The sequence below is a fragment of the Tauraco erythrolophus genome, chromosome 4 (genome assembly GCF_009769465.1).
Source record: "Tauraco erythrolophus isolate bTauEry1 chromosome 4, bTauEry1.pri, whole genome shotgun sequence".
NCBI lineage: Eukaryota > Metazoa > Chordata > Aves > Musophagiformes > Musophagidae > Tauraco > Tauraco erythrolophus.
In genome coordinates, this window is record NC_141468.1 from 46,496,904 (window position 1) to 46,641,082 (window position 144,179).

Here is a 144,179-nt window from a genome sequence, read left to right on the forward strand (position 1 = left end):
AGTGGGAAAGCGATGACGAGATCACTGGCTGAAAAAAACATCCTACCACAGTTTTCAGTTACGTTTGAGAAGTGCTGCAGTAGTAAGCACTTCTCCAGGACCCTGAACAGATGACGGAAGTGACAAAGGTCACTTTAAGTGAACTGATTTCAAATCTAGCTCAAATTAGAAGGGCTGGAGGTCAGATCACTGAATAGTTTTGCAACAGTCACATGTGACATCATCAGTTGGTTCTTATAGTGTAGTTCGAGTGGTATGAACTGGCAACGTAAAAGATGTAAACCCTCTGTCTGACATGAACCCTCTGCCTAGGCTTTCCTCTGAAGAGTTAATGCAGGAATAGCAGAAAGAAAGAGCATTCCGAGATTACTTTCTCATTCTCAAAACAGCCCACAAAGAAGTTGTTTCTTTTGGATGTTTGCAAAAGAATAACTACATGTGTTCTTTAGAGCAGAGTGATATAGTTTGGACCAGAGCTACCTATTGAACAGTTTTCACATAGCTACTTAGGGACATATGCCAACAAAATTTGAAATCTAACGGGAATCTAGAGACTTTGGATAAAATGCGCACCTCAAACTGTAAGCAGAGACGTTTGCACTGACACTGCTTTATAGAAAGCAAGACTTCAGTTGCTACGGTTTCCAAACGGCCACATTTGGCGAGCAATAAATAAAGGCACTGAATTAAAATTAAATCAGGAAGACTGATGGGGACTGTGCAGCTTCTGATGCTGAAGGCAAGGGCTCTGTGCATGGCCAGTCAAAACTATTGGTTAGTTTGTTTAAGTCTTTGTATTCAGAGGATTTAATAATTGTATAGAGGAAATTCATGCATGCACAGGCTGAGATCACACAGAGACAAGATGGTCTTTTTTTTTATTTCCACAAATGGTGGCTCAACTTTTTGTGCTGTTGAAAGGCAAGTATCTGCTCAAGCTCATGAGATACAACTAACTGCAAAAAATTCTGTTCAAAATGATAAATCAATATATCACATTTTAATATTTTACTGAAGCATGCTTAAAATTATTTCTCTTAAATGTGAACTGTAAGAACGATGTTAATACATTATGTAAAATCTCAAGCATTCTATTATTTTAATTAAAAAAGTATAAACATCAAATACATTAAAATCAAGGTCCAACAGATTTGAAACCTGACGCCATCTATGTATTAAAAAAAGTATTGATATCAGCTCCATATGATGTGACAAATATACAACTAGTTTTGGGACAATGGAAGATTGTGAAAAGTTATGTTGATGTCTTATCTATCTAAAATGTCACTGACTAGGGAATGGAATTACATGGTAGAGATTATACGGGACTTTTTTGTCAAAATACTCTAACTCTTAAAATAAATGATTAGCAACTGAGTCCAGAATGCACAATAAACAGACTTGAAGAGCTTCTAACTCCAATCTTAAAAAAAAAAAAAGGAAAAGAAAAAGTGTTTGTATAAGAATAACAGTTCAGAGTATCTTTAAATCTAATGGAATACATTCTTTCAGTTCTTAATACTCTGCTGTATTTGTCCCAAGCACAACCCTGGCCTGTCTGTGAGAAACTTGACCTGTTTGCTTTCAGCTCCTACCAAATGATGGACTTGCTAGAACAGAGAGCTAGAGAACTTTATACAGAGAGCATGCTGGATAGAAAATAAGTGTTCCAAAGGCTTCCAGTGATAATGAACAGCAGTCCTGTTTTCAAAAGTTACAGATACTTTACAAAGTCTAATCTAATTAACTTTCAACTGTATATAGACTATCAGCCTATGTCATTCTGCAAACGGAACTCAGGCTCTTATGTTATTTAAATGCCACATACATTTTAAATATTTTTGAAACCTGGGGTTCATTTCCCACCTAACTACTCATTTCTGTGTGGTATGAAATCCCTATAGTTGGAATTTCCATACTTATATTATTCTCCAAACACCTTCCATTGACAAGACTGCAAGCTTGCAGCAACAGTACCTTCCGCTGTGTACAACTACAGGCAACAATGATCAGTGTGGGAGGATTATTGCTCACTGTTCTAAGTAATATCTTTCTTTGATGCTGTGTTGCTCACCAGCCCAAGCTGCAGCTCTAAGAATATCATTGCATCTCCCACAGCCAGGAGGAAATGACCCACCTTTTGTAGTCAGGGTCTACACCTTACTTAGGAAATTCAGTCAATTCAATCCAGCTGGGCAATCTGGGCAATAGCCACAATTCCCCCTTTTAGTTTTACCAGTTTTTGTTTTCAAAGGAAGGTGAGCAGAGACCCAGTCCATTCTTTCCAACTCCAGCATGCTTCCCTCCCATGAGAGTATCACGTCGGGGCTTGCAGCTTTACCTTCTTTACCAAAGGACTCTCGCTCCGGCCCTGGCTCAGGCTACTCTGGCTCCGGCTCGGGCTACTCTGGCTCCGGCAAGGGAGTCACAGTCTTCAGCGTCTCTCAGACATATCACATTGGGGTCACCAGTTGTTGCTCACCAGCCCAGGTTGGAGCTCCAAGGATGTCATTGCATCTCCCACAGCCAGGAGGAAATGGCCCACCTTTTGTTGGCAGGGTCTAAACCTTAATTAGGAAATTCAATCAGTTCAATCCAGCTGGGCAATCTGGGCAATAGCCACAGTTGCAATAGCCACAATGCTGTATGGTTGATACACTGTATTTTTATTCCTCGTGAATAAAAAGTGCCAAACTCATGGATTCCCATGGAGTCTAGAGCAGCACCTGATCTACAGAAGTAAAACAACATCCGAGGTGCCTGTTAGAGCATAAAGGGCCATGTACAAAGCACGCATATCTCACACTGGGAGATGTGTCTTGCTATGGCAAGGGTATTATTATTATTTATCCAATCAGTGTCCCTTCAATCTCTGTACTCAATAACTAGAGGAAAATCCTACTTAATTTCTTTTGCAGTTTGAAATGCATATAGGTCTCCCATTCTGTAGGGAAGCTATCATTTCTGTATTGATGTGCTCAGTGGTTTGGTTTCTTTTTTCCAGTTCAGATTTTTCTCAAATTGAAATATTGTACACGTTCCTTGATTTTGATTGTCATAAAATTAAATAAGTAATTTTGATTTTAAAAAATACATCTTTTCCCTTTGTTGTGATTCATAGATATAATGCCAGTGCCATGATTTCTATGATACTTATTTTAGAAAGATAATACTTTCCAGGAAAACCCATGAGGTGATCTTTCTAACATTTACATCAGCCTGACACTTTTGCTACCAGTGAAAAAGAAATCTTTTATCTGCTCTATATTTTCTGAATATCCATAGCTCCACTAAGCAGTCATAACCCTTAAAGGACACTATGATAAAATCAATAGCTGAACAAGGATATGGATGAAATTTTCAGCAAAGCTGAATGTAAATAGGAAAAGGGTAGAGAAAGGATTTCTGTTGAAGAGGTATTTGCAATTTAGGTGTGATTATTCATAAGGAAGGGATGGTAAAAGTTCATGCATCTCTTTTCTTAAACTACATCAAGAAAGTCACCAAAGCAATTTCTCTTGCTTCTTAGTCTGCTGATCACAATACATGTGTCAATATGCGCCACACCTATGTTAAGATTGTGGAAACACGCTTTCCAGAAATACTTTTTCTAAGATCAGTAAGAAGCTATAGGTAGTATTGTCAGGGGGAAAAAAATAAAATCCGAGTCAAAAGCTCCAGCGAAATTATGACATAAATAAACACTCAAACCAGAATCGTGTTAAGACATTATAGATAGTTGCTATGACTGTTGTGTTGCTGGAGGCTACTGAGCAGTAGAGACAGTGTAAGGTTGTTAACCTAAGACTTTAATATTGCATTGAAATAATCCGGAATGCACCTATTGTTTGCCATGCTGTCACAGGACTGCCCCCCACCAGACAGAGCAAGAGTTTCTTGGAGCGACTGAAGCACATCTGAGTGAGTACAGATGACAATTCAGAAAACAGGGCATTTCAAGGGATCCTGAGTTTTTAACAGGTTTTGATGAAGTAGCTTTTAAAAGAGAAGGAAAAGTAGGTACGCATATACTTTACAGGTAAGACCATCGTACTTTCTGGGTTTGCTGTAAAACTAAACCCAAAAGACTAGAAGCTCAGTTTGGTTAATTTCAAGGCTGTTTTTCCATCCCTTTCATAGACACTGAATAGGAAAGCTTGTTCCTAGCTCAAATCCACCGAATTCTTTCAGTAACAGGCTGTTATCTCTCTCTTACTTTCTCCTGTCATTGGTCAACTTCTGCGTAACGTTTCATCTTCCTTAGACTCTAAATTCTTCTGAACAAGGATGGTACCTTCCTATGCAATTTTATAACACGTAACAAAAGCTGATCATAATCCTCACTAAAGCCTTTGGATGCTATCACGGTAAAAAGAAGCAAAACCATGTACAAGAGCAGCCAACGAGTATCCCAATGACGCAATTATGATGACATTTCTATCTAAAGGACAATGGACTATTTGATGAGACTTTTATCTTACATTTTGGTCCATCATCATAGGACATGCATATAATTCTTTTACTTTGTGTGTGAAACCTTCTCTAGAAGAACAAAGTACCTCACTAAATGTGAACTTTGTCTGCATAAATAAAACCATCTGGTTTGCTGTCTAACCATCTGGTTTGTCTAAAGTTTAAAGTTTATAGTCTCCTGAGTGTTATTCAGAGGCCCACATATGATCAAGCGTCCACAGACATTTTTATTTGGTAAAAACTTTCCCACAGCACTTTATTTTTCTATCTCTTTTTGATGTTGTGAAAAAAAAAAAGAAGTCATTTTAATACGTGTGTTGTAATATTGCATGTGTTTGTGTTTCTGTGAACAGTGTGTAGATCTCCTAGTGGGTAGATATTACAGGCTAGATTCTCTTGGGAACAGTGGAGGAAAGAACTACAAAAGAGTCATTTGGAGATACCAGATCCTACGACTTCTTCACCTCTGTCCTTGAACAAAGGGCTGGGTGGGGTGGGCAGATCACTTTAAAAGGCATCAGCTATCTAACCTGTAACAAGACACTGAGCACTGACCTCTGTCTCAGTGCAACAGCTAGGGCTGGTAACAGGTAACCACCACTTTGTCAATCCTACATGAGATGGGGACTCTGCTGGGTTTGACGGCTCCACAATTGCTGGCAGCATGCAGCATCCAGATAACCTAGTCATGTTCAGCCCTGTGTGAATAAAAGGTATTATTACTTTCCCCTAATGCTACAGGCTGGACAGTTGCTACACTTCTGCTCGCTCCCTCCACTTCATAAACACAAGATTTTCCATCCAGAGCCTTTATAAAGCCTTGCCAAAAGGGTTCATTCTCCTTCAGAGTTCAGCTGCTCCAGTTTCTGGAGAAAATGTCTGAGTTCTCTGGTAGGTCAGTAAGTACACAACAGTTCATGAGCTCTGATACTTCTGTCTTATCTGCCCTCTTACCACAGGCAATGGAAAATGTTTCACTTGAAACAACAAACAGATTCAAAATCAGAAATAGAAATGACCTCAGTAGAGATTAATATAACTTTACAGAAACCCACCTCTTTCTGCTCTATACCACGATTGATGCTTCAGCAAATTAAGTGTGTGCATAATTAATAGTCTATTTCTGCCGTCAATAACAACAATCACACCTTTTCATCTACCTAGAAGACAGCAACTTTCTGTATGCATGACATCACAAGTGAGATTTAAAGAGAAATGCAGACCTACAGATCACAGAGCACGATATCAATACCGTATTTGTAAACTGAACTTAACTAAACCAACTAGGGCAAAGAAGTCTGCACTTTAAAGATGTGCAAAATAGGTTTCCATTTCTATGGTCACTCTTCCGTAAATTTCTTTAACACGGAAAAGTAGAAAGGATCCTCACAGGCCTGCGGAAGCTAAGACCCAGGACAATTCCTCTCTCTGCAGAAGAGTTGAGAGAGGGCAGCTGGATCCCACTGGACCCTGCTGTGTTTAGTTTCTAAAAAAGGGAACTAAACAGAGAAGCAGCCTCCAGGGGCAGCAAAATACAGCAGGAAGCTTGGAGATGCTGTTCTGTTCTAAAAAAAAATAAATTGCTTCACGTACGTGATTCTATTTACTTGTTAGCTTATTTGTGTAGCTTGAGGGTACTGGGTTGTTGCCCGGTCAGCTTCTTACAACTTTGATTCCTGTTGACATATAAAAGTGCGAGCGTATGAGCTCATGCACATGTACTTAAAAGCAGCTTCTGTAGATGTACAGGAGAAGAGTTTAAAGTAATTCTAATTTACTGCAATAAATTTCATTAAATCCTTATACACTGCCAGAGAGGTCGAATACAGATGAAGTCATGTTCCGAATCTAAGTCCTAGATTTTTAGATTTTATCATTTAATATACAGACAGATTTTAAAATGAGTAGTCAATACACTACCACTTTTCAGCTAAACTATGTTAACGGAATATATGCATTTTCAGCCATTGTAAATAAGATGCAGGTTGTAAATTTAAGTCACAACATTTTATCAGATTCAAGCAACAAGTCAGGTAACAGAGCTAAAACAATGAGCCTTAAGGTCTGCCTGTATGTTCAGATCCAAGATGGGCTTTGTATTTCTTCTGTTCATTGTACTGAAAGAGATATCCTATTCATTCAAAACTAAAGTCAAGACAACCACAATAATTGTGAATTAGAACGCTAAGAGTGGGTCTTGAGTAGCCTATTGTATTGCTAATTATTTACATGCAATGAATGTCAGCGTGAAAATGCCTATCATTGTGTCAATTTCTACATTATAAATTGCCTTGTGTTTTCAATCTTAGTGTGACATTAACATTTATAATCTGCAAGTGGGAGTCAGTATTCACATCAATCAAGATAATCCATATCCTTATGTTCCAGAGCTTATGCTACAGAGCTTCCTTAGAAAAGCATAATTAGAACAAAAATTTTGGTTCAGATTTTAAATATTTGCTTAGGAAAAATATTTATTAATATGAAAATCTGTGTGATCCTTATTTGTTTTCAGAACATATTTCCAAGAGCTGGGAAGATTTGTTTTCTGGCACGCATCAAACATTTTTCCACTGGTCACAGCATTCTTGCACTAATTGAGTTTAGAAAACTCTTCAGCTGCTGCCTGGATGAATACGATCTGTGAAAAGCAAGCATCAGAAATAATCGGATCCATTAGCTAATTACACTTCATCATCAAACACACATCAGTTGAAAAACGTAATAGGAGAACCATATTCTGGTATCCCAGATCTTTCAGATCGTAAGAGCTGTCACAAAGAAAGCACATCAGTATCTTCTTGCCTGAAATACTTCATATTTCTCAGTGAAGGAATCCACTGATTTTCAAAAGGTATAAATCTGTACAAGACAGAAGCCTTCTGAAGCGTGTAGAGATTATTTTACTGTCTGAAGTAAAAACTTCAGAGATTATGCATGGTTTATCATGCATGAAATATGAACAAATCTTTTCCCCAGCTAAAATTATCTACTCTGATAAAAAAAAAAATATCCTACAATGTGTAATTCAATTGTACATTGAGACATCTTGGTAGAAGGCATGGATTTTTTTTAAATGTGGTTATGGATTCTGTAGAAGAAATGTTTATTCGAATTTCCCCTAAATGCCACTTTATTTTTACAACGATTTTTTCTCATTTCTGTCACAATATACATAGAAGTAACTGACCATGTTTTGCCATAGTTCTCATCTTTCTATTAATGTTTTAGATAACACATGAGGAAGATAATCTCACTAATTTTCACACTATTTTTCCAGGGAGAGCATTTTCTCTCCTTTAAATAGGAGGAAATTCAGAGTCACATTACAGCTGGCCTTGTTAACATATTGACCTTGACTCTTTGTTGCCTTACACTCTCAGTAGCTACATAGTTCTGTGTTAAGTGGAAGCTAAAATGCCGTTCTCTTGGAATGTTTACCTTTTGAACTTACATGTGAATTTGATTTGAAAGATGACAAGGTTCAAGTGGAGAACCAACATCATGATTTCAGATGGAAGTCCAGTTACTTGCTTTTTTAAATTCCAAACTACATAAAACCCCCACACGAACACAAAAAACCTTCAGGATTTGACTCCTGCATAGGGACTCCAAACAAAATCTCGGTTAGCATTCAATTAACAAATAAGTATACATTTAAATTTCATTGGTTGCACTACATCAGCCTGACAATATTGGTGGACAGTGGCCTAACACCTACGTTTTGTACTGCAGTTTTCCATATGCTCCACACTGGCAAGCTTCCAAATGAACAGATAAAATGCTGCTCTGCTCAGCCCAGCTCACTCACTCCTCTGCTTAGTCCACGTTTCCCCATCTCTTGCCATTCACTTCCTGCCCTCACCTTTCCCCATCTCTTGCCATTCCCTTCCTGCCCTCACTTTTCCCCATCTCTTGCCATTCCCTTCCTGCCCTCACTTTTCCCCATCTCTTGCCATTCCCTTCCTGCCCTCACTTTTCCCCATCTCTTGCCATTCCCTTCCTGCCCTCCTCCCCATGGAGCCATGTTACCTACACAAGGTTCATGCTCCCATCGCAAAGTGAGGAAACAATTGGAGACATTGTCGGGGACGTTTCCCAGTAGCGCTATACCCTGCTGCCATACTCTAGCTGTTTCCAGCAAACCGACGGAGCAGCAGTGCACAGGCTGGTCTCTGGGACGAGAGGTCACAGCAGCATCTTACAGCACAGCCTGTAATGAGGTCAAAGCAGCTCCAGTGGGGGAGGTCAGGCAGTGACTCTCAATCCCTTAAAGCCCCACGAAACGCCCATGTCAGAGATTTAGTACTTGTAAGATACTTGTTGGTACAAAGACACAGAAGAGATCATCTGTTACTACAACACAGAATCACTGTGAAATTAAAGACTTAGACTTGAGTCAAATCCAAATATTTTTCCTCCTGTTAGGAAATAATAAAAATGCCCTATCAAGTTGGGTTCAGAACTGTCAGCTTTCTCTTGAAATGCACTCTCTGGTGAGTAGTTTACCAGCAGATACGCCTTAATTTCTCTGGGCCTGACTATTCACCGTTTTGCATGCTGTGTAACTCTTCATGCTGGTGCAAAGTAAGATTAAAAAGAAAAAAATAAAAGGCTGCCAAACAAGTGCCTTACCTTCCACAGGTGCAATTATTTTACAAACAAAAAAGAAGACAAGAGCTTTTAGGTTGTGCTTGGAGATTCTTACTATGTTATTCTTTTTGAAATCAGAGATACGTTACCATCTTAAAGTATTCTGCGCTCAGTAAAACTAAGTAGGGATATTGTTAATGCTTCAGTTTTTTAGTAGGGATATTGTTAATGCTTCTTTTTTTTTTTTTTGTATGGTATCTTACCTGAGGGTTTTTTTTTCCCCATTCTGGTGCCTGTCTTTTTGTTTCATTTGTATATGGTGATATTTATGATCTAATTCTCTCTTCCCATGTTACAGCCTAATTTATGTGGTAGGTGGTTTCTAAATACCTTTTAGCTCCTATTCCCATTTTTATGCTAGAAAGCAAAGGAAACAAGCAGCACAAAGCATTAAACCTTATTTTATAGACAACATTATCAATACATGTTGGTCATCATCTTAATTTGCTAACAGAAAGATATGCATGTGTAGGCATATCACTGGTTTTATACACAGGTTGTTCTAGGATGAATGTTTTCAGTTCCAGGAACAGTGTGCAGCAGGTGAACATCCAAATGAGGATAATTTTGCAGGACCTAAGAAAGCGTGATCCCTAAAGGTAAGCTTTATACAAGCAGACATTTGAAAACGTTCTATTTGATGGTGTATTTGGTAGTAAACCACAGATCTTCATGAGCAAATCTCAGACAATGCCCACAAAAGGAACAGATTTACATTTGCTTCCTCTTCCTTTAAAAGTGCCTTTAACACTCAGCAAAACTCATTTACTAATGGCTCACCTTCTGGTTGATCAGAAGTCTTAGTTGAACCTTTTTGTCTAACTGGGTTAATTAGGCATTAAGTTTACTCTTTTTCACCTAAATAAAGGTTTTGTAATGTCTACTGTTTCAGCTCCTGCAGCTGCTTTCATTACGCAAGTAAAAGATCTCTCTTATACAGAGCCACCTATCTTCATCAAGCATGTACAAGCTAAATTGGTTTTGAAATTTCCATTCCTCAGTGAAAACTAACTGAAATTGGCCAACAAGCTGCTGACCATTCCTCTTCCCCTGATGATGGGGAAAGAGTGGATGACAGACACGTGTGACTGCATAAACAATGTTCCTTAGGAAACAGCCTTAAAAAAAAATACAATACTTTTCAGGTCACATGTTAAAGCTTTGCACAATTGGAGGTTTGAGATGTGCTAAATCTTACACGCTTTGCACAGTACTATTCACTTGAATAGAACTAATCACTCAAATTGCATAAAGCTAAGTGCTTGTTTAAATCCTCACATGACTGATGACTAGTGTTGAGTATTTAAAATCCTGTCCAAAGACAAAGGAACTGATTGTTTCATTTGAGCAGTCAACTTTCTAATTAATCATAGTAGTTTAAATCTCTGTCGTTTAAAATGTCTAAGCAGCGTGACCTTGCTTCATCGATAAGATTTTGCTTTTGTCCTTCTGGAAAATTTTGCATACTAAATACTAAGCCTTAAAAGAAAAATATTTTCAGTCTGAAAGTGACTTAAATCCCATGTTTTATGACAGATATTAAACAAAGAAAGCAGAGATAAAAGCTCAGACTGATGGGGCTCCACAGATGCCATGAATCTAAGAACGCGACTCGATCTTAAGCATAATGGTCCCTGACTACGTAAGTAGGTATAAAGAATTGCCTGAATGTACCTCAGTGTACGATGCTGGAACGGAATACAAGGTTTAAGGCTTCATATTCTCCAGCAGTTTACCAAACTGTGAAACCGAAAGCATCTACGCGATTTGGACTGCTACATCTCAAAAAGGTACAAAAAGCAACTGGAAGCCTTCTGGGGAAGGTATCGGTTTTGTTCTCTTTGTAACAGAAACCCAGCTGGGTTCTGCTTGTGACTGGGATACCTAAGGGAAGGCACGCTATGGTGTCAGTGCCAGACGTTTCCCCATTCACCCAGGAGAAAGCCTCTGCGCAGGCTGTGCATTCTCTCGAGAAGTTCTTCAGCCTGCTGTAATCCATGTCGGAGCTCGGGCAGCGAGTGACGCACCCCACGGCCCCGTTCTGACCTCGCCCGTGGGAGCACGGGCTGTGCTTCTCCCAGAGCGCCGCGCCGGACACCGGGAGCAGGCGCGCGGGCTCCCTCCCGGGGAGGGGCGGCCGCCTTCCTCCCGCGGGGCGGCGGGAAATCCCGAGGGGCGCCTTCAACAGCAGCAGCATGAAGGCAGCGCGCAAGGCTCGGGTGGGAGAAGCTGGGACAGCGCCTGCCCAGCGATAGCGGAGTCTGACGAGACCCCATCCCCTTACATCGGAAGGAGAAAGGGAGACGACTCTGTGTGCGCTGAAAGTAACTGAAAACAAAACAAAACACGGAGCAAAACGGGGACGTGGAAAAGACGGGGTGACCCTACACCACCGTACCGACGTCGAGCCGGAAAGCTTTACAAAAGGCCCGGTCCGCGCTGCTTAACCCTCCCCAGCGCCCACCGAGCCCCTCCAGCAGCCGCAGGGCCGCGCCCCCGCCCGCGCAGAGGCGACAGGCACAGCCGCACCAGAACGGCCGGAGAGAGAGCGGCTCCCCCTTCCCCGCGGCGCTGCGCAGAGCCTCGGACCCGCAGGGGCCGAAGCTCCACCGCCAACGGAGGGCCGGCGCAGCCCGGCCCTGCCCGCCCCGCTCCGGGTTGCCGCAAAGCGCGGACGGGCAGGGCAGGGGAGGGGAGGGGAGGACGGCCGCTCTGTCGTACGGCCGCTCTGTCGTACTGCCGGAAGACGCTTTGCGGCCCGGGAGCCCCTGAGAAGAGGCCGGGAAGCCCCGTTCGGCCTTTTCTCGTTGCCGCCGCCGAGGGGAGGGTGAGTGTCCGGGGGGCTCCGGCCTCCAGCGCCGCGCTCGCGCCCTCTCCCCGAGCAGCGCTAACGCCGCCTCTCCGTCTCTCGCAGGAGGAGTCATGCCGGCCAAGGGTCCCCTGCAGAGCGTCCAGGTCTTCGGGCGGAAGGTGAGGCCTGGGCGCCGCGGCTCGCTCCACCGCTCCCGGTGGCTGTCCGCGCTCGGAGTCTCGGCCCCGGCGCGGGAGCAGCCGCGCCGGCCCCTCGCTAGGGCCGCGGGAGGGCCGCCGGCGGCGGGGCCGGCTCGGCGGCCCACGTGTCGCGTGGGCCTCTGGAGCCGCTGGAGCGCGCCGTGTCCCCGGGGCCGCGCGGAAGCGAGGGGCAGGATGTGCTTTCGCATGGAGCGGGCCCGGGTCCTCCGGGTCGGAGCTCTGCTCTCTTTCTCGGGAGCCGCCGTCGCTGTCGTCCCCAGGCCGCCGGGGCCTGGCTTGGCATTGCTCGTGTCCGACAGCCATCTTATGAGGTGGTGGGAGGAAGGTAAAGTTCTCACCGCTGAGGTCCAGCGGCTCGAATAATTGTAGGTAACAGGCTCTTGCGAGGAAACGAGCCACAAAAATACCGTGTCGTAGAACAGATAGGGTGTCTTTCCCTCATTTATAACTAAATGGTATAACTGTGTAGCATTTGTAACTATAAATATAATTTTATTGAAACATGCTTAATACTTTAAGCGAATACCTGGGAATGTAAGGAGCAGCACTGTTTTATTTAATGCTAATTTTGGGCATAAAATTTAAGGTTTTTAGATTGTTTAAATGGAAATTCACTAGTGCAAAAACGAAGTGCTGCACTAATACGCATTTGGATTTTTAGAAAACAGCAACTGCTGTTGCCCACTGCAAGAGAGGAAATGGCCTCATTAAAGTGAATGGAAGACCTCTGGAAATGATTGAGCCCAGAACTCTGCAGTATAAAGTAAGCATCCGTCCAGCCTCCCTCAACCTTGGAAATTAAGATACTTTTATACACATAGTGTCTTGGTGGTGAAGAATTGCTTACCTTATTGACAGCACTAAATTTTTGGTTGTGTGTTCCCTGATTGCTTGAAATGTAGATGCCGTTATGAAAATGCAGAAAACTGTCTTTTTAAGATTGTCTTGGGATGGGTGAGGTTTTTTTCTTAATTAGATGAATGTGTATTAATGTAGTGTGAAGTACTTTCAGCACTTCACATCCATTGTTCAAATTGAAATAGGTGACATAAAACCCTCCTTCTAAAACGTTTCTTTAAGACTTAATAAAATAGTTGTTTGAACACTGCTGAGAGAATCTAAAACTGTCTAGATAAATATAAATTGTGGAGATAAATATAAACAGTGGAGAAAAATACCCACAAGTTACCTCAGATCTTCAATTTTAATAACTTGATTTATTTTTCTAATGCTGATGTAATTATGGCACTCTACTTAAACTATTCTCTTGCTCTTAATCCCTGTGAACATATACTTTGCTATTAAGATTTTTGAAAGTTAGAAAAAATATTTCAAGATTTCAATAAGTTTATTTTACAACAGTACTAGCAGGTGTCAAAGGACTCTGCAAGAAGTGCACTTAACTTGGGTGTGTGCTTGTGAAATCAAGGCTCCATTTTTCAGAACATTTAATAACTTCATGTTTAGTAAACCTACTACGAACTAATCCTTGTTGTTGCAATTAATTTTCTTACTGTGTTTTGTTTCCCAGCTGCTTGAACCTGTCCTCCTCCTGGGGAAGGAACGATTTGCTGGTGTTGACATCAGAGTCCGTGTAAAGGGTGGTGGCCACGTAGCACAAATCTACGGTATGGTTTTTGGTGGGATCTTTGGTGTGGGTTAGAACAGGCCAAGCCACGTATTCGAGAGGCCTGAGATTAGACTAGTAACTTGTGCATCTCGGTGTTCTGTTTCTTTTTCCACTGCGTAAACGTAGTTGCTCATAAGGGCTTACTGGTTATATTCTATGTGCAGAGCCGTAACATCTAGAGTAAGTTCAATCAAGTGAACTGATGAAATTCTGAGGAAACACTAGGAAATGATCTTTGTGTCTTGCAGTGTGACAGGATAGTTAGTACAGCTGAGCGCGAAGATTCTGGGAGGCGAAAAGGAGATTTATCATGGAAATTTTACCTTTAGTTGTAAATTTCCAAGTTGTTTAGAAGCATCTTTCAACTGACCTGCAAAGCTAGGCAGTTTTTTCCCTTGCAGGGCAGATGGAGAACATATTTGCATTGGCTGTTGATAGAGTGGCCTTTTACAAATCATGGATTTGTTCTGCTGTTACAGTTTGAGTATAGGTTAGTGAAGTGGAGCTGAAGGGAACCTGAAGCTGCATGAAGAGCAGTGACATGTTTCAGTCTCAAAGTTGATGGCATTAATTTTTTCAGAAAATTCAGATTTTCACCAAAATCCTGATCTCGATGTTCCGACAGATAACAGCCTAACAGTTAATCTTTCCATTTCCTCCCATACACCTGGTTTGAGTTCTGATTACCGTGTTACTGTGCTACAGGCTTGTTTTATTGAGATATGGTAGAAGAACTGCTCATACCATCCTGTTGTCCCTCTTGCTTCCCTAAGTCTTTGAACACACTGACCAATTTTATCCTTTTTGAAAAGTAGAGACATTTCAGAGGATTGTGTTTCTAAGGATTTTGAAAGTTGACTGCTGGTAGATAGAAGATGAATCTACATTAGTACGTGGGAGAGAAGGTGATCAAGACTGCCCTTGTACAGTTCCTTGGCTAGCTGGTATTTGTCAAATCAATAAATGAACTGCGGGTGGCCTCTTGGCACAGATTTCTTTGGATTTGCCAAAGTGAAGGTCACATGGACTTTGTGGGAGGGGAGATTGGGTAGGGAAAGGACAGTTTGGCAGAAAACAAGACGGTGAGTTTCTCAGAGAACTGGCACTTTGTGTTTAAGTACATTTGCAATCCTTACTGATCCGTTATGTTTTTTTTAACAGCTATCCGTCAAGCTATCTCCAAAGCATTGGTGGCTTACTATCAAAAATGTAAGTTGTTTTGATTGTTGTATTCGCCTTAAGTGGAAATGTATAGCTTCTTGTAGTTTTGGTGCAAAAAATCTTAGTACAGATTTGTTCCATGTGAAACTTCTTAAACTGAAGGTTTTTTGCTTGCTTGTTTGCTTGTTTTTAAACAGATGTTGATGAAGCTTCCAAGAAAGAGATCAAGGATATTCTAATCCAGTATGATAGGACTCTGCTAGTTGCAGATCCTCGCCGTTGTGAATCCAAGAAATTTGGAGGACCTGGTGCTCGTGCACGCTACCAGAAGTCTTACCGTTAAAATTGTTCTACAGTCATGTGACAGTCAATAAACATAAAGAGAATTTGATAAATTTCACGTTTCTAAATTGTGTTTTTCTATGCGAGTAAATAATTTTTTTCAGTGTATGTTAACTGAAGATTGATACACAAATTGATTGATATTAAAGTAAAATCGGAGGATGATTGGCAGTTTTCTTTTATCCCTTCATAGTAGGTAAGTCTAGACAGATGGAGCCTTGGGAATAAAGAAAAGCTTTCTCCCGTTGATGAGTGTGTGGTTATCAGAATATAAGGAAGGCCGACATCCTATTTTGTGTGGGTACATGCAGCAGTGTGGCAGTTCATTAAAGCGAAGTTCAATCTTTGCCTTTCTGGTCAATCTAAAAAAATCTCAACAAAGATGGACTTTTTCCAGTACCTGGCTGGCCACTCTTTATGGTGTTACGAACCAATGCTGAGTATCCCACGTTCTTCCCCGGGTGACAATGTTTGTCTCGGCCTCCTTACAGACGGTCTGTAAGGCATGAGAGTGTGGATCTGGCCCCTAGCTAGTAACTTTTGTACCGTGTGTTACGTGACTTGCTGTAGTGTGCTGCCCCAGCGTAATGCAGCACGGTGAGCATCTGAGATACCGCCTTGAGAGTGAAGTTCCAAACACGGCAATGGGCTGTTCCGTGGCAGTAAGCACTGGCTGGCTGCATGAACTGCTGCTGTTTGTGCTGGCTTAATGGCTAGTGGCCATTTACCCCTTAGGGGTAGCTCCCTCCACACAGTGCTGAAGTGGATACTCAGCTATCAGTTGTTTGGAAGTTTGTATTTAAAGTTTATGTTACCAAACCAAGTATTTCTGGGGGCGGGGGAGGGAGGTTTATGGAACTTTTGCCATACCAGATAACACAGAGGCAGTTTTCTGGATTAGGATTCTAAATGTAGAAAACTTTTTAAATAACAAGTCCCATATATTCTGTTTCAAAAATAGTATTTTATAGATGTAAAACATAAAAAAGATTTTGTGTTATGAATAAGATTGGGTCTAAATGATTGGTCGTCCAACTGTTCACACAGTCAAGCACAGAGGGATGTAGACCTGAAGAACGACATTAAATGGTTTAATGAAAAATCCCTTGGAAGCCAGACAGTTTCTTAAGAGCCAGGTGAGGCGATTTGAAGGCCTTAGGGGGAAGTAGGTGGGAAAAACCTGGAGTTGAAAATACGACAGTAATTGTCAAAAATCTAGCTAAAGCATATGTGTATCAAACATGAAGCGTTGGAGAAGTTCCAGTTTCTTGTCCGTTGAAACTGAAGATTCTCGTTCTGGAAGTGATCTCCCAGGGACAAAAAATAAGAGTGAAGTTCTAACTAAGACATGGGATATGCCAGCAAAAGGCTGTTGGAAAGGCCAGTTCTGTCCCTTGTAAGATTTGCAAATAATTGAGTGAGGCCTTGGATATGAGCTGACCCAACAGGCACAGGCACAGCCCTGGGCTGTTGTTTCCTATGTTGGAAAACCAGTTTGGAGAGGAACTGGAAGAAACTTTGGAGTCTAAACAAGTGATAGCTTCACTTCTGCTGTAGTGCTCTCTGAGCCTGGTGGTTTTGTGCCTGTTGTAAGCCTGTATGCCAGTGCTGGAATTGTTACAGGAGCACCTTGATACTTGAGATTCTGTTGGGCGTTCTATTAATGTGGTATTTCTTCTCTCCCTCGTTTAATGGCAGGTTGTTTCAACGTACTCCATCAACAAAAAACTAAACCAGATTCGTTTGTGAGTTGGGTTGGGGAACTGCAAAGAATAGTACAGTTTTGCCTTTTGCTCTAGTTTAGGAAAATAGGTGCTTGTGGCTTTTTATAAATGTTAATGTTTGTTATGATGCCTCTTTGCTTTTTGTGTAGAAAGACATTTAAGACATCTTCGCTGAAGTGTAGTTGTTCTAGAGTTAAACTTGTAACTTGAACAAATTCCTTTTGAAAAAGAATTCTTCATCCATCTCCCATTTTAGCTGTCAGGCTCTGCCACAAAATAGAGCATTAGAGGACCTGAATAGAAGTAGAACACTCTTATTCAAACCCCTCAACACTCTCATTGAAGTGGAGGGGATTGTTGTATGTCTGTTGCCAATTTCCATGCTAGATTTTTTTTTTTGGTTTACACTAAGTGAATGAGAGATTCTATTCCAGACACTTGCTGTCGTTTTGGGAGCATACGTGATTTGCTTTCCTCAGCTCCCCCTTCCTGCGCCCTCAGATCTGACTGATTTCTCATCCAGTGAGCTCCTCAGGGTTTCTACCTTGTAGTAGAGTTGCTCACAAATTATTCTAGCTCTTGGGCTGTGGAAAACGGCAACGTTCTGCCTCCTAGCCTGGCTTTCTAAGGAAAAGGTGCTATGCAGGGCTAACTTCAAATTCGATTACTTGAATTCCTGTGAGTTTTGTGAAAACCAGCATCTTGATAGATGTTAATTAGTTTCAGCTGAGGAAAAATAAGCCTTTTAGTTGTTTGGCTCGTGTGGTGACTGAAAAGCAATGGCTCACTCATTGCTTAGGAAATGTGTACTGGCCTGCCAGTTGGCACATATGTACTCTATGCTGTGCCTTGTCCAAAACTGTTTCTTGCCTAGCTGTTAGAGCAGTCAGATGCAGGGAAAAAGAGAGGACACAAAGCTACTGTGGTGTGAAATCCAGAGAGGCAGGGGGAGATGCAATACCTGATGCCAGTAACCTTAGGGTTGGATTTGACAGGCATGGGGAAATGTGATGTATCACTTTCTCTGCCCGCAGAACAGCTCGTAACGATTTGGGATTTTTGTTTTGCTGTTCCTTTGTGGAAAGGCTGAAAATAAAACTCGCATTGCTACTCATATATCCAGAGATGCTATCTGCATGTCATTTCTCCAACCAAAAGGCTCTTAGTGTAATAAAAGTGTTTTCTGAACTGAATTCTGATCCTATAAAAATGCCCCATTAATCCTGTAGAGTGATGTCATCCCCGCAGACTTGCTTTCTAAATGAGAAATGTTCATGCAATCAGGCTGGTGGCTGCCTGGGTGGCTGAAGATTTTTATGCTAAGTGGTGACTTGCTGATCACCCACTAGAGGGCTTAACTTCATTGGGGAAGTGTAACTACCATGAAGTTTGAAGGTGTAAGAAGAAAATCTGGTTCATAAAAAGGTTTTCTTTCCTGATGTCCTAGTTCTGCAGGGGTAGCAATCAAGCTCTTGCCATTGAGCATCCCCTTCTGGCCAGAGACACACTTCCACAGAGAAACAGTAACAGTTTGATCTTCAAGCCCGTAGGGAGGTTCTGTGGAGGTGGTTCTTGGAAAAGAAGAAATGTCCCTAACCTCGTGTTGTCCAGTTCTTTCTGTAGGCCCACTGATGCTTATCCTTAGGAAGATCAGGTGCGCACGTCAAAATGTGGCCTCATTCGGATTCTTTGTTGAAAATACCAGTTCAATGAAGGCTGGCGCGTGAGCTCTGAGAAGTACCATGTTTTGTTAGTGATGACAGTGGACCCAAACCAGGGCAAGCTTGCACCCGTGGTGCTGAAGGCAGTTGTTTTTTCACTCATTGTTTGTAATCCTGATAAACTGTGTAATCTGTATATGAAATTAAGTCCTCTCAAATGTTATCTTGGAAAATTTGTGTCAAATTAATTTTGACTGTAACACACAAATACATTAACATTGAAATGTTTAAATTTTATTTTTAAAGAAAAATCTGTAGCTTAAAAATGTAACACTAGCATTCGTTAAGTATGGACCAGTGTGTTCTGTATTGTGTTTGTTTTCTTATGAAAGTGATTACTTCCAATGCATTTTTTTCTGTTCAAATTTTTCAGAAGTCCCGATCTGTGAGTATTCCTTTACTTGTGTAGGTAATGTGTGTTGTTGCCTTGATAGAATTTGATTCAATTTTTTTTATCTCTTTCTTAATATAGTCCTCTGAGTTACAGTTCAGGGTACTTGGCTGAAAAATTCTTTTTCCTTATTAGCTAACATCCTTCATGCGCTTGGGGCTGTGGTGTTTCCTACCCTGCCTGGAGCAGAGATATCCAGACCTAATGAAGCCTGTTGCTCTAACTCTGACAAAGTCCCTTTGCAGCTGAAGAGGCTTGGCCTACTTTTTAAATATTAGAAGTTAAACAACTGTGAAATATTAACATTCACCGAATAGTTTCTCAACTTCGTTATAGAAAAATTGTTCAAAAAAAAAAGGCGGCAGCTATTTTTTACAGTTTCTGTTAAACTGAAAGAGTTCTCTTATATTAATGGAAGTATTTATTTGTGAAGCTGCATATGAAACGTGATGTGAAATATGGCCTTGAGGAAGGGAAGAATCCCAGATCAGATTTCTCAGAAGAGTCTGAAACAGTTCTAAACCAGACTTAGTTTGAAAGTTAGATTTAGTGGAGGGTTTCTCTGCCCATAGCAGGGGGGTTGGAACTAGCTGATCTTTGAGGTCCCTTCCAACCCTAACCATTCTATGATTCTATAATAACGTGGAGACTGGCAATGGAATTTGGAAGCTCTAATTCTTGGATTCATCTCAGCTTGAAAGCAACCTAAGGCATCGTTCTCTAAGAGTAGGTTTATGTGAGGGTGAAACGTTGAGTAGCCTTTGCCACTTCCTATAAGATAGGTGCCCACATAATAGATCACAGCGAGAATGACTACATCAGTGTGCTACCTTGGATCAAGAACTCACTTGTTTCGCTTCTCTTTGCAGTCTGGAGTGGTTTTGGAACACATGGAGCAGATGAAGCTAAGCTGGGAGATGCAGTCCAGCTGCAGAGAAGCAGCCAGTCCATGGGGCCAGCCCATAGCTGGTCAGAAGTAAAAACAAAGCAAAAAACTTCTTGAAATGCAAATTACGTGAATGTCAGCTTCTCAGATCCAACAGTGATAAAAATAATTCTTCAGACATACTCCAAACACAGTGTAGTGTTAGAACATATATCCATTTGCAGTAAGTATTCTTGGGCCACCAGTGATCCCGAACCTGCACGAGTACTGTTGGCAGCTGTGTGGACACAGGGTTTTGTCTTTGTCTGGGGTTGGAGAGGTTTAGTGTTCTCCTTTGCCTTCCCTTCTAGTCCAGCTGGGGAGTGGGGGAGAGAAAGGGCTAGAAGAAATGATGGGAGAACTTTTTACCTGAGAAAGGCCATCAACTTCTACATTTTATTTTGGTCCAAACCTTCCTTTTGTAGCATTCTAAGAGGATCTCATGAAGCACATCCTAGGAGGAGTGTAGGGTTAGGCAAAAGATAGGCTTTGTGAAATAAAACAAGTAGTAGCCATTTCAGTTAGCATTATGTGTATTTTTAAAGCTGCACTTTTTAATGATTCTGTTAAAAAAGGGGATAAGATTTTTCTGTTTTAAAGTACAATCATTTTTAATTTTGGTGAAATTCTATTTTTATATTGTAATGAAAATTAGAAACAAAACCCATTGGCTCTGTTGACTTCGTTCTCCTTTTTGCTAATATGAATTTTTTATAACATATTTTATTAAAAATGAAATATAATTATCCTCTCGGAAGCCTTCTTTTGCGATATAAACAAACTATATACAAAAATGTATCTAAAATATTCTTAAAAATCCAAGTATATTATTTAATGGAAGTTCATGTCTCTCCTTTTAGAACAGATAAGAAACATCAATATGTTAATCTCTGAAGCCACCTGGTTATAATTTATATAGTGGCATCGTTGCAGGGTCTTGCAAAAGTGTTTCACTGTGATAAGCAGTGAAGGGCAGCACTCGGCGCGAGCCTCGAAGCACACAAAGGTGTGTGACGACTGAAGGAACTCTCAAACCGTCATGACACGGCAGGCAACGTTTCTGTGTCATTGTCTGCTGTGTTATAAAGGGCCGATTCAGTTCAGCAGAGGAGTAATGCTCGCAGGTCTGGGGAAAGTGTAACTAATACAGACCCCGCTGAGGAGTTACCATGCATCACTAATGAGAGACGTGCAGCCAGAAAGTTGCGTGCAACACTTGCAAAGCTCCTGAAGCTGTATGTAGCTACCAAGCTTGATGTCTCCTTTTCTTTCCAGCTACCAAGCTTGATGTCTCCTTTTCTTTCCTTTTTTCGCATTGCATTATTCTAAATAATGCAACCAACTCTCTAACTTTTAAAGGATTTAAACACACTCTAGAAATACGTAGTTCTAAGATGCCATCGTAATCAAAGCCAGTAATTTGGATAAATTTCCTATTACTAACTTATGCTGAAATGAACATTGTGGGAAAGATCAGTTTAATGATACCGTGGAGTATATTCTTGCTTCATTCACTGCTGTCTTCTTTGCAAGGTAAGAACTTTATTCCGTTTTTGTAGTAATACTAACTTTTAAAAGTTTTTTCTAAATATTTTAATATTGCAGCTCCTTCTTCTATCATTATAAAGCAATTTTTTTGAGCCTTGCTGGAACTCATAAGTAAAAAAGTTTTTTAAGACAGGTTAAAAAACTATATATCACAGGTGCAGAAACTAAAAATAGCTCTTATTTTTTAAGATATATTTTTATGTCTGAATTTGTTACTAAACAATTATTTAGGAACAAAATAAAGTTTCTTGCCTTTCTTGCCATTACTGCCAGATGAGTAAGAACCTAATGATTTTCAATGGGCCGTGATTTTGTTTGAACAGACTGCACCTGCAGTTTGTTTAAGCATTTTTAGAATGCTAGGGTAAATAATTGCTCTTCTGATTATAGAAATGATCTTATATTCTATGTAATGCAAATGGATCTTGTAGATAGCTTTCTTGAAACAATTATAAAGATTTCTAAGGCAATATGAGAAAGAATGGTTTTTATGGGTTTTTTTTAAATAATTTTATTTATTTATTTATTTTTATTTATTTATTTTAAAAACCTGCACTCTAAAACATTTGAAATGATTTACAATTGAGTCTTACAAGTAACAATCAGAAAATGCTACTTTTGCACCCTAGAAGTTTGATTCTGGAAAGCTCTGAGCACCTCTTCTATTTTATCAGTTTTCTTCTGAGCCTCTGAAGAATTATGAACTCTTCGCTCTTTTTCATGGTAGCATGTACCAGAAAGCAGAACATGGAAACGTGCAGGTGATGAGTACTTGAGAGAATCAAACTCTCAGGAAGGAAAGCGTGTAGTGCTACATCACTTGGAAACTGAAAAAGGTTGTGTAAAGATGCTCTGGAAAACTTAGGATCATTAAAGAACAAAATTCAATAGTGGTGTTTTAAACTTGACAAACTATTGTTTGCCAAGTGCAGAGTGAGGCTGCAGAAAAAATATTTAACTTGATGACTTTTTAATCTACAGGATCTTATTGCAAGCTTTCTCTTTTGAGAAGAACTTCAAGGTAAGTTTTTATTCCTTATTTGTCAAGCGCTACCAGCAGAACAAGAATGAGTTAAGTGTGACACAGTGAAAGTTAGAAAGTTAAGTATAGCCTTGAATTCGACATGCAAAATGTCATGTACATGAACGTTGGATGTAAACCACACTTTCAGAATGTTTACGACACTTTTCAAAGAATTTACGTAAAGGGCATTTACGTAAATGGGTTCTCTGTTCGAAAAATGGAGGTCCTCATGAAAAATGATACTTTTATAGTCTCGAGAAAGCTTAGAGGAATAATGGAATGAAACCAGGATGAGATCATGATTTCATGACTGGAAAAATACATTAAATAAGTGTCCTTCTACAGTTTTAATTGCAAGATAAAATCCTAGCTGCTATTTGAGGCACAGAAAAGTAAGTGCTATACAGCCTTAAAATAAACATTTTCAATACAAGTTTTCATGTAGAAGCTGAAATCCAAACAAAACCCAAACTAGGGAAGGTTCCTGATCCCATTGAATTAAATGGGAACTATGCCATCAATTTCAATGGAAGCATCCAGTCAGACGTAGCTTCAGATGTCTGATGACCTCTAATGCATCTAGGGAACACACACGCTCATCAAATGATATGCCAGCTTGGACTGATGGTAAAACTAAGTATGTTTTATTGTTTGATGCCCTTGTTTCTGAAGTTAGTCGCAAGTTTAAATCAGCTACAGCTGGAGAGGCATCTTTTGCTGTTAAAAGTACCACCACAGTATATTCAAATAACACTTCGGGGAAATCGCAGCCACTCACACGCAGTGTCAAGTAAATATGAAGCCACTTTACAATTTTGTATCCTGTCACGTAAGCCTGTTTTGCGTATTTACGTCTCCCCCACCAGCTCCAGGTAACTCCCTGTCCAAGCAGAGATTGGAGTGCTACCCAATTCTGTAAAATAAGACCAAGAGAAAAAAAAGAGAAAAAAAAAAATCACCTTTTTAAATGTTAACCCAAGAAAGACTTCTTTGACAAAGCGATGGTAATCAGAGAGAAACACTTCTCTCGGGGGAGCCGCTTATTCAGGTTGCTCCAGAGACCTTTGATTACACAAGATCCTTTTTGTTTTCTTCCAGAAATGAGTTTAATGCAACTCGACAGAAAAGAGATCTCGTAACAGCCCAGGTAGGTTATACCTCGAAAAGCGGGAGGGAGGAGGAGCCCTCCCTCCTTTTCGGCTCTGGGCCTTTGCTCTCTGCACAAAGGAGCCTCTGTGGGGAGAAGGGCCGCAGCAACGGGAGGGCAGTGAGGAGGAGCAGCCGTCCCCTTCCCGCCTGCCCCCCGCCTGGGCCTGTGGCCTCGTGCCTTCACTGGCTCTCAGCCTGATGGGCCACTGACGCACACCACGGGAAACAAACCCACCACCCCTCTGTCTTTGGTGAGGGCAAACAGAGAACCCTGGAAAGCTGTTCGTGTCTGGTGAGAGGCACAATGGCGGCGCTGCCGGCAAGGGTCCCTACCGGCTGCCGTGCTGTGGCAGCTCCGGCCCAGCCCTGGTTCCCACCGCGCCGCACCGCCCCGGCCCGCCTCTGCCGCAACGCCGCATCTCGGCAGTGTTGTGTTGGAATTTAATAGTAAACGGGGAAATCTCGTTCCCCTGCTGGTCGTTGTCTCAGGCTGCAGAGCCCACGCAAGGGCTGTAACCCTGTGGGAAGCCCGAGGCGGTCCCTCCTCATGGCCTTGAGGGGAGCCTGCAGCCGAACCACGGATGATTTTCTCTGAGTCTTTTCGAAATCTATACGCCCCCTGAGCTGGTCAGAAGGTAGTTGGTGTGGAATGCTGTGCTAAGGTGAATTGAGCCTCTGAGGGAAACGGGCCTTCGGGACTGATGGTGTCCCAGGAAGATCCTCAACAGGAACGTGCTGTCACAGTAAGGACACTCCACCTCCCCGAAGTAATGCAAAGGCCAAAAGCTGCTTTCCTGAGGACAGCTCACACTAACTATGAGGGGGAAAGGAAATGGGTTTTGTACAGGGAGATAAAGGATCCACTCTGGCTAGTAACGGGTCATGGGGACCAGGAATAGCTTTGGTGTGGGGCCTTCCGGGTGGTGATTTGATGAAGTCCATTCTAGATTGATTTTAGACAGATTGGGCTGCTTGGATGCATCCCGCAAAGTATTTCCAGGTGGAAAAGTGAAGTTTTTATGTCAATATACAAGGCATTAGTGAGAATTAACCTAACCTGTTCCTTGCGTAGTGCCGTTCACTTTGAGATCCATTAGTTCAAACTCCAGACATGGAGAATGACTGGCAGCAGGAGGGAAGAAAGAAATTAGCACACAAGCAAAGACTTGAATTTTGCTTCATTGTGCAGCTGAAGGCTGGCATATACGTCTTTGAGGAACACAGAAGGGTAACAGTGTTCTCATAGAACATCAGAGAGGGAATAAATAAAAACCATAGGGAAGAAGAGCTGTTTAAGCAGAAGGGCCAAACTTTCTAAAACAGAAAGATTTAAACTGTCCGTGAATAAATGTAAGAGGGAAATATTTAACTACCCAGCACTTCACCGTGGTAAACTTTCCAAACGAACTAGTGGGGGCAAAAACCCCAGAGTGCTTTTAGCCTGGAATGGGATCAGTTCTTGGAAGGGACAATGCAACGTGACAAGCTGCCATAGCAGAGTGCTGGGTCAGATCCAGGGCTTCCATATAGTCCGATGTTCCCCACTTCCTATACAAGACAGGAAGCAGATCAGGCAGATCCACCGCCTCTCTTGTTTGGGATGAACCAAAACAATTCTGAAGGATCTCAAGGAAGACATGGAATCCATCACAGCTGGAGTGGCCACAGTGGGATGATCAGGGTGCTGCACAGAGCGTGAGTTAGAGGAGAGGATAAAATGAAGAGATACCACATTTTTGAGCTCTCCAACTCTTGGTATTCAACCAAAGTGAAAAGGGCAGGAGTAGTCTCTGTCCCATCACACTTCCTTCCAAATGTAAATTCAAAACTTCTGAAGTGGAGCCCCACTGTTTTTTTGGCACTGGAGGGCACAGAGAGGAGGCCAGCGGTGATCCCACAGCGTAGCTGCATCCTTCCCCATCCCCCCAAAGGCCATGCTTCTCCTCCCCATGTTGCTGGTTGCTGCAGTCGCTGCCTTCCACACTGGCCCAGGCTGCCGATCCCTCCTGGAGTGCCCGCGCCTGTGCCATGTGCTGGCCAAGCTGTAAATTACTCTTCTATATTAAAAGTCCCAACCCAATGTTAGACTGCAAGGCCTCAGGCTCTCATCTCCTCATTTGTAAAGCACAAACACCCTGATTTTGCTTTTATGTTTCTCTGACAGGTTCAAGCTGCCTCTCCTTGGTCGCACCTTCGTGGGGCCTTGACACGGAGTCCGCCAGGAGGTCAGTGCTGTGCTCCTCATCCACAGAAGGAGAGATGGTCCTGGAAATGCTGCCTTCCTACCAGCTCTCCTGTGTTACCATGGGCAGTGGAAGCCCTCCTCATTATGTCCCCTACAAAACCCTGCTCTATCTCATTTTCTTGTTTTATCCATGTTAAATCATGAAAAATTCTCTTAAAATTGTGCTTTCAAAATAACGCTTTACAACCAGATCTGATCAGCTAACTAAATCAATCCTTTGATTTTTTTTTAGTTCCATCACAATTTTTCTTTTCTTCCACTTTTTATGGTCTTGGCAGAGGATATAAGTATGTCTTAGAGGTGTGTAACTGGTCATGCGAAGGGACAGGGGTGCTCAGGCAATGAGCACGCAGCTGCTGCTGGAGGTTTGGAAGCATTGTACAAACATATAAAGCAGGTCTAAGTTACAGAAGTTATTTTGCAGAAAAGTCATTGTATGCAATGGAACTTTGGTATTCTTCTTGGAAAATACATATGCCTGGATAGTTGCTTTCTGTTGTGTTTTTCCATGTAAATGAATATATGTAAGTTTACAAATCACCATTTTAACAACAAAGAAGTTTTCCACATTAGTGTGCTTCTAGAAACAGTATTTTCTGCTTTGTTGGTATTTTCAGAGTATCTGTGTATATTTGAAAAGCAATTCTTAAATGGAAGAAAATCAAAACTAGGATGGAAAGGAGTTTTAACAGTGAAGGCTGATGTTCTTAATAATTGGCAACTTCTCTGTCACTAGCAGGTTTACCACGGTTTCTTTGGGAGTGAAAGGGCTTGTTTATTTCATTTACTTCCCACTTTTTGCAATGCTTTTTTAATCTTGGTCACAAGATTGTGAGCATTTTTATCTAGGGGTTTAATCCTCCTCAAAGAAGGAAAGCAACTATCTAAAACCTGATGAAATTTTTCTTTGGGACTATCTTCCTTCTCCACTTTTGGGGAACTACAATTTAGGCCCACCTCAGCGAATGGTTAGTGAGGTCTTAGCTCCCAAACAGTCTGTAAAACCCTTTAATGAAACTGCTTTTGGAAAAAGAATTGCTAATTATAACATAAACCAAGCCATTCCCATGGAATCTTAAGTCTTTTGACTCCAGTCACCTCTTAAGTAGAAATAACCCTTTGAACAACTTTTTTTTTTAGCATAGAGGGAAAGTTATTTATAATTGGTTTTGACTCTGTAAATTATATATTCTGGACTGCTCACAAGCTGAATATACCTCTTCCTGTAATGTTTAGGAGGGAGGGGCTGAACATACGTATAAATTGTGCTGAATTTAGTCAATTAGAATAATCTGTGTCCTGTGTATTTCGAGATCAGCAGGACTGGGATTTGGTTTCTTTACATGGGAACTTGACCTTTTGTTTGCTGGGAGGAGGCTGACCTTTTGCTCCTTTGTTAGTTTACAAGTCTCATACCAAACCAGAGAAAACCTTGCTTCTCTTTTAACCAAGGAACACAAAAGATAAAATTAAGTAAATGTTAAAAACTAGAAGTTGTTGTTGGTTAATTTTCTCAGCTAATATAGCTGCTTGTGATTTGACAATAAACATATTTAATGTTAATGTTAATCTCAGCCTGTTTGAAAATACTGTATCTACTCAAGGGCTGCTGTGCTTGCTTACAGGTTCATGTCCTCAGGAATGCCTTAATGGAGCAGCCTGCACAGAAACAGGTGACTGTGACTGTCAGCTATTTCAGGCTCGAGGAAGCAGGTGTCAAATTGGTAAGTTTTGGGCTAAAGGAGTCAAATTTCAGCTTCAAGTGAGATTTAAGGAGCAGATTTTTAAAGCAATACTGTTAATAGCGTTTTTGTGATTCCTCTGTAGTAGGACTGTCATTCCACTAGAGGCTAAGAGGATTAAAATTATATGCGTTAGGGACATATATATGGAGAGCAACATCAGGAACGCCTACATTTTAGCGCTTGGGCTGTAATGATACACAGATACTGTGACAGATAGACCACTGTCTAGTACATGTGCAGCTAGCCAGCTTTTTTACAGTTAGCTGAACAACCAGAAAGTCACTGCATTTTTCTAAAAAACAGTGACTTACTGCAAATAAAATTATCGACTATTGCAGTGCACTGGTTCTGGAATTTGCTCTGTGTGAGGATCAACAAGAATTGTCTTCCAGGACCCGCAGTAGATCTAAATGCCTTGCCTCTACTTATAATTGAAATGTCTCCACTGAAGCGAATTAAAAATTCACAATGATTGCATGTGACTAAAACTGAAGCCTAAAGATTAAATAAAATGTGCCAACTTTATTTAAAGTTGAAGAAATGAGGTTATCTTTTGTCCTTGCTATGTATTTCCTTTATAAGCTCTTATTTCCTTTCTGAGGTCTTAGTTTTGCAGATGCCTGTGACATCTTTCAATTTTTGATTACTATGCATGTTGTAAACTCCGTGTGTTCTCTCCAGTACCTAACACTGGTAAGGACCGAGATGGGATTTGCAAATCGTGGGGACAGTATCACTTTGAAACATTTGATGGCATCTACTACTATTTCCCAGGAAATTGCTCCTATATTTTTGCAAAAGACTGCAGTACTCCAGAACCCCAGTACACTGTTTGGGTAAGTATGTGAGCATATGCTCGGAATAACACACTGAGTATACCTGTATTACAGGACTTATTTTTCATCATAAGTAAAATAAGTAGAGAGACAATAAGTGGTTCAAACTGTTGCATTGCTTACTTAAATATAAAACTATGCTGCTGGAAAATGTCTAAGCCTATGTGCAGTAATTCAAAACACTGATGAAATGATAATCAACAGAGTCAGTATATTAAAAATAGTGTTTCTTACTCCTCCTATCCCGAAAAGGATCTCTGATCTCTCCTTTGTGGGAACAAAAGTGAGTCTTAAAGCAGACCTTGGAAACTTCAACAAACTTTAGCTGTCAGACTGTGTAAAAAAAAAAAAAAAAGAATTGCTGAGTAAAGTGCCAACAGCTATCACCTGCATGATAGCTGGGCACCCGAGTGTACTGGGCCCTGATTCACAGTCATCAGCACGCTACGGAAAGCTGCCTCCCTGGCCCATGGAAAACTCTGTCCCCTCTGGGGATTTGTGTTCTAATTTTGGATTACCTCTACGTCATGCGGAGAAGATTAACAGCTCAAAAGCCTTCATCTTGACCTATGTATAGAAGGCACTCTTTTTAGTAATTTCCTCAAATTACTAAGTATTCATAGTTAATGACTTTGGGTCAGGGGGAGTTCAAACCTATACCCTCTTTGAAGGAAGATGCCCTATTTATAAGGCTGTTGGTTACTTTGGGGAGCTCATTATGTTACTTTTTACACAGTGGTTGGGATTTGGTGCTGATTGGGCAGGGGAGAGGGGACAAGAGGAGTCCCAATTCTGAGCCTTGGTGGTCACAGTGCTCGCAGGGACAAAGGCAGACCTAGATGACGATTTCTGCTCCCAGGACTAGTTTTCATTTAGAAACACATGACCTCCTCTCTTCCCGGACAACAGCATCTAGTGAAGATAAATCTGCCATTAAAATTGCCATTTCTGTTCACTCAGGTTATAGACAGATGCTGTTACATCTGCCTTCCCTGATTTCGTTCTAATCCTTTGGATTCTGTGTGCAGCTATGATCTTTTAGGAGTGTTCAGAAAATGCTGTAGCAAAGCCCAAGATTATATTAAAATCTAGAATCAATATTTCAGTGCTCTGGAAAGAGAGACATTACCATTCAATTGCTGGAACAAATGTCATGTTTTGCTAAAAACTGGAAATGTTTACTCAGAAAAGTTGTAAGAAACGTTGAAGGACTGCAGTCGCTACAGACTGGGCAATGGAGAGCCAAGAATCTTGCCAAATCTCCACATTATGGTCCTTCTGGCTTTAAAAATCCACCTCTCTAGAGGAGAAGAAAACACAACATTTAGTTTGATTTTCCTTGATTGTGTTTCTGTCTTGGGCCAGATTTACATAGAAACCATCTGTCAATGCTAGTAACATTTAAGATGTCTTTAATTATGATTATCTTTATACATGTGAGAACTCTATTGCTTTTCCTGGTTTGGTTTATTTCACTCAAAGAAACAGTAACTGTTTTTTACTTCCAGGATTAAGTATCAGTTTAGGAAGATTAATTTGAGTATGTGTTAGCACTGTGTGTGTTTACCAGCAGATCTTTTCTACAAAAATGATAACTCTAGTTACTTTTACAGCCTCTGTTACTACGTTGGCAGACTGTTTCCCAATTACTAATCTATTTAGCTTTACAGCACTGTCAAATAAACTGGTAATGCAACTCTCATCCTTCTCAGAGAATGGTGACACACACGGTCATAGGGCTCATATTTGAGCTATATAAACTCTGTCTACATTTTGATTTAGGTAATGGTAGGTATCCAAGATTTACAACATGTTCCTCTGTCTCCTCAGTGGTGTCTAAAATCAGCTCACAGGCTTTTGAAGCATCCCACAGGTTTGAGTGGCTCAGCACCACTGACATTAACGAAAGCGGTTGAAGTTTTGCTCAAGCCCTTGGAGTAGGTATTTGCTTCAAACTCACTTAGATTATGTGAATGTAATTCAAAACTGTGCGGTAATTAATAGGTTAGAGCATATACACAGAAAGTTTGACACCTCTATCCCTATCATCAGTCAGAGTAAATCTGAACCCACAGTTTTCAAGTCAAAGAGTCATACAATCCCCTCTGCCATGGGCAGGGACATTTTCCACCACATCAAGCCACTCAAAGCCCCGTCCAGCCTGGCCTTGAGCAATTCCAGGGATGAGGCATCCACAACTTCTCTGGGCAGCCCGTTCCAGTGCCTCATCACCCTCAGAGTGAGGAATTTCTTCCTTGTCTTTAATAGAAATCTACTCTCTTTCAGTTTAAAGCCATTGCCCCTTGTCCTATCACTATATACCCTTGTAAAAAGTCCCTCTCCAGCTTTCCTGTAGTCCCCCTTTAAGTACTGGAAGGCTGCTATAAGATCACCCGGGAGCCTTCTCTTCTCCAGGCTGAACAGCCCCAACTCTCTCAGCCTGACTTCATAGCAGAGGGGCTCCAGCCCTCGGATCATCTTTGTGGCCCTCCTCTGGACCCGCTCCAACAGCTCTATGTTCTTTTACATTGGGGGCCCCAGAGCTGAATGCGGTGCTGCAGGTAGAGTCTCACCAGAGCAGAGTAGAGGGGCAGAATTTCCTCCCTCGACCTGCTGGCCATGCTTCTTTTGGTGCAGCCCAGGATACGGTTGGCTTTGTGGGCTGCCAGCGCACATTGCTGGCCATGTTGAGCTTCTCATCAACCGAGTCATCAAGCTTCTCATCAGCCTCAAGTCCTTCTCCTCAGGGCTGCTCTCAATCCATTCTCCACCCATCCTGTGTTTGTGTTTGGAATTGCCCTGACCCATGTGCAGGACTTTTGCACTTGGCCTTGTTGAATTTCATGAGGTTTGCACAGGCCCACCTCTCCAGCCTGTCAAGGTCCCTCTGGACAGCATCCCTTCCCTCCAGCGTGTCCACAACACCACACAGCTTGGTGTCATCTGCAAACTCACTGAGGGTACACTCGATCCCACTGTCACTGTCACTGACAAAGATGTTAAACAGCGCCAGTCCCAATACTGGCCACTGAGGAATGCTACTCGTCACTGGTCTTGAGAGCATGCTCTGGCCATCGAAAGCTGTGTGGTCTCTGGGGACAAGGACCTTCCTGCAGGAGTTGTGCTCTGCCATGCCAAAGGCTGGGAATGCAAAGGAATTCTGACTTCGGGGGTAGCCTCCTTTTTGTCGAACTATAAAAAGGAAGAGTGCTGCCTTATCATGCCTGTTCCAGGGTCTGATTACACATTTTTGTTGTGAGATCTACTTCACTGCCATAAAACTGTAGACATGCCGAGATAGGAGTTGCATGGTTTCCATTTCTGGAAGCATGCATCCGAGGCCTGCTTAACACCTCTCTCTAGTAGTGGGCAGTCATGGAAGTCACACATTGCCAATATCTGAGAGATAGTTTTGCAAATCTCTGTCTGGCTGACTGAAACTTGTTCTTCAATTGCCGTGTTCAAACTAGAGAAGCTGATAAGCGATTCAAACCAATACCCTGGCTCCTATGCTATACATGTGTAGTGGGGAGAGGCAGAGTTCAGAGAAGCCTGTTCTTCTCTCTCAGCAGGGCTGGAAAGCCGGTGTGAAACGGGTTTTAACAGATCCACATAAGTTGGATGCCTGCAGTAATCTGTGGGAGCACTCCAAAATCTCAACAAATCCTGAGTGGTTCAGGAAGGCATGTTGCAGTTCAGCTGGTGCCAGCCTCAGCTGGCACGAAGAATGCTGGTATTATGCTGAGGTTTTGTATTGTTTGTAGTCCTTTCTAGATCAGACCTCTAGAAACAGAGCGACAGGGTTGTCTCGTCAGTGCAAATAACAAGCTCCTATGTTGGCAGTTATAAGCTAGCTCCCTACAGTGTCTCTGACATTCATCTACATAAAATACCTGAGTATTTCATTGGGTATTTAAACCACTGTCTGGTGATGCTTTGTGCTTTTAAGCAGTTGCTGTATTTCTCAGTAGTATTGGGTAGTGTGAACTTCTAGTTTTGCATGTCTTTGTGACTTTTTTAGATTCTAAGTATTTATTTGTGAAGTTCTTTCAGTGATTGATGCATAGAAATGTAAAATATCATGTATGAGTTTATGAAAAATTGCATGAAATTATTGAGAACAAACATTTATTCTTATTTTGTGTGTGTTATTTCCTCCTCTAAGGTTCATAACAGTCCTCACTGTCACAGTTCGGTGTATACTTGTCAGAGGTCCATCAGCTTGTTCTTTTCAAACCAAGAAGAAATAACTATTTCAGGACATGAAGTAAGAAAAGATGGAATCAGGTAAGTGTTCTAATGGTAGGTTTTAACAGTGTGGAGTTTGGGAAACTGACACTTTTTACACCAGCTAGAGAAAATAATTTGATATATATCTTTATATTGCTGTTCTGTCTGGAGGCTGATAGGGCTCTGCTGTGAGCAGATGTAATGTTGCTGATGTTATACCTGAGTGAGGATAGCATACACTCCCTGCATGAACCTTGTGTTCAACTTCTCAGCTGTAACTTAACGATTACCCATCCCTACTTTGTATAGACGTGGACATCAGACAGTTCTAGCTAATCCTTGGTGCATCCTGACACCATTTTGAACAAGGCAGTCATTAGTTATTCTTCGTAACTATACTTAATGTAAGACTTAATCTTCTTCTAGACAAGTCTGAATTTGTTGAATCAAAGATCTTAAGTCCCCTTTGCCTCTTTGGGGCATAAACTCCACAGAACACCTCTGAGGTGTATCAAACCCCCCCATTTTACCAGTTTTTTTGTTAATAAATAAAAAGATGAGTGCAAGGCTATCATAAATGTGTTTTACTGGTTGATAAAGTACAGAAAATTTCAAAGAGTTGTTAAGGTGTTCTTGCCATCCACTTTGATGTAATGCTTTAGCCGTTAGCATCTGGGACTGATAGCTACAATGATACCATTCATCCCAACAGAAGGAGCTTTGGAAGATTAGGATTAGATCCATGCTGCAATATTATTGTCCAGTGGTCTTTGGCGAAAGGAAGAAGATATACAGCATTTTGGTCTATAGCATTTTCTGTACTGTAAGTTCCTCCATTTGCAGACGTCTAACCCAGTGATGACCCTGTGTCTGAAGGGCCGCTGGTGGTTGTAGTGTCACACAGTGCAACACAGCATACTCATGAAGTCACATATTCCTCAACGTGCCCGTGCTAGGCTTTGAAGATGAAAGATTTGAAAACGAAGATTCATTATTCTTTCAGGCCTATAAGGTGTACACAGCAGAAAAGCATTCATTTTTGATAGTTGATGTAGAGAAGAGAAGACAGCAAAAACATGATAAAGAATTGAGTGGAAGTGACTGTATAAAACTGTGGAAAAGGGCTTAGTGAGCTAGAAGGTGATGTTTTATGTGGTATTTTTCTAGCACTAACCTCATCTCATCTAAGATCTTTGAAGCAAACTGTTTATTTTTCCAGATTAATGTTGCCTCAGACAGTTGGAAATGCTTTCCTTGAGAGACTGGCTGACTATATTCTGGTGAAGACTACCTTTGGTTTTTCTCTTGCTTGGGATGGAAACTCTGGTATTTATATTAAGCTGACAGAAGATCATAAGGGAAAACCTTGTGGCCTCTGTGGAAATTTTAATGGCAATAAATATGATGATCTGATACTGCAAAATAGTAAGTAAATAGCTTAGAAATACACCCTTGTCTTATGTAAACAGCTTCTGTTAATACTGTAAAAAGGCAGAGTCCTCTTTCAGCTATTTCAGTAGAAAACAGAGTATCTGCTCTACGCTGCTTCATTATAAAAAATGCTGATGGAAAAGGCCCTGGTTCAAGAAGGTATTTTTATGTATATTTAAACCTTTTCTTTCTCAGCAAAGCACTTGGGGTATGTTTATCTTAGCTGATGAAAATGCCTTCAAATAATAAATAAATAAACAAATGCTTGTGGTTTTCTCTGTGTTTAAAGATGGAAGGAGGAGAGAAGAGCCAAAATATGAATATTTGGAAAAAGCACCATCTTGAGTCATTCGTTTATATGAGCATCATAAAAATGCTACTTGAAATATGTAAATTTCAAAGCTGTTGCCAGGAAGTTCCTTGTATCTCTTTGCTGGTATGGTGTACTATGGGCCTCTGACTACCCTGTAGGAGGAGGAGCTGCCCAAAGCTGTGTCTGAGGCAGAGATAACTTGCTAAGCTGGTAGAATATTCTGCAGACTATGTGGGGACTACTCTGTAGGGACTTTTGTCCTACTTGCAGCTAATGTGGAAAGAAAAAAAAAGAACAAGCTTGAGAATAAGAAGAATATTTCTCACAGCCTCTGATAAAACAAAGATAGGATTGTTTTACTGTTGCCGTTAATTGCTGAAAGAGTCTAGTCCCATGGCCCTGCATATCCTTAAGTCACAAAAGTTATATCACTGTAACTTTTTTCCTGTCCTCTGTTTTCCCCCATTTTTAAATGGTTGATAGTGAAGCTTTTTGACTTTCTCAGTGAAGGAAAGACACAGTGTACCTATCTTTGTATATTTTTTTCTTTAAAAATCTGCCCAATATAAATTTCTCATATCTCTCTTGTCATGAGAGCAGTAACTTCCTGTTTCACACACTAATTTGTTTTAACTTCATGCACACCAGGTTATAGTATCTTTAATAACTAAACTGGTAATCTGTAATAATGGAGAATAATGGAGATTGGAGGAGATCATGAATTCATATGATCTCTAAAAAATAGTAATTTTACTGTAAATGTATTATCTGTTATAAAATACTTCCAGCTTTTAGTTTTCTTCACTTCCAGAGCTACATTTCTTCACCGTCATAATTTCTTCTAGTATTTTTCTTTATCAGAAATGATAGTAGTATTGTAGCATACAATTGAGAGCACTATGAACCATATTAACCTTGAACAAGTTGTATAACATGGTGCCTTGACTCCGTGAAAATACAAAGCACCAAGTTCTGATATCTTCACAAGAATAGACTGCTAATTCAAATTACTTCTAAGCCACAACATTTTTCTGAGTGTTTCCAAATCTTATAAACCATTTGAGATGATGATTTATCTCTCCCATCTAAACTACTTCCCCCAGTAGTGTAAGGGAAGCTCTTACATCTATCCTGAGTCTTCCAGATCCTGAATGCTCTCTATTTGCCCCAAATAAATAAGTAGCTGAGAGGCATGTAATACTCCGTTTCAAGCACAGTTTAAAAACAAACTCCTTTTCTGTTTCCTTATCTTCATCTTTAATGGCATCTTTGTATTGCATTAATACACAAGACTCTGTGTATAGAACTGTTTCAAGGACAGCGGTTTTATTCTGTGGCATTTTTTGAGGACTTGGAAATATTTTTCAAGCCATGTCGAAATGTAAATAAAATATTTTTAATGTTTTTGCAGAAGCAGAGTTATGTTAACAGGTTTACTTCTAGATCAAAACTCAGCTTTTTATGCTTGGGAAGGGTTTTCTGTGTGAAGAACTATTCTGTCAGAGAGGGAGAAATGTCTTAAGTCTTCCTGGCTCTTAAGTAAAACAGACTAGTGGTTAGGACCTTATCTTTGTTTATTTGTGGAGATCCAAGAACAAATATCTGATTAGTATGCTTTGGGTTTTTCCATGTTGCAGAGTGTCAAACTTTGTACATCTTGTGCTAGAAGAAGTTAGATTAAGTCTTGGATAGTACAACTCTGTGAAAAAAACTGTAGCTGATTCATTTCAATACTCTATCTCCTAACCATGCATAGATATAGGTAACTGTAGCATAGATGACAGTTACTAAAGGCAATATGCCTTTTTAACATACTTAAGAACACCGAGAAACTGTAATATTTAGTTCTTGCTGCAAAAATATAGAAATTTTGTGTCTGTTTCTTTACTGCCAGCCTTCTTGTATGTTCATGTATCTTCCCCAGCCTGTTGCCATGACTTCCAGTCATGTATCTTGTTCATTAATTCTCCCGTGCTCATGCTGTGAGATGAGCTGGGCAGGTAGTGGTGTGTTTGTTGTAGGGCTTTTTTTGCAGCAAGGAAAAAAGAAGGGAGACAGCAGTGCTAACTGACCTTTGTGAAACACTATGAAAGCCTTAAATTGTTTTAAATAAATTTATTTTTCTTAAGTATTCAATGCATTATGCTTGTCCTTATTTGTTTATTTGTTACAAAATTGTCAGTGATTGCACTTAAACCCGCAACCAACCCCTTGTTATATATATTTTTAATATTATCATGTAAATGTAGTATAAAATGCTACCTGAAATTAAAGAAGAAAAAGAACATTTTTCTACACCACCCATACTCTGAACATATCTGTAACCAAGGTAACAAATACATTGAAAAACTACCAGAAATTTCCAAGCTGTCTTTTGTGTTTTTGTTGACAATTTTATTTTCCTGGTTGCTCTTCCAATGTTTTCATGCAGCAGGTGAATATACAGAAGACATTGCTGAATTTGCAAATAGCTGGGCTGTGCAAACCTCAGATGATGTAGCATGCGTACCTACTGCCTCAGATTTTCCCAGTCCTTGCTCAGCTGATGCCGAATCCACTGAGGTAAATTAATCGTGTGTTTTATATATATACACATTCTTAATCTTCACTGCCTAGTGATAGTACAAGAATATAACAATATACACCATGTTGGAAAAAGCCTTAAATGCTTTGAGGCTTTAAGAAAGGAAAGATTTAGATCAGGACTGTTGCTAGGGAATGTCTGAAGATCTTCACATGTTTAGCTTAAAAGTACAAAGGCTCAGATAGGATGTGCCAAGAGGCACAAGTCTGCTGGCAGAGCTCTTCATTGCCATATTAAACATGGGTTCAGTTTCCAGTCCTGGCATCTTATACCTCATTATTTTGTAAGTTATGAAATACTGCAGAAGTAACATGCTCAGCTCCTGCATTGACACAAAATGCTTTTTTTTTTTTGTCATTTCACACTCTTTTATCCCAGCTAGTTTAGGAGCAGCATGCAATCAAACCATCCTAGGCACAAATTTTAGGAAGAAAAATAAAGGAGACATAATAATAAATTGAGACTTTAAGATTTTAATGGGGATATAAAGGACCATAGATTAGGGAAACAAAGCTAAAAAGAATTATGTTTGCTCAAAAAGTGTTTGCTAACCATCATTTACTGATTCTCCTTAATGCGCAGGACATATTCTTCAAGTGCCAAATATTACTACAGTTTCCTTTTCTCAGCTGTCATGAAAGCATAGATCCGTATTCTTATATTTCTGGCTGTATGAATGATCTTTGCAGGTAAGACTGGAGTTCTTGTGTATTTATTTTTGATGCATAAAATAAATGCTCACTATTTTGTTTGAGACCAGAACTGAGCAGCGTTGAGGGAAATTAGGAGGAACCAAGTTTAAAGGGAAAGAGATGGGGTTTCTCAGAGAGTGATTTAATGTGGAGATAAAGGGAACAGAACCAGCTTGCCAAGGGATAGTTTGATTGCTAAAGGTTTACATGTATTCAAGGAAATAGTAGACAAATATAGGGAAGAGAAATCCATGGAGAATCACTAATGACAAAAGATTTGCTTCTAATCACAGAAAACCCGAAACCTCTATCCAGAGGTCCTGAATCAAAAATACATGGAGATGAAAGTAGGGGGAAATATAAACGATACTGGAGGAGCTGGGCCATTTGTCTGACACAGTTGGATTGTCTTTATGAACAGCCACTATGGTTCATATTAATAGAATTTTTCAAAATTGTTCTATTTATGTAAATTCAGAGTTGTCAAAAGAAATTAAACTCTCACTGGCTTTGGTGGGAGTTACACCTCCTCAGCTGCTGGCTTTATATGCAACCTGGTATTTTTCCCTTAGCTCTCCAGGCTCCTATTTAGTTCTTGTCTTGTCGTTCAGATTAAACTGATACACCAGAGTGTAACTGAATAGATAATTGAGCAGTGTACCACTTCTTTTTTAGTAAGGTTTTTAAATTAAGAATTGATTGTCATAAATAGCAAGATTTTTACCAGATATTATTATGGCCTTCTCAGAGTATGGTCAATTTAATCAAAAACATACAGAAAGGATCACAAGACTAAAAGTAAGAATCACTCAGTATAATACATTACAACTCGTTAGTTCATTTTTGATGAATTTTTAATTTTCTGCTTCACCATAAAATCAAGATGGAAGAATTTGTGTTTGTAGGCAAATCTCCAAAGTGTGCTTCCTGAAGTTTATGATCTGTGCATTGATTTTGCTCAAAGAAGAGATTAATTGCCTCTGTATGGTCTCAGGAGTTTATTGTGACTTTTTCATAGCAAAAGAAAAATAAAAAACCAAAAATTTTTAAATATGATATTTAATCAGTGTCATGGTGTTAAGATGGATTTGATTTTTGTCAACGTGCATATGTGTGTTGATGTGAATTGTGTGAACGCTAAAAACCTTGAAAGAAGTTTCTGTGTCTCAAGCTCATTAATTTAGGCTTATTTTGTTTATAAAAGAGACCTCTCTTCTTGTGGCTTAGCGTCAGTTTATGAAGTTCTTTGTGGGGCCATAGTATACGCCAAGTATTCTTTCTATTAAGACCCATTTAATTGGATTAGATAAGGAGAGATGGAGGTACGCTGATGACTGTAACAAAGAGTATAGTGGTGTTTGATTTGATAACAGATGTATTGAAAGCAGAATACAAACACGATATAATACATTCTTAAGACCGTTAATTTTGGAAGCATGATCTTGTTTGCTGAAAGACAAACTCAGCTGATCTGTCACAGTCATGCTTATAACAGAAATGTTGTGTTACGACTAGTTCATTTTGGCATCAAGTCCTCCACAGTGAGTGACAGGAGGATAGGAGTTGTTGGACTTTCACAATAACAAAAGTCTGGTGGTATCTTGCCTTATGTAACTTACATCTGAATAAAATTTGAACTTACCTAGACACTGATGAATGTCTCTTTACTTGATCCTGGCAAAAGCACACTGTACAGCTTCTTCTGTATAGACTAAGGCACAGATAATGTCTTTGCCCAAGGTCACATTGTAAATCCCTGAGCTTGTCTACAGTATTCAGTTGGATAATGCTTCTGGCGCTGAGCACTTCAGCACAAGGTGAGGAGTCCACCAACAGGGTTCTTCTCACCTAAGTTCAAGGACTGACAGGCAATTGGAAGCTTGAACTTGTTACTTAGGCCAGAATGTCTTTTGTTAGTGTAGATCAGAGTTCCCACGTCACGTAGGAGGGAGAGGGCCTGAGACGTGGACCTTGAGACTGTTGAGTTGTCCATTGTCTTCAAGGCAAGATACTTTTTCTTTTTCACCATAAGCAGCATTTATCTTTTTTTTTGTAATAAATTTGTGGTTCTGTTCATTGAGGTGATACTAAAATTAACTAACTTTTTGTGAATCAAATGATAAAAATACAACAGTGTATTCAGTATAGCTTGTTCCTTTTCATTGTATTTTCACTGTATGCCATTATGACTGAGTGGTGTCAGCTATGTGTGAAGTACCCTGTGCAGTGTCCCATGGCAGAGATTTGTAGATGGGATTTGAGTTCTTTGATTACTCTCTTGTTTTATCGTTTCAGAGTGGATGATGATGAAACATACTGCAGGGCGGTGACAGAGTACGCTAGAGCATGTTCTCATGCTGGGTCCCCGGTGCGGGACTGGAGGGATGACTTTCCCGCCTGTAGTAAGACTCTTTAATAAAGCATACTATGTGACCTTTGAGATACCCCATGTATTCCTTTCAAATAATTCTATCTTGACAACATTTGTCACTATAGGGCTCAAACCTGGTACTGAAGTAGATCAACCAGCTTCACTATTGCTGGCAAACGATGAAGTCAATGACTTGCTAGAGTAACATTTTAATTCCATTGTGATCTGATCTAGATCCATACAAAATTCATGTTTCCACAGAGTGCTTGAAACACCATGTGTGCTGATCATGTTCTAGGACAAAGAACAAACATCTGAGGAGATCTGATGTTGCCCCTCTTCCCAGATGATCTTTCAGCCTCTCCTGGCCCTGTAACAGAGTTAATACAGTTAATCCAGCTCCTTCTAGTTATCACCCCCACCCACCAATTGTAGTTCAGTCTTATGGGCAAGATTTTGAACTAGCTGAGATACGAGCACATGTTGGCCCATCACAGAAACTGTAATGTCTTTTGGAGGAGTGATGTAAAAATTTGGTAAAGAAAGATTTAAATACTGATGAGCAATTCACCACAGTTCATCAGTTTTTAAAACCTCTCCAAACAAGCTGTTGTACCTAATCTGAATAATTAGCTATACCAGAAGCGCTCCACAACTGTTTATTTGAGAGAGAGGGGTTCTCCAGTATGGAAAGAGAAATTGCACTAATGTTTGATGTACCACGTATTTTTTCTAGCTGAGAAGTGTGAAGACAGCTTTGTACACCGTGACTGTATCAGTTGTTGTCCACCAACCTGTACATTTGAAAAAGATTGTCTTGGCAGCAACCTACACTGCTTAGATGGCTGTTACTGTCCAGATGGTAAGTGCTGCGAATTTTATGTGAAAAAATAAGGTAAAGCTAATATCCAGCATCATAATAAAGTTGTCTAAATAGGCTGTGCTTAAAGTTAAAGATTATGTGATCTCAGAATCTTTTCATTTTTGAGCTTGTACGGTTTTACATGCATAAGGCAGACATTTTCCATAACGCAACTGTTCAGAGTGACAATTACTTTAAGAGAGCTTCACTGTTCAGCACTCTGAGCTCTCTGCACTCACTGAGCGACTCTTTTTGCTGGTCCCTGGTTAAGACTAGTGAGATCACCTTCTGGCAGATTTGAATGTTTGAGTCGGGTGGGGAAGAGCAGTGATCTGGCATTCGTTAATTTGTTTTTCATCTCATTTATTAACTTCTCTCCCAATAGGTCTCATTATGGAAAATGGAACTTGTATCTCTGTGTCAAATTGTCCTTGTATTTATCATGGAACTGCTTTCCCTGTAGGATCAAAAATCGAACAAGAATGTAGCAAATGGTATGTGAAAACCTCACATCTGCGTTTCCTCTCCCTGTGGCTGTTGCCCATAGTTAGTTTAACATCCTAGTCACACATTTTAAAGAATAGTCAGTATCTATGTTTTACAGTCTGGGCCCTGTGTATCAGTAAATAAAATATGCAGGCTGTTCTGTGGAAAGGGTGAATTCAAGACATGTTAATTAGCTCAAAGCTGCTCTTTTGCTAACAATAAGAATAATGAATTTCTGTGTTTTGTCATTTTTCTTTTTAGTATTTGTATTGGTGGCATGTGGAACTGCACAGATCATGATTGCCCAGGTATCTGTATTACATTATGCTTTTCTCTCCTCAGTGAACATAAGGGATAAACTTTTCAGAAGACAACAGAACCAGTTATGATCCAAGGATTTGAGATGCTAATTTAAGAAGAAAGATTAAGCAGATGGATGTTGAGAGTAGCAGTGGGGCAACTGGGGTGAAGCTCTTAACTGTCTGACCATACTCATCTTACCTTTTTCTGTTTGTTTCCCGAACTTGGTGTGTTACATCCACCTCTTGTTTTCCTATCTCCTCTTTATGCTCGATGTTCTTTGGGTGAGGTGGCTTATTTCTATTGCCTGTGCCTTACCTAGGCCAGGTATAAGGATCTCCTCACTTCTAGGTGCAATTGTAATGCAAATAATAAGAAAAACATCATTCTGATACTCAGTGTTCTGTATTTTCTGCCTTGTAACAGCAGCTCATGTTCGGGTAACGAACTTTATCTTTAAACATTACATGTCTCTGCAATGAGTCACTCAGAAACATGCAGCAGTCAGGTACTGAAACTTGCTTGACAGTTCTGTATCTTAGACAAGATTATACATAACGCTTGTGAAACAGAGAATTTTGTACAAACTAAAAGGATCCCCCTCTGAATGAGGTAATAAGCGAGGCTTAACTGTTACTAAGCAAGGCTTGACAGGGTGGCCCTGTGGTGTAAACCAGTTGACACTGAGAAGCACTCCATATGTCTTGTGTCTGTTGTGTATGCATGCAGGGGGTTAATTATGGCTACTCTAGTCTGGTCCTAGGGACTGAATGCTTGTTAGTAGCCGAAGCAGGTTAGATGTGCTCCCACAGAGCACCTCCTGCAGTAGTTGCAGCCAAAATGAATCTAGTTCACGTGCTTTGACACTGTCCCATGGTGTGAATGAAAGTGCAGTAAGTGGGGATGTGCTGGAGACTTGCTTCAACAGTGCACTCCTGATTTGAACTGAAAAACAAATACAGATGTGCGTTGAGGACGGACACCTTCAGCCTCTTCATACCTGCGGTAACGAGCAGTGCCATAGTACCTAAAAGGAAGGAGAAAGAAGTTCGTCCTGTTTCATGCTCATTCATGCCAAAAGATGATGAGGAAGAAGATTCTAGGAAACTTCAGAATTTTAATAAACAGAAAACTCTTTTGTATTTTAGAGAACTTGTAACTCAAAAGCATCTCATCTAGTTAGAACCAAAAGATGCTGCACATCGCTGTTTGCAATATAGGATGGTATCTGATGGAAATAGGTGTATATAGCATATTTTGTTTCCAAATGCCATAATAGCTAGACAGATTAAAGTTGGGCTGGATTATGTGCTTAGAAATAAGGAGATAATTTCTGGTTTATCTCTCTTCCATCATTTACAGAATAATGATACATTCTTATGCAAGTGAACATTCTTGTTCTTTTTCTCTCAAGCTGAGTGCTCCATCACAGGTAGTTCTCATTTCACAACATTTGATGGACGTCATTTTACCTTTCTTGGGATTTGCCAGTACATTTTGGTAAAAGGCACTGGGAAAAACAAATTCACAATCACTTTACAGAAAGCACCCTGTGGGCAGGTAAGTCACGTTTTTGTTGAACATTCACAACAAACATGTTCATCCATATTTCAGGCGATCTTGTATAGGTTCTACCGTAAACTATCACGTTACATTTAACAGAAAATATAAATGGAAACCATTTTACAGCTTTTTGTAAGCGGTTGTACTGCTACATGTTGTATTGCCCTTTGTAAAATCCATCGCATTTAGGGATAAAGCCTAAAACATGGGGGTCCTGGGAAGCATAAGATGCTTGGTTTAAAGCTGGTTATGTGTCACCTTTTGTCCTGTACTTAGGTTCATAAATTCTGCCTGAATAGCACTCTGAAATGATGGGTGAGAGTTAGTTTATAAGTCACCACAAGTCAGATATTTATATATTCTTGTATTATAATTCTGAAGAAATTATATCCTTTTGGTTTGCAGTCAGATCCCGGCTATGTTTCAAGGTGAGAAGCACCTTCATGCGTACAATAGTTTCTTTCTCCTGCATTGCTGCATTTGGGCTCTGGTTGCACCAGCTTGATATAAACGGGGTCAGTCTCTTGGTCAAACTGCTGGTTAACCCTGCAATGAGGAGTGATCAGGGTGGCCAAGCAAGTATGGCCTTTTGAACCCAGTATCAGCACTTGGGGACTTCTGTCCCCTTACAACTAGACTGCTGTAACGGCTAAAATGCGTTCTCCTTGCTCTTATACGCAGATGCAATGATTTATTATGTTCTACACACAATATTAGGTGCTCTGTTTAATGCTTTGAGTGATAGTTTACGACTGATTTACCTGATGACAGTTCTGGTATTTCCTTTCTATACAACTGTTATTTCCTGTTTGTTTTTGTTTTCCATGGTAATATTAGTGTCTTTGCCTGTTTCTGATGGTGAAACTTGTTTCTACTTAGAACTTTGACCACGCCTGCATTGAGTCTATAACACTAGTTCTAGAAGATGATGTGAGCAAACAAGTAACTCTCACAAGATATGGTCAAGTCCATACTGGCCCTAACCAAGTTTTTAACCTTAATGGTAAGAAATGCATGGAGTACAGTTTTACCAGGGTTCACATTCTTTCTTTTATGCGCTCCAAAGCTTTTTAATAATATCTGTCTACGAAAAAAGAATTTCTTCAAACATAACTTATGAAATGTACAGGAATTTCTTCAAACATAACTTATGAAATGTACAATCACTTCTTGTAAGTTTAGTAATGGTTCTAGAAATGTACTTTTTCAGCCTGTGAAATAGAGTCCTTCATTATGCTCTCATTTCTTTGCATTTCTTATCTTGCAGAGAACCTAGAAATTCCACTCATTTTGTTTGTGTTTAGGGGGGAGGAGGTAAGAAAAAGAAGGGAGGTGAAGAGAGGTTGGAAATCATCTTGATGCTGATGTTAAGGTTTAGCTTGATTAAAACTTTTTGGAATAAATGGCATGGAATAAAATCCATGTGCTCTGAAGGATCTACATTGCTTTTAATGCTGACTTACTTTGTGATTTCAGGCAGGTTACTTCACCTGTTTTGAAAACTTAGTAAACTAAATCAGCCCTAAAAGGATGTTATAAAATTAAGCACTGAAGGTGGAAGTGATATTGCTAAATTTCTTACCTTACCGTGATCAGTTGTAAATTCTTACTAGATTTTTAGTCTCTTTCTGAAAGAGTAAAGTGGGAGTTTCCCTTTCCTTTTCCAGCCTCTAGCAAAACAGAGTTTAGGGAGATCTATGTTGGTGGTTGCATCTATGTATTTTCTTCATTGAATTTGTCCAGTCACGGTTCTGCTTTTGGCATTCACAGCTTCCTATGGCAATGAGTTACATAGCTTAGTTATACTTTCACTTATGTTGACGGTTCTGCTTCATAATTTTATTGGTAATTTCATTTAAGGTCTTTTGAATCAGTCCCTATTCACTTTCTTGTCTCTTTCCATAGTCTGCAACAAATGCAATCTATGACAAATATTTTGGTGTCACACGTGGTAATTGGGTGTATCTAGTAAGTCTTATCAGCTAAGAACATCTTTAAGCTCACATAAGCATTTTATCTGCCTCTTCTCAGTTCAGCCACCTAAGCATGTGTGTGCGCGTGCGTGCGTAGAGGCTGCTTGTGAAGGTAGACGTGCTTTAAGCCTGCAGCGGCAAGTAGCCCAACAACAACAATGTGTAGCAAATGAATGCTGTGACTGTGAAATTTCCATTTCCTTGCATAATGGATTTGCCGGGAAGGAAAGCTGGGAATTTGATAGGGCCTTAGTTTGCATACAGTCTATGCAATGAGCTGTACTGTATCAATAGCAGTAAGAGAGAACTTTCTATCTAAAGACAGCAATAAACATTACAGACATCTGTTAATTAATTTTCTAACGTCCCTGAAGATTGTTAGTTAGTCTTATAACATCCCTGAAGACTAAGAAACAAGTGGTTTCTTGCCTTGTTTTCTCATTGCCAGAGGAATGCTGTTTCATTGCTTTCTTCTAAAAAAAAGAAATGCAAGGGTGGTTTTTGGATAACTCACAGGTACAGAAAGGTGAGAGATCTTTTACTGTCGACAGTAGTTGCAATTCCTGATTTCTGTTGCTAATGAAAAAGGTACGTAGTCTCACAAGTTCAGATGGAGAACAGATGAGGTTATTTGGCTGCAGGTGAGGTTGCACATATTTTCTCATTCTGTTTCTGAGTTTTTTCTGTTTTGTTTAAGGGGTAAATCAGTACAACCTGGAAGTTGAATTTCAGTGACTTTCTTTGTCTATGTGCAGGGGCTATTGAAATCCAGAATATATCTTCTTTCTTTGTTCAACTGAAAACTAGTTTTGGTTTGAAGATACTGTTTGCTAAAGATGGAGAGAGGATCTATGTTCAAGTTGATGTTGGATGGAAGAGAAGAACGTTAGGACTATGTGGAACGTACAATGGGAATTTAAGAGATGATTTTCTGTAAGTTGCATTATTGTACATTTAGATTGTGTTTAACAATATGTGAAAAGTTTTGTTGAATATCATCATCTGATATGTCATTTCATTAGTGTGCGCATACTTTATTAAACTAACCAATATGAAATCTCTTAATTAAAATGTTAGTCACTTTTTAAAATATGAAACTCATAAATTTAGCTAAGTAATTCTAAAATGCTTAGCTAAGTAATTCTAGAAAATGACCATATTATTTATAGAAGTTATTGGACTGATTATATTACTTGAATGTACTTTTTTCCCTCCCTGATACTGTCTTATCATTAGCGCAAATACATGAGCACTAACAAAATGAGTGGGTGATAACACTAGGATCATCCTCACCTGATTAATACTTACTACTGCTTGATTTTTTTTTTCCCACATGAAGTTTTAATGGAAAAAATGTAATTCTGAACCACAGGAACAGTTTAATTAGAAAGGCACACTTTTCTCATTTTTTTGCTTCCTTTCCTCCAAAGTTCCTCAAGCTATAATACACAAAACTTTTCTAATTATTTCTAATTTGAAATAATTAATGAAAAATGGCATCAAAATGCATGAGCCCCCCCTCTAGAATACTGAAATCAGCTAACAGGTCAAATTTTTGACATTTCATAGAATGTATGTACATGAATGTGTTCTCCTCTCATTAATGCCTCCTCCAACTGATTTCAGAGCACTTGAATTAAGAACAAGTGAGGGCAGTCTATGAGTGTAAGAATATTTTTGCATGAGTAACATATTGAGGAAAAAGCTTCACATGCCCTCTCTACTTTTATACCTCACAGACGGAAATTCTTTTGACACATTGAATGTTCAATGTGACTATGCATCTAAGACTTTTTGATGTACATGTGTCCTCACCCATGTAGTCCATAAGGTCAGCAGGACACTTGCAGTATTGATCTTTTCCTTTTCAGTTCTCCAGCAGGGATGATAGAAGGGACGCCGCAACTTCATGCCAATGCATGGAAGGTTTCCTCAGCTTGTTCTGTGCCTATCAATATTCCTGTGGTTGATCCCTGCAATGTTAATCAGCAAAATGGTATGTTTTCACATGGGAGTCTGTAATTAGCTGTATATTATTGTTATTGGACATTTTTTATTTTCTCTGTGAATGGATTGCACATATATGTATTTCAATTTCAGTGTTAGATGTGCATTCTTTCTTTCCTTTTTCTTTTTTTTCACAAAGACTTTTCTTTCCGTGCATTTAGCATGTAAAATGTAAAATGAAGTGAGACCTTAATAAATACAAGCTAATCAATTGTTTAATGCTTGGTGTACTGGCCATGACTCCTAAATTCTGCTGTCTAATACGCATGCAAAGTGCTGGGCAGAACACTGTCTGTAGTCCTGTAATTGGACCAGTCAAAAGGAACGATGTGATGCACATCTGCAGATTAACAAGGAAAATACAGGAGGCAGTGTCTTGCCGAGACGGTATTCAGACCAGAAGTCCTGTCTCTGGCTTCTCCGTGCTTGTTGCACTAAAAGTTTCCTTATCCTCCATCTACGCTCTCTGAAATAAACTGATGGAAACTGAGGTCTGTGGATTTGTTCAAATTCCTGAGTAAAGATTTAGATTTGGCTGGTTGACGTGCCTATGTTCTGTGTTGAACTTTCACCATCTCTTCCTTTCCATGTGGCCGTTCCTTTCAATTAATGAAGACAATGGGCAGACAGTAGTTGCCAGTTCTCGCAGAATTTAGTCTAATGTTTTTAATGTTTCAGACATAAGGCTTCATTAAGGATGTGGGATTTGGCCATATTTAGAAAATGTGAGGGCAAGCTTAGAATAACCACAAATCTTTAAGAATCTGGGGCATTCTAAGATTTTTTTGTGCCTTCAGTATTGTCTGTCTTCTAAAGCAGTACATCTCAGCTATGTTAACTCTCTCCAAGATGCTTTGCGCCTTCAATTCTGTGGTTCCTCAGTGAAAGTGGAGTTTGACATAAACGTAAGCTGCTTAGAGCAGGAGGATGGACTAGATGACCTTCTGAGGTCCCTTCCAGTCTGAATTTTCCTGTGACGCTGTAAACATCACTGGAAAAAGCAGTCCCTGAGTAAGTGGTCCTGCCCCACGCTACCACCTGTGCTGAACCAGCACAAGCATTTTTCCAGGTCTGAGATGATCTTAATCTGATGAAGCTGAAAAAGAAACCAGTTTGTTTGTTTACTTATTTTGTCAGGTTACTTTTCAACCAAGTCAAGTTTACTCCTTGAAGCTAGTTTACTGAGAGGCTCCAGAAATCCTTGTGTCAGTGTGTGTATGTGGGAATGAACAGGGAAGATGAAGGATAGGGACACTCTTTTAGCAGAAAAATTGCCTTAAATATGATCCACATTATGGTGTTCCTGAGATATTCCACCACTTGTGGTGGTAGTACGCTTCAGCAGTAGGAGGAGAGTCTTTGGCACCAGAAGGTATACAGCCAGCTTGAGACTTGCATGCCCCCGAGCTCCAGTTTTATAATGCTTCCTGAGTCCACATGCCAAGAAGTATATGGCCATTGCTCATTTCAAAGCTAAATGAAACATCAAGTAGGAAAAAACATATTCCAAGCTTTGAAGGACTCTTCTAACTAAGTATTTAAAAATATATTATTTTGCCATTTAAGTTTCCTGCCCAACTAGAGGAAGGCATAACTGTATTTATATAGTTATTTTTATCTTAAAAGGAGTTTATTGTTGAGGGAATTGCTTACAATATCAGTTTTAAACTACATAACTTCACAGAAAAAAATAGGATGCAAGTTTTTATTACACAACTGGTTTGGTTTTAATATTCTGTGCTATTCATTTGACCAACTGTTATATTAAAATGGATCTGGCTAAAACAATGTCACCTTCTCTTAGCTGGGTATGCATTTCACTGTGATATCATCAATCAAGAAGTTTTTGCTCCCTGCCATGCCTACATCAGTCCAGGATTATACTACCAACTATGCCGCTTCGACGCATGCAAATGTGGAAGCAGCTGTTTGTGTAACGCTTTGGCACACTATGCTTATGTCTGTGGCAAGCACGGGGTTGTCGTCGACTTCAGATCTCATATTTCTTACTGTGGTGAGTTTGCAGAATGGAGTATCTTTTAGAAATGTGTAAAATTCTGCAAATATCCTTCGCTCCTCAAAATACAGAGACTGACCTGTTTTGCTGGAAACTAAAATTGTGCCATGGGCTAATGACATACTCAGGGAAAAACACTAACAGCCTTTACATTAAGCATGTGAGTTTGGAACCCTGAGCTGCCTCACAGGGAGTGCCTGTCCCTTTCCATTTGCTACAGAGAGAATTTAAATTTCTGACTTTGAGCCCTTAAGTCATATGGAAGCCCCTATTAGGCTAAAGTAGTTAGGGAGTGGCAGGACCAGGGCTGTTCCCTAAGGGAAGGCAAGCCTGGGTGGCAGAGGCTCCTCAGGGTGGGCAGGGCAGGGTGGGCAGTGGTTTGCCAAGTAGGATATAGCAAGGATTTAAAACAAGGCATTTCTAAACTGTAGAGTAATGCCTCAACCCTAACTGGACCATTCCTCCTCTCTTGGAAGCCTGAGTTACTAGACAGACACACCCACCACATCCACGCACACTTAACATGTATAAAGAATAGACACCTCCTGCTTACAAAATAGAAATTGTCTAACATAAAACCACCTGAATCTAAACATTTCTAACTTAAGAAATCAGTAAAATAGCATATATTTCTCATGCATTTTAACTCACCCCAGTGCAGCAAGAGACTATTTTGCTTTGCTGTTTTGCAGTCCCACGATATACTGCTTTGTTTTCCATTTTTCACATTTTAAGAGTATGTTGTTCTCCCTTCTCTCTCCCTCTCTCTCCTCCAGCTGTGATGTGTCACAGTGGTATGCTTTATCATCAGTGCTCTTCTTTTTGTAAACACTCCTGTGCTTCACTTTCTATGGCAAATATCTGTGGTGATGACTGTGCAGAAGGATGTAATTGTCCTGATGGGAAATATTTTGAAGAGTCCGTCAACTTTTGTGTATCAATGTAAGTCATAAGAAAATAGAATATATGCGTAGGCAAGCAAGATTTGAAGTAGTTTTTCTGCTGTTTCCCTCAAGATGCAGACTGCCTGAACAGGATAGCAAGCAATATGTGAAGATAATGTATTCTTTTGTATTAATCAATAGTGGGGCCTCATCTGATACTGTGTAAACAACCATCTACTGTACTTCAGAGAAGATATGTCACACTGCTTTAGGGAAGGGTGATGAAACTTTTTTAATTCATGGGAAAGCGTTTTCACATGAAAGCCTTGTTTTTAACACTTAAGAAGAAACATGAAGAAATCTACTATCATGGTTTAACTGAACTGGCAACTAAACACCATGCAGCTGCTCGCTCACTCTCCCTCACCCCTGGGAGATGGGGAAAAAAACTCAAGGGGAAAAGGGAAGGACACTCATGGGCTGAGATAAGAACAATTTAATAACTGAAAGAAAACAAAATTACAAGTAGTAATGGTAAAAATAATAATAAAATTATAATATACACAAATGAGTGATGCACGGTGCAATTGCTCACCACTCACTGACCAACACCTGGCCCAGCCCCAGCTAGTGATCCTGAAGAAGAGAGATCCTGAAACTGTAATACCAGAAAAGAGAGAGAGCTTGCTGGCCAACACTCGTCTATATACTGAGCATGATGCTAGACATTATGGAATATTCCATTGGCCAATTTGGGCCTCAATCCTAAACTTAAAATCAAATCCTAAGCTAGAAGTTATGGGTCTGTTGTTCTGGCTCTGCTTCCCTCCAGCTTCTTGTGCACCTGCACACTGGCAAAACATGGGAAGCTCAAAAAGTCCTGGATGTCTTAGCAACAGCTATAAACATCAGTACGTTATCAACATTCTTCTCATACCAAATCCATATAAATCCAAAACACAGCACTATTCTAGCTACTAAGAAGAAAACCAGCTATCTCAGCCAAAACCAGAACATCTATGTAGTAGCAATCCATAAAGCAAGGATAGTATGGAAAGAGTGGTTAGGAGTGTCTTTTTTCTGTCTCACAATGCAAACATACTCAGTGAATGAAAGAAAATAGTTTTTGTACATTGTGTACCAAATTTTTACAACTTACCACTGTGGAGAGTTACTGAGTTCAGGTACTGAAATAAAAACTGAAATGAGTATTTCTATAAATTTCAAGATTATACAGAGTTATTGCTGTTCATTGTGACATATTTTGGAAAGATCAGTAAAGTTCATACTGTAGGGATAAAGACTGCTTCACACTATTAAAGAGTATGAAGTAACTTGGTATTCCCATATTTTCGCATGATTTCTAGAGAATTCTGTTGCTACTTCTATCCCATCTGGCTCTTATCACAGAGTTAATGGATTTCGCTATGATAATTCCTCCGTCCCATGATTTTGGCAGTACTTTGAATGGAAATTACATGTTGCTATAATTACTTGCATAACTGGGAAGAAAAGCTCCTTTCTGTAAAACTAATGCACAGAAACAGCAAATAAATAATATGGAGATTGAGGAAAATGCTAGCTTTGTTGAAAATGGGAGGAGTTTTGCCACCGACTTCAATACCGTCAGTGTCATCCTTTAGTTTTTGTCTTTAGAAGTACACTGTAAATATAAAGATTGAGTTAATGAATTATAAGGCCTGCTTATCATAATAGCTTGATAAATGGATTGCTCTTAAATCCCATTTTATCTTGCTTTTTTATCTACATGCATAAATATTCTTTTAACAGATCCGCCTGTCATTGTCGTTACAAGGGCAAAGCCCTCCACCCTGGAGAAATCCTCTCTACGCCAACAGGCTCCTGGTAGGTTTGAGAGCCAAGAGTTTTGTCTTTCACGTATCACAGTTTGGATGCTACTCAAGAGACTTGAGAGTTTTTTTTCACATCAAATGAAGGCCTATTGTATCAAGATTTTATTTTTGTTACACATTTAGTAAAAGGAGCCTAAAATAAATTGGATTACATACCTGCTTGTTTTAACAACAAGATACCTGGAAAATTCTGTAAGCCAGGGACTCAAGAATATCTCAAAACACACATATAGATGTTGCAGAATTGTTCTTAGACCTGGGGGAATTATGATAGCAATATGAGGCTGATTTCGGAAGAATAAACAATGTGATTCTATTTTGGAAAGTCTTTCAAACAAAGGCTTGCAGGGAACTATATTTGTGTCATTTTATATTATTAATTCATGATGGAATCCTCACTTTACTGAAACAAGTGGGGAAACCTCCCAGGTTTCCTGGTCAAACTTGTTCATTTTACAAGAAATGCACTCAACCTGCTGATTTAAAATCATGTCTGTGACTTGAGTGTCAAGATTGATTGTTGCTGAGGTCTTATTGGTAATCATGTTGTTTAAGAAGTGAGAGTAGAGGCTTCATTCTTCTGTCATTGCGATGTCTCTGCAATCCTTTGGTTTTTTCACGATTTTTTTTTTTTAAGGAAAAGGAAAAAGTGAGGACTATGTTTATTGTCAAATGTATTTTTCTGCAGTTCTGTATTTTATCATAAAAAGAATCAAGCTGTGTATCCTAACATCTGTGCAACAGGACATTTGCATACTATATCCTTCTATATTTACCAAGGTGGATAAGGTTTTGTGTTACACTACCAGCATCCTGAATCACCTGGTCCTACGTTCCCACAGAGGCTGACGTACCCAGCTTCTTTTTTATTTCAGTGAAAGTTAGGCAATTAAGTAGCATATAAACACCTTTGTGAGTTTGGCCCTTATTACAGGTGAGCAGTTAGAAAACACCAATAAAATGTTCATTAGAACTCATGCTTTCGGATTTTAATCCTCCTTCTTCTCCTGATTTCTGTGGTTTAAACTGGGTTAAATTGTATTACCTTTTTTAACATGATAGCTATAAAACATTTTACCCTTGAATAAAGACTGGTTTGCTTTTCATTTCCAGTCAGTGTTTGAATGGAACAGTGAAATGTACTGAAACCACTACAGAAAATGCAGGTAATTTACAGTCTTTTTACAGTCTAATTTACAAATGTTACAATTGCACAGAGAAAGTTTTTAACATTGAATAGTCATTTGGTTTTCTTCTCAAATGTATTTTCATTATGAGATACTGAATGTCATGACATATTTAAAATAGGAAGTTAGGAGCACAAGTTGTCTTGTTTTTTTCTTTTTCTTTTTTTCCGTAGCACAAATTGTATTGCCAAGTCACTTGGGAAATTAAAAAAACAAATAATTACATGTGAGGTGTAGGTCAGTGTGTTCTCATGGGAATACCTAAAATTAGGCTCACTATCGACGTTTAGAAAGCCTTAAGATCTTGATTTCTAGAAAGTAAATTTTTAAGAAATTTCTAATGGATTTAGAAGACACTGAAAATTACGCTACTTCTAAATCCATTAGAAATGGATTAAAAATGCTACCTCTAAAGATTCTGTCTGCCTAAGACATGTATTCTTATATGTACTGTAATGTGGGCTAACTGTGCATTAAAATAAATAGATTATGAACAAAAACAAATAGACAACTTTCAGTGTAAAAGAGCAGTCGATCTCATTTAACCTGCATTTTGCATTTGAAGTTCACATATGCCCTGAAGGAAAAATCTACTATGACTGCAGATCTCCTGTGCCTGGATTACCAGCAGCGGGTGTGAATTGCGGGATCTCTTGTGCAAACCTTGCCATGAACTTCTCCTGTGTCCCCTCACCCCCTTGTGCAAGTGGCTGCGTTTGCCCCCCTGGGTAAGCTTTGGCGGAACAACCGGGAGCACAAACCATGTATATATTTTTCACAGTTTAACTCTGCATTTTTTTTTTTGCTTTTTAAATTCCAGTGGCATCACATCTCTAATTTTGAAGCTCTTGTTCTATAAATTTTTGCAGATATACAGTCACAGTTGAAAGGACAACTCTTTCTTTTGTCTCTGAGAACCCTTTTCTCCTTCCTGCTGGTGTGAGGCTCCATGCTAGAATGCTTCCTTAGTTGGAGTCCCACAGTTTTTCCATCCTGAGACCATGATTCCACTATCCCATGAGATATCCAGCTTGCTTCCAGTGCGATTGGCTGTTATTTGGGACTCCCTGGACAAATGACTCCCACCAATTGCACAGTATAGTTTATTTGATTGTAGAAGCAAACATGACAAAAAATCATGATGTAAACCATGTGTTCCTGCTTACTCCCAAGTAGTTACTTCACCTGGACTTCTACTCAGGTTTACAGTATTGATGCCCAGCCTGAAGCAGGGCTGGGAGTTGGGGTGTGTGCGCTGGATCCTGCCCTCTTCTTCTTCATTTTCTCTGCCCTTCTGAACTCAGACAGGTTTTTTTCTCAGCTCGTGTGTTTGGATTTGGTGCCCAGAAACAGTCTACTGAGCTTTGCAGGTGTCAAGTCAAAGTACAAAAGCTAAAAGCATTTGTTGTGAAGTTTTGGTCAGGATCAACCACCACTCCTTCCATCTGTTTCCATTCCCTCCCCTGATACCTGCTGTATGCACTTTCAAATTTAAAGAGTCAAATATGCTGTGCAAATTGCTGCCATTTGATGTCAGGTGGAGAGCTCTCTGTTTTTTCTCAACATCTGATTTCATTTCACTGTATGTGTAACCAATGGTCCCCTGACAATGTATCAGTTGAGCACAGATCAGAGCCTAATGAGACTGCCAGAATTCCCCTGCCAGCAGCTTGTGATGTTCATAGATGACTAAGCACTGGTGGAGGACAGATTTCAGGCATAGCTATTTAAGATTTCGCTAGTTGTTCTTGCCTAATGTTCTGTAGTCCTCTACAACCTCTGCCTCAATTAAGGAGTTATCTTTCAACACCATTAGTGTTATAGGAATAAAGAATTATTTTTAAGGCAGAAATTCATGAATCTGTACAAGACATCGTACAAAAACTAGTAAATTTTTATTGAAACATCACCATGATATTTGCATGAACTTAAAGTAGCAGCATTGTAATGAAAGTTCATCTGAAAATTTGAAATAATTAAAATATAAGTTAAAAACAGATCTAAAGCCCTGCTCTCACAGTCAAGTAGTATTACACCATTTCAAATTGAATGTTACTTGATTATTATCTGAATGATAAACTATAAAAGGGGTACAGACAAGCCAAATTCCAAGTTTCTGCCAAATAATGGAGTAAGACACATGGATTATTTTGTTAAGTGAGAGAATAAACACTATTTTTTCTATTACATAGAAAAGTAAATGTGTAAGACGTGTAAGCAATGCTTAAGACCCATTGCCCTTGGAAGGGTTTAGACAATACACTACACATTCCATTATGTTGTGAATTCACACTTTCATCTTAATAATTCTTTTATTTTGAAGGATGGCTGAGCATAGAGGGAAATGTTATATTCCTGACAGTTGTCCGTGCACCTGGAAAGACAGGGAATTTCTGTCAGGAGAAGTGATAGCTACACCATGTTACACCTGGTGAGTGACCTGCATTTTGCATACTTCCAAATCATCTGGGTCTGGCAACAAAGTGAAACTGACACAGGAAACATGATGAATACATTGAAAATAAAAAAGGTATATGTTTGTTTATAGGCAGTTAGAGGACATATTAGGCTTTTATTAGGCTAATAGACTTGGAAGAGTAGACAGACTTTTGGGTGAGTGCTTCTTCAGGTCTGAAGAAGATATCCAAGTTAAAAAGCAGTCAAGAACAAATGCTTGATTCCACACATATCAGTTAATCTCTGAAAGAAAAGACATTTGGTATTTTGACGAATAGAATACAATGAAAGACAACCAAGAATTAAAAAAGAGGAATTATATGTATGAAAGTGGTAAATAGTCTGCTCCTCTGGGAGCTGGACTGCTTGCAGTGTGAGTTACCAGTCAGCATGAATGACTGTATAGGAAGAAGATGGGCAATTAAAAAAAAAAAGGAAATAAAAAGCATTAGAATTGGAAAATGAGCTAGCATCCGGTATCTTTTTTAAGGACCCTTACCTGACTCATTTTGACACAAAAGTTTTTCATCCATTATAATTTGCTAGCGAAAAATATCTATCCTCAGCTAAGTATATACTTAGAAATGAAAAAAATGTTTGGCATGTCAGCTTTTAATCAGTTAAAAACTTAATTGGCAAATCAAGTAAGCTCATACACTTACAGAAGCAAAACTAGAAGCTGTCAGTACTACCTTCGTGCAAATTCCTGTAAGTCACTGAATGCAGCTGACAGCAACAGTAATCCCTCAGAATATCAGCGTTCATTTCTTAAACTCATTCCGTACTTGTCTGATACTCTACAATCTTACAGATAGCAGAGAGAAGTCTTTTGCATTGAATATGTGCAGTTTTTTATCAAAATTTCTTAAGAAAAAAATATAATATTGATGTTTTATGAATGTGTTGTGGCATGGTATCTTATCTATACTGAAAGAATGATGGAAATATTTGCATAAGCCATACAAATTTTAAGATTATTTTGCATTCATTTCTTACGCATTTTTATGGTACATACATGCTGATGGCAAAATGTTCAAAATTTTTCTGTCATGGCATCACCAATAACTTCAGAAGCAATCCACAAAATAGCTCTGTGTTTCAAGGTCTGAGAATTTTCTTCCTTTCATGAATTTCTGTACGACTTGAAATAAAGAACCCAAGAGAGCTTTTTATTGAAAATAAAAAGAAAATGACCCTGCTATGAGAAGATAATGATAGTTAATTTTCCTTACAGTGTCTGTCGGAGAGGGATATTTAATTGCACTAGTTACCCCTGTCCTGCTGTGTGCACCATTTATGGAGATCGACATTATTATACATTTGATGGATTGGAGTATGATTATGTCAGTGACTGCCAAGCTTACCTGCTAAAGGTAGGAGAATTGTTCATACATTTTCATGTTTCCAAGTGAAGTTTCCGTGAGAGGGCAAGTATTTTCAACACTGGGAGATGATCTATAGAAACAACCATTAAGAAAACAGGTGCAGAACAGATGTGCCCGAAAGGAACAATCTGTAAATGACATTTCATGCTCAGCCATTTAAAAATGGTACATAAGCGTGTCCTTACATATCTGTGTGGTCTAGAGAAAAATAGAAAACAATGTTTTCTATTTTACCTTAACTATGCTTTTATCATGATGAGTGAAGAATAACACTATATAAACTATTCTAGAACTAGGTATAATCTATAGATTTATTTAATAATTATCTATAAATTCTGCTTGGCAGAGGGTTAATGATGACCTGTAGGGCTGCTTGGAATCCTTCTTGAATGTGATCTGCATCAGATCTGGAGTGTATGAGTATGATAATATCAAACACAACGATTTCATAATTCAACAATGAAATCCTTTATTGAGATTGTCTGGCAGCTAGATGCTAATATTTCTCATAGCACACATTGACAGTACATTGCTAGCCTTCTTTGTTTAAAAATGCCATTACTGACATTTAGAAATATATTCTATTACTAACAACACTATTTTTTATTATGATCGTTGCTATTATTAAGGCTAAGAGTCTTTCTTCTTAGTTACAGTAATGTGGTTAGAAGAATATTTATTTTCTGTCAACCCTGACTGTCTAACCTTAAAAAAAAAAGCATGGTTTCTCAACAAGAACTACTGCAAATAGTTCATTTTGTGTATGCTTTAGTAAAGTATTCACAGCTGAGAAATAAAATAGATTGGTTTCAGATTTTTTTCTTTGTTAAAAAAAATAAAAAAAAGATATGTTTGGTAAAGATAATAAGAATACCTCATAGTAAACTCCTGACGTGTATCATACTGTCTCATAAAAGAGCTCTTACTCTTAGAGGTCTATGAACCTTTGAACAAACCTTCCTCCTTTAAGATGCAAAAAATAGGGGTTACTTTATCTGTGAAATCATCTTGCCTGTGTGATGAGGAGCGAAGATTGGTTGTAATTTCTTAATTCTTATGCCATCCAGCCAGAGAACTATGTAAGACAAATCTATGCTGCTTTTTCAAACTTTAGTATGATACTGAAATGTTTTGCTTTTACAATCTGCGCCACTTACCACTCTACTGTATAAGAAAGTACCTACCTGGAAACAAACCATGGGGAGCATTTGAAGTCCAAGAACAAATTTGGCAGCCAGTAATTAAGGCATGTGGCACACTGCCAACAGGCCTTCCTTCGGGTGAAGATGATGACACAATGATGAAACTGCTGCCTACGTAGATCTGCTTTTCAGACTTCTCAGGCTTTTTTTCAGCTTTTTGACCTGATTTTTTTCCCCCAAACTTAGCTAATATGAGAAAGTATGACCTAATTTGTTCATCATTTTCTTTCTTCTTTAATACACGGAAAACTTTCATGAGATATATTGAAAGATCATTTATTACAAATTAGACACTGCATAATTATGTCTGGAACAGATGATGTATCTGTGGGCTCATTTTTGACTGTGAAATGTTTGGAGAAGTTTTAGGGGGGAAAAAAAAAGAAACAAAAGATGGGATCATATGGCAGATGCCCAAGAGCTTTGAGAGAACTAAAATACAGAACTGATGAAGTGTGTCGTGTGCAGTTCTGGAATCAGAGGAATAGAAGATGGCAGTGTAACCAAATATTTTAAAAGAACTCCATGGCTGAATTTGGCAGCAACAGACCAATATGTCTGATTTATGTATGAAGGAAATTAATAGAAATTATAATAAAGAGAAATTAGAATTTGGGAAGAGTTGAACACTTTTTTTTTTTTTTTTTGTAAAATAAATTCATGCATGATGAATCTTCTGAGTTATTCCGTGAAGACAATAAACATATGGATGAGGATGATCAGGTCAATACGTCTGTATTTTAGCTTAAGGACCTTTTGGAGACAGATTTCAACAACTGTTTTTCATGCACTAGTCTCTCATAGGATGAGAGTGAAGATTCTTTGAAACATGAATTAAAAGTTGTAAGTTAAAAAATAGGAATAAATGGCCTTTTTTTAGAATGGATAAATCCCAGTGACATCCCACAGGGATCTGTGCTGAGACCTGCCTCCAGCATCTTCAGAAACAGTTTTGAAAAGGTGGTGTCTGGATTGACGTGGAGTAAGCTGATGATAAAGAATCAATCTGAATATCTGAAACAAAGACAGACCACCAAATGGTTCCAAAGATCTTAAGGCAGAAAACACTGCATGATAAAATGGAGGATGAAATTCAACTATGAAATATGCAAATCAGTGAACAGAAAAAATAACTAAATAACTATAACTATGCTACCATGAAGACAGGCACTAAATTAGCTACTAGTACACAGGAATGGAATTTTATGTGAGAAAAATATATGAAAGGGATGTAATTGGCATTCTCCTAGTGGCAGGCTGAGTGATAATCCAGTGTCATCTGTTCTCCAGTTTCACATACACTTTTATTTGCATGTACACAGTTACACCACAGTTGTACCACATACATGTACACAGTTGTACCACATAATGATGTGGTTAAAGTATATTATATGTGCAGATATGATAGCATGATGAGGCTGCTTTTTTTTGAAATACGCTTTGCTGTTCCTATAGCAGAGATTTCCATGGCTGTCTCTTTGTAGTCATACTCCCCTACATAGTGGCCATGTGCAGTGACGTTTCTAAATAGTGGTATCACAGTAATGTAACGAGTCTTCCTTGAGCTACTCTTTGTTCAGAAGGTGTGCAAGAAAGCCATGTCTCTTATAGCCTGTTATCCAAACAAACAAGCCAGATGAAAGCTGGGAAAGTATATATATTTGCAAAAGTTTAAATGCCCTGCCTAACATCTTGGCAGGCACAGCTGTCCAGGGCAGTCTTGCCACTTAAGCCATCCTACCTGTTCTACAAACTAACTTTTTTTTTTAACTTAAATCATAGAAACATAGAATGTTTTGAGTTGGAAGGGACCTATAAAGATCATCTAGTCCAATGTCCCTGCCAGGGGGAGTATGTGCTGTGTGCTTTGTTTTCCCCAGTTGTAAGGTATTGCAGAACATCACAAATTCCATAGCGACTAGTACACAATCCATCGACTTCATGATAGTTCACAGTCTTGTTACAAGGCTGATTTTTATGGGTAACATGTAAAAGGCTCACCAAACACCTGAAATCGAAACAGCTGAAGTGGCTGTACTATTGTATATACAACACTATAATAACTTTGTCTTTTCCCTTTTACAAATCTTTTTCCTGTGAGAAGCAGACTGCTTTGTCTCTGCTATCTTGCATACTCTAAACAAAGGTGTTGTAGCAGTGCAATAAGGGAAATGATAACTACAATAAATCTGTTGGCATTCTAGTCCTTCCCAGACATAGAACTGAGTCCAATAATTATAATCTGAATTCCATGTCTCCAGTGGCATGATGATGCACTGTTCCCATCCATGTTACCAGCCCTCACTGTTTGATCTGGCTGTTAGCCTCCCTTAATGTGATCTGTTTGAACAGCCCTTTAATTTGTCACTCTGTTGCTCTGTATTAAACAAAGAAGTCATCCTTACCTTTTACTGCTTTTTTAATAAGGAGGTCTGGTGCTCTTATGGGAGAAAAATCAAGGATCAATTTTCAGCCAATTATGAAACTACAAAGTTTATTTTCAACGTCAGTATCATCTGTCAGGTCTTTTTGTTTAAGGTGACAGTAGGTGTATGGAAAGCCCTTTACAACTAGTTCAACAGATATAGCCATCGATCAGAAAATGACCGAAAAGATTTAATGCAGCAATTTAGAAAATTAGGTCAGTAGTGTCTCATGAAATGATAATTACACACTGAGAAGTAAAATCCTTGTATGGATAAATGACATTCAACATTTGCTTCTAACATTTAAAAACCTCAGTAATTTCGATGGAAAACAAAAGAAAAATCTTAGCAGATCAACTCATTTAAGTTTTATCAATGTAGATCATGTGAACACTTAGTTTTAGCTAGTCTGAATATTGATGAATTTAAGACAATCAGTTTCATCATTAAAAAGATTTAAATAGCTTGCTTTCTTCCATTTTCTTGCGTATCTTCTATCTTTGACGATGCTACATTCTTTCCCTAACAAAATGATATTATTTTTCTAGCAAACTTTTGTTCTGTATTTGTACTTGCAGTCTATTTCTTCCACTTGCTTATTTCATAGACTTCTGCTTTTATAGTAAAATTGCTGTCTTTCTATCACACGTGTTGGCCTTTTTCTAGCTTTGTGATGGTTTTCAGACCTGCAGTTCAGTGTGTTTGTTAAGGCTTGTAGGGTCAGTGCCCTTGGAGCCCCTCAGACTTGTTCTCTTCTGAGAAGCAGAATTGTATTTGCTCTGATTTGGGGGAGTCTCCAAGCAAGAGCTTAGAGGGACAACCTACTTGTCAAAGTATCCTCGAATGAGAGGGAGGTCTGTTGTAATGTTTATGTGCCTTTCAAGAAAAACCTTAAAGCAACCCACTGAAGCCAAGAAAGGAAGGACTGTTTTATTCCTGTATCCTGAAAGATGGAGCTCAGCAGAACTCATCCTCAAGTATTCGTATTTTATGGATTAGTCCTAACTTCAAAGTATGCAACAAAAATATTTTCACTTCTTTTCATCTGACATGGGGAGTTTGGCCATTTTATGGTCACTTTTTTAATCTTTTTGATGCAACCATGAAGGCTCTTTTAAAGACAAAGTTATCACCAGATTTAGTGTTTTGGAGGATTATGAAAGCAACACCCAGTCATTTGATGAAATAATTGAACTGTTATGCCAATTAGAAGTGCAGATGTAACTCTTTTGTGTCAGGAGACACCACATGAGACCCCATTTGTTAAGGCAGAGGTTCATTTAACAAAACATGCATGACCTGGTGAATTGGTGCTACAGTTTCCCAAATGATTATCCTATTGATGAGTAGTCCCCAGTGTCAGATGCCTGGTCTGGCCTGAAGAATACAGCACGGGAGCTCTTTTGTTGCATACCCCTTCTTTTGTAACTTGAGGCAAGTTCAAAGCTCTTAGTTTATGACGCATTTATTGGAGTGCTTAATATAGAAGTTGATTGATGCACTGATAATCTTTTACCTGTTGCTTGCTGATATATTTATCTTGATTGGCAAATTTGTCAAATGATGACTGGGCATAAGGTGGAGCGATCACACACAAAGCAACAATTCTTCAGTTACCCATTTGTCACATCCGAGGAGGCAGAAATAACCTTTATCATATTTCCCCTTATTGAATATCTGTAGTTTTTTTCTGTAGCTTTTTTGAACATCATTTGTGCCAGGCAGCCAGTCTGCAGATCCATGGAGTTGACAAACCTGTAGAATGAAATAGTATTTTGCATGGTCTTGTAGCCTGTTAGTAAAATTAATACATTCTGCTTGCTGTTAGTCACCCTATGGAGGACTAAAGCTGCAGGTTCATGGTTAACCAACATTGCCAAGCTGGCTGTTCATAGTTAAGACAAATATTGTCTTTTAATAGACTCTGAAGATTTTAATGGGAAAGAAAATAATGTTGAATTTGAAATTACAAATGTTTTAAATTGGAAACCTGACTCTAAAAGTAATTTTCTTCTGTTAAGGGAATACAACTGTAACATGGGGTTCCAATCAGAATGCCTTTAATTTTTTTAATTAACATTTCTAATCCTCAAACCAACATTCCAGCAAATAGTTTAATGAGTAAGTAATGTGCCCAAATATGTCCACCTAAAACACTTGTCAAATAATTTATAGCAACAGTAACTGCATAGCAATAATGATGTATTTCTTGACAATTTGCATGCAATTTGTGTCCAATGACTACATTTCAATGAAAATATTTTTTACTGTAAATAGTTTGCCCTGCTCTAATTGCAAAGAATATCAATAGTTTGCTTCTCATCAGTCCTATGATTTCAGAAGAAATCCAGATTTCTGAATGCCCTTTTTTTTCCTGGGTCTCTCGAAGTCCCGTAAGGGTCAGTAGCAAGCTCCCTGTGGGAGACATTCCTTTCCATCCTTGTATTCAGCTGGGGAGCACAGTGGTGAGAAAACATTGGCTTGTACCTGTTTTTCCATTTGTTCTATCCCTTCTGTGAGTAAAAGATTTGATTACAGTTGGCAATGGATTTATGCTCTGGTTTCATTTTCTCCAGATCAATGATTTCAGACTCAATTACCTCTACATGCCTTTCTGTCTCCACCATCTGATTCTCCAGACCATTAAATTATGCAATGAATGAATCACTTTTACTCTTCAACAAAGGAAACACTTCTTTCAATTTGTGCAGATTAGCATGAGGGCTTCCAGGAAAGGCTTGGGGAAAAGTTCCTTGCCATGAAAATGGCAATTTGGAGCTGGTGTGTGTATGGTGTGACTCAGAAGCTAGATCCTCTTTCTGAGGACCTTGCTATTTAGCAACCACACAGATTGAAGCAAGTGACCTTTCCACCTTAAATTTTTGCTTTTGGGTTAACGTTCAGCATCCAACAGCCCTTTGGCTATACTGACTCTAAAATGTTATACTCTGATGGCTGCCTGAAAAGGCAATTCACTGTAGGAATGACTGCCTGAGTTGGATTGCCTCTGGTGGGTACAGCTTTGCGAACTGTTGATGCCTGTCTCCTACTGATACAACAGTAAAAGAGCAAAAAGCAGCATCATGTGCTGCTGTTTCAGAAAGCTGTATGGTACATTGGCAGCAGTAAAATGAAAGCCTTTTGCTGTGTTTGAAGTGGAAGGATGCTCAGGCTAGTCACCTGTCGGTGCTGCTTAGCAGTTTGTGGCCTCTGACTCTGGGTGTCGGTCAGCTATGAGAACTGTGAATTAAATTTACTCTGGTTTAGGTCAACATATGAGTATTTTTGTTTGAAACTAAACTTCAGCAGTGTACATGAACACATTTAACATTTTTTAGATTAAAAAAAATAAAAGCTTTGTGCAAGTTCCAGCTTTCTAGCCCCTGCCACCATTTGCTGAGGCTCAGAAATGGCAAATTTATTTCCACTGTCTTGTCCTTTTTTTCCCTGTTATGTTGTGTTTTATCATTACAACCAACAATGATAAAAATATTGACATTCATCATGCATTTATTAATAAAACAGTACTAATAGTCTCATATAAATCATAGAATCATAGAATCATAGAATGGTTTGGGTTGGAAGGGACCTTAAAGATCATCTAGTTCCAACCCCCCTGCCATGGGCAGAGAAATCCTTCACTACACCAGGTTGCCCAAAGCCTCATCCAACCTGGCCTTGAACACTTCCAGGGATGGGGCATCCACAACTTCTCTGGGCAACCTGTTCCAGTGCCTCACCACCCTCAATGTAAAAAATTTCTTCCTTATATCTAATCGAAATCTGCTCTCTTTCAGTTTAAATCCATTGCCCCTTGTCCTATCACTACACGCCCTTGTAAAAAGTCCCTCTCCAGCTTTCCTGTAGGCCCCCTTTAGGTACTGGAAGGCTGCTATAAGATCACCCCGGAGCCTTCTCTTCTCCAGGCTGAACAGCCCCAACTCTCTCAGCCTGTCAAATAAATAAATACCTGTTAAGATATTTGAAACTAACACCACCAACTGTGCTGCTGATTTGTAATTCAAAATAGCTCATGTTGCAGAATGTGTCACTTGGAAACAAATATTTGAATGTTCCCAAATCCTTAATCTTCAGAATATCTCATTTTTAATTAGAAAAGGATTGCAGTAATGTGACCTGTGCAAAAGCCAAATCTGATACACAAGCAGGCAAAGCTAAGTAAATGAAACAAAAGAAAATTTGTTTAAAATTATTTTTTCTCAAATCTTTTAATATAGTTCTCTTAAAATATAAAAAGGAAGAACAAAATCTTTCCAGTGATCTCTAGCTGATTAATCAACTTTTCAAAATTAAGAAACATTGACTTAAATTGAGACTTTGAAGTATATCAAGTAAAATATTCCCTGTCATGTACTTTTCATTATTAGCAGTAGATTTAAAAAAATTATTTAGATTTAAAAAATATTCTTGACAAAATCTCAGAACACCCAACAACTCTATATTGCCATTAAATCTGCTACAAACCCCCTACGTATAATACAGAAAATGTGATATAATTATTTATTTTTCCTAAAGAGTTGTTGCAAGTTTATTCTGCCTGAGATGTATTCTTTTGGGAAGTCACTTTTAAAGAAATAAGAAGGAGTTACCATGGATGCATTAGCAGACACCTGGCAGTTGTTTGAGGGCGAGTCAGTAGCTGGAATAATCTCACTGTCCTTGAATTTGCATCAGTGAATCTACTCAGTCGTGTTGCTCTCCTCCATTTCTACTCCACTGTACTACAATGCTAGAAATGTGTCATATCTTACAGGTGTATTGCAAGTTTCTTTGCCAAATTTTAAGTTAAAATAATCACATAATTTGCAGCTCTGTAGAAGATGCTGAGGAAAGGAGAATTTATTTCCGTGTGTGAGCAATTTACCTCTTAGGTTCTTAGTTCGTAAATGTGTTTTTTTTAAAAAAAATACTTGTATAGAAATACATAGTGTCAGTGGAAAAATAGGTACTATTACTTTTCTCTTTCGTATAAGAGGATCACCTACTATCTTTCCTATAATATTGTTTCCCAAATTTCATGTGGATTTCTTCCCAAACTGAGACAGTATGTATCAGTGCCATCTGCTGACTCCAAGCAATATTGCTCCAATGTTTGAACAGCTATGGGGGAAAGAATTTGATGATACAAATTTGTACAGGATGCAAAAACAAGGATTAAATAAAGTTACACAGAATGTATATATATAATTTTGAAGTGGTATAGAAGAAATTATCACACCAGGAAAATGAAAGAAGTCTTCCAAAAGGACATGCTTCTTGGTGTCAACTGTGAATGAGTTTTGCATTACTGATGTGTTTTCACTGATTATCTGGATATCAACCCCCCGTAAAATGCCACAAGAAACTAACAGAGCAAGACCACGTCAGGTGCCAAGGCATTCACCTGCTCTCCAACAACAAATATTTATGCATAAATGCTCACTGAATGTGGGCTAAGATGCTTTGCTTCTCCTAGGATCAAGCTCACTAGAAGTAAGAGTTTCAAATGTTAAGTTCCTTCAGAAGAAATTCAGAGTCCAATAAACAACGACCAAACTATTTTCCATAAAATTTCATGAAAGATTAAGTCTGAACAGAGCTAATGGTGTATCTCTGAAAATATGTAGGAAAGAGAAAGCAAATTCTACTTTTAAAATTCTGTGCATTTTTTTCCATATTTTTGCACTTGTTGTGGATGTGGCTATAAATGAAAACCCCTAAGGAGTCATTAAAACAAAAGGGAGATAAGAGTAATCCGTCTCTAACTAGTTCCAGTATGTCTCTAGATGTTTTTATGGCCACCCTAGTTTGCAAATTAGCACATTGTAGGGAACAAAACAAAACAAAACAAAAAAAAAAGAGGAAATCAGGGTATTAAGAATGACTCTTTACACTGAACAGTTAGTGAGTTTTTAATGAAAATTTCAAAGAAGATAAATACAGTCAGCTTCAAGTTGTCTTCTCCCAGGCTGCATTTTGACTATGCAAGCACACTGCACAGTGTTGTAGCTGGTTGATAGCGATATAAAATTTCTAATGGGACATTGAAATAGAAAGTTTCTAACAAAAATAAACCCTAGCATTCCCAAGCACTATTAAAAAAAAAAAAAAAAAAAAAGGAAAGCAGTGCTTTGCTTTTTCAGCTAGGAAGAAATATGGAAAAAAAGTGCAGTGAAGTCCAGAAAAAGAATGTCCTGAGAAGCGGGACTGACAATGAGCTTTTGACTGACTGCCCGGAACTGTGACTCTGTCTTCCCTGTTGCTTGGCAACTCCATGTTATCACAAAGAAACTGATATTAAGTTGGAACAGGCTGGATATGGTAATTTACGTGGGAAGATACTCTTGCAGTGGGAAAACCATTTTATTTCTAGCTTCTGTCAGCGTAAGTAGGTTTCACATGATGAACTGTAGTACGTCCCCTGTTGGGTGCATTTTACCTAAAAAGGTAAAGAGCGACTCTGCCTTGGAAAGAGTCTGTGCAGAAAAAAATAGAAAACGAATGCAAAACTCCACCTTGTTATTCATTAGACCTGTTCCTAGTGTCTATTCAGACCTTTCTTCCAGTGACAAAAGCTGGTTTTCATACCTGTGTGGATCTGGTGCAGATCAGAGAGATGGAACTCAATCATCATCATTTATACTACCACAGTCCCTAAGAGCTGTTGAGATTTGCCCAAACCTCACTATCTTATAGAAACATTAAAAGATGATCCTCACTTTATCTAAATAGTCCCTGTTCTTCCTTTTGCGTTGGCAATAGTTAAGTGCTAAGTTTCAATTGCACTTTATTTCTTCCCTGCTGGAAGAAGAGGCTGCACATGTAGCAGTTACAGAATAATTTGATGACCATGATAGAAACTGTCATTCAACTTTAAATTTGACTGGTACTGTATGGGTGGGAAAGACCTAATTTTTATTGAAGTGGGTGGAGAGAATGGCAAAGGGTACGTATGTAAAGCAAATCTTATCATGAATGCTTTCAGCCACAAGTCATAGGTAATCCATAATTACTCATAGCTCTGCTGAACCACCACCACCATCATGTCTCTGCATTTCCATCCTGCACAATTTCTAGTAATTTAACACCAACATGCAGTCCTACAAGTAAGAAAGTACTTCACATGACTTCAGGACTCCCTGTTCTGGCTTTGGTCAGCAAAACACTCACTGTCTCCAGGCTTCTCTCTACTGCAGAGTTAACTTGAAATATAACTCAACTTTTGCCCTTGGCTCAAATCCCAGTCATACACAAAAACTTCTGACTTGAGTATGTTGATGCTGTTCAGCTGAAGGGATTGGCCTCAACCATCAGAAGGCACAAGCAGCAGCTTCGATTAGCATAGCTCATACAGCTACCCGCTGCGGCTCCAAGAACTTGTCTTCATTGCCAAAAAAGGTGTATTTTTACTGTGGGATAATTAGCCTGAATTAACTATCTTTATTTAAAATAAAGCCCCCCATCTCTTTGCTTGCAGTGAAGACGTTGCTTCCCTGTTAACTCAAGAGTGTCCCCTTTTGCTGTGGTTAAGCTGACTGAAGAGGCATGAACTCTGCAATGAAAGCAGCCCACAATGTCCTAGGCATCAGATAGACCCGCAGACTGCAAGCAAAGCCCTTTTCCGAACTGACTCATGGTGAGGAGGTAGCTTCCTTGCTCACTTTTCATTTGGCCAGCACAGAATGTATCAGCTTGCATCCTATCTACCAAACTAATGAGTTTGTCTCCTTTTTAGTTTACCACATCACCTTCAATAAATCTAAAAATTCCCTGGGCTGTTATCTGACTTGGAGGGGAATAATTACTGGACTGACTCCAGCAGCAAGCCTGAGTTAATTAAAACACAGCGTATTTCCCAAAAAGGTGGTGACCAATCTTATTCTGAGTGCAACCTAAAACAACTTTACAACAGAATGGAACAGATGAACTTTGCTTTACCCTGCAGCTTTCAGTACTTTTACACTGAGTTCCCCCACAAAAAAGGAAGAACTGATTTCCTACAGCCCCTTACCAGTAGCAGCTAGTGGCTAACTTTACCTACCTGAACTGTTGTCTCCCAAGCTATTTGCTAACACATTCCACCTGTTTCTTAAGCCCTGGCATTAGGGTAACATAAAGCTTGCAGGCAGTCTCCTGTGTCTTATGTTCATCGTGTTTGCTCGCGCTTGCGCTAGAGTGTTTTCTATGCCGAGTAGCACCATCCTCTGGCTTGTGGGTCATGCCAGACTAAGGGCAGCAAAGCTGTAGTACCTCCACTGTGTGGCAAGAAAAGTACCCCTATACTTCCCATCATCTAGAGTTGGGTTTGGTTTTTTTTGTTTGTTTGGGTTTTTATTTTTAGATAGAAAGTGTTTTTTAAACAGCTTGGTCACTTTGACTTTTATTAAGGAAAAAAAATAAAGCTCCTTCCCATAGCACCTGTATGTTTTGTATGCAATGTTTCTCACTGGTGAGGAAAAATTGCTGATATGGTTTTTTAGTCTTCAAATCTGCTAATATAGAACAAATCAGGGTATAAATGTGAGATAGGCAGGAAGTAGTTAGGAGTATGTATATGGCACCTTTCAGGGGTACACCAACCAAGGGATGGAGCAAAGCTCTGGGGAGAGATGCTGTGGGCACAAATCAAGGCAAAGGGTCCTTCCTATTGTGGCCAAGTGGAGCTTTACAAGAGCATTTCTGGAAGCCAAGAGGAGTTTCCAGAACTGGGGAACTACTGAAAGCCACCATTCTCATCTTGCCCACTGTGCCCCTTAGCACCTGCATTGGTTTCAGGTAGTCATAGTCTCAGAAAGCATTTAAAGGAGGATGGAGTAAGAAGAGAAGTTTAAACATCTTCTTGTTTCCAGCACTACCCAGGTGTTTCATATAAGACTGGATATCTCAGCAGGTGAGATACATAGCTTGCCATCTTCAACATTTTTATTTCATATCTGTCTCGGGTTTGTAATGACTGTAGGACTGAATTTGATGAAAAATTAATGGATTCAGAAACACCGTTATTGACTTATATTAGTGTTATATTAATGTTAACACTCTCAAATCTTTTCTACAGTTAATGGCTTCTTGTTGACTTGCAAGGATTGGAACAGAAATGAATTCAAAGGCAAATTAAAATAAGAAACGATAAGAGTAACTTGACTTTATCTTTGTTTGTAGTAGTGTTATCAATTCTGAAAATACAGCTGGTCTCTTTTATTCCAGTACCAGTTCTAGCACAGGGAATTACAGGGTGCATGTGTGATTCCCTCAGGGTACAGAAGAACCACAGAAGCACCACAGAAGCTGTAGGTGAATAGACAGACATATTGATCCAAGACAGAGAAGTGATTTTATGTGCTGAGAATGCAGAATCAGTTTACAGCGAACAGATATGGGATTGGAAAGGCAGTAAATTTGAATTTTGTTACTAAAACACCAGCAAATCAAAATACAACAGAGTAGACAAATCTTCTAAACGTTAAAGAAAAAACCACAAAAACATATCAACAGAAACCTTTGCCCCCTCCAATAACATTGAGTATGACTCATGGTTTTGTGAATTTTGATGGGTGGTGGTACGAAAATTGTTCTATCTGCTACTGACAGATGGTAGGTTTCTTGGTTTTAAAAATATGAAAACAGCTTGATCTCAAGTACCTTGGTTTAAAAATAAAGCTCTTTTTATAGCATGTCTTGATTTTGACAGCCATACTGTGCAGTAAATATCGGATTCCACATAGAGCACATTTTAAAAGCCTAAACCAGACTCTTATTTTAGGGGCAGGCTGATGCTCTGAGTTTGTGAAGTTCTCCTAAAGAGGACTCACAGCTGAATGTAATGGTTCTTTGTGTTTAACTCCAAAGTTTGAGTTGGTTGCGGGTTCAGCTTTGAGTTTAAAAATGCATTTCCTTGTTTGGTAGCTTTTCTTAAATTTAGTTTCAAAGATGTGTAAATACTAAGCTATCCATCTTTTTGTGGTGGTAAACCTCGAATAAACCTGCAGGAGTGAAATGCAATTGAATCTATAAGTAAAACTATTTCTTCTTCATATTGCAGAGCACAGATAACTCAAATATATCTATAATTGCTCAGAACAAAAAGTGCTTTGACAATGATATTGTTTGCTCGAAGAATGTTTTCATTACTGTTGGAGACACTGAGATTTATTTTAGTGAATCTTCTGAGAAGCAGGTTAGTTCTTTTCTTTACTTTTCAGGTTGCCCTTTAAGATAAGCATTGTAAAGTTACAGGTCTAAAGGAGCATGTTTTTGGAAAACGTCTCTCAGCCTGAGTTAACATAGTACAAGTGCCTAGGCCTGGATAAAGGTCCTAGGAAAAAGCTTATTTTTTCATTGTTTTTTTCAAATTCTGTTTTTCAAGTTCTGTTCTACAAAGAAGACTGCTTAAAAGCCACAAGGAGTTGAAGCATTTATTTGTTTCTTTCCACATGGTTTTGGAAGGGAAATCAAAGTACAAACTCAAAGCAAACTTGAATAATTGAAAAGACAAAATATCAGAGTATTAAACAACATTTCTAGAAATATTATGGATTCAGCTGAATGCTAAAGATAATTTGCTATTAATTGGCTGCATACCTTGGTAGAATTACTTTATTAGATCTTAATAAATATTCATTTCTGTCAGAAGACCATAAGGGGACAGGAAAACAAATCTAACTATCAGCTTTGGAAGGCTGGATATTATACTGTGATACACTTTCCAGAACTGGACATTACAATTCTGTGGGATAAGAAGACAATGATGCATGTTAAAGTTGGACCTCGATGGAAGGTGAGCGAAAACAAAAACCTGAGATTTTGTGTAGTTCTCAGAATTACTAATGTGATATCTTATTGGATAACTGTGATTGTCTTTTCTTTGTGACTCACTTTCCCAGTGATATAGCTGTTTATCATGGTGTTTAGCTGCTAGGACTGTCCAGGTAAGAAGAGGCAGAGGATGTGATTTAATGGCTGGACTCCTGAAGAGAAGGGGTGGTTCCTACATGTTTACTCTGTTGCTCCACTCATTGCAACCTTGCAGATACGCAGTGATTCAGCTCTGACTCAAAGTTACTTTGGGGGTGGGAAGAGAGGGTAAGTTTTGAGTTACTCAATTCACTGCATGTTTTCATAATTGCTGAAGCCAGTGGAAAGGAAGCTTCCATATCTAGTGACACGGAAGAAGGCAGGTTTGTAGCACAGATTGGATTAGGCTGATGATGGAACTGCACACTAAGATGTAGTAGAGGCTGCTGAGATGAACAGATGGAGTCACATCTTGGGTTTAAATTGAGAAGAAAAGGTACAGGAAAGGATCTAGACAAAACCTGACATTTAAACCTAATAAGCATGCTGTGACAGGGTTCAGCCATGATGCAGGGAAGTATACAAAGCTCCTTCTCTTGCCAGTTGCTCTTCTCTGTCCATTTCTACATCACTGTCTGTCTTGGTGTGTCTACAACTTAGTCTTTGGGTCCTGGCAGAGTAACCTCATCTGCACATTAGATATTTACATTCCTGCTTCCTCTCAAACATGAACACATGTATTGAGAGGTGTCTCTTTATAGTAAAAATACAAAGCACTCCGTGCTAGAATACAGTATCAGATTTTTTGAAGTGTAAGTCAACGTTACAGTGATCATGTAATTTGGTTTTAAAGCAACATTATTATAGATATTTGTCTCAACAGTCATAAAATGTTTACTTCACATACAAGCTGGCTTAAAAAATTGTTCTATTTTTGAGTAAGCTAGCAGAGAGCTGAGTTCTACAGGTTGCATGCAGGGGCACAAATACTTCAAGCTTTTTCTATTTCCAGTGACTGTTTCTTCCAGAGGCTCCTGTTCAGTAAGATAACGTCTGCAGCAGACCTTAAGGAAAAAGAGTTCATTAGAGTGAGCTGTAGCACCCTAAAAATCCATCTCTACATTTTACTGTTGAGCAGAAGTATCTTCTTCTCTATGTATGTATATGCGTATGCCTGTATATATACTTTTTCCATCAGCAGCACATGGCCCAACACAAGAAAGCTGCAGCTGTCTCTTTTGTAACTGCTATTACAAATGTTCTCAATATTGTGAGATAAAATCAGAGGCAGCAAGTTTTAATGACAGCAACTAGTCAGGCTTCACAATCATGAGGTAATTCACCTGAACTTTTGACTTTTGGATTGGATGCACTGCTAAGCTTTCAGAAAAAAATATTACTAGATTCCAGTCCCTTTTCACGGGCAGATAGTAAGAACAAGTTCTGGAAAACAGGAAGAAAGAAGGAAAACAAATTTCTATTAAAAGTTCTTTGCAATATGGAGCTATAAGGACAGCAGAGTGTCGGATATTTTCAAAGCATAAGTCAGTTACATTCACCCTTTTCAGTTTGAGAATGTTTTATTCCATGTATGTCATTTATACCAATTATTGACTGTCAGTGTATGTAAAAAGAAAAAAAAAAAGAATCCTTTTTCTCTTTTAGGGTAAACTGTCAGGTTTGTGTGGAAATTTTGACAAATATACTTCAAATGATCTAACTACATCAAACAACATGGAGGTGAGAAATGCACAGGTGTTTGGAGACAGTTGGGTATTAGGACAGGTAAGACCCATGTCCAGTAAAACATTAGGAAAAAAAAAGATAATATTAATTTATAAATTAACATATTATAAGCAGATGATATACAGAGATTTTCTAAACTCATGGTCAGTGTATAAGAGGACAGTTTAATTTTTGTGTCTGTAGATGTGAAATGTGTTATAATGGCTTATGTCATAGCGAACATATACCGAATTGAAATGAAACGAAACAATCTCTTTAGGGAAGAATATATTTTTCCCTATATAGGATAATTATCATAGCTGTCTGGATTTCAATTTTCTACCAAGTTAGATACATTGCTTCTGGTATTTTGGATTCAGCCCAATTTTAAAAACAATTGTAATTTCTCTGGAGTTGGAGGCATCAGGATATTGAAAATAAATAGAATCTGAAGGCTGGAAAAAAAGATGTAGAAAAAGTTTCTTTCTGAACACTGAAAAAAAAAATTGGTGATTTTCTTTAGTTGTAGTTTGCAAACAGAGAACAAACTGACAAAGAAGCAGTGAGACAGAAAGGGCTCAGAACAGCAACAGGTACAACCCAGTATGGAAACTTGGTTTCTGAGAAGGGGAGGTACTGTAGAGAGTGGATGACCACATCTGTGTTTTATAACACAGGAGAATAAGTATTTTATTGATCTGTGCTGAGAAGACGTAAGGTTTCATAGCCTTGTGAACCTCTTGAAAAATCAGTATTTGTAAAGCACTCCCTTAGGATGTCTGTGAGAACTAGTGTTTAATCTGTTCTCGCCCTGACTCATAGCAGGAAATTGAACCAAAATCTCTCACCTCATGAAAAAATATGATAACTATTCTGCTTTGGAGAAATTATTTTGAGGCTCCTCTCCCTCAATATTTCCCTTTGGATCTTTTCTACTCTACATAAAATGTTTAAATTGTGTGAGTGAGCAAGGCAAGTGTGTAGCGTTGGTGGTTATATCGCTGATCTAGAAGTTGGTACATAAAGAAGTGTGTAAATACTTTGTATGAAGCGTATGAATTTTTTGTTTTCCAATTTGTCTGTTCAGTGGCTGCTTTAAAAAAGTGTGTAGTGTTCGCATAGCAAATTAGCTTCTAGGATGTTATGAGCTTTGCTTATGCAGCCCAAACCTGCACTTGCTTTTTTGTGGACATGTATACATTTTTGTACAATCTCATGTAATCTACCAATCTCAAGATCAGAGTTCAATACTGGCCTTTTGGGCAGCCTGCACTCAGCCAAACTTGACACTTCATCTGCCTCCGCAGTAGGCGTTAGGAATTATTTCAGAAAGGATCTTTGGCCTTCGTAGAGATGTATCCTGCTCATCTTCTCTGCACAATCTAAATACTGTAAAGGAGTATTTGATAGCTGGAGGCCTAGAACTCAACTCTGCTACTGGCAATCATGCTTACATTGGCACTGTGAAGCATGGGATGCTTCCAGGGTTTCTCCCTCCTGGGTGTGGCAGCACGTGACCCCATGGCGGTGTCCGAGCATCCGCACAGGGAGACGGCGTAGGTGGGTGACTGCACTGCAGCTGAGGCTGCACCAGGACACCCCAATGCTGCCTACGGAACTATCATTGCCCCCTCCTAGGCTTCACTGCTACACCAAGAAAGCATGATTTCGAATTAACTCGTGTTTCTGAGCTGAGTGCTTTTTTTATTATATTTTTATGTTAATTTGTTTTTCTTCTTGAAGAGAGACTTTAAGAGAGGGAGTTGTATCTCAGCCGTTTTTGAGTTATCACGATGACCTTTGACTATTTTTTTTAGGAGTTGCTCTCTTCCTACCGCTGCTTCTTTATTTGAACTTAGAGGGCTAAAGCCATCTGTAGTGTGACTCCATTTAAAGTCAGTGCAAAACCACCAAGGACGGATTTGGAACATGTATTTGTTTGTGATGTTACAGTCGGTTGCTCTGGTAATGATTATAATGTGTCACAAAGAAAACATTTTGTCTTTATGCTCTGAGCAGACAGCAGGAACGTTTTAGTACTTCAGAACAAAACACAAAGGTTCTTTTTTGTGCAAATGTTTTCAATTATAACAAGTCAGGGAAAGGGGAAGATGAAGAAAATAGCATTTAAACTTTATTTTTGTTTTCTGAGTGTGCAGATATTGAATTATATGATACTATAGTGTACCTGAGTCCATCATAAACATACCATCGTATGAATTGTTTGTGGTGTTTTTGCTTGTTTTTAAGTGCAAGAGCCCAAATGAAACACTAAGACCATGTGAAGTACATCAGAGCAAGTTCCCTTATGCCAAAAAGGAATGCTCAATTTTATACAGTGATGTTTTTGCACCTTGTCGCAATGTGGTAAGTTTATTAAATATTCAAGATGTGCTCTCATGCAGGAAAATATTAAAATTCCAGTAATTAATTTCTTCTTGCCATTCCCCTCAGTCTGGGTGCCATGGAGGATACAGAGTAGAGCCCTGCAAGTATCTCTAAGTGGGTGGGCTATGTTTGTGCAGAGCTCCTTGTTCCTTTCAGGACTGGAGCCTAAACACAAGTGATAACTGGGAGCCATGAGTTAGTAGGCTGGAAAATCAAGGTTCTGTTCTCTTTAGGTTTTATTTATATCTTTTATTTAGATAGGTAGCTAAATTTTAAGTCTGTTGTATATATTGCAGGATTCTAAAATAAGCATTTGTGTAATGTGTCTACAGCTTATCTCAAGTGGTTTTATGTTGTTAACTGCTGCTGCTCAATATAGAAAGAAACATGAGAGAGCAAGACTTCAGTTTCAGAGCTATCCGTATTTTTAATTGCCTGACAGCTTATAATTTGTTTTTATCAAAACTGAGGTTTGGTGTCCTTGTTTCCCCAATACCTGACTGAGCTTGGGACTTGAGTTATAAGAATGTCCTTAAGTTCAGTCTAGACAAGATGAGGACAACAATAGCTTGTGTGGGAAACTTTTATTCCATTTTAGTCTACTCTTTATCCACACAAGACATGATCTGTACATTTCTCCTTATTTCAGATTTTAGCCTTCCAAAGGTATTTATTTATAGATAGTGCTTCTTTACACCTGTGCAAGCAAGAACCACTACAACATTTCATCTCAGTCTCTTATTTTCTTTATGACTATTAATACTAAATGAGATCATTCAGTGTCCCAGCTGATCCCCCTGACTTTCAGGACTGAAGTTTGATATCAACATGGTTAGGAATTTGCCTGAGGAGGAGGCTGCAGTAGCTTAACCCTAGAGATTTATTAATGTTGATTTTGGTAACTATGTAAAGAATTTTTTGAACATGTGCCTGAGAACATAGTGATGAGTGTATTTACAAAGTGGAAAGTATTAAATAAAAATAAATAAATAAAACTTTTGAGAGTTTTTAAGGAGCTGTATTATAATGACTCATAAAGAAAGGTGTTTTCTCTTAAACATTGATTTTCTATACCTTATCCATCTTGTGACTAAAATTTGCAAATGTTATGCCAAAAAATTTAGCATAATTATGCTAAAAAATGCATTTCAGGTGCAAAGCATGTCATTTAATTAGTAGTCAAGTATTTTCACACGTACATATCCAGCCTGTATGGGACAGCTTGTAAAGCAAACATCTTTCAGGTATTTTTACAACCTATTCATCAGCATGTGAAAATCCAGCTCTTTAAAATGTAACGTAAAGTGACCTCTCATCGAGGATATCTGCAGCTGGCTGGACAGGTGGGGAACGGGTGCCAAGGAAAAAAGCCCAAGCAGAGACTTGACACTGGGGGCACAGAAGGAACAGGAAGCATAGATGTGGGTTTCGGGATGTGCATGGGGCAGCGCTCTTGCAGTCCCTCCTTCCGTGCAGGTGGTGGAGGATTCTGCCATGCAGGGAGGCAAGCTCCTGCCTGTGGGACAGGCGGCCTCAGAGTTCAGCCGAGACTGGAAAACCCCGTTTTCAGGGAGACGAAATCTTGCATCTCTGGCTGGCAGTGACTGATGGATTGCGGTTGCCTAGCTCAGCATTGTACTCAGCAGGGGTTGCGGAGCCTTGACAGGGGAAAAAAAGGTCTTCCTCACAACTCCTGAACTCGGCAGGAGCTTTGACCCCAGGCTCCCAGTTTGTCACAACAGCAGGATATTGCTGACCCATGGACAGTTGCTGTGCTGCAGATGTGAGAAACAGGTTGAGCTCTTTGGAGTTTGGGGATTCCTGTGAAGCTATTACAGCCATTTACAATGGAGCTAATGCTCGTGCCCCCACCCCAGTCGTACCCCTGTTTTCAAAATAAGAAGAAGTATGAAAGCAAAATGGCATCTCTCTCCACTGAAGGCAGAAAAACAGTCTTCATATTCCTGCCAGCTTCTAGTAACTGCCAGCTGAGAAGCTGTCTCCATGCTAGATAAGTGCTGCTTTGTTACGTGATGGTATTTCTGTAATCTGACGTGTGCCATTTGAGAGGTCTACAACTAAGCTAGACCAGAGTCTAAAAACAAGTCTAAACCGAAGAAAAGCATTGTTTTCAACATTCCATGTGTTGAGTGAAAACACTGTTTTGGAAATGCTGCTCAACATTTCAAAAAAGATTATTAAAACCCAAGAAATACTGTATCGTGTAAAATCATGAAATAATGTGATAGGATTTTATAGTGGGGAAGTGGATTGCTGATCTAATTAAGGTTTGCGGACAAAGTATATTAAAATCTTGATAAGTGCAGAAATATTTTTCTGCAAAATGTCACCAGCGTGCTCAAGCTTTCTTTCTCTGACCAAAATCCCCTCTACATATTATTACTTTAATTACCTGATAATCAGCGCTGCAGCTCTGATTTTGTTATTTGTGCAAAACTGACAGGGTGACTATAGATGGCAGTATTTGCCTTATAAAAACACAGAACTGCCAGCTTCAATATACTCTCCAAAATCGATGAACAGCAAGTGTGTGGACAGACCTACTTGTTAATAGTCACTGAATGAAATTTTCTCTTGACTTGTAACATAGGTACAAACTGATCACTCAAAGTGTACTTTTTGTATAGGAATGTACCCAAACCTTAGAAAATGCCTTATTTTTGTGTTAAATTCTTTCAGTGTGTTCAGAGGTAGCACTCCTGCTGAAAATGGTGCAAGAGGAATTTGTGCAGCTCATGCAATTAAGTCACTAGTTCTCTTTTTTTCTTCCCCCCCCCCCCCCCCCCCAGATTGATGTGACTTCTTTTGTCAAAAATTGTCACACAGATACATGCAACTGCAATCTTGGTGGGGACTGTGAGTGCTTGTGTACCAGTATTGCAGCTTATGCCCACAAATGCTGCCAGCAAGGAGCAGCAATTCACTGGCGATCTCCTTCGCTCTGTGGTACGTATCCAGACTGGCCTTGCACCGGGGCTCATCCTGGAGGCATCTTTGGCATCTTGCTGCCCAATAATACAAATATGACAGAAACAGGTGGATAATAAATGTACTTCACATTTTTCAAGCTCTGTATATGTTAGCTGTTGGTTTTATGCACCCAAATTTGATGTCTTACTGTAGAGGACTGGCTGTGCGCAGGGTATGCCAGCATGGAGACAGTTGGAAAGGCATCAGTATACCAGATCTGGAGTACACTCAGTGTTCTGCGTGGGGCTGCAAAGCAATTCAGTCCATTCTACTTTTCATTGAAAGCAAGAAGGGTTATTGGCTATGGAATAATTTGTGCTTTGGGTTTGCTGTTGTGGCACATCTATTTAAATACAGCTGTACGTCACTGAATAAAAGCGTAAGGGAAAAAGTCACTGACTCAAATACATTATGGGAAATGAAACTTCCTCTGATGAAAGTGAATTTTACATTTTTCGGATGCAGATATGCAAAGATTCTGTTGTTACTTTGTAAAAATAATGTGCTTGTTTCTTTTTCTTTTAGCTTATGACTGTGAATATTATAACCAAGGTACGTAGTATTTGATAGTACAGTTTTTGATTCATTCTTATATTGATACACCTCGCTAAATACACTTACTCTTCATGTTTTCTAGCATAGCAGCTGGCTATGTGCTAGAAACAAGTCTATACTCTCTGGTTCCAAAATGGAATCCATTTTTATAAAGCATTTAGTTGCAGTTAATTCCCCACATAGACCACTCTAGAACATGGAAGGTGTCTTTGACATGCTATTCTATCATCTTTCTTTCTGTATGATGCTATTTTGTTTATCTTTTAAAAAGTAATACCCAAGAGACACTTTTCTTTTATCAGTTCACTCAGACTAACCCTGGAAGAAAATATAGTGTCATATTTTCTCTCTTTCACAGGCTAGAATGATTCTTTTTTTTTTTTTTTTTTTTTTTTTTTTCCGGTACTCTTGACTTGGATATGTGAGTTTAATGAGCTCAGCAAGTCAGCAAAGCAAGTCCCCATGGGCCTTTCTGCTCTACATCCAGGGAGAGCAGTGGCATGGAAACAAACATCATAGTTGTAGGCAAAAGGACACATCTGGCATCACAGATGAAACATGATAGAGTGCACACTGCAAATAAAACCTTTCATAGCTTGTGTTGAGAAGAATCCCTGTCAGCTGCAGCAGTGTTGGCGGTTATCTCTTTTCCGTTCTTCCTGTTTCCGAGGGTAGGATTGCATAGTCACAATCCCTCGAGCTCTCTGGACCTTCAAATCCACTAGAAAGGAGAGGTGACTTGTATGAGCCTGAAGTACTGTATGTCAGTTTGCGACATATTCCTTGCCTATTTAATATCAGCATGTCATTACACTGACTTTTTCTTCCCTCCTGTTCTACTAGGGATATCTAAAATACTGTTTTTCTGTGCAATCTCTCATGTATTATTTTGAGATTTTTCCTATATAAAAAACCCCAGACAATCCTACATTAGTAAGGAATTCAAATACTGACACATTAGTGTGCATCTTACAAGGTTATACATGGCTATTACCATTTCAATTGTCACCTCACTGAACTAATTGCCTTTGGTGCAAGGAAACTCAAGCACTTTTCTCCAGAAATGAATGGTGTAGATATAATGCATCTCTGATGATACTGAGTAAAGGTTAATCAGAATAATTAATTTGGTACAATTTTTGGAAAAAAATAAAAAACCCTCATAAATTTTATGAACATTTGTCACACTATGCAATTATCTTTTAAGTTTTCATTCTGAAGTGGCTTGCTTTGTTTTATTTTTTCTTCTTTCATTGACATATAGAAGAGATTGCTCCAGTTCAATTAAAAACTAAATTGAATTAATTGATGGGCTTTTTCTTTGACTCGGTGTATGTAGTTTTAACATTTCTTTTATTTTTAATGGGTGAAGGTCAGTAGCCCAGCTGTGCTGAATGATCTTAGAATTCCCTAATGTCTCAATTAATAATCTCATCATATTCAGTGTGGGGGTGGATTAATACGCCATGCAGCATATCTTGGCAATCAGGGAGAAGCTCTAGAAGGATGCTAGCTTGTGCTTGTACTGTAAATTTCAGAACTGGGACCTATTACATTTTGTAATTGATAGGTTACAGCATTTTATGTGGAAATCTCACAAGTATTGTACCATAAAGAAAAGCTCTTTACAATGACAGCGATATTCTTCCACAGACTTAATTCCTCTTATATTTGGAGACTGTGCATGTGCTTTGTGGGGAGCAAGATATTGAAAAGGAAGGGAAACTTGACTAAATGCAGTGATATGAATGTGACTTTTGATGCATCTTTTTTAGCAACTTGCATCCTATAATGAGCATCATAGGGTAGATTATTTTTTTCTCCTCCAAGGAGTCTGGCTCAGTACAGTAGCAGCATGTAGATCTTGCTGGGTATCACTGACTTTCCATAATCTCCTTTCAATAGGGAATTTTGTCTCATTTAAAAAGTACTAAGGTGTACTGGTTTTGGCTCAGATAAAGTTAATTTTCTTCATCGTTGTTAGTATGGTGATATATTTTTGGATTTGTTGATAACACACCCCTGTTTTAGCTACTGCTTACACAGCATCAAGGCCTGTCCCGGTTCTCATGCTGCCTCACCAATGCATAGGCTGGGAATGCACAAGATATTGGGAGAGGACACATCTGGGACATCTGGGACCCCAACTGACCAAAGGGATATTGCAGAACATATGGTGTCGTTCTCAGCAATAAAAACCAGGGGGAGTTTTGCTGGGGCTGGCATTACTCGGGGTCCAGTGAGGCATCGGTCAGCTGGTGGTGTGCAGTCAGGTTTTTTGCATAATTTTTCTTGGTTTTGCTTTCCTTTTTCTCTTTTTCTTTTTCTTTTCTTTTTTCTTTTTTTTTTCTTTTTTAATAAACTTATTAAACTGTCTCTACCTCAACCCACAAGTTTTTTCAGATCTTCCCCTCTGATTCTCTCGGGGGTGGAGTAAGTGAGTGGCTGTATAGTGCTTAGCTGCCTACCAGGGTTAAAGTCAAGGATGGCATTATGCATGTTTCCACGACCAAGTGCCCGCAAAACACTCTTTGGGACTAAGATGGCTCCTCCTCTGATTCTTTTTTATTCTGTGTGATGTCAAACTGTTGAATCTTTATGGAAACTTTATCAATTACAGCTCACTCCTGCTTTTGCTCAAGTCATAGGCAAAATGTCTGTTAATATGTAGGGCTAAACAGTCAATTATTTAGAATAAACAGTCTTTTTAAGATAAATTGCCTTGCCACTTCTTAAAAAGCAGTCATTTTGTGGCAAGCGTGTGGACTTTATGTGTGCTCAACATAGTTTCCATATAAAAACAGTAGTTATTTTCATGTGATTTTCTTCAGAAATTGGTGTTTAACTTCTAGCTGAGCCAAATCTCATTATTATGAGGATTCCTTCCTTCTTGGAAGAGTCATATTTGAAAGGAGCTGTCTTAGGCTGGGAAAGGGTTCAGTCTTTTTTCTGTAAGGATTAAAAGCTTTCACAAAACTTACACAATTTGTTTATTACTCACAAGGTAAGGTTTTAGAAGTATGCTGCTCTTGGTTCTTTCAGTGGGATATAGTGACAAAGATGAATGCTGTTGTATCTGGACGTATCTCTGTGAGCCTTTCCAGCCCAGCAAAAATAGCTCCAGGGGTTTGCTGCAGCGCATGGTTAGGCCAGCATCTTTTTGGCAGTGGTACCAGTTGAAGCTGTTGTTACTGTTATATTGGCATGAATTGTTGAACGACAGTGTGGTGAACCACAGTGGAAAAATTAGCTGATTATTTTTCAGCTGGATCACTTCACTGCTGAAGCACTTTGGCATAATAAATGAGGCTGTAGGGGGGCAGAAGCAAAGGTTTGTGAGAGAGGGTGAAGCAGACAACTGTTTAAGCAATATTGCTGCCTGAAGCTGAATTACAGCCTCATAACTTGAAATTCGGATTTTTGGGGGGAATTGCCTTGTAGATCCTAGGGCTCTGTTATCTTTCAAGGTATAGAAATAAGGACATGTAGAAGACCAAATACCATAAAAAAGAAGCCCAGATTACTTTTTTGTACAGGTCATTCTGTAAGGATAGCTACCCACACTTTTTTGTTCACATCTGTTGTATTCTGGGCAGCAAGCGAAGAATAAGGGAGTACATTGAACAAATAGGTACAGACCTATTCCAGCCTAATACCTTGAAGCATTGAGCTGTAGTTCCAAATGTATTCAGTTCCAGGTATGGTGAAATATTTAAGGCAATATGTTCTGTTAACTAAGACTTATGTTTTGTATCTTCTGCATAGAGTATTTTTAGTTTTCTATTTGATTTTTCTTCCCTTAGGTCTTGGTGAAGGACCCTATCTTTTGGCCAGTTATGGAGAGAACGACACAATTATAGGAGCTAACATATCCAGTAGAAGGATATTTCCCCTGCCTAGAATTGGAGCGCATGGAAATGTATTTTTCAGTTTCATGATAACTCCAGGTCTTTTCAAAGATAAAGATTTATGTAAGTATTCTCAACGACTTTGCTATCGGCAATACACATTTTTCAAACTATATGAATTATTTCTGGCATGGGTAGAGCAAATGGAGGGTTGAGTCTTTTATTTGGCCACAGATTTTCTTACTGTATTGCTGGAAATGACTGAATGTAAAAAAAACCCTTGACCTCAAAGTAAAGTCAAGTATATTCATACAGTATTTGCATGATGTTATTGACTAGTGACATTCTGGTACAACTGAACTGTCAGGCATTTATCCGAATTTGAGAAAAAACTGTCCCAATTTGACCAAGTCCCAATTTGAGACTGCTTATGAATAATTTCAAAGACTGGTAGCAGTATGCTGAATGTAGTTTTGATCTAACTGATTAGCTCTCTGGTGGCTTTGAATTATGTGATCATTTGAAGCCTCCTTTAGACCTTGCATTTCGAACTTTTTTTTTTGTGTTACACAAAATTGAAATATTTTTTGTGAAAAGCAGCTGTTTAAAAGGAGGCACTTAACAGCCAATGTATAGATTGTAATCTCACTTTTAGGCTGTTTTCTGTGAAAACTGTACTTATTGTGTTTTTTTTTCTTTTTTCTATTGTGGAAGCTCTCTCTCTTGTTTCCCTGGAGTCTGCTGAAAGACCAAACTACTTTCTGTATGTACACGACAATGAAACCATTGGACTGGAACAGTGGCAGGCAAGTGCCTCCTTTCAAAGACGAGCCACCTTTTTCCACCACCAGGGCCTCTGGAGTCCAGGGCTCAGTGCCTTCGAACTGCACAGTAGAAAGGGCTTTTTCATCATTCTCACCTCATCTAGTGTCAAAGTGGCAAAGTACGACAATTCAGAAGAATTCAAACATTTGAGTAGCTTTAGTATTGAAGGTAAATTTTGCATTATGGCCAGGGATAAGTTTTTTTTTTTTTTCTTTTTGCTTTCAGAGTGCTTGTCTTTCATCAGCAATAGTAACAAATATTTTTATCCTACTTTTAATTACTAATCTGACTTTGTCTTCCATTCCGTCTCCGAATGCTATTATTTTCTAATTTTTGCAGATGTGATGATCTCTTTATCTTTGAATTATATTTTCATTGTTTTACTCTTTCAAAATGGGTGTGGCATGTCAGAAAAAGGTGTTATGTTAGTCTTGTTAGTGAGTTATAGACATCTTTTAAATCAATGAGATAACTGTATTGCTTCTGCTACCAACAGTACCTTCACTATGTTAAACTGATTTTTCAAGGGTTTTTAACAGAATATAGTGTAAAAGTGAGTAGCTGTTTTTATCTTTGAAGCTTCGGGGTCTTTTAGCATGGTTGAATTTAAAATTCGTGAAACTTGGCTGTGTTCTTGAATCTTGGACCTAGATGATCTTTGAGGTCCCTTCCAACCCAAACCATTCTATGATTCTATGATTCTATGAAACTGAAAATTAACAAAATCTCACCTATTTGAGAGTTCTCCAGAATTTCTTTACTTGGTTTTAATTTTTAATTTTTTTTCTGAAAATCCCAATGTACATTATAGAAAAGACTATAAATTTATAGTTTATTGACTACACAATCAATAAATAATACCTTTTCCTTCTTTCTCAGAACTCAGTGCATCTGTGCCTTATAGAAGGATGTGTGAATGGCGATATGAATCTTGTGCTAATCCATGTATTAAAACATGTAGTGATCCTAAAGGAATAGCATGTAAATTCCTTCCTCCGTAAGTAAAATCAAGCTCGTATCACTACTGTATTGGTTTTTTGTTATATGCATACCATATGCTTTCTGAAAATAATTATCTTCCTGAAAATATCCATTCATTTCTTCTCATCCAGATGTCAGTATTACTCTTGTGAGCAACTCTCACACATCACATGAAAACATTTGTAACAAGCCTCTCATTTCCCACAGAATATATTTCCTGTTTATATGCGATCTTTCAACACAATTATAAGAGGGTTTGTATTTAGCCCAGGGGATTAGCTTCTGGTAGTGGTTAAGTAGAAATCTATTACATTAAATGAAGGCTGTTCCCTTCTATGGGTTTATATTCACGTCTTAAACCAGCATCCCATGATGCTGTAAATAACTGTGTGTTTCTTGTTTTTATGTGGGCCAGACCAAAAACTGCAGGAGTAGCAAGGGTGGACTACGCCCTCTCCTGTAAGAGGAGGGAACTTTATACTAAGAGATGCTTATTGACACGAAGTGGGAGACTTCACATGGCTGATGTTATCTTGTTACTTAGTAACAAGATTTCCTGTCTCATCGGATCTCCCCTGGCATCTATAGAACCACAACAAACTAAAAGAAAAAATGCCTGAAAACTCAAGGCACAAAATCTCGTGGAAAAGAAATTAGATTTTAAATTTCAGACTACCTCCCTAGGCATATGCAGTTTATGATTAGGATTATTACTAATATTACTAATTTTCTCTGTTGGTATTCTTAGCTTTTTCCATATAGGCACACTGGTTGATAATGCCATGATTTTCTTATTAAAAATAACCCAAAAATGGAGAAGTAAGGCAATATACAGACTTGTGTGCACTCTCCTGTGCTGAAAGTGCACAAGAATGAGGCTTTCTATGGAGTCAGTCTAAATATTTTAATGTCTCAAATGAACATATCTGGATAAAACAGCAATCTTGTAGAGAAGTTCTTTGTCCTATGGAAAACCTTTCTACTTAGAGATCTGAAGTTCTACTTGGTTGTGGAAGCAGAATGGTCTAAAGCTATCATGTTTGTCAGCCTATGCAAAGATTTGATTATTAACAACTTAGAATTGTGCTCTTCAATGTCTTTTTGACCTTAAAATGCCTCAGAATGCAGTGTTCACCATTACACTGGAAAGTTCTCAGAACTTTGATAAGGAAGACATTCAAATGTTTCATTTTGCCAAAGTAAAATAATTTAAAATTAATTTATGTTTCCACTATGGCTTTAGAATTAACTATATAATATTTTAAAGGGTTGAAGGATGCTTGCCATACTGTCCCAAAAATATGATCCTTGATGATGTCACGCTTAAATGTGTTTATCCAGAAGACTGTAAGTATTCTTTATTACATTGGTCTAATCTTACAAATCACTCTAGATATCCCAGGAAAGGTTTTAATCAAATGTACATCGTCGTCCTTCTTTTATTAAACGCTTTACCAGAACATCTTTCTGTTGAAGAATGTCTCTCTGGGATGTAGACTCCATTCCCAGTCATCCAAAATACATCTCCTACATTCACATCTAAAGTTGAATACTTTCATTTCTCTAATAGTGTGTTAAATTTAACCTTTTGTGATGGTGTTATACTCATCACAACTATATTTGACTATACACTGCTAGTATATCATATGTATATAAGAGAAAGACTCCAAATGGAAGAAATACTGCTGTGGAGAAATGTTCAGACTTTTCAGTTGATGAGTCCCCACTAACAATCTATTTCATAACTTCTGGTGTGTGGAGATACTATATTATTTGCTTATTTTGAGGGTACAGTATTCTTTTAACATAATAATTACATTTTAATATTGTCTCTTATTTAATTTTTAAAATTTTGAATTAAATAGATTATGCTTGAGATTTGTTAGTACAAAGTTATAATATATATATATATTCCAAATATTTTACTATTTTGAATTTATTGAAATTTCCATGGAATTCCGTTGTTGCTTCAAAACTGCTCTGCAAAATCAAGGTTTTCACTAGTAATAAAAACTGAGCTAGATAACTTGCAAAGAAAATTAGAAAACATCTTGAATTAATTGAGTTCCTCAAAGTCATCAGGTGACCTAGAACCACTGGCAAGTTATCTTCTCAGCAAAATGATGCTCTGATTTGCTAATATTTAAATGGGTCTTGTTATTTTACTTTATCAATAATCCATACAAGACAGTGTAACATGCATTTTTTCCTTTTAGGCATACCTGTGACATCTACAGAATCAGCAATTGGAAACAAATCTTCATTGTTAATCTTTCACATGGATGCTACCATGGAGAGATTTCCTCAGACACCTCCTTTATTTATTACTTCAGGGACTGAGTCAACTCATACCAGTGTGACAGACAAAATAACCGTGAACACAAACACAACTTTAAGGGGAATGAATATGTCGGCACAGTCCATTACAGACTTTTATTCATTGGAAGCATCTAATGCAGCCACCTATTCAACATTTTCATTACCAAGTACAGTGGAGCCTTCTGATGTACTTCACAGCACAGCGAGCCCTACTGTCCTTTCCAAACTCATCTCTTCAGTAGATTTTCCAACTGCTCTTCAAGCCTCAGCAGTCACATCACGTACTGTCAGTTCTACTGCATCTGTAACTTTACCCATTACAATAGCAACTCCAACAACCCTGCTCAGTGCAAGTTCTATTCCAACACATTCTGTGTTATTAACACCCACTTCCCTGTTAGTAGCTCCATTTCCACTTGATACATCAACCACTCAGCTAGGAACTGTTCCCCCTACCTCTGCAATAACAGCTTTAGCTTCCAAGCCATCTTTTGTCACTTCTGAGCTGCCTGCAGGGATTGGGAAGAGTAGGCGTCCTTTAGTAAGTCATTCTAAGGGAGCAGCAGCATCCTCTGAAGTGTCATCTGCTTTGCTAGCTGGCAGAGCAACTTTCACAAGACCTGCACTTCTTCTAGGTTCACGGTTGACACTAAGCACATCTTCTCCTATATCTACTTTATCCGTCACAACTAGCTCTGGCATTGGTCAAACTGCAGTTCACCCAACACCACTTTCTCCACTGACTTCAACTGCTCCTCAAATTCCTGTGACTACTAGATTTGCTAGCTTTCAGACAAGGTTTCCTCAATTAATCACAAAACCCTTGTCTAAAACTTCTCTGATATCATTAAATTCAAGTTCTTTCTCTAGTTTTTCTCCAAAGCCATTTTTATCTTCAGTGGAAATTTCAGTGACTGCTCCCAAGCAGACATTGCCATTAATAACAGGCAGTATTTCTGCTGCTCTGCCCATAATGACTGTATCTTTACCTCAAGTTGCTTCTCAAATCCCTGTAAACACTTCTTCGAGTCCTTCTGTAACACACAGAGTATCTATACCAGTGCATTCTCCAATTACCTCCCTGAAGCCAAAAGCTATGGCAGATGTCACTGTTGACCCCAAAAGTCAAAAAGTACCTTCCGCTGCTTCCACTCTTCTAGTGAATCCAACAATCTCTGCTATGCCTCTAGCAAGTAAAGCCTCAAGAGAAAACAAATACATAATGCCTGCTGATTCCTTTGCAGTGTCATCCATTTCTAAAAAGCCAATGAAAACCATTATGTCTACAGTCTTTCCTCTTAAGACACTGGTATTACCTCTAAATGCTACATTAACAACCACTTCAGAAATTACAGAGCACCTAAGCAGTTCACATACAGAACTGAAAACTGATCCTGTGGCACAAAGTTCAGGCACTTTCGTTCCGAAAGATCCTTCTCTTACAAGGTCATCATCTTTATTTACAATCTTGTTATCAACATCAGTACCATCTCTTGTGACATCTCATACTACAAGTTCTTCATTGATTCCCATAATCAATAGGACATCATCATTAACACGAAATATAACGGCTACCCAAATATCAGTTTCATCTCTAGATACAGAAGGAACCTCAAAAAGTCCAGTTATAGAGTTTGCAACTTCTTCTGTAGATTTTTCTACATTCACTTTAGACATAAGACCTTCTGCCAGTCGTTCAGCAGCACTAAAAGCATCCATTGTAATGCCCTCTTTACTAATGCTTACAACTCCTGAAGCCACTTTAGAAAGCCAATCCACTAGGGTCTCTATGTCTTCACCTCGTCCTAAGACCACTCATATCTCTGCTGTTTCTCTAGGAAAACAGAGTTCCTCGGTAAGTTCTTCAGAAGAAAATGGAACAGTATCAGCCCTATCTGCTGGAATCGTCACTCAATCCACTACACCAATGATCATGAACACAACGGTGAATGCTACATCCTTACAAGCACCTTATATTTTTGAAAAAATACCATTTAGCTCTTCAGCCAGTTTATTAGCTGCTTCTGGCACTACAGTAGCCTCTAGGATTACTACAAAAACCACTGATTCTTTTGTTGCCGATTTGGAGTTTTATATGGCTTCAGCCTCAGTTCCTACCACCATAGAAACACCCATGCATGTGTCACACAAATCTTTATTTACATCTGCAGTGACTCAAGCTCCACAGAGAACTAACGAAACTCCCAAAATGATGGTTATGAAAACTACTGGTACTACAAATCTGTTATCACAGATGAAGAGCACTTCGTTTACAGCTTCAGAAGTTAAATATGCAACCTCATTTGAAAGAACTGTGGATATTTTAGAAAGTGGTCAGACTTCACATGAGCAAAGAAATGTTACCAAGACGAAGTCAACCACAACTGAGAAGTCTTCCCTGCCTTATTCGACAGTATCTGCAGTTCAGAGTTCGCCTTTTTCAAGAAATAAAACCTCAGTAACAAATCTCTCTCTTTCTGGAGTCCCGGATGTAACAACATCAGATTGGTCCAAAATCCCAACACAGGAAACCATTAAACCTTATTTCAGTTTATCAGAGCCCGCAGAGCTGCAGACCAGAACTATAATAGATTTATCTCATTCTAGTGGTGTAACGGCTCTGCCTTCCTCTTCTGAGCCTGTAGAAACACAAACTTCACTGGCAAGCACAGAAACAACCACAACTATAGCTGACAAGGCTTCCTTTGGTACAATGATGCATACACTGATATCTACACCTTCTGAATGTGTGGTATGATCAGTTTTACTTGCCTTTATGTGTTAAAATATATATTGCTTTTCAGTCCATTCTGTTATGCTATGTGTGTAACACCAGAGATTTTAAATATCTCCTATTTTTTTTTTATTTGCATGTTTTAAAATACTCAATAATTCTTAGAGGATTGTTGTATCACTACTCTTATACTGCCCTGGTATATTCTGCAACTTGGATATATTCCTCTGGAAAAAAAATGGCTTTTAAAGCTATGTGCTGATTCTAGGTAGTGAAATATATATGGAATTTTTGGGTTTCTTCATGATCTCACCCTGTCTTTCTATATTCCATTTGTTTCTTTGTCATAGAATTTAAAATGATGGGAATGCACAACTATTTCTTAAAATGCTTCAGATCATTACTGAATATAACAGGCAGCCTCCATGCATAATGCTTTACATATAGTATCCCACCAAAGGCAGATGAAAAAGGGTCTGAGTGAATGGAGGTGCATCATTGTCACCTGTGACAACCACACAAAAGGAATTCATTCCAAAGTAACTGATGAAGGGTCACGTAGATACGCTGATTCTATCTCAGATCAGGGTGAGGAACAAGTGATCACCCGGACTTCATAAGGGCAATGAATGTAAAGCTGATTCTGGTTGTTTTTTCCTTATCTGACAGCCAAGATACCTTGAACCTATCGACAAATGTAGCCAGTATGTATGTGTTAATATGAGTTGGATGTTATACAACCTTTCAAGGAACTGCCCTAAGGATATGCAGAAGCCAGACTGTGGTTTTCGAGGAATGCCAGTTCAAGTTAACACTGATAGTTGTTGCCCAGAATGGGAATGTCCCTGTAAGTCACTGTTTTATTTCTAAATACAACATAAACTCTTGATCTGTAAATTACAAATAATAAATGAAGGGTTTATTATAGTGGGAGTGTAAGAATGAAGTATAGTGAATGTTTTGTTATCTTCGAATTAACATTCAAGTCAAAACATTTTGTTTTGAATGAAAACATTGAAATGAAATCTGCAACATGAACATCAACATTTTCCAGCTGAGATTTTTCAGAATTTCTATCAGTAGAAATGTTGAGGTTTCAACATTTTGTGAAGAAAAAAAAAATACTGGCATTTTCTGAAAGACAGAACCTCCACATTTCAGTTAACTCTAACTGTAGTTTTTACTCCTATTTAGAAACTGCAGAAACTGGCAGATGACTGTCTGCCAAGGGAACAAAATGGCCAAAGAGAAGTCATATTAAAAACCTTGCAGCACTACTGAAACCAATATCGGACTTTTAAATATTTGTCTCAAGATAGGACGGATCAGTCTCTTGTTACCAGTATCTCAAAAATATGTATATTTTAATGGAAGTATTTTATCTGACAATGTACAGATTCATTGACCTTGCCCATAAAACATTGACTTAAGTGAAAATTTTCACCAATTTAAACTTTGTTCCCTACCCTGGACACATAGCAGTAGATTAAGGTATTTTCACCGAGTAACGTAAGATACTTGCTTCTGCTTATGGCTCAGTATGCTGTCTGCAGAACAAGGTCATCAATATATATATGAACATTTGTCATTTGAAAGCAAATATCGCTAAATCTGAAACTTTTTATAAATGCCTTGTATTCAGTTTTGTGGTAACCTCATTAAACGGTAGTTCTTTTTTAGGTCAATGTTCTGTACTGTCTGAACTGAGTGTTATTACATTTGATGGAAACAACATAGCCCTCTGTAATATGGCTTCCTACATTTTAGTCAAGTTACCAGGAGAAATGATTGTTGCTCATATTGAAAAATGTCCTGCTAATCAGGTAAGTTTCTTGCATTTCCACAAGAATTGTAATAGTTTCTTGAATTTATGCGTAGGTTCAAATATAGGTTCCTCTTAAATTATCAGAGGTGACATAACTTCTGAATAACTTCAGGGTCTCCACCCACAAATCTTCTTGAGGCCCTGAATTTATGCTTTACAATATGGTCAAAATACTAAACTATTTTGAATAGTCACAAAAATATTTTGTAGTTATTTTAGGAAGGTGTTAATGAGTTTGGGATAAGTGTGATGAGTTGTCCTTTGTAGTTTTCGAATTTTATGCATTGTCTACAAAGTGGATCCAGCCAATTTATTTTTAGACTGCCAGTTTAAGTCTCATCCTTGGAGTCTGTACATACATTTTCTTTGCATTCTCCACAGTCTTAATTTATGCAACACTTAAACTGAATTGTATTTCCATCTTTGGTTTGCGGATACACAAGTTCCTGATGAGGAACTTCATTAAATTTCTTTCCTTCCCATCCCTATTTGGTCTCTTATCTACTCTCACTGGGCAACTGTACACTTGAATTTAAGTCCTGAGCCTTATACTGTTCTGGAGTTTTGCTTTTAAATTGCTGTCTTCAATGTTTCTTGGTTGTAGTCTAAAGGTGTGAACGCAGCTCTCATAGGAAGATGAGCTTTATAAGTCTGTAGATGTAGTTCTTTAAGAAATGTTTTTTGAAAGGGCTTTGCAGCATATGCTGAATCTTGTGATACTGGTCTTGAGTCACTCTCAATGTTAAAGTTTAGTTAAAAGCCAGTTGAGGTATGGTATAGGTGAGCTGGAATCTCGGGCAGAAAGACGCCTTGGTAAAATCGCAGTTTTACCAAAGTTAGGGCAGGGGATTTCATTGGCATGACCATTGTATTCCTACGTATTTTTAACTCAATTTGTTCAGGTCATTGTGTTATCTTTTCTGTATTATTTTCTACATAAACCCCTTTGATTTAAATGTTTAACAAGTAGATCAAGTTTCTAAAAATAGTTCATCGAAAGGTGCATTACATTAGCTGGGAAATGTGTATTTTTAATTATTCATAAGGAATATATTAAATTAGTTTAATTATGAAGCTAATCTTGTAGAATAACTTCAAACACAAAGGAAACAGTCAACTTATTTTTGCCAAATAAGAATGCTGCTGATTATCATTGCACTTCTGATCTATTTTTCAATGTTTTCCAGAGCGCAAATTCAATAAGAAAACTAGTGAGTACTTTTTGCTTTTACTAATTATAAAATATGTTAATATTACACATATTGAAAAAATTCCCGGTAGCACTGGTACAGGATTAGAAAAACAATAGTAACTAAATTTGTTTGTCACTTCTCTTTCAAGGTGCCCCCTGCAAGCACTTCAGGGCTCTGTTTTAAGAAATTAAATGTAACAACACGCACATGTGAATTACTTATCAATCGTTTAGCAAGAAAAGTAAGTATATATCACCAGTACATAGTATGTGTACACTTAAAAGATAGCTGGAGAGCTATTCAGTTGTAAAATGCAATAGATCAGACTTATAATGAATGTACTACTTTTGTAGTTACTTTTGTAGTTCTGGTACCCAGCAATTCATGGTATGCTAGAAGCAAAAAAATATACATTTGTGATACCATGCTTCACTTACATGCCATTTATCCAAAATGACACTTCAAAGTTCTTTTGAGATTTTAAAGAAGCCACAAAAGGCATTTATACTTGAGACAAAATTCCAGATAACCTAGAACCGAACAGAAATGTTCCAAGCCATGATAAATACTTAAGCTGCCTTTCCTGCTAGTCAACAGCAGGTCAGAATAGATAGAATAATTAGGATGAGTTTGGTGTTTTTTTTAAAACATATTATATGTGATAAATGATATTCATTGCTTTGTTAATTAAAAAATATTTCCATATCATTTTTTTTTCTCGTGTCTGCTTCATTTGCAGTTACAGGAAATCACACTGACAGGCAGGTCTGTGATTTAAGTGCTGTGACTGTTATTGTGTGTGGCAGAGGCTGTAAAGACATATAATATACATCTTTGCAATCTATTTTTATCTCTAGAATGTATTTGCTTTTTTTTAGGTAGTAGTGGATTCTGTATTTCAATCATTACCATTTTCAAAAGAAGGACTGAATATTCAGGATACTGGTGCAATGTATGTTGTGAAGACCCCAGCTGGTATTAGCATTAAATGGGCTCATGTTACAGGCATCATAGATATACAGTATGGATTACACTCTAACACATCGATGAAGACAGAAGGACTTTGTGGTGAGGCTATGGTGGCAATTTTTTCCTTATTTAATAATTTCCCATTTAAAATTTACATCTCCCTTTTGTGTATGTGACCTGCTGTCCCTAGAGCTCTCTTGGTGACCCCCATTAAAAACACTGACAATTCTGTTTGAGGTGGGCTTGTGAAATTCCATTATTTATAATAAGAAATCAGTAACTCTATTTCAAAGCACTGCTTGCTAAGAAAGTAGTTTTCAGACCAAGTAATGATCAGTACGTTGTATCTCATTGAAACTTTTAAAAAATGTACTCATCTCTGCCTGTGTTTAAGAATATTGTTGATGTCAAGAAAAAAAAAAGGGAGGGGGAAATTTTCAATGGAGAAGTGGCTGCTGAAGACGGTCAGGTAGTTCAGGTCATGCCAGACTAGTCCAGTTCTAACAAGGGACCCAGGAGCATATCAGCAGGAAGGGCTGAAAGTGTGAAGGCAAGAACTTAGGGTGTGGTTAGCAACGCAGGAGGAAAGTGAAAAAAGAATACAGGGACTTCGGCTGATGAGTCCCTAGGATGTAAAACACTACTATGAAGATTCAAATTTTGGCATTAATGACTTGTTATGTGCTTATAGGAAGTGTAAGTTTTCATTGATGAATTAACTGAATACATAAAATAATGAATTCAGGTAGCCAGTGGATGTCAGGAGTTTGAGTGGGGCATTTTGTTCGGTGGTTTTGTATTAATAAATTGAGTACGAAAAATATTTTCTCTAGAGAAAGAAATTTGTTCATCAAAAGATTCCTTTCATAACTTCTTGCATTTAAAATGTTCAACTAAGTTTTAATACAGTGTCAAATCATCAGCAACGTGCAGTTAATTTGAAAGCCACCTACATTTACTCCGATGGAGCTGATTTCTATTCAGTAGAATGAGATCAGAATCTGGTGCCATGTCAGTGAATTTGCTACACTCAACAGCACATTTTGGTAGCAGTTTTCCTCAAAACTTAATTCGTTGTTGGGGAAAGTATCATTTATTTTATGATATGCTTGTTTTGCTAAGCCATTGAGATGACAACTAAAATCACAGGTAGAAAGTTGGAACTACAGCGGACATATAGCTGCTTTCACTTATAAATTCAGATGACAGTCTCACAGGTGAGCCTGATGCAATGTTAAGTTTACCTTATTAAGTGCACTTTTCTTTCCCAAATGAAGTATTATGGCATGTTTGTTTGTGCTTTGAATGTGATGCTCTGTCTCCAGGGGTGTGTAATGGAGACCCTACCGATGACCTGAAAATGAAAAACAAGACCATAATTACAAATAAGGAGGAAATTGAAGTGTTCATTAAGAGCTGGGAAATTGAGAAATCACTTGATGTAACAACCAGGAGGCCAGTAAGAAACTGTACTGAAGATAACTGCACATACTGCATGGAACTGTTAAACAGAAGCATTTTCATTCCTTGCCACAAGAAAGTGAGTACAAAGATCAGAGAAATTCAGGTGCAAATTAAATAAAAGATATATAGTTAAGAAGAGAAGGAGAAAAATATGCACGTTTTTTATGTTTTTCTTATTTTCATGAGCTGACAACTGGATGGGTGGTACCTCTGTCACAGTGACATTAATACTTTTGTCATGTTGTCCATTGTAGACACATCTATATGGATCCTTATGATATTACGCTGTTTCTTAAATTATTAAGTAGGTAAAGCTCAAAGGAGAGACACCAGATCTCCATCTCAACACAAACACATTCCAAAAGAGTTATTTTTAATAAATGCTTAACAAGGGTCACCAGAATGGAAAGCCTTATGCTTCTGCTGCATTCAACAGCAGCTCATGCAGTCTGATCTAATTGGACTAAAGAAATTTTCAGTTAATCAAATTTGGATGTAGTCACTATTATGGTGACAATCTGATAGGATTTCTTACAGAAATCATTATAATTTCGTTCTGGACACTGTATTTTCTAACGAGGATATTGCTGTAGCATACAGACTACCACTAGAGGTGGGTAGTGCAGCACAGCTGCTCCCTGGAACAAGAAATGAGGAAGCCCAAAATCTGAGATCTGACATACTTTTCCCACTTAATTCAAAATAAAAGGATTAATTACTCAAGTGGCCCTTTCTTTCTCGGAGATTGATGTGTCCAGATTCCTGATTCAGTTCTCGTTGTTCTGTCTTTCCACCCCTGGTTTGCATTGTGTTACTCTTCGTTTTTCATCACAAATGCTGTTAAAGGTATTGTAGCAGCTGAGCCTCTTCCTTCAAAATCCCAAGTCCTCTCCTCACTTCCTCCAGGTAGAAAAAAAATGGAGGGAGCTCTTCTGAAAGGAAGGGATTAAAGAGCTTTTTCTAAAAAAAGATTAAGAGATATTTGCCCCAGAAACTTAATGGGATGGAGCAGTGGTAAGCAGTTTGGAATCAAGAAGGAAGAGTAGCTCCAGCAGGTAGCAGGATGCTTTTCATAATTGTTTTAACACATCTAATTTTAAAATAATTAAAGGGAATCTGAACAGTCAGAATTCCTACTTCATATATGTTTCCAGGAGAAGTCTCATAGCCTCGGATACAATGCAATTGCATCTTTTCCTGGTTTACAACAAAACCTGACATAGCATCAAAATTGCCAAGCACTTGGTTCATCCATTATGAAAATTGTTTTCTTTCATATACCTGACGGTGGCAGAGCCAGAGCAGATGGAGCGTATTGTGCACTTCACAGGCGTGAAGCAACTGAACAAGGATAGGTAACAGTCATCAGGGTAATGAACTTTATGGCGGAAGTGAGCGACTGCTAGAAGGTTTGCCGAAACCACAGGGAGAGCTGGGCTGCAGCACAGCAATGAACAAGCAGAATGAAACAAAATATTACTTTTTCCACCTTCTTATAAGCTTATGCAAAAAAACCCAACAGAAATAAGATAGGTTGGGCCACCTGCATTTAGACCCAGTAAAATAGGCTATCGGGCCTTATAGACAGAGAAACAGAGCATCCAGTAATAATTAGTTCACAGAAGGAATTTATAGAAGCTATAGCAGCAATGTTTAACTGAGGTTGTTGACTTTTAGCTGACAGGGCTATACTGCAAAAGTTCTTGTAAGTAGTGTGACACTCTCATTAGGACTGTGTTCTGTACCTACTAATGAGCATAAAAAATTCTGGCAGTTCAAGTTTTGCAGAATAAGTGTTCTGAAAAAAACAGTATTTTTTCCTTTAGGCACTGCTTGTGATTTTTTTCCCTTGCAGCTGTATTATTTCTTGTAATTAATGATATATTTTAATTACAGAAAGCTCTTCTACGTGTTAATTCTCAGTTACAACATGTTCCTAGGTGTCACCACAGGAGTTTTGTGAGAAGATGTGGATAAACAGTACTTATTTTTGGAATTATGAGTGTGATGCACTTTCTGCATATGTGGCTTTATGCAACAAGCACAACATCTGCATTAAATGGAGGACACCTGATTACTGTTGTAAGCAGATGGCCATGTTCTATACCCCAATGTGGCTTTATACTGCTGAAGTGTTAGTGATGAGTTAAAAATATATTTCTATTGTTATGGTAAATACCATCTCATTCTATCACAGCATTACTAAATCAGGGTACAAGTTCTTAAGATGTATAGTTTTTGTCAGTCATGAATCAGTTTTAATCTTGAATGGATGAGTTGCTTACTTAAAAGTACTGTTAAAAATATAAATGCATGCTTTCTATGATACACTCATTTGTTCTTACTGTCTGTTTTTCCAATGAAATACTGAAAGAATAACAGCAGCACTCAATGTCCTATTTTTATGACTTGCAGCATTGAGCTGTCCTGAGGGCAAGGAGTACCAGCCTTGTGTGCAACCCTGTGAAGCCAAGACATGCTTGAATAAATGGTTCTATGAAGATTCTCCCTGTTCCTATTTAAGGGAAGACTGTGTGTGTGAAAATGGCACTATTCTGCATAGAACAGACTCTGACCTCTGTATACCAGAAGAAAAATGTAGTAAGTGCCGCAGGGCAGAGTGGTTTTGCGGTTATGCTAATATTGACCACAGCTCAGTGTAAACGATATTTAAGTTCTGTGTCAGTCCTCAGTAAGTATGAATCTGGTATAGCTCCCTTCAGCAGAGCCTAGCTTTATCTCAGGCTAGAGCTGTTTGTGTTTTCAGTTCACTTGGATTCAAGACCCACTGCTGATGTACTTCTGTTGGGGAAAAATAACGGTCATTCTTCCGTAGCTCCCAGGCTTTCTTTCCTGGAGTACTCAGGAAGGAATAGCATGGGCATGTTCTTTCCCTTGCACTCAGTATTTATTTTCACCCATAGCAAAGCATTTGTTCATTTGGAGTTTTTAAGGTCATCATCTCTTCTTGGATTCTTTGATCATACTGCTCCACGACACTCTTATTTTATGCAATAACTTTATGCAATACACAGTTGCTTGCAGGAAATCTGTGCTACTTGTCGAAGGGATATAATGTTTTTTCTCTCAGCATGTACAGATAACAAAGGACAACCTCACTCTGCTGGAGAGATCTGGAATGGGTCCAGGAGAGGCTGTTGCATGTACAATTGTTTAGAAAATGGAAGCATTATTGCTGTAGAACCTGAATGCAACGAAGATCCACCACCAGTCTGTGAAAGAGAAGGGGAAGTTATCGTCCATGTCATGGAAGAGAGAGCTTGCTGTCCAAAGAAAGTTTGTGGTATGTACCACACTTGTTTCCAGTAACAGAAGTATAAGGTAAGTGCTTGACATTCACTGGCAGATGACAATCTTCAGACAGCGTTCAAGGTAACATTTTTCAGAAGTGATTTTTAGGTACTTGTGGCTAGTTGGGCTGGCAAAACAGGTTTCTTTTCTTTGTAAGAACTGACTCGCTGAAATCACCTTTATTTTCCTTAGAAGTCCACTCATGAAACAAAACTTTAGTTAAAAATGAATTTTTAAGCTTTTAGGTGGAATTTCAAAAGACATTGATAAATACTTGATGATAGAAGTACCTCGGTAATTGGGGCAGTCATCAGAGCCTGTTCGCCTTTCTTATTAGTGCTCTGGTGTCAAGTGCAGTATCTTCTGACCTGCTGGTGTTTCCCAGAAGCAGTATTTTGTGACCTGATCACTGAATACTAATATTCTGTCTAGCCATGGTTGTTAGAAAAAGGAATAAGTTTATTGCTCCTAAAATGTCAAGCCAAAGGTACTTATTTCTTCATAACATCTTCAAGGAAAACGAGAACAAATGGTTCAGCTGGTACGGTGCTTTTGCTCATTAGTTAGACGCCCGTAACCAACACCGAATTGTCAATTTGTTTAGGGATTATTTACACTGGGACATTTTAGCTGGCTTCATGTGTAGGAAGCAGAGCTCACCTGCTTTAAGAGGGATATAAATGCGCTTGCACAATGCCTCATGAATGGAGCTATACCAGCCCCGGGTTAAGCTCGGAGGTCTACGTGACGGTATGGAGAGTACTTTAAGCTGACTTGGGCTGCTCTTAGTTTGTGAATCTCTAAACTAAATGGTATAAATATCTTGAGCTATAGCACTTGCACTTGTATCTGTTCAAATATGTCAAAATTGATTGTTGTTTATCCCACAGAATGTAACATGTCATTGTGTGACGCCATTATTCCAACATGCAAACCCAATGAAAAATTAGTGGTAGGCTACCACCCCCTGTCCTGCTGTCCACAGTACCGATGTGGTAAGGGAAATAAAAAACACAGTTACCAGGACATTGTCCACACTTGTGTTATGTGTTGTACAAAAATTACAATAGCCTTACAAGTTATTTTGATTGTTAACAAAACGGGATGTTGTAAATAGCACCTGGCAATGGCATATTTTTTTTCACACTCTCCAATATTTCTTTGTGTTTGTATTTTGTGTCCCTTTTAATTTACAGTCAATTTGGGGTATTTTGTTTTACTAAGTATATGAAAAATATCTTTTCTTTATATTTTTAGTATTGTTTCTATGACTTTTTAAAAAATACTGTTTATTTCACATTGTACAGAGTGTGACCCTTCAGCTTGTTTCAATGCTTCCCAGCTGGACTGCAGAGAAGATCAATTTATTGTTGCAGCAAAACAGGAAGATCCTTGTTGTTTCTCTTATCTCTGTGGTAAGAAACCTCAAATATTTTTATGGATAACTAAGGAATAGTTAAGTATTTAAAAAAACAGTCTATAGTTCTAAACCTAATAACTTAAGCCAGGAATTCTTGGAGAGGTCAGTCAGACTTCACACAGGTCAAGCTGATTGGAGCATGAATTATTCTTGGGTTTTGGGACCTTTAATTTCCAACACCATTTTGAACATCATACATGAACCTTTTAATTTTTTTTTATATTTGAATGTCAATCCATAAAATCTCTGTTACCCAAGTAACAAACATAAGATGACTTGCTATATAGTCTATTAAATAGAATTCACAGGTGCTAACTTTTTAGTCTTTAAAACTTTGTAAATGTCTCGTTTTTTTTCTATATTTAGTTTGTGAATCCTGTATTGAGCCTGTGCCCTTGTGTAATGAAGGGGAAATTCTCACTGTAGACCTTAATACCATACATTACTGTTGTCCTCATTACTACTGTGGTGAGTCTAACTGTTGTCCATTCAATACGTAACCAAATTTAGTAAAAACGACAGACTCTGTGTGTAGAGAATTTTTTGATTCAGCATTTAGGATGGGCTTCAGATAGAGATTAAGAGATCTAAATGAAGGTGTCTGCAATTAAGTTCAAAGTTCTTGGTGTACTCCGTGGTGGTCTAACCAAGCCAGTCAATGGAAACTGGAGAGGTTATTAGTTCACCAGACAGCATATAGCTACTTTCAGGGTGATCTAAATACTGATACGTTTATGTGGAACTGAATCCTATCCTTGGAGTTTCAATATACAACTGTTCATATATTAAAACACCTGTAATGGAACAGCTTCCATGTTGTTGTTCCTCTGTGGTACCATTCATTAGTGTTTAGGCAGTTTCTCTGCACTTTCAGCTTTTAGGGGAAGGAACAGGCCAAGGGTTTCCAGTTCTGCTGGGTTGACTACTATTCAAACTATGAGAAGCCAGAAGAAAAATATTTGCAGGGTAACGTAGCTCTCTTTGATAGCCTCATAAATCACAGAAATTGTGCTATGTGTCCTCAAGTAATGTCTACAAGTGTAACTGCTTAATTTAGATTAACTCTTGTCCTATTGCAGTCTTTGGGAAATTTCAGTCAAATTATTAAATTGTCTGCCAGTAAGTTTGGAGCTCAATAATTTTTACTTCAGGTGGTTCCATATTTTGGTCATTTCCTTTTCCTAGCACTTGCACCCAGGTGAAAGTTTCTGCAAAGGTGTTTTGGCGCTGATTTTGCCACATTCTGGTTGGTAGAAAGTTAGATCTTAGTATGTAGTCTTCTTTCAAAGTCCCAGTAAGCCAGCTCCGATAAGACAGGCAGATACTTTCTTATTAGAGTCATCCCAGGAAGGCAGTTGCTCCCTGTTATCTTATAGAAATGTACTTTACAGCACATTTGTAGCTGAGAGGAAAATAACTCGTGTTTTCCAAAAGGTGTGATTTTAGTTGTCTTTGGTTATCAGCTTGAGTGACTCTGAACTAGGAAGAATATTAATGATTCCTGTGTGATGTTTTCTGAAAATTTAAGCATGTTCTAAGGCAACTAAAAGCATTTTTGAAAATCTTCGTTTATTTTTCAGTTCCAAATATAATTCAGATGCCTAAGAAAAGCAACAAAATCTATGACAAATGTTATTATTTTAAAAATAGTTTATCAAGAGAAATATAAGCTGGAAAAGTCAAAGGAAATTTGAGTAAATTCTCATATGTGTCTTTTCCCTCCATTTAGTTTGTGAAGAAAATCTTTGTTCTGAGCCTCCTATGAATTGCACAGAGGACAAAACACTTGTGAAGGAAAAAATACCTGGGCAGTGTTGTCCAGAATGGCACTGTGGTAATTATTGCTTTATTCTTTAGCCACTGCTGTTAACAAAAGCTAACAATTAGCTAACTGACTAATAAGATTTTCTCATTCTCTTCCCAGAATGTAGCTGTGAAAACACTACTATGCTGACCTGTAAATTGGTAAGCACTGTACTTCAGATACTTTTATGAATGGTGTTCAGCCCTCTTTCTCCTCCCTTTCCATTCCTCATTTCAATTAGCTGTAAAGGGTGATGAGGCTGAGCAGGGACAGCCTGGGACTGCCTCCCAGTCCCCAGCTCAAGCACGTAACTCCATCAAGGGTCTGCACACTGTTGTCAACCATTCGTTGGGGAAACTTCACTTTGTGCATTTTCACATGTCAAAAAAAGAAAAGCAACTGTAATATTATTCTGTTCAATGTTGACTGAGAAACAATATGCTGAGAAAATTTTCCATGTAAATAATTCCCACTTGTTTTTAATAATTAATGAGGAATGAGCTTTATGATCATATGTGTCATTGGGAGAAATGTGTATAATTTATGCTTTTGATTAAAACAATTTAACATTATTGAATTTCACTGATATGAGAAATGATAAATATTTCGCTCCTCACATACTTTCTCGCAATAGGGACTGTGATCTGGAATATAATTCTGAATGAATGTTCAAACTCCCATTATTACCATAGTGACAGGGATATTTTCCCTATCAAATGTCCTTCTCTTTCCCTTATGTGAAGACTGCATAATGTAAAGTCTAAACAGGAGCTGCAAATTTTAATAGTTTTTACCTATCTTTTGGGATTTCTTCCAAAAGAAAGCAATGCTTTGCTAATATGTTTAGTATTGAAATAACTTTTTATCTCAGGAAAAACTGCTGTTTAGCAACTCCGCTATTCATATGCATTCCTAGAGAAAATGAAGTGCTTTACTCCTGTTTAAAGAGATAAATACACTGTGTAACTCTGAACATGCTACTATTTCTTGAGTACACTGCAATTTTTCTCATTTATGAAAGCAGAAGTGGAAGTGATGAAAGTAATAATTTACATTTTTACAGAAAAATAGTCTGTTTACCACTTTAATCGTGCATGACTTTGCAAACTCTTTTATCTTTTTTATACTCAGGGAGAAGTTAAGAAAATAGATAGTAGTGTTTCCAGCGCTTGTGGATGCACTCGCTACATTTGTGGTAACTTTTTCATATTGCTAGGTATTTTGTTTAAGTTTTTAGTAAAAAGGGCACGCAAAGAAAGCAGAAATAGGAGCATAATAACCTTCTCAAATGTAAATAGTCTTTTATCTTGATTTTATGGATCTCTACCTAGTTATGCAATTATGCTCTTTTCTGAACACGCTGCTTTCTCTGCTAACCCATCCATTTTGTGTCTGTTCTGACAAGGTGTAGGAACATTGTAAAACTGCCCATGCTTTCAGAGTCAGGCACGGTCTCTCTGGTGAGAGGCAGACAGGAAGCAGATTGGGAACCTTAGCTGAGTGTGCGCAGTGTGACTGTTCCTAGTCCACTATCAAGCACAAATGAGCCAACATCTCACAACAGACCTGTCCAGCCAGTACAAGGGTGGGTGCCCAGTCTTAAGATCAGACCTTTGCTCCCTTCCTTCACACAGCTGCCCAGTGTAGAACAGATTTTGGCCATGCAGTGCACAGGGGTGCTTGAGGTATGCTGCAATCCTGACTGCAGCCCAGGCTAAACTGCCTCCGGGAGCAAAGCACACATTTACAATACAGCTTGAGCATATTACTGTCCCACAGACAATTGTAGACATACCAGTTTAATTGACAGAAAGGCTACATTTTGTGATTGTCATGGTTTTAGGCTGATCCAGCAACTAAAACTCACACAGTCTCTCCTTCTCCAGTAGAGAGGAGAGAAAAAAAAACCAAAGGGACTGAGGGTTGAGACAAGAACAGAGGGAGCACCCACCAACCATGGTCCTGGGCAAAACAGACAGGGCTTTCTCAAAGCAAAACAGTTTATTAATGATTACTTAGAAGGACAAAGGGAAACAAAACCAATTACTCGAGAGGACAGAAAGAAACAAAACCAGATCTTAAAAACAACACCTTCCCCCCCCCTTTCCTTTTCCTCCCGGCTCTACCTCCTCCCCCCAGCAGCACAGGGGGCAGGGACTGGGGGAGTGCAGGTCAGTTCATTCCGTGCTGTTACTGCTGCTTCTTTCTTAAAGGAGGAGGAGTCCTTACACCCTTTTCCCCTGCTCCAATGGATCCCCTACCCACGAGGGAAAATCCACAAACTTCTCCAGCGTGAGTCCAGCCCACTGGAAACAATCCTTCCCCACAGATTGCTCCGGTGTGGGCTTTACCACAGTCTCGGATACTTAGGGAGCTGTAGCCACTTGCTCCGGCGTGGGTCGTCACGCAGACTCCAGATGCCTCTCTGCCTTGTCGTGCATCCCAACACGACCATCCTCAGGCTCAGGCATCTTCTCCCCATGGGCTGCGAGTGGATCTCTGTTCCACCGAGGCCATCCTGGTTGCAGGGGGGCTGCCTGCTATCTCACCATCAGCCGCAGGGGAAACTCGGCTCCGGCACACCTCCTCCCGCTCCATCCTCACTGACCTGCTGTCGATGCGGCTGTTTCTCTCAGATCTCAGTCCTCTCCGGGTGAACTCAGCCCAGTGGGCACCCCGGGAGTGGGGTGCCCCCGAGTTCCCCAGCTGGCTCCGCCGCCGCCATTCTCTGTAGGCGGTGCCGGCCCGACGCAGGCAGCCGCCTGGCCGGAAGCCAGGGAGCGGGGTCAGTGCCCTCCTCCCTTCTCTCCTCGATCCTGGGCAAAGCACCTTTTCCGGTTCCTTTGTCCTGGCTTAAATAGGGCAATTCGCAGAGGCGCCCCATTGGCTCAACCCCGAGGGGGATGGCAGTCTGATCTGGTGGCCAGAACTAAGCCTAACCCGGTTCCAAAACTGGGGAGGTCGCAGGGAGCAAAACCCCTCTCCTGCCACCAGAACCACCCCCCCCTCCACATCAAACCATGACAGTGATGTGCAGAATAATTCATATAGTGTACTTAGCCCAATGTTAAATATTAGAACTCTTTACAAATAAGAACAGATTATTTATTTTTTTTTACTTCCGCAGTAGGCACACTATCAGTTTTAGGCAGTTTTTCATTTTGTAGCATTTTCTTAAGGTGAATTATACCTCCTCCTTCCCTTTTTTGGTAATTAAACCCACACAGCAATCAAGTCTAAAAGTTAGAATACGTTTGCTGAGCATAGGACTTTGCCCTACTTTTGCCTTTCCAGTGATTCTGTTAATTTACTTGATGATTTTTTTTTCCTCTCTAGTAACATTTATTTCTTTTGGTGTTAGAGAAAGACGATGTGTGCATCTTCCAAGAGGTCACAGTACTGAATCCTGGACAGTCAGTGATCCAGTACTTGGACGGAGACCTTTGTTACACTGTACAGTGTTTACAAGAAAAAGATCAGAACACAGGATACAATGCCATGCATTTTACAATGGTGAACTGTTCCCAGAAATGTGAAGCTGTGAGTATTCTTAAAATACAGGAATGATGCAATTTGTAAGCACAACTACACAATTAGGATAAACATCAAAGTAAGACTTTTGCCAAGTCCTGTTTGCTCAGTAAGAGCTTGAGAACTTAAGAGTGATGATGTATATCTTGTGTCTCCAGGATTATTTTGAGAGGCAATTTCTGGCAGCATATGTAAACATATCCATCCATCCATCCATATATAATTTCTCTTGGTATTTTTAGTTTCAGAAATCAATGAATTTGATTCCATACACTGTATGTTTTAAAAATACTTTTTTTTTTCTTTTTTTGCTTTCCTTTCTTTCCAGCATCAAATATATATTCCTTCCTCCAGTCACCATACTTGTTGTGGTACCTGTCAAAATGTGTCCTGCTCTTTTCATACTGAGAACGGAACACTTGTTGTGTATGAGGTAAGTGCCTCTGGACAGAGATGGAAAATAACTATCACGATATGATAAACAGATATCTGACAGTCACTTCTTAGTTCACTCATGCTGTGAGTCTTGCTTCACACCACCTTACTGCTGGTTATGCACCTAGGGGCTCTTTATGGTACATGATAGGAAAATTGTGTTTATTTAAAGGCCTGCCATTTCACACTAGGTGAATACCTTATTTCATTTTATTGGTTGTAATATTATCTACAAAGGTATGCAAATATCATTTACTTAAGGCTGGATATGCTCTAAGTGCAGAGTAAGGTTCAAATTGTAACTCTAAGTCATAGACTGTGATTTAGATGAGTTGGGAGCTCCTGAGTCCACATCAGGACTCCTATGTCCTCCTCTTCCCAGGGCTACTTTTCTCCTCATTCTGGTTTCTACAGAAAAGAAGTGTGCAAAGTGAAGGACTGGGGTTCAGGTTCCTGATGGTGTGTTCCAGCATCTGCATACAAGGAAATTTAGATGTGGCCATGACTTGGTTCATGCTTCCCATTGCTTTTGGAGCAAAAGAAACTATCAGATTTTTTTTGTGGCACAGAACCCTTTTGTTCTGCACTAGGACACCCACACTAAGCAGCACGCTGGAGAGTAGAGCCATGGCTCCAGCGAGGAGTTGCCACTGGTAGTCAGAGGATGGTCTTTCCCTTTGCCACCTATGGGTGGTCTGCAACAAACTTTTCACTCCTGTAGATACTACAGCATGAGGGCACCACTTATACAGACATTTGGTGTTGGAGGTAAAGCTGAAATGTTTTGTCTTTCCTGACAACGGCTTTCTTTTATATATTCAGGAAGGAAGCACCTGGAGCTCTAACTGCACCAACTACAAGTGTGCCAAGACTGCTGCAGGGGCTGTCTTACTGGGATCAAGTGTTGTCTGCCCCCCTTTTAATGACACCGAGTGTACAAAGGTTTGTACTTTGGGTGAGGTAAGTGACAATAACTGATCTGGAGTCTGGCTTACGCTTGACGATGCATACAGATCTCATGCGCTTCCTTTAAATTAAAAAAGTGGTAAGTAAAAACATGTAAGCAAGGAATTTGTTTTCTATGTTCCTGTTTGCTTTTGGACTGACAAAATATCTGAGGTGTATGAAAATTTGTTTTGAGTCTTAATGATGACTGCTTTTAAAATATTGTGGAATTGGAATCATGCTTTACATGCTACTATATAAAGTCCTAATCACCATGTCTTACTTTAGTTTGGAATAACATTCTGCCAAGTTTGTAGGGCACATACACTAAATAAATTGGATCAAGCAATTCTGAAATGCTGCATATAAAAGTGGGCTATATTAAAAATTCCTTAAGTTGTGTGAAGATCAGAAAGTTGGCAGAGTATATATAAACTTTATTGTCTCTTAAACTAAACTTTGTGTAACATAACAAAAAATACCTAACATACATAAAAGGGTATCTACCTACATCATATATCTAAAAATGTAAATTTGGCATACCCATATAAACTGGTTTGAAGAATGTGGATGCTTCATGTATATTACATATTTGTTTACAACTTAATTTCTAATTTAATACTTCTCTAACTTTATAATGCTTTCTATAATCCTTGCACTTGCAGTACACCATATATTTAATATACGCTACAAATAATAATAAAATAAATATGCATGTAGAGAGGGTAAGTACCATTGCTGCCTTGACTACAGATTTTAAATTTAGTACGAGTCCTACTTAGACATTGCATTTATTTTAAAAAGTCCTTATTTCTTCCAACCCTGAAGAAGGGATTCTATCTAAAATTAATGCCTGTTCTACTTTGACTTTAAGCTCAAGCTTCTTCCTTGGAACCCTTCTGTCACCATGTATTAGGATCTTTCCTTAGTAATAATGGTTAAGATTTTAAAGAGCGGAGCCCTAAAATTAACTTGCTGAATCAGTCTGACCCGTTTTTCAGAGATGTTGAGTGTAGACTTGAGCCAGTAGCTGAGGAGAAAGCGCTTCTGACAGGCAGCTCAGGATAATTTAGGAATATAGATTTAAGAGGCTCATTTAAGAAGTTCTTGAACAACTTATTCAGTAATTTTTCTGTATTGAGATAAAAATGCATGCTAGCATGAAAAGATGGAAGCTTAAAAATGTCTTTTGTCTGTTGCTATTGTCAGAGTGCTCTTTATGTTCAGTTGTCTCCTTGATACGCGATTCTGGGCTATGCACTAAAATTGTGGGCACATGTTTCTTGCTTGCACCCATTCTGACAGATTCTGACAGCATCTCTCTCTGTCTCTCTCTCCCTTTCTTGCTCTCCTTTAATTTCAAAAGACGGTTTCTTCGCTTTCATACATTCTTACTTTCTAGCTAACAAGCAACTTTAGCAGAAAACAGTAACAAAGACTATGATTGAGCACACTAATGGTTCTGAAATTCTGCAGTTAATGTTCTCTTTCAAAAGTGTGTATAAATACACATATATTTAATGTTATAAAGAGCTACTTGGTATTAATTTTCTCCTTGGCGTGTGATCAGTGTAAATCCTTTTGCATCATCAGCAAAGTTGCATATGTGAATTTTTAAACTGTCCTAATAAATCTTAGTGGTGGGGAATGGTAGTGGATGATACAAGAAGATTCTTGTAGAAACTAAGTGGCTTATTCAAAGGAGACTAGATCAGACCAGAAAGGCAGTGACCAGTTCACTTTCAATGTCAAAGGTTGTCAAGAATTTGTGAAAAAAACCTTCCGCTGATACGTATCTGTGTAATTCTCTTGATTTCAGTGACACTATTTTTTATTAGTTGGACATGTTTAAAACATGGAATGTCTTGAGATAAAATTCCCCTTCATTGGGCATAGTCTTTTTTGATATATTCTCCTTTTATTTTCCTAGAATGGAGGAATCGTGCAGACGTATAACGACGGCTGCTGCAAGACCTGTAAGTGACGAAGGCTGCAATATGTGCTAGTTTGGCTTTGGTTTTGGAGAATGTGGGTTTTAACCTCAGTTGCTGGGACATAAAGAAGGAAAAAGCATGCATTTCCCCCACAAATCACATAAAATTGTTATAGCTACCTAACAACTCCTATTAAAAGGTCTTGCTTCATTTGGCTGCTGACTTGGTGATTTTTAACACTATTGTTCTGGAGTATAACTAAATCTCTCCAAATATAAGCTACGGAAGATGGAAAGTTATCATCTCAAGTAAAATAATGAAAACATTCTCTTTATTGCTAAGCTGACTCTAAAATATTGCCTATATGATTTTCATCATAAAAGATAAGGATTTTCCCTTCTAAAATTGATTCCTAAGTCGATGACATTTTAAAATACGTCTCCAAATTTACCAATTTATTCTATATCACTAGTATGTATTATTCTAGAGCCAAAATACTGGAATAATTCATTTTTAAAAAAAATATCAAATGAGGAAAAGTTATAATAATACTGATGTTAGCAACCCTTACATAAAATTAACTAATATCTGGGAATACATTTACATTTTCTGAGTGTGTAACTTTAAAATATGATGAATTGTGGTGCAAGCTTATAGAAAGGTCTTGTAATTTCTGCAATCTTAAGAGTTGATTGAGAACAAACTGATTTTCTTTACAGTTTTGTCTAGGAAAGGTTTTATTACCCAGATAGAGAATTATTTATACATAAAAATAAAACACTGTTGTGTAGCACTAATTGTGTAGAGCAAGAACGTGTTGAATGCCACAGAAAATCCTCCCCCTCATTTTGTCCTTTTTTATGTTTAACATTAGAGTTAAAATATATAAGCAAATTTGTCCCTGGATTTTTTTCAGACAAACCTTTACTTAACAATATTGAATAGAAAGTCAGAGACTTATAACCATATATTGCACAGTTATTAAGTAAAATTCAGAAGTGCAATGTATTGTAAATAATTTAGTGACATAAGGGGAAATATTTGTATTTATCAAATACCGAACAATACTCAAATTTCCAAGCAATGCAAAGCTTTGAAAGTGAACTGCAAGTATTGTTGTTCTATTCTATCCAAAACATAGAAAATAAAAGCTATTTTAATACAAATGAATACTTTCTGTTTTAATGAGAATCAGCATAGAAAAGTAACACATCAGTATTATGCTAAAATCTTACTAATCAATATTCCTTCTGTAATGAGATAAGCTATGTTGAAAAATATTTAGCTATCCCCTCAAATTAGGTTGACTTTATTCACAGAATTAGTCTAAAGAATTAATGGCTACTGGTTTTCTGTTGACCAGGAAAATTTAGAATTTTGGCCGTATTCTATGGCCTCAGGAAAGGCATTGTTATACTTCAGAAATACTTGCTGAGGTGGCTGCTAAAAACCCAGATGTAATTCATACAATTATATGCTATTTCATTTTTATTTTGTTTTACTTTTAACTAAAAGCATGTGCCCTGTGGTGAAGCAGTTAAAAAGAGTACTTATAAATAGAGCTTGCAACATCTTGGGATTTTAATGGGAATAATCTTTCCAAAAGAGCTTGATTCAATGCATGCAAAGTGAGTGCAAATATTTAATTCTTACCTTGCCATAGAGAGATTCATTGCAAAAGTTTGATTTACAAAAAAGCGTCATTCCAGTTTTGTGTTAACCAGGAGAGTAATAAAGTTTAGGCCATCTTTAGTGACACTTAAAACAGCTGCAGAGTTTCTAAATTTGGAAGACTAACAGGAAAGCTCATCATCTTTTGCTGAAAGAAAAATTGCAGTTGGCAGTGTAAGAATTAATTAAATGTCATTTATATAAAAATGTTTTTATTTAATGAGAAACTTATATTCCTAATGATTCTGCCAGGTTCTGGATTGGGTCTATTACCCTTTGCCATTAGTCCAGTAGTGCCTACTGATAGTATTAATTGTGAACCAGGTATTATTTTTAATGATGTATTTTCTTTTTTTAATAATAGTGTAAGCACTGCTTGATACACGTGTATAGCTGTCATCACCATTAAATGTTACCATGCAGTTAATGGTGCTGGGCCTGATACTGAGAGATGCTGATCCCCTGTTGGCCTCCCAAATCAGTGATTTCTGAAGCCTGGTTAGGATTCATGGCTCAGCACCTGTCAGAATTAGGTTCATCCATTTATGGTATATGCTGCTGATGGTTCTTCGTCCTGTTTGTTTCTGAAATTGGTTTTAATACGTGAACTTACTGTACAGGGTAGTTGTAAGGAGAAATGTCACTGCAAAAAGTATCCTTATCCTGAATACTGCTACCAAGAGATTCTAAATCTGATCCCAGGTCTTTGAATTTAATGACTGAACTGTTTCTGCCTCACAATACAGCAAGAGCGTGCATTACTGCCCAGTCTCACCTTTGCAGATATGGATTTATGCTGTATTGCTTCTTTGTCACAAATAGCATGTTTTATAAAGTTATGAAAATGTCGTGGGGGTGGGAGGGAACATACAGTTACAATCACACGTTAATAAATACTCTTTACACCAAAAATTACAGAATGTTACACAACTATTGCATTATGATCATAAATCTTTGCTTTTAAGGATAGCTGAGTCATAGAAACTCCTTACTCAAATAAGGAGTGAGTAAAAAAAGCACATCTGATATTGAATGCAGATCTTCTTGACAGTTGAAGGTGGAAGAGAGAAAAGTACAGCAGCAGAGTTTTCATTAGACATCAGCGCCTTATACTCTGAAATGTCATATATCTCTCTATATAGACTTGTAGAAGTAGAAGGATTGCGTTGTGTACGTATATTCAGGCTGGCAAGCACCTTCTGATGGAAATATCACAGGACTCCTTTCCCTTAAGTGTTGCTGAAGAAGGAAAACCAAGATGCTGTAATCTAACAGCTTCGATCGTACAGTGACCGTGCAGTACTACTGCTAGTTCAGTAACAGAATATTGTTTGATCCTCCAATCTGCAGATTAAAATCTATCAGTACTCTGCAGCGAGCCTAATTTTTAGAAACATGCTGAATCTATGGTTGCAAAATATCTTGATTACTCAGAGCTCTTTAGTCTTATAAAAGTACTCACAAGGCTTCTGCAGGACAGAAAAGCTGTTCTCCCTGTGTACACCCAAAGATGAAGGCATGCGCTGAAGGTGGAGAGACTGCTGAATAGAGCTTATTATTTTGTATGCTGAATATATATCCAGAACATTTGCATAGCAAAACTAATAGATGATTGTGGTGGGTAGTGAAACAGGAGATCTAAATAATTGTTGTTAAACAAACAGTACTAACAAACAGTCAGATGTGGAGTGCAGCATGAAAAATTGTACGTGTAATTGTTTCCGTATTAGATTATGATTTTTATTACGCTAAAAATGGCTTTGAACTGTACAGCTTTATGTTTCAAAGTAAAGAAAAAAATATCCTATAAATATCTCCCAGAATGTACTGAAAAACGTAGGGTTTCCCTAATCCTAGAGCCATATGCTGACTCAGTGCTACATGCTTCAGTTCTGGTTGTAAAAACTGCACCATATTCAGCAAATATATGCAAATTTCCCTTTAAAAACTTCCTTGAAGGATATCTTTCTCAGAAAGATGTTGAAATTATATAGTTCTATTTAAATTTTAAATGTTCAGAATAGCATCAAGGTTGTAACCACATTCACAGCTTTACCTTCTCAAATGTCAAGTTCTGAAAATTTTCTAAAATGCAGAATCAAAAGCTTACTTACATTCAGTATTCCTATTAAAACCAGAATGAATTCTAATCCTATTCAAAACTACTTAAGGCATCTTTTTTCTAATTGCTTATATTTGCCTTGCCATACGTACAATTTAAAATGATGTTGATATTTTCATATTTATAAAATCTATATCGTTTAATGGACCAATAGATGCTTCATATGCGCCAGTTATAGAATCTATAATTCTGCACAGGAAGTATTTATTAATATATGAGATTTTTTTTCTTAAAAAAGTTTTTAATTATGGAAGCAATAGTACATTAATGAAAACAAAGTATAATTATTAAAAATATTTTAATAATTTCACTTTTTTAGTAGCAAATACAGTACAAAAAGGGTATTGATTCAGTATGCATTTTCTGTATTTTATCAGGCAAAAAGGAAGAAAGGATTTGTCAGAAAATGACAATCAGGACAACCATAAGAAAAAATGACTGTATAAGTCAAAGCCCGGTAAGCACAAAAGGCCTGTGTTTCATGCTGGGCCGATGGCATACCAAATCAAGTATTAAGAATTGAGTTGTAGCTACCAAGAAGCAACCAAAAATGCTGCTATCTTCTCAAAAGCAGACCTTTGACCCTAGGAATGTTATCTTACTCATAAATGGAGTAAAATTAGCTGTTGCTATGGCTGAAAGACTGAGCCCTCCTACCTGAAGAAACATCTGGCTTCGAATGAAAAGTACACAGCGTAACTGCTTGTAACTAACAAAGGCATTGGACTCCTCACCATGAAATAACATCCCACTCTAAAAGAGGAGTAGAAATGCTTTCACTCAGGATGTGATGGAAACACTGCTGCATTCCTCCTTGAAGACCTTTACTCTCTGGGTGTCTTCTCCTCCACATAGCATGTGTCTCCATGTCATAAATTCATGATCCTGTTTATTTATGGGTCTGCTTAAGACATCTTATTTCTCGGCTTTGGTGTAGTCTCATCTGTAAACCCCACGACATGTCTGAGCCGCATACGTGCCTCTTATGTTGTACTTAAAGGAGAAGCAGTCGACACAATATCTTGAGATTTCCAGAAGGTCTCTGGTAAGATTCTGTTGAAGAACCTAAACAGTCCTAAGGGAAGAGGCAAAATATCATCACAGATTGAAAGCTGAGCAGGTTAATTTCCATCCTGATAGAAAGTCAACAGTGACATGCCCAAAGTTTAACAGTAAAAGTAAGAGTGTGTTGTGTATTTATTTTGTTTTAAAGGGTTGGCAATGAGGGAGTATAAATATGTATATGAAATAACAGTTATTTGCCATAGTTAAGAGCAGAGAGGATTGTGGAAAGCTTCACAGTTACTTCAACAACCTAGATTAAGGGACAGCACTATGACAAAACAAAGACACGGTCTTGATTAAAGCAAAAAATATTAAAAAGAAAGATTTAGTCAAACCCCTTGGGTTTTTAAACTAGCTGAAAAGGACTTTGGCCTTGAAACGAGTTCTGTGAAAATCTCTATTAAGTTCTCCCTTGCAGACAGAAAGACTAGGAGTAGTGACATTTAGGGAATAGGATAAGGAGTGGAAACAAACTCGTTCTAGAGGCTCTTACGAGGCAACGGTGCAGTACTGTTGAGGGTGTTCTGTGCAGTTCTGTTCCCTCTAGATTTCTGCAGAACTAGACAGGGTTCAAAGAGGAGCAATGAGAACACTGGCCACAAATGGCACAACAAATGAAGCCTTCCTTTTTATGACTTTATATTGTAGATTCTGTATCTTTCTTTCCTTCTCTACCCACCTTTTAAAAAGACCTATCCCCATCCCACCTCCATCTGTACTTTGAACCCTTTTCCCCAGTATCTTCTTGTTCCCCGTTTCCCTGATTGCGGCCCACCCTTCCCACAGTCTAAGATCCCCTTACTCTTCACACAGAAGTACCTCCGGGTCTTCATTTCCTCAAAATGTCTATTCACCTCCCTAGCTCCACTTCCTTTCCCCTCCAGCCCCCTCACTACAAAACCCCTGGCACTCTACTTCAAACTATTTGTTTCAGCCCATCAAAGGCCGAAAGTATCAATTTCTTTTCTGTCAGAGAATCAGCTAAGACGACTCTTCACATAATGTAATAGTGAGAGAAAGCTTAGCTCTGCTGATGTATAAAGCACAAATAATTTTATAGCCGGTCTCTGCCCGTGCTGGTTTGTTCCTGCCTCTACGTTCTGGATATATTTGTTACAGTGATAACACAGCTAATATTGGTGTGCCCCTAGTCACAAGCAGTATGAATAAGAAAGGGAAAAGCTTTTGCACTGATATGCTTTTCCTCTTGAACCTTCAGGGAGAAGGATAGATTTTCCTTTGTTTTGCTCAGAAGAATTTAACTTCTCAGCAGTGAACATGAAAAGAACATGAATTTATCTGTGCTGTTTGGAAGTTATTAACTTGTACACCAGGGATTTGATTTAGGTATCCACAGGACAACACTTTGCTCACGGTTAAGACAGAATACATGATTAAACAGCAACAAAAAATATTTAATTAAATTATTAAAAATGTGTCTACACTTAAAATGAATAAGTTTTAGAACATAAAATAATTTTAAAGATGAGAATCTTTTTCAAATGTAAAAATGGAGTTTAATCACAAGTTTGAAATGTAGTATCTTTGTAACAAAATCTGAGATATCTAACTTCAGTTCTTCTTTTACTCATAGATAAATGTGGCTTCTTGTGATGGAAAATGCCCATCTGCAACAATTTTCAATGTCAATATTGATAGCCATTTAAGATTCTGTAAATGTTGTCGAGAAAATGGAACCCGTAATCTGACTGTGCCACTACGTTGCTCAGGAAATGGCACTGAAATTATGTACGTCATTCAAGAGCCTATAGACTGCTCATGCCAATGGAACTGAACGTTACTGTGGATACGATTTAATCTGAAGACTTCAAACAAGTTTCCTTTCACTAGACTCTGTTTTTTGACCTTGGAGGACTACAGTAACTCTGCAGGGAAAAAAAAAAAAAATTGTCCTCAGTTACACTTTATAATGTAACTTTTCACAAATTTAGTAAAGATGATATTGTTCATTGTTCTTCAACTTTTCTTTTTAAATATTGGCATGCATAGAAAGAAAAATATAAATAGTTTTGAACACAGTATAATTTAGCCATCATTTATTTCTACTCAGTGGCTTTTGGATGAGCTGTTGAAAGCCGGTTAATGTCCATGTTTCCAGTGTGTTAAAATTTTGGATTATGGCAACCTATCAAAGTTCAGAATTTCTCTGTAGTTCTTTTCCTTTTACCTAGAAACTTTCAGTTAAGAACTCTCACTGGTCTCATGTTTAAATGTGAAAGAAGCATATAAGGGTTTTGAGAATAACTGAATTAATTTATTAAAAAAATAGTGGGTTCAACCGAAACATGCTTTGTCTTGCGGAAAGGTCCATCTTTCCTCTATTAAGCTGTTGTCAATGACTGGACTCTGCTTACACTGTAAGTCACTGAAGAACATGACGACTGTGGTCTGTAAGTACCTGAAGTAAATATCCAGAGCATATAGTAGAATCATAATAATGGCTCTAAACCTTTGACATTTATTTAAGTTTGATATATATTATAAATATGAAGCATGGCTAGGCAAAGGCTGAAGAGTTCAAGCTTTTGCACCTTTATTAAAAAGATCTAAAAGCTGTTTCTGATATGAAAGATTCTATTTTATATGCATTTTACAGTTTTCACAAGTAAGAAATTGGCCACCTACTAGCTGTAGAATAAAATTCTATGTGTGTATATACATATTTATTAAAAAAACAGGGTACTGCACATTTTAACTATTCATAATGGGTTTCTTCCTTTGTTTTCCAGTTTGAAGATTTGTGTTCAGTATATTTTTATAAAACACATAAAAATAGTTAGTTGGGTTGTTTGGGTTTTTTTTTTTTAAATATTGAGATTTGGACTATTGACTGAATTTAAGACTCATAATTTTTCAGTCTAGGAAAAAAATCCAGGTAAAATGTATGTTTCAAAGGGTTTATGTGAGCTATTGATGTTTAATCAGGCTGTGAATGTCCATGATTGAGCACCTTAAGCCAAATATGCTCTCCCTTTTATTAAACTTACTATATAATCTTATCTTAAAAACTAAGGATACAATTTTAGGCTTGCTTTTAGAAGATGACTTTGCTTTATAAACTCACTGAATGAAACTGGTTTAAATGATGACAGTGGGAGTTTTGCCATTGACCTTGGTGTGACCAGTATTTTCCTTATCATGGAAATTGTTTCAGAATTAAAAATCTTGTCTAAAAGTCTGAAACTTTTGGACAAATAGTTTTTATTTCAAGCTGTCATCATTTAATTACAAGGTTGGATTATCACATTTGTTTATACAATGAAAATAAGCAATATAAAATTGAAAAAACTTAAAATCCAAGGCTATTTTGCTACTTTGTGTGACAAAGCTTTAAACTTTTGCTGTGTTCATTTTGATGGCTTACAAAAAAAAAAGTAGCATATACAGTGAAATCTGTCTTTACTATTAAGACTGTCATCTACTCATCCATCTCCTTAAAAATAGAAACTTGGTTTAAAAATTAAAGAATAATCCATTGTATTATCAGCAGAATGTTTAACCATTATAAAGAAATAGCCATCACGTAGTGATCAAAATAAAGTGCTGTTCTGAGAAAACATATGCTTTGTTTCCATGTTTTTATTCGTATGGCAGATATTTCAAGCTGTTATATAGCAGGGCCTACAACTAAAATATTCTCTGATATTGCTGTTGGAATATGTATACAGAAACTTTTCCTGCTGGCCAGAAATGGAAATTAAATCATAGTCATAGCTGTACAGTTTGTGTACTCATACAGCAAATTAAAAGGACAACTTTTAGAAGAATAATACATCTTTAGAGTCTTTTGATTAATTAACACAGACATAAGAATCCTATATTTGCATCAAGAAAGTTTGGCCCAAAACTTCCTAATGAATTTAGCATTTGATAAATTACTTAAGGAAGCTCCTACAAGACAGCATTTTTCCATATAATAATCGAACGTTCGATGTGCTTTGATTGAACAGCTGTGCTTTTTATAAGCAATGTGCTTTTTTAAGATTTAGAGCTGTATTTGTAATTACAGAGAAATTAATTAACATTGTTTTGCTGAATGCTATTAAATCAGTGTTGATAAAATTAATTTACCTGTGCCACTAAACCTGAATGATAATGCAATATCTTAGTCAAACATGGAAATTAAAAGCAGTTATGGTTAAAAATAACCCCATAACTACCTGTAATAGGAAAAATGATATTAAAAGATCTTTTTCCTACTTACCCAATTTGGGGTTTTTTATGTACAACAACCAATAGGAACTGTGTCAGGATCCTTCCTGAAGCCTACAGCAAAATCTTACATCTTCAGTGGAGCTGGATATGGTCTAAGATTGCCTTCCATTTTACAGTTAAACTTCAAATTCAGATTATTTTGGCCTGGTCAGAAAGTGAACATCTATTAAAACTTGTAAACTATTTTCTGGACAGCCATCTCACCCCCATTACCTCCATGAAGGTGGTACTGGCATAGAATCATAGAATCATAGAATCATAGAATGGTTAGGGTTGGAAGGGACCTTAAAGATCATCTAGTTCCAACCCCCCTGCCATGGGCAGGGACACTCTCCACTACACCAGTTTGCTGAAAGCCTCATCCAAGCTGGCCTTGAACGCTTCTAGGGATGGGGCATCCACAACTTCTCTAGGCAACCTGTTCCAGGGCCTCACCACCCTCAGAGTGAAGAATTTCTTCCTTATATCTAATCTAAATCTCCCCTCTTTCAGTTTAAATCCATTGCCCCTTGTCCTATCACTGCACGCCCTTGTAAAAAGTCCCTCTCCAGCTTTCCTGTAGGCCCCCTCTTAGTACTGGAAGGCTGCTATAAGATCACCCCGGAGCATGATGTGGTATGTTACACGACATAAACGAGCCCTCGCAGGTCTCACAATGAGTAGCTTTGAATGAGCCCTCAGTGTGGCAGGCCTGTTCTGCCACAAATATTTCCTCAGTCTGTAACTGAAATATGAACGTAGGTGCAGTTCATGGCTCTGTCTTGGTTTCCTCATCTCTCCTCAACTCTGTGTTCCTGCCTCAACCTCCAGTCTCGAATTGTGCGTAACCCTGTTTGTGCAGGCATCTGCCAGCTGGTTTGGAAAGCAGCTCCAATGCAAACCTAACCTAGTTAAATACCAAAATTAATTAGTTTGTTGATTATTGACTAAAAGAGCATTAATACCCACAGAGTTCCTTCCCTTCTACCTCCCTGCAACTAAGACTCGAATAATTTCTACTCCCCTACAAGAAGGGCTGGGAATGCATGCCTCTCTCCAACTCCCACGCTGCCACCAGAAAATGTGAGGAACTGGGGAGAAGGGGTGTGCAGGACCGAGCGCACGCCTTACGCTGCAGTCCCGCCGTGCCCCCTCATTTTCCCCCATTCGTAGCTGGTTACATCTGTCCTTCGTTCCTACATTTCCACTGCTCTGTTCTCCTACTTGTGCTTGCAAAAGGAATTCCACGATATAAAGGCTTACCCATAAAACTATGCAGATTTTTTTTAGTGATTAATGTAAATCTATCTCTATACTTAGAATCAGATTGTAACTGAGTACACCTCTATAAAATAGTAAGGCTTTGGCCATATTATTTATAATATTTGACTTCTATAATTCTCTTGCCCTATTACTAGGTCATTTCTCAAGACCAATTCTTACCCCGATATGCAATCAGAATTTGAAGCACAGCTTTTAATATTGGGTTTAAGCCACTTACTCTGTGTTTTCACTAATAAAAGCCAAGACCAAGAGTACAGCTACGCAGGCAGCTAATACTCTCATTTTTAGCTAGCCAAATCTGTATGCTAAAAATCCAAAGTAAAACTTAATACATTTGCATGATTTATTACTTTTCCACACTGCAGGCAGGTATCTTCCCAAATACATGCACCTGTCTATTAGTAAAAAAATATCTGCACTGAGGTCTTTGTTACTAGTTTCTACCGAGAGCAGGATCAGGCCTGAAGTATGTTGTTTGAACAGAGTTACAAGCCACAGAATATACGAGAAGGTGGAGGTGCTTGCAAGAACACACTCCAGGATGACAAATGGTCACTGTGCACTTCAGTGCTTAAGCAGTCACAAAACAGTGCTTCAGCTGTGGCTCCTTTCCCCGTTCTTTTGCACTCTTGTTTTTCCCGACACAAATTCATTTTTTTTTTTTCTCTTGACCTTCTGCACTGCTGATAAACTAACTCATCTTACAGAGCCTGGATCTTTTTTTTTTTTAAAAAAAAACCCAAAACACTTATGCATTAGTTCTGTATAGCTCTTTCCATCCCTTTTTCTTCCGTCTCTCCTTTTATAAGAATTTAAACGATAAATTGAATTTCCAAATATTACAGAGGTTCATCTTTGTGTAAAAACTTACTGCCAAATAAATGTGTAGGTACCAATTGGGAATACTGTGGCAGTGGGAAACATTGACTTGAACTAATTTTTTCCAAGTTCCGTCCCATTGAATCCTTTTCCAGAGGTTACCTTGAGGTTATGCTGCTGATGAAATCGTGTTCGGGTGTATGTCCTACAGAAAAATCCCAAAGACATGTTCTAGTACAGAGGACAAAACATAAATGAGTTGTCACACATAACCACAGCAATACAGCGATTGTGGAGGGGCAGCATGAAGGCCAGAACATCTGCAAAAAAATTTTATAGTTACAGTGGGATATTGGTACTATACTTCCTACAGTAGGTTGGATTTCATGCTCCCAACCATTCTGGGGAATATATTTTCAAAAAACATTCATGAGGTGCATGTAAAAGATCTTTTCAGAAATAGATTTTCAGCACTGAACATTAATGAAAAAGAAAAAAAGCTTTTATTGAGGAAAGGTTATGGTGGAGAGAGTCTGTATGTAACATTGTGTACTAAATTGTCTCTAACATTTTTTTTAAATGCCAAGCAGAATGTGCAAGGTGTCTACAGAATAAGGAAACCTGAAACATTATCTACCCATTATCGTTAACAAGTCACTCAAGTTTAGGGTGGAAGGGCATATTCAGAGCTGGAGAACAACCAACTCTAGGACTGCAAATATGATTCTGTATCACATTTGTGTGGTGAGGTTTTGGTAGAGGGGCTACAGGGGTGAGAAGTTTGACTAGTTCTTGGCAGCCACATACTGATCATTTTAGAACTGCCTTTTTGGCCTATTTTGAAAAATAATTCTACCTATAAACCAATGAGGTGGTAATATGCCTATCGAAATCAGTGGTAAAAGATTCCCTAAAATCAGAGATTTGAGAATCTCACTCAAAAGAGGTAGTCTGAAAAAAAATCCCACACATGCAGTTTCTACTTTCACAAGCAGTTTTTGTATGAAGAATGGAGGAACTTGAACAGCTGCCTCTGTACTGATGTTGCATTCTGGAGAAAACCAATAGTGAATGATGTTAAAACTTAATCACTAGAAATGCTGACTAAACAGAAAGTGGTTATGTTTTGGGGAGTGTTCTTTTGATTAACGTGGAATGTGCCACACACACGTAATTTAATGAAGTTAAAAAAGAGGGGTCCTGCTGTTGTCTTGAAAATCGCCCATTAATAAAGCCTCCCTTTGTGCTCAGTGACTACAAAGTGCTCTGGGAAAAAAAAAAAAAAAGAGTATGTCTGCTTTGTAAAACAGCTGAATAGGCAGCAGCTAACTCATGGTGTTTATAGCTAAAATAGCATTCAGGTGATACACCCCTGTATGCTCTGTACGTGTGTGTGTTTCTCAGAGAGAGGCTGATTCAGAGTTTTGGGATCAGGGGTCACAGCAGCTTTTGATTTCCTACATCTTTCTTTGAGCCTGAGTTACAGAAAAGCTGCCAAATGGTATTCTTCTGGTGAAATTAAGCCTGCTTTGTTTACTAGAAGTTCTTAATAAAGCTCTAATTGAAAAATTGTATTCCTTATTTCATGATTCAAAGTTCAGTTGGACAGGTTTTAGGAAAAATGAGGACCAACCCACTGAAGAACAAGATACTACCTCAACACAGAAATAATATATTATATGATGATAGCACCTAAGAAAATACACAGTAAATAATATGAGTGTTGTTCATTTTTATGGTACATATAGACAGTGGCACCAGTTTTTATTTATTCTAGAAGTACTTTGACTGGAATTAATTGGTAAACAATTTTTATCAGCTTATTAAACTGATTTAATTTTACAGAGCACAGTAGAAAACTAATTTTCTATTGAAAAGGTTCATTTGGGGAAGGTTAGAGCACTGGGAATTCTACTGATGTCAGTTTATCTCTGAACGTATTGCTTCAAAACTGGACAAAGGCAGATGCCACCCACTGTATTTCGTCTGAGCCAAGTTCTTGTTCAGTAGCCTTTGCAAAATACATCAGTGGTCCTACTGTTACATACCCTTGCCTGTTCTTTGTTCATAGACGTTTGCACCGGGAACTTTGCGTGGGACCTCTGTACGGAGGCCAACAGCTTGATAAGGAGAATCAGAAATTCTGCCCCAAGGAGAAATTCTGCCCCAAAGGAGGTAAATGAGGATCTTTACAGTGACTCCAGCAGCGAGACAATGTCAGTGCCTGTTTCTCCTCTGGGGCTAATCTCAGTGTTTTACAGTAGGGATACTCAGCGGTGAGGAAACTGCTGTCACATTGGGGAGCAATTGTATGGTTTCGGAGACCAGTGTTGTTCCTAAACTGTCTGATTTAACCCTTTTCCTGAAAACTCTTGACTGCAAAAATGTCTGTTGATAGGATACAGCGCAGCACCTCACGCTAGTTGCTTTGATTGTATTTGTTGCTAATCCTTCCCACAGACGTGCTCTGAAACGCTGTAACGCCTGACTGGAAACCATTTTCTCAAAGCAAATTAAAGCCAGTACTCCTGGGAGCAACTTCTATATTTTGCACACGTGTATTTACAAAGCCTCAAAGACAGAGATAGTACACGTAAAAAGAGTTGAGGAACATCTGCCTGCAGTGAATTTAAGACGGGTGCGTATTTCGGTTCGGAGGGACAAGACACTGAAATGGGGTAACGGCGCCGCTCGGATGCGGCTCCCGCGGTGCAAAGCACAACCCGCCCCTCACGCGCTCAGCCTGCCTCGCCCGGCCCCTCAGCACCCCACTTGCCTTCTAGTGTTTCCTTCAGCCCGGTAATTCTGCAGGAACCGTTCGACTATTACTTCCTATATGCATATACACCTATCTATCTCACACTTCCAGCAATTTTTAATTTTATCTTAGTCTTTGCGGTGCTGCGCTCTCGGCGGCCTAACCGCGGGCGGCGGGAGGGCGCCAGCCCGCGCTGCACTGCCGCCGCTTCCTCTCACGCCGGCCCGGCCCGGCCCGCTGCCGGCACAGCCGTTCGCCTCGGGGCCGGCCCGGCGAGCGGCGGGGAGCGGAGCTGCTCCTCCTCAGCGAGCGGGACACAAGTGAGACGCTTCGGGTTTCAACCCCCGCGGCGGCTCCGCCGGGCGGGAGGGGTCCCAAGGGCCGGCGGCTGCCGCCCCGCCGCACGGCGCTACCCGTAGCGCGGCCGAACCCGCTCCGCCACACTGCCGCCGCGGCCCGGCAGCCGGGAACGGGCAGCAGAGCCCTGAACAAGCGGGTGGAGCAGGGCGGGGGCAGAGGAGGCGAGGAGGGGGAGAGGAAACCGCCGCGGAGTGGGTCTGACGCGGGGGGAACTGTGTGGAGGAAGCGGCGGCGGTTCTTAATTCTGCCCTTAATGCCCAGGTCTTTCTGGTGCTGTAAGGATTTATCCCGGGAATCGCGTGCTGTAGTTACTAACTAGCAATTTGAGAAGTCCTCTAATAAGCAGATTGTGTGCGAGTGTTTAGGAAACTTATAGGCTCTGCTTTTATACGGAAGAGTGGGGTTTTGTATTTTCCGCACGCGGTTTGAGACTTGCTCAGGCGGTTCCTGGCGCTGTACTGGTGTGTGCCTGTCTTTTGATGAGTGAATTTAACAGAAATTATCATAAATTTACACTGTTTGTATTTATTCGTCGTGGACACCCTCGCGAGACGTATCAGTGGGTTCTGCAGGTGTGCTTAGTGCTCCCACAGAAAACCATCTTAAGGCTTAATTTGAACACTGACAAGAGAGGCAACTTGCTAGAAATGTGTACTATGGAAAATAACTGGAGTCTCTTGAAGAAAGTGCAAAAGTTTACACTGATTTCAATTAATTCCAATACAGTAATAGCTAGTAAAACTTAAAAAAACCCTTTTTCACAGTGAGTGTGTTTTTATGGACTAATGAACAACAGGCACATCCATATCCATAGTTCAGTGAAATTGAAGGACGGCCTTCTGCTGCTGTCAGGAAGCTTTATATGAGACCTGGGAAGAGGCAGGGCCAGGGCAAAGACACATCTTAGGTACACCATTGGCTGCTGCTGTATCTATGCAATGTATAAATACATGGATTAGTTTTTCGCTTCTTATGTCTTAGAAATTTTAACCCAATTTTGTTTTGAAGCTGTTGTGGTTCAAACATAATAGACTCTGGAACTATAACGTTTCTTTCTCTATGGATCAAGCAATTCTGCTTCTCCTTTTATTAAAATATTTACTTAAGGTAAGAAAAATATTCCCTTTTTTGAAGTGGATAGATGCACTAATTGAATGTTGAAAACTGATGGTTTGTGATTTGAACTGCTTTTTGTCGTTTTAGCAGTCACAGGGAGCTCTGAGCGTTCCCAGTGTTCCATCTGTTTAAATTGTTCGAAGCTCTCTTGAGATCCTTAAACTGCTTTATTGCCTGCTGCTTCTGGTTTGATGTTGTTCCTCAGAAGAAGTAAGAGATCCCAGTATCTTTAAGTGCTAAGCTAACTCATATTGCTGTGTAAATTGTCACCTTTTGGATGCTGCAGAGACATGCGCTGTGATGATGGAAGTTCAAGATTACTCTAGTACCCAGGTGTACACTCTGGCTATGCCTTTAGGAAGTGTACTTCTGCAAGAGGTATTTTGCTTTCTGATCCAAAACTGCGATTTGTGGATTACCCCTGTGGGTTTAGTTTGAGTGTTATTAAAAGAACCACATACAAAAGAACCACATGTACCTTTGTACTTAATTTTCTAATACGCTTTGCCATAGTGTTGTCCATATTTTTCTATGTTTAGAGTTTGTATGTGTAGTCTTTATTTTACATTTACTTTAACATGCTTTGCAGTAAAGGTGATTTCAAAGCTCTGTCAATTACTGATACAAATATCACTTCATTCCTTTGGAGAAGAGAGCAGTCTGTGTGGGGTGGTGAAATGTTGCTGCAGTACCCAGCCTCCCGGTGTGTTCTTTGAGAGTATCCAGATGGCGTCTGGTTGCACTGGCTAATTTTGAGCTTGAGAACAAGGGGTTTTGGTGGAAGCCATAGTGCAGCTGTCTGTGATCCACCTTAGAGAAGTTTCCTGACAGTTGGAGAGTAGTTGAGCGTACCTGATTCTGAAGGACGGTGGTATGGGGCGAAACCCTATATCCCTAGCACAGGCGAAAAGCAGATCCTTAGAAGGGACTGTAAGAATTGCATAATATGAGAATTAACCATACTGTGTTAGTTTCCCACCATTTAAAACTTAAGGACTTCTTGAGACAGATGTAGTTGCAGTGCATTTTGTGAGCTTCAATGTAGTTCTCCTCTATAAACTTGTCCAGCCTCCTCTGAAGCACATAGAAATTTTTAGTACTCATTTTAAGCTTTGCCAGATAACCTATGTATTTTGTGAAGAGCTGCCTTTTTTTATTTGCTTTGAATCTGGAGTCTAGCAGCTATGTTTCGTCCCTCACAGCTCTTGCACTTGAAGAGAAAATGAAAAATCAATCTCTGCTTATTTCTTCTGGCTACTTAAGATTTTATGGACCTCTGTTGTATTTCCCCTCAAGTGCCTCTTTTTCAGACTGAGAAACCTACTTGAGTCTTATGCTGAGAAGCAGTCCATAGCAGAAGTCAATAACTGTTTGTTGTTTAGGTCTCCTAGCTGGTATGTAGCTAGCCTGAAGATAAATTTGAACCTTAGCTTTTTTTGTGAATTTCTTTTATTTTTTAAATTTTTTTTAAAATTAAATTTAATTAAATTTAATTAATAACAGTCTTTGTGTAAGGGGCTAAAAAGTACTGGCAAGGTGCTAGCAACAAAAAGGGACATTCTAAATCCGTCTCGTCAGACATAAGTATGGTAAATTTTCTGTGTACACTTGCAAATTTAGTTCTCATTTTTAGGTCTAGGAGTATGTATTTATGTACAGTAAAATGCCCTACAATATAGCTCATAGTGGAAAATTATTAAAAATGGTTAATTCAGTTATTGGCAAAAATACATTTTTTAATTATCTTTAAAAGCAGATTTTCCTACCTTTTGGATTCTCTCAACTAGATTGTTTTCAGGGCGTGCAAGCCAGCTATACATCCATCAGCTAAAAGCCTGCTACTTTTCCTGGAAACGTCTAATATCTTTAGATACTTTTGTGTATGCCATCAGTATCAGTCTAGTATGTCAATTCAGGGGTTTCCAAGAGGTGGTATGTACCCTCTCATAAAGAGTTTAGAGAGATTAAAGACTTTATAAACTATTATAAAGTTTATACTTTAGAAAGTGTGATCCAAACTCTGAACTTTAAGACCTTGATAGATTTATAGTTATGTTAGTTTGTCATTAGTTAAAGCAAGTTACCTTGAACAAAACTGAGTCCAAGAGTACGTTATATTAGCAAATAGGAAAGAGCTAAGTGTTTTGTATTTTTATGGTGGTTTTTTTTTGTGTATATGTAGTAGCTTACATTACATTCTGTTGTCCTGTAAAGCAATAATAAAAATCTTAACTTTTATTTTAGTATACTAGGGTTCCTATTCATGCCTTGATTTTTGTTTTATTTTGTGTTTTGAACTACATTTTGAGTTCATTGCTAAATGATAGCATTTATTTGTCATCCCAATTCATAAAGAAAAATGGAACTTAAAACACACAGAACTGTAATTTTTTAATAAATGTCATGTGACAGAGATTGGCATCACATCTCTCAATTTCTCTGAATTTTAGAGGTGTGATTCAGCTTATATTTTGTTAGATAGAAGCAAGCCAGAAGTTTCTGGTTCCAAATGACATTCAAACAGAAGGAACCTGCTTCTCTAAACAGCTAAGCCCTCAAAGGCAGGTACAGTTATTAAAAACGTAGCATCAAAAATACGGAAGATTTGTGTCTAGAATGAGTTGACCTCTGTAAGAAGCTCAAACGCTGAACAAAGTTTGTCTTGCCGTATCTAAATTGTATTGGTAGGGAGATGTTTAGTAAATTATTTCTTTACCTCTTGAACGTTACTTCTTCTTATTCCGAGATACTCGGAAGTTGTGAAAGTGATGCCTTTACGTCGTGATGTAAGAATAGGACTAAGACCTCTGGCTCCTGAATGACTGCTGGTTGTGATTGCAGTCTGTACATTGCAAGTGAAATCTCTGACCTCGTTTCTAAAATGATGATGGATTTCTCTTTTCCTAGTAGAGGTTGTTTGGGTCAACTGACGTGGTTTGGCCACCTCTGGAGAGAGAAAGAAAAATAGAACCTGCGCCTGCAGAATTTGTGAAAAATTATGAAGTCTCTGTGTGTCACACATTAGGGCTGGTGATACTGGTCCATATAATAACTGTTGCTAGCTGACAAGTTCTAGGTAAAAATAGTTAAAATCGATGGAATTTAATTGTTTAGTTAGAGTTACATTTTCTGCATTTTCTACTAATTCACATTCGTGTATGTTTCTGTTACAGAGTTCAGAGAGTCTAGACTGTGACCAAGTGAAAAAGCCTGCTAGAGCAGTTTTGATGGAGTGGACCGAGTTGCCCAAAGGAGAGGATCCAGACTATTATATTGTAACATACCAGAGAGCAGATGCTTTCAGTCAAAAAGTATGTTTCATCAGTCTATATGATAACTAGTTCCAAATGTATTGAAGCTGTACATTCCAACAGTTTGTTTATTTGAAACAAAAGTAATGTAAAATAGCAAATAAACAGAAAGTTTGGAAAAATTGTACTGAATTCTGTAATTCATGTCGTTTATGTGCAGTCTTACGGAGTCCTGTTTATACCACTGGGACTTAAAAGACCCTTGGGTATCCTGGTTGAATAAGGATAGATAGGCATATGTTCAAAGTTAGGAATATGCAAGTTCTTCAAGGTACTGTGGTTTGAAGGAGGAGTCTAACTTCACCAGGAGAGGCACAGACCCTAACCCCAGATCTCTCTGGGAGGACGTTATTCTTATTTAGACCACAGGATGTTCTGGAACTTAAAGAAAATATGGGGATTTTAATGTGAAGTTGTTTGTTAATAGTTTGGTTTCTAAAATGTTTGGTTTCAAATGCATTGGATATTTCACAGTTTAACTGCAGCCTTGAGTCTGATGTGCTGCAATATAAGCTACCCTTTTGAAAACTTCATAGATCATGTATGAGTTGTATTTTTATTACTTTCACTATATCCAGAAATTCTTTTATCTTGCAGAATGTAAGAAATATTTCTAAAGTTGAACAGAAACCCGTCAGTACTACAATTCTGCTTGAGGAAAATAAGAAGTATGATATTACAGTAGAATCTCTAAAAAATGGCCGAATCATAAGTGTAAAATCATTTAAGACACGTAAGTAGCTTAGCACAAAAATATTTTGGTATCGTTATAGCTAGTCTGATACTGAAGATTAAAGAAGTAGAGGCTGAAATCCTGAGCTTGCTCATGTATTTAGAAATTTTGCATCAATTTATGTTTTCAACCATGAGGAGTAGAAGGAATAATTTTGTGTAACTTGTTTGGTTAGTTTAACGATTCTGCACTATGGGATTGATGTAAAAGTTTAGGAGGATTTTAAATGTTACAGGCTTTGCTATACTACAGTAATTCTAGGAGAAGAGATTTATGAAAGATGACCATTGAGAAAGTTACTTGCAGACTGACAATTTCATATCAACAAAGGGTTGTGATTGTTTACATTATGTAAATTAAAGATATTGGTTAAATATTAAATATTTTTGTTTGCACTTTATGACAGTCTCTCTTTAAAAAGGTTTAATGAGTTGCTTGACGACCTTAGTATTGTGACTAAATGAGGCAGACTTTTAGTATAAGAATTTGTGAGTCTAGCCACTGAACTTATAAAAAATGTCATTTATAGCTGCAAGTCCCACTGATTACTAGAATGAAAGGGTTTTCTAATCTTAATTTTGTTAATTGCTTTAAGATAGTTTATAGCATTAGCTTTGTACACATTACAAGCTCATACTAGCTTTGGAATATGGTCTAGGAACTGAATACAAGCAACATTGTTGGGAGAAATACTTAGTGAGTAGAGAACATTGCAGCAGCCATTGACTCTGCTGAAAGTTGGTAGGTTCAGCGAGCTACAGGAAATAATTCATGGTTATGCTACTAATGTATTACTGTACTTGACATCTATTACTTAACTGATATTCTAGCAAAATATTTACTTTTACAGTTAAACACTCCTTAAACTGTGCACTTAACTTTTATTTCTGGTTGCTTTAGACATAAGTTTACATACCATGATAATAAAAAAGAGCATGACTTCCTTAATTGCTCAGTAAGACATTTTCTGTTTTCTCACTACCTTTCTTTCTCTACTGTGTGTAGCTCTCATCAATTCTTAAAGGAAAAAAAAAAAAGCAATAAAACTGTGAGCTAATTATTCTGTTGTGGTAAAGACAGTGTTTATTTTTTCTTGGTCTACTAGGTGGAATTTCAGAAAATGACATCAAAACATTTGTGACAGCTACTACAGTGTCTTTTAATTGGAGTACAATCATTAAAGAATTTTTGGTTTCGGTTTCACTGAATGATACTTCTCAGAATATAAAAAACCCCAGTGGATTCTTTGTATGGAGTAATTTGACACCTGCCTCCTTATATACATTTAAGTTTGTATTTGAACAATTGCAGCTGGAATTTATAAATGTGTCTCAATCACTGGATGTTCAAGTTGAAACAGGTATATATTAGTTTGTTGTAGTCACAGTGAATGCAAGGCAACACTACGTACTTTTCTAGAAGAGTTAAGAGTGAATTGTAAGAAGTCTGTATTCCATTTTACAATTTTTAATAGAAGTGGATTGTTTCCATTCTAGAAAGCTGAAAGAAATTGATTGGTGTAGAAAGGTTATTTCTAATTATTTTTAGGAGCAAGAATTCAAATTTGTATGTGCAAATATTTTAAGCTAAATACATTTTTTGCTGTCTAAAATAGTGTCAAGTGAATGCTGAGGATGGATTGAGTTTGCTATATAGTTTCAATGAAAAGGCAGGGAAAATCCTGAATTTGCTAAGGATTCGGAACACTTTTTGCCAGCGTTCAGGGTGATGTGTTTGTGCTGCTGAGTGGCTAACCTAGCTGCACTGTTCCGTTAGAAGTGCTTTGAAGGAAGCAGGATTCTGAGGATGTTGTGGCTTGATTGTGTAACTTTGTTCCTTTAAATGTGCTACTCTAATAATGCAACTTAAAATCTGTATAATGAAGAACACAAAAGAAAGGATGATAGAGGCTCAATATCAAAGAAATAATTATTTTCTTAAACTCAGGAAACTATTAAAAACAAACGATCTGTTAACTTCAGTTTTAAAATTTAAAAAATAAGCCATAAGAGACTAAGCTTCAAGAATGAATTTTTTCCTAGAGTAAGGTAAAATTAATGGATTTTTTTTTCTTCAAATTCAGTCAATTAGATTTTTTAAGACACACAGGATTTTTGAAGGAGCGTTAATTCATAATTACTGATTTTTTGGGGGGTTGCAAGAATGTAATTGCTGTCATCATCAAAATGTCCGTGTAATCATAAAAAAATCTAAAACTGTACCACTGCCATAAATGGGACAGAATATCTTTAAAATCCTGCCCTTGTTCACCTGTAGGCACCTGTTCCCAAGGGTGGGTGGCATTCCAAAGCAGCTGCTATCAAATGGGTCAGGAGAGCAAGCCATGGAAGAGGGCACAACAAACCTGTGAAACGTTTTCACAAGGGGCGCATCTTCTTGACATAGGGAGTGAAGAAGAACATGGTTTTATTTCGTCTTATCTCCAGGCGTTTAGTCAAATAATCATGTTATGGACGGGTCTTAATGACCTAAAGGTCAGTCTACTTTATCTTCTTTGCTATTACGTACATGGAAGCAGAACAATTTTGAAATACAGAGCCCTATTATTTGGAATAAAAAATGCTACGCAGTAAACGGGTTATTTGTTTATATAGCTATTAGTAGTTAGAAGAAGAATCATTATTTCTTCCTATTTAGAAATGATGAAAATATTTAGCAGGCCATAGCTGGGAGAAAAAGACATAGTTTATACACAACCTGTTCAGTTTATCTTTTTTTTTGTGACTACTTCCCAGGGATATTGTTTGCCTGTAGGTGGTGCTGCTTTACCAGATTTTAAACGTTTACTGTGTTACTATGGGTATCGAATTCTAGGGTTGGCTTTCTCAGTTTTGATGCGGGTCTGGAATGTTGAGTGTTGAGCTTAGCAAGGTCTGTCCAGTGTGGATGCTAAATAGGCCAATGAAAGAAAGGACTGAAGCAAGGTATTTCCTGTGAAAAGTTTCCTATTCTTCATATTTGGGATATGAGGGTTCTTAATGCCATCTCTGCTGTTATTAAAGGACTCGCTGTGGTGTGGTGTGTGATTTGGGAACAGCTACAGAGATAAGTAAAAGTATTGGGAATGCTCTCAGAAAGATGGAGGCACTCTGCCAGAAATGTGAGACTCAGGCTTCCTGTGATTAGGCTTAGTGAAAACTCCTTTTGTGGTTAGTATCAGAAGGCTGGGAGGAAGCCACTGTCTTTGGTTTGGAAACTCTACACTCTGAAATCTAATTTTGTTTTGGTCAAATTGATTTTAAAAGAAATGCTGTGAAAAATGGTAAAAACAAAGTAAACTTCATTTGTAAGGGTAAGAAGTAAGTGGTAAGCATGTCACAGAAAATTTCTTTTTTGCAGACTCTGCTAAATAACTTCTTGGGGCTACATAAACAAGTCAGAATGGGATAACATGCAAACTGAGGAAACACAAACTTGTCTAAGTTTTTGTTAGAGAAGCACTCCAACCTTGCTGCCTAGTAAAGCACCAGTAATATATGCATTTTACATGTAATATTTTTTACACATGAGATTTTAGAATTGCTGTAATTTTTACACCGTAGCGATATTGATCATAACCCACTTGATAGTTTAGAAGCAAGGTAGTGTGTGTAAGAGGCTGCCAGAAATAGATGTCCCATGAAAGCATAATATTTTTAAATGTTTGAAAGGTTGGATTTTTTTCTTTTTAAGCTCTGATTACGCAGAAAAAAGTTAATTGCCAGTTTAGAATTTGACTGGTAGTCAACTGTGTAATCATTAAATGCATTTTTATGTTAGTGGGAGTCTAGTCAGTTAAATGAACTAGATGTTTTAAGAATAGCTAGGGATGATAATAAATCATTTTTCAAGCACTTCTTTCCTAAATATTTGTATTTAATTAGCGTGTTCAAGTACTGTGTGAACACATTACGGTCCTGCTAAGTGTCATTGTTGCCGTTTGCTGTCATCTTGTGAGAACTCCAAATTGTACTTACACCAAGTTGTACTTGCCCCAGGAGTTCAAAGACCGTGGGACATACACTAGGAATCACGACTTGTGTGAAATCTGAGACAAAAATACAGATTCAATTATTTTTGCTTTCTCTTTCATATTTGAACCATTAGAGATTTAAATTTCTGTTTTCAAGTTTTTTTTTTTCTCCCACTACCCATGGCATTTGAAATATTCTACGGAAATAAGTGGAGACTATAACCCAGAAGATTTCAGCAGTCTTAGGAAAACTGCCAAGCACTGCGACACTGGATTATTTCTGTAGCATTGTATTCTCACAGTTTCTTTAACCCTATTTTGATCTGTATCTGCATTCAAACCCTTCATGATGAGGGTGAGCATTCTCGTGAAAGATAACAGAGATGGTGCTCTTGGCAAGAGTGAATGGAGCGCTTTGGTGATACCCTCACATCTGCCCTCATGCTCTGTGCAGTTCTTCAGAGTAAGGAAGTGGAAAAGGTAGCCAAAGACTAAAGACTGAGGTTTCTCTTACAAGCCCTGCTGCAGAGTTTTGTATCATAGTATTTAGTATCTTGTGGCTTCCTCTGCTCGTGGTTGACTCTGGTGCCCAGGAAGACTGTTATAAGAAAAAAATACGCATTGATCTACATAGTATTTTTGAAACGGCAGACTAGACACCCAAGTCCTCCTGAAAGTCAAGTTGAATTATTCCATACTATTGAAAACCGTCTTCGCTCTCTTGGGAAAGTGAAAGACGTCGCATTATTTTATTGCATTTTTTTCATTTCAACAGGTGAATTGAAAAAAATAGGCTTAGTCTCAACAAACATGATTTTTTGTTGTTTTCTCAGAGAAATGGAAAATGTATTTTTTTCTTCTCCCCTTCCCCCCTTGGAATATCTTTTAACAAAATGGAAAAGCAATGGAAGTCCTAAAATTATGGTGGTACCTCAACTTTTCTCCGTTACAGTACTTAGAGCATTTACTTAGATTGTAGGACCATGGACTTGCTGTGCCTGAAAGCTCTTTTGCTAGTGTACCTCCTGAGCATGCTGTGATGTCAAGCATAAATGTGTTGGGTTTTTTATTAATCCTCTGCAGATGTTGGTATATGTTAGTGCAGCGCAGGCTGGAACCTGTCTCCCACTAGAAGGGTCTGCATTGCAAGGCTGTGAGCATGTTCTGCAAGTATCTTTCCTTCAGTGTATGATGTTATCTCAGTCTAGCACCTGTAGGGCTGTGCTGGAGAAACTGAAAGTGCACCAAAGTTTAGAAACTTGAGTCAGGTGTGTGTGAGGTCCCTAACTGCTGAGCTGCTGGCAAATAAGAGAAAGAGGAAAAGGTAGCATTTCCACATCTGATTGTGAATTGAGCCTTGAAATTTTTACAGCTAAATTATTTTTGTTTTCAGAACAAATTTATGAATATTTTTGACTGAATGCATTTCTTTAAAGTGAATAACATTTTTAGAAAAGTATTCATCCATGATTTTTAGATTATGTTATTAATAGTGCTTTTTAAAAGATTGTAATGATCAAACACTCTACATTAACCTTATGTGGCTTTTTTTTTGTATTATGTTACTACTTACTAATCTTTTGTAATAGAAAGGATAGAATTTTACACAGAAATATTTACTCATTCAGAACATTCCTGTATAATTAATTTGTATAAATGAAGTATGTAAATTTTGGATATTTAGGAGATATGCTTGCAGTGACAAAAGCCTTAATAACTCATCAATATAACATAAAAATACATGGAGTTTTTATTTCATTTTTTTTCAATATAGGAAGAAGGTCAGCTCTTGTGGACAGATGGATCTCCTTATCTTCTAAAGACTGATATCTCAACTTTGTCAATGATACCAGAAAATGAAACTGACTGCTATGCCCTTCAGAGAGATCCTACTGGTCCAGACTATTTCTTCACAGGATTTTTCTGCTATATACAGCTACCATATATTTGTGAATACGAATGTAACTATACTTCTTCCCATCTCTTGCATTTATTTTTAAAAGCCTTCCCCCAGTTATGTTTACACATATAAAAAGAAAAAGTCTTTAATTATTTTCAATGATTTTTTCATTTTTGGTGTTCTTTTTCAGTACCTCTGGTGTCAGAAAACTTCACATTTAGTGTGCGTGATGTCAAGACAACCGAAGCTGTATTTATGTGGAGTGGTACGGACATATGGCTTAAGTCAGGCTTTGCACTTATAATTAAGTACTATGTTGATCAGTGGAAACCATACATTCTGAGCTTGCATGTGAATGCAACTCAAACAAAAATTGAGCAGTTGTCTCCTGGCCTTTGCTATAGTTTTTTATTAGCAGCAAGGAACCCAGAAGGGGCACAGACTGTTTTGAGTCCAATTCTGAAGGTAGAAACAAGTAAGTTAAAAAAATGAATAGCAGTAATAACCAGATAATCGTACACTTTTAATATTTTCATTAATTATGCTGTTCCTTTTGTTGATATGTTTTCTGAAAATATAAATAACTGAACATGAATTCTGAATCCAGGATTGACCAGTTATTATGGTGGATTCCAACATCTTCGTTTTGCTTTTGTGCTAAAGTGCTTTATTAGGATTGATGAGGAAAAACTTAGGAAGTGGCCACAAGCAGAAAGCCATCTACAAATTCTGTTTATGTGAAGTATATTTTAAAAGCTTATTCTTACTGTAATTTTACTCACAGAATGCCTACTGATGACCAAAAGGAAAGCTGGATGTTGGAGTAGCAGTAAGATATTTTTTGACCATGCTGATGAAATACAGAAGCATACATTCCAATCTGAACTAAAAGATTTTGTTGGAATTAACAGAGATATCCCTATGTTTCTTCAGTAAAGATGATGATAAGCTTCATAGTTTAAAAATACGTTGTGTTTTGACCCACTGCATGATGCAATATGTCATAAGACAAAATCATGAACCAATTAACTTGTGTTCTAGTAAAATCTAGCTGAATGAAGCCAAATGAAACTTGCCAGTTGGGAGATGAAAAATACCTTTGCATCTAAAGGTGATCAAATGGACAGGTCCTCAAGGAAAAATTACCTCATGAAAACAATTTTATGTGCAGATTTTATTCAAGTTCCTGTTTCTGTGGTACTGGGAAAACATTCAGATTTGCAGAAGTTAAAGAAAGCATACTAACATTTTTACTAATTCTGGCAAGGCAGTCCAAGTATGAGACAGAAGTCCGTTTTCTTAAAGTCAGAAAAAAATACAGATTTTTCTTTAGGTGAAAGAACTGTTACTTTTCTTCATCAAGTTCATTTTGTACAGTTCACTTTTTCCCCTGGGCTGCTTTAGTGCACTTGAAAATCCTCCCATCTCTTGTGCCTACCAGCTTCTCCGCTCCCTAATCTGATGGTTTGTTTTCTGTATGTAAGACCTTGTAATGCAATTTACCTCTGTAATGGAGGAAAGGTATTCCTGCTTTCTCCTATGAGAAACAAATACGTGTTTTACCTCAGAAATCAGCTTTTCAGGTGCAACATTGCGATCTACCGAAACATGATTCTCCAGGCAAGGAAAAATAGGATGATTTACTAATTATGAGACTGGTGACTGAATTGTTGGAAAAGTTGTAGAAGACATAATGAAGTACTGTTTTTAAATGATCGATAAAAATAGTGTGCATTGAACACTTACGCTTTCTGAATTTCAGTGGATTTTGCCATTTAATTCATTAGGACCAGATGTTAACCCACATGGGTGATTTATACCATCTGTCTTAGATGATGTTTCTGATCTGACTGAAGTACGAGAAAGAAGACTTAAGTGAGGAGACTGAGTTCTACATAAAGAGCCGAGTGATTCAGAAAAGCTGAATTAAATAGAATATTCCCCTGCATATCAGTATTAGATACATGATCAAAGTTACTTTGTTTAATTTGCTCTAATTGCCCCATTGCTACTATTTAGCGCTTAAGTGTGTACTGCTAGCTTTTCAGGCTGTATTTGAAAAAAAAAAATAGTTATTGGTAAAAGATGATAGAAGCTATTATCCTATTTCTATTCCTAATCTTATTCAATAGGACCATTGCACTCCCAGAAGTTAGAGGCTACGTATGTGTCATCAGCAGAAATACATTTAAAGTGGAAGCCTCCACAGCGTTCATCCAGTGCTTCTTTTCATTACTACCTCGTCAACATTTTGGATACTGAAACCAACGATTGGGAACAGTTACCAGTTGAAAAAAGCAAGGCTTCAATAGTAATCGGAAATGTAAAACCTTATCATCAGTATCAGATATATTTACAGACTGTAGCAGAAAAAGGAACCCTAAGCTGCCATGAGAAGCCTATATTAATCACAACAGGTGATGTATCCATTTTCTGGAGGCTTTATTCCAGTAGACAGAGTTTGAATTGAAAATACAAGGCACAAAAGTATTTTTAAGACCTTGTACAGTTTGTGGTTTGTTGGGACGTATTGGGGGAAAGTTGGGAATTCTTTTTGATATTATGTGTTTACTGATTCTAACCTTCAGAACATTCCAAAAGAGTGAATGTACCTATCCCCTCATTTATTTATTCACTTACTTACTTAGAGCACGCTAGTAAGTGCTAAAGAAGTGATGTCCTATTTGATAAATATTTATGTTTTGTATATTTAATTTTAGCAAAGTAGAAACATTACCATGATGTCTCAAATTATGTAGGTGAAGACAGATTAATTTATTTTTCTAATCGTAGTTACTGTAACTGAGATTGTGTCATCTTTGTTACTCTGTATACGACCAACAGAACAGAATATGCTTGTAAAATAAGTCTCCATTTGTTATGAGAAAACAGAAAGCAGAATCTGCCTGCAACAGGTCATTGCCTACAAACTATTTTAAGAAATAATTAAATTAATTAGTAGCTTTAAAATAATGAAATTTTTAGAAGAAAAAATAAAACAAAAGGCATAATTGGGAAGTGATTATAAATTGATAGTAAGTTTGATCTATGGTTTTATACTGACATCTTTTTCTTTGATGAAGCTGTCAGCCCACCTACAGCTGTTTATATTCACCCAGAGGATGTACAAGAAGAGAGTATAATCCTTCATTGGAAGCTGCCACGAGAGAGTCAGGAATCCTACATTCAAGTGAAACCTAATGCAGACGTAGGTGACACTATGAAGTTTTTAGTAAACAACACAGAAAAATTTAAGATTGATCTCCTAATGCCTGGAATGACTTATGAAATAGCAGTGGCAAGTGTGAATAATGGAAATATGAGTGAACTGAAGACCATTCAATGCACTCTAAGTAAGATATCTTTTGACATTGGAAACTACAGACTGTACTACACACATTGTCAGTCTTATTATCATTACTATTGTCTAGCAGAGTTGGTATATCAAGTCAGTTTTCTTAATAGTCAAGGATCAAAACTGGAATGTGAAATGTATCCATCCAATCCTAATTGTTAACAGCAAAGAAGATGCTGTTAACTTTCAAAGAGGCACAGCCTTGGGAAACACATTGGTAGTACTGAATGTTATTTAACTGTGATGAGGACCAAGCAGGGATTCCTGTTCCCACTGACAGAAGAAATCGAGTGAATCATTGATTTGAAGAGAAATAACAGAATATTGGAATGGTTGAAACAGACTGTTTATTTCTTGGAGATGTGTTAGGTGTTCTGTGAACCAGGAGATATAAATTACTCTTCTATTGATGAGAAGGTGCTGGGAGAAGATTTTAAGATTTAGAAGTAGTAGTAGCTGAAAGGTAAAAGCTTACGTTGTTTATGGAAGGGTCTTTCCCATTAGTCATAGTTTACCAGGATGTTGAAATGCTATTGGCACAATATACATTTTTTGCATATGTGAAAGGAATGGGCAGGATTCACTTACACATGTGGTATATAAAGGCTACAGCTGTCAGGTTATACATATATAAAATGCTCTGCTGTCAGTTTTTCTAAATGATTACAGTATTTTAGAGGGTAACAGGCTTAGTCTTTTTCAGAATTTTTTGTATTAGATTTAATACCGCATTCAAGATGCAGATGACAGAAAATTCTAGATGGGATTTTTCACAGCTGTCAGAACCAGCTGTAAGGGAAGAAAATGTAACACATCAATATTGCATCCATCAAATGTATCTTATTCTTCTCGCTCATCTCCCTGTCCACGTGCACCTTTCTGTATGTTTTTTTTCAGCTATCCTGACTTACCTTCTTGGTGCGGTTGTAGTTGAAAAGGTAATTCATTGATACCTTTGGAAGGCTGACTTGCTTTGATTCCTAAATCATTTGGCAAATGCTTTTAGGGTTCCAGTACTAAACATCTAAAAAGATTTGGGTTGTTTATTGCTTCTGAGCAATGATGTGTTTTATTATGGTAGCTATTTGTTTGCACTGGGCAAGCATATTTCTCAGGGCAGTTGCTTCAGATGTGTTCTGTGGTTTTCACTAAATTTATTTTCAGCTGATTTAACATATGGCAATTTTTCTTTTCTTCTTTTAGAGCCCAAGCCTGTTCAAATTGTAGTTCCTTATGTGTTTTATAGCAATGCTGTGGTATTATTTGTTCGCATGCCTGATATGGGAGTATTTGATGGCATATATGTTGCAAGTAAAGGAGGACCTAATGCCACATTCATTTTAAAAAGTGATGGTAAAATAACAGTTGAAAACCTTACTGCAGGAACAGAATATGATTTCTGCGTCTCCACAAAAAGTGGAAAAATGTTGAGCTCCTTTTACCATGTATCTGGTGTAAAAACATGTGAGTATTTTAAGTTTATTCCTATAAAATTGCACCATATTAAGTTTTGATTTGTAAACTCTTTGAACTTCATTTTTATTTCAGTACGGTAGAAAAGACAGGCTGTTTAAAAATCGCCTTGATATATCTGTGTAAGCAATTAATAATTATACTAACACTAACTGGTTTTTAAACAAGACTATAGCTATCCCTTATCATTTCTAAACTTTCTAAACTGTGGGGTTTTTTTATATCAAGTCTATAAAAACGTCTAGCAAATATTTCAGGAATTTAGGCTTTATTTTTGTCCTTGTGGGAAACAAAACATATTTTTACCATTTATTTTAGTCACAAGGATGAGTATCAATGGAATTATTTCTGTGTCTTGAAATTACTAAGTTTTTTCCTCCCAGTGTATCTTTAAGCAAATAATAGAAGCATTGAGTTTCCCATTTTTCAAGATAATAAATTCAATAACAAAGACATTAAAACAAGTGTTGTGGGAGGGAGACTCCTTCTAGCAAGGCCTTTAAAAAAGGAATTTTAGTAAGAACTTAAAAACTGTTTAAAAATACCTGCTGAGATTCTATATTATTACTGCCCTCTTTTTTACGATAATTATACTTCTAGAAGTTTTTCTTTTCCTGTTTTATCACTTCCCTTTGAAATTCTTTTCTACTTTGTTTCTTTCAGAGTAGAAATGTTTTAAAAGGCAAAATTAAGAGAGGATAAAAAGAAGCTAGGAAGAAAGCAGAAGAGAATGAGGGCAAGACAGCAAAATTATTCTCCAAATAGTGAAAACCTTGAAAGTTGATTTTTCTTAAAATATAGGTTAAATAAAAACTTTGTGTTTGATTGATCTTATGAGAGCATTTCCTAAATTTAGGGACTTTTAGACTATACTACACACGTCAGTCTTATTATCATTACTATTGTCTAGCAGAGTTGGTACATCAAGCCTTAGAAACATGGGCCCCAAAAACATGGGAAAAAAAAAACCCAACTGACTCCTCACATGTATACAGTTTTTCTCAGAAAAAGTATAAGTTTTGGTACATTCCAGCCAGAAACAGCAGCCGTGGGGATAAAAGAGATGGAGAGAAGAATGAAGGTCCTCTGTAATGTGATAGGAATTGTTTCATACAGGGCTATAGTAATTAGGGGTAAAGTGTATTTGTCTTGCCTGGTCTACCCAGTTTTGCTGAGCTGTTTGACAAAATTTAGGTACATTCTGAGCACAATGGTGGTGATATTGAAGGGATTAACTTCATTCTGGAAGATTTTTCTTCCTAGGAATGCCAGCTCTATCGTCAGGGAGAAATGCGTGTTCAGCCCCGTGTGATTTTAAGACAAACAAGCAAGGAATTTCCTTTGAAGAGTGGCAACATTATCTCTCTGTTCTTTCTCCATTTTCCTATTTTGGAACATCCGTGTGTTTGCATGCATGAGATGAGATTTTGCCCATTTTGTTTGAATCTGTTACTGATTGTCTTCATTTTGCGTCTCCACATAAAGAGTTGGATCGAACAAAGTCTTGGATTGAACAGTAATGTGTTTTATGTTCTTCTGTAGGTCTGGCAGCTCCACTCAATGTACGAGAAGGTACCATAACAGACACTTCAATACAGATTGCTTGGGACCATGCTGACGGAGATTTTTATCAATATGAAGTCACATGTATAAATTGTGCAAGTGCTTTCAGGGTATGTTTTTTAAAAGAACGCTTGTATATAGGCAATGCAGTTGTTTTTTACAGTCTTCTATTAAGTAATGAGAGGTTAAATGAAAAGCTATGTCTCCTGTTAGAATAGGTGGAGATACATAATATAAGTAAATTTTGCAAGTTCTGTGAAAGCTGTATTTGGTTTTCTAGGTCCAAAAGGTCAAGCAAGAAATAGCAACATTTTCCAACCTTACTCCTGGTAAGCTGTACAACTTCAGAATTCGAACAGAAAAGGAAGGTTTCAGAGACAGCGTTTTTGTAACAAAAGAAATAGAGACAGGTGAGACCACAGTGTTGTCAAATTCAGCATTGCTTTTGCTCCATCTATATGTCTTGCTTTCTTCTACTGTTTCTTGAATTTTATTTTTGTCTCAAATAGGGAAAAGGAATTAAATCATCTTCATTTTCTCTTTGTTCTCTTTCAGTGTTATTTTCATTATTCTTTGACTGCTTGTGTCCTTTAAAAGTGTGAATTTGGATATAGTTAAAGTATACAATGAACTACCAATGTTAATTTATAATGACTCAAGCAGGTGTAAACTCCAGTAACTGATACTTGCACACTATCTGGCTACCAACATTACAGAAAACAAAATCTTTCTTCTTAGACTTCTCTTTAATGTTTGATTTCTCACTTCGGTGCTGAGTTTGAACACGCTTAGGTCTTCAGAACTAAATTAGTTTACCTCATTGGCCTCCCCTTACACCAGGACTAAATTTGGTGTTTTCTATGTGTAGTTTTACCTTGAATGAGGACATTTTACTCTCAGCAGTGTCGTTCTGTTCTGTTCTAGTTCCTCTCCTAGCTGCTAGTAGCTTCTTTCCATTATACATTTAAAAAACATTCTTTCATTGTTACTTTTTTCCTTTCTAAATCAAGATCCCTTGAAGTCAGATTTTTCTGCTCCTTTCTCTCACTCAAGCAAGTATGTTCATTCTGACGAGTTCTCTCATTTTTGGAATGATGTTTCTCCTCTCTGTCCATATCAGGCTTTCGCTTATAACATAATTATGTTGCTTCTTTTTGATGTCACTGTGACTAGGTCTATTCAGATATCACCAGAAAGTAAGTACTCGGGCCAGTAACCTTCACATACTGTCTTGAGATAATAATTTAAGAGTCGTATCAGTTCACTCTGGTTTCTTTTTTTCAATAAGCGTGATTTTCTTGCTCCAGTGAAACTACGTTAAAAGAGACTTCAGAGTGAGCTGCTTGCTCTCTCCAGTAACATACAGTGCCATAGATACTGAGATATCCTGCTCCAGTGGAAAACAATACTTTCATCCTGGGTGTGGGGATTCCTGGTGCGGAAGGGAATCAGTTTTGGTCATTAGCTCTAGATGAAACCTGGACAAGACTAGCAGTGTCACTCTTCTTGGCTAGAGAGTAACTCAGCAGTAGTTCTGATGCTGTTTTCACTTTAGGGGTACATCCACTGTTGTGTGGCTTTTTGTTTGAAAAGTTATAGTTAATAATAAACTACATAGTATCATATAGTTCAGAGGTAGAACAAGAAAGGATCTTGCCAATATAGAAAAAATATGCCTCAAAACCAACTTTGAATTCTTTCAAGTAGTCATCAAACACATGCTAAGAAAGATGTAATTGATATATGCTGTGTGGATTTCAGAAACCTGTCAGATTCCCTCTCTATGGCTCTTAAAAAAGGAGCCAGTCTTTTAAACTGACCTGACAACAAGAAATTGAAGATGAAAGTAGTTTTCACAATGAAGGGAAGTTGTTGGATGATGTCTAATACCTGTCCTGTCCAATGCATTAATAAATAATCTAGAAAAGTAAACCAAACATAGGCGTGACAGAGTTTGCTGTTGTAAAGATACTTGGGATAGTAAGGATAAGAATAAGAAAAGGGTAGCTGTGGAAAGGCCTTATGAGCTTCAGTGGTTGGATGTTAAAATGTCAGATGCAATAACCCAAACCTCATACATATGTAGTCAGCTCTGAGCTGACTGTTACCTCTCTGGAGGGGTATCTTGAGTATCTGATGGATAGTTCCTTGAAAAAATTAGCCCATAGCTCAGCAGCATAATAAAATGTGGCTGGGATGTTGAGAGAGATTATAGGACAAAACAGAAAACATCACTGGATTGTCTATAGAAATGCAGGTGCTCTTACCTCTTGAATACAGCATGCCGTTCTGGTCCTGTCAGGTTGTGTGATGACAGTTCACCTGCACATGCACAGAGAAGCCCAGAGAGGCGGTGGCAAGAAGAGGAGCCCAAATAATACCCTGCCAGGCTGCTCTCAGGCCCATCACAGCAGCCATCAGCCCATCAAAGGTCTGTCTCCACAAGCCCAGAGGAACACATGGGCAGTCAGGAACCCAAATTACAGACTCCTGAGGAATGAATTCCCTGTCCAGATCCTTCCCAAGGCTCTCAGGAAAGCCTCAGCTTCTGTATCCAGGCGTGGAGCCCATCAAGACAGGTCATGGAGAGGAGCTCCCTGGATCACCTTTCAGACTAAGGGGGGTTGCTGCCTGGGCATATAGCACATATTATGGGATCCCAGGGAAAAGCAGTTTGGGATTGCACAGGACTTATTACAGGATGCTTAAGAGATGAACCAAAGTCAGGAAAAGATATTAGGTGATTTGAGAAGGAACAAGTGTGGGGAAAATAGAGGACTAAGGGGATAAAAATGACTCATCACATGTAAATGATGTCTGTCTGTGCCCTGCACCTGATCAGCACAATCCATCCTGTCCTATTCAATCCATTTCTAACTCTTTCCTGTTCCTTGTGCGTATGTGTGAACAGGAGTGTGAGTGCACCAACTGGTCAGACCGTGAGTTGGGGCCTGTGTGTCTGTGGTGCAGCATCCAGAGCAAGTGAGCGTGTGACCACGAGCAAGGTCCAGCCAGATGAGCTGGTGGGTAGGGCAGGTGGCCTGGGAGCAAGGGAGTGAGTGGGCCAGCTCTGGGTGGGAGAGCATCTGTGTGTCTCTAAGGGCGAGAGCACAGGGAGGGTCACCAGTTGGGACCTGCAAAGTCCTGGCCAGCTTTGTGTGTGTGGCTGGCCAGGTACATGTGTATATATGTGATGTATATGTGTGCTCTGTGTGCATGTGCCTGCTGGGAATACAGCTTCAGCCTTGCTGCTGGTTGGACCTGAAGACATAACTTCTCAGGCTGCTGGATCTGCCAAATTATATTTTACTCTAACAGGTCCTTAATGTGGAAAAGTAAAGAATAGTAGACGTGATTGAAAAGGTTCATAGGAGGGCAGGAAGTGTGATCAAGGATATGTAATGTTTTGCATTTAAGGAACTGCTGAGCTAAAACTGATACAGGAACAATGATGTAATGTAAAATCACTTGTGAGAGGATAAGTCATGGAGAGGTAATTATGGTGTGAGTAAGAAATGATAATTCACTAGCATTTCCTTTACAAGAACTAAGGACGTGAAACTGGAAGACAGTCAGAAGAAAACAAGCAAAAGGAAAGAGTTGTTTATTAAATTTGTAGGTAAATTGCAGAACAGATGGCCACATGATA

At 38.4% G+C, this 144,179-nt stretch overlaps 2 protein-coding genes across 2 annotated transcripts; both read left to right on the forward strand.

Annotated features, from left to right (window-relative positions):
* Positions 1 to 11,898: 11,898 nt before the first annotated feature.
* On the forward strand, positions 11,899 to 15,327 carry RPS16 (ribosomal protein S16). Its single transcript, XM_086609967.1, has 6 exons — positions 11,899 to 11,953; positions 12,041 to 12,096; positions 12,800 to 12,901; positions 13,670 to 13,766; positions 14,930 to 14,977; positions 15,127 to 15,327. Exons 2-6 carry the CDS (start codon positions 12,049 to 12,051, stop codon positions 15,270 to 15,272), a joined length of 441 nt encoding a protein of 146 aa, XP_086466093.1. The 5' UTR covers positions 11,899 to 11,953; positions 12,041 to 12,048; the 3' UTR covers positions 15,273 to 15,327.
* A 6,159-nt stretch (positions 15,328 to 21,486) lies between these two features.
* OTOGL (otogelin like) lies at positions 21,487 to 115,465 on the forward strand. The gene is made up of 59 exons (XM_086610725.1): positions 21,487 to 21,565; positions 22,562 to 22,601; positions 23,703 to 23,751; positions 25,918 to 25,978; positions 27,624 to 27,722; positions 28,425 to 28,579; positions 32,745 to 32,866; positions 34,029 to 34,234; positions 36,985 to 37,115; positions 37,720 to 37,826; positions 40,125 to 40,231; positions 40,937 to 41,062; positions 41,448 to 41,556; positions 41,810 to 41,856; positions 43,263 to 43,408; positions 44,291 to 44,414; positions 46,140 to 46,317; positions 47,256 to 47,380; positions 49,196 to 49,405; positions 50,185 to 50,350; positions 52,084 to 52,158; positions 53,280 to 53,332; positions 53,919 to 54,081; positions 55,677 to 55,784; positions 57,045 to 57,183; positions 70,863 to 70,997; positions 71,451 to 71,597; positions 73,280 to 73,399; positions 75,590 to 75,706; positions 78,538 to 78,694; positions 79,244 to 79,270; positions 83,077 to 83,244; positions 83,836 to 84,114; positions 84,826 to 84,943; positions 86,195 to 86,274; positions 87,144 to 87,413; positions 89,085 to 89,998; positions 90,650 to 90,827; positions 91,661 to 91,803; positions 92,993 to 93,016; positions 93,147 to 93,239; positions 93,877 to 94,066; positions 95,293 to 95,507; positions 97,372 to 97,513; positions 97,847 to 98,032; positions 98,523 to 98,735; positions 99,634 to 99,738; positions 100,051 to 100,158; positions 100,530 to 100,631; positions 101,893 to 101,997; positions 102,088 to 102,128; positions 103,099 to 103,162; positions 105,329 to 105,507; positions 105,827 to 105,931; positions 106,756 to 106,875; positions 108,809 to 108,854; positions 110,736 to 110,807; positions 112,983 to 113,062; positions 115,265 to 115,465. The coding sequence occupies exons 1-59, from the start codon at positions 21,487 to 21,489 to the stop codon at positions 115,463 to 115,465; spliced, it is 8,169 nt and encodes a 2,722-aa protein (XP_086466851.1).
* The last annotated feature ends 28,714 nt before the right edge of the window (positions 115,466 to 144,179 follow it).

Bases quoted from the DNA above. Each gene is read 5' to 3' on its own strand.
- RPS16 (XM_086609967.1), top strand. From the start codon at position 12,049: ATGCCGGCCAAGGGTCCCCTGCAGAGCGTCCAGGTCTTCGGGCGGAAG. The intron at 12,097-12,799 runs GTGAGGCCTGGG...TTGGATTTTTAG, and splicing joins TCCAGGTCTTCGGGCGGAAG to AAAACAGCAACTGCTGTTGC. The intron at 13,767-14,929 runs GTATGGTTTTTG...TTTTTTTAACAG, and splicing joins CCACGTAGCACAAATCTACG to CTATCCGTCAAGCTATCTCC.
- OTOGL (XM_086610725.1), top strand. From the start codon at position 21,487: ATGAACATTGTGGGAAAGATCAGTTTAATGATACCGTGGAGTATATTC. The intron at 93,240-93,876 runs GTAAGTATATAT...GCTTTTTTTTAG, and splicing joins TCAATCGTTTAGCAAGAAAA to GTAGTAGTGGATTCTGTATT. The intron at 97,514-97,846 runs GTAAGCAGATGG...TATGACTTGCAG, and splicing joins GAGGACACCTGATTACTGTT to CATTGAGCTGTCCTGAGGGC.